Source organism: Neofelis nebulosa, chromosome 1 (assembly GCF_028018385.1).
Source record: "Neofelis nebulosa isolate mNeoNeb1 chromosome 1, mNeoNeb1.pri, whole genome shotgun sequence".
Taxonomy (NCBI): Eukaryota; Metazoa; Chordata; class Mammalia; order Carnivora; family Felidae; genus Neofelis; species Neofelis nebulosa.
Genome location: NC_080782.1, coordinates 13131903 through 13256160, shown reverse-complemented (window position 1 = coordinate 13256160; position 124258 = coordinate 13131903). Strand labels below are relative to the sequence as shown.

The following is a 124258-nucleotide window of genomic DNA, read 5'->3' as shown; positions in this document are numbered from 1 at the left end:
GGCCAACTTATTGGCTTGGATTTCTGCCAAGGCTGGGAACTGAGGGGCTAATATCCTGGACAGAAAGAAGAAGATGGAAGCCGGTAGGTGAAGTATTTCCCTTTCCTTGCCCTCCCCTCCCCCATAAAGGCCTTCCAGAGGTGCAGTTGGCCTGAAGCAAGCCCACCTGCAGGGCGCCATTTCTGCAGCCAGGCTCCCAGGGACCCTCCTGACAACGGTGCCTCACCCGCCTTGTGCCTCATTCCTGCTCCTGGGAATGCTAATTCCTAATAAAGTAATAGCTCATAAGCCCCTCCGCCTGAGGCTTTGCTCGGCATTGAAACCAGACTCCAAACAAATGAACAGAAACTAAAACATTTTTAAGACACCAACAACAGCTAATTAGGAAACATAATGGGAAAAGCACCCCGTACGTTTTACTGGGTTGTGTTTTCATTATCAGTTAAACATATTTTCTAATTGCCATTGTGATTGCTCCTTCAGAACCATAAATTGATGCACGTGATGTGCTAAAAGGTATATGGTACACACTGTGTAAGTGCTGGCTTTTATTCTTGAAAAGCATAAAGATAACATATCCATAACGGTACATGTACGTACATATTAACATACAGTATTACAAGTAAAAGGAAACTTACCGTGTATATGACAAACAAAATAATAAAATTAATGCAGTGCCCTCTCTGTCTTATAGGACAATACCATGTACTTTTATCCACACTTTATAAATGAGGAAACTGAGGCACAGTCATTTGTCCAGGTCATACAATTGGTAAGTGACAGAGCCTAAATGTGAACACAGGCAAATCTGACCATTGATAACGGTCCAGTTTAGATAATGAGAGGCATAATAAAGACTTTTTCTTTTTCAAACCCTATTAAAATATAATAAGAAATCTCTAAGTAAATCCGTAAGAGACTGGAAAGCCAGTGGGGGTGCTAATGGCGTAATAAAACAGGAAATTCTGGAACATAGAAAGCAACTGGTAATTGAGTGATAGATATGCTAACAGAGCTGAGAACCTACAACCTGAGGACACTGTAACTTGAGCTCAAAAAAAAAAAAAGCGGGAATGGGAGAAAGCATGGGCTGAGCAGGTGAGCCTTCTAAGCAAGGTTCCTCAGGATCCCAAGTTTCCAAGAACCCCCGAGGGATGTGGAGATCTCACATCACAAGCATGGACAGTCCGTCTCGCTCTGTGTCTGTGGGTCTGTCTGTCCTCGTGCCTCCCTTCTCCATGCTCTCCTGTCTCCCTTCCTCCTGCCCTCACCCATCCCCACACCCCACTCCGCACCAAATGCTGTGTCGAATAGAAAACATAAACGAAACAAAGGTCATTCCAGGGGTGCCTGGCTGGCTCAGTTGGAAGAATATGTGACTCTTGATCTTGGGGTCATGGGTTTGAGCCTCACTTTGGGTGTAGAGATTACTTGAATAAATAAAGATTATGGAAGAAGAAAAAGGTCATTCCAAATTACTATAAGCTAAATAATTATTTTAATTACATTATATATTATGTAGAATATATAGTTCTTATATAAACACTACACATATATTAAAAGATACAAACTTTACACATAAAAGTGTATATTATATAAATATAATAGTAAATAAGCTTAATAATAATAATTAGCATGTTTAAAGAGTTTCAATATAAAGCTAAATGAACACAAATCCAACAGACTCATTGAGCGATTTTCACACTCTTAAAAATCGGCACATCAAGGAGAGAAAAGCCCATTTACAATGTACATATGACTTTGCCCTAAACAAAATAAGAATATGAAGTCTTTTCAAGCGCTTATGAAAAAAAATGACAAATGTTCACCACAAGCACTAGGTTGCAAAGGAAATCTTACATGTTCCAAAGCAGAGAAATCATGCTGGCCCCATCCTCAGTCCACAATGATGTAAAAGCAAAAATAAGTGATAAAAAGCGTGCTTTTCTCTTAAATATATTGTCCTTGAAAGTTTTTAAGTCATTAAAGAATACCATTTGAGAGAAAAAAAAATTAAAATAGAAACGACATTCTATTTAGAATTGAATGAAAACGCTCCATGGGTTGCTGCCAAGACACTGCTTCCAACAATTGTTTCTAGTTTTCGAAATAGAGCAATGACAGCAAAAAGAAAGCACAATTAAATTAATTAAATCAAAACTTTAATTTTTGGAAAGTAGCAAATGAGATAGTACAAATAAAACATTAGGTTGGAGGACATAATTATAAACATTTTTTTAAATAAAATATGAAACTTCGAATCGTTGTCTTTGAAAGTCTACATGAAAAGGGTAATTTTCTAAGGAAATACAAGACGGAGGAAGAAACCTCAAATAAGAGGGGTTAACAATGTAAGGACAAAAACCTCACAAAGAGAGAGAGCAAAAAAGTATTTGCTATGCATGTAGCATTAGGGATTAATACCCAACCTATATAAAGTATTCTTATAAGACACTTAAAACTCAAAATTAAAACACACACACATGCACACACACACACATTCAAGAGATGGGGTGGGGGACACCTCAGTCACTTAAGCATCTGACTTCAGCTGAGGCCACGATCTCTTGGTTCCTGAGTTCGAGCCGCCCCACATCCAGCTCTGTGCTGACAGCTCGGAGCTTGGAGCCTGTTGCAGACTTTGTGTCTCCCCCTCTTTCTTCCCCTCCCCTGCTCATGCTCTGCCTCTCTCTCACTCCCCAAAATAAATAAACATTTAAAAAACTTTTTTTAAAGTAAAAAAAAAAAAAAAGATAGGGGCGCCCAGCTGGCTCAGTCGGTAGAGCATGTGATTTTTGATCTTGGGGTTATGAGGTTGAACCCCACGGTAGGTGTAGAGATTACTAAAAAAATGAAGAAAAACTAAAAAAAAATCTTAAAAAATAAAAATAAATATAAATTTAAAAATACTCACAAGATATAAATATGTTATTCACAGAAAAGGGGATAATGAACAATAAAACGATAGAAAATAATGCAACCTCACTGGGCATCAGGAATATGCAAATTAAAACCAGAAGACTACTTATGTGCTCTTTCTCACCACATTATAATTTAAAACGTTCAAATGATGGCTCATATCCTGTTCTTTTGGACGTGAAGGGAAACATATGGGTGGAAGATAAATTGATAAACCAGTTTGCAATGTATGTGGGCAGCATCTATCAAAATTCAAACTCCGCCATCTATCTTTTATTGTAGATTTCGACTTCTAGAGACTTCCTGTTTGGAAATATTCAAACAAAATGTATTAGTAGAAACATCCTATAAGAAACAATGGACAACTTACGTTGTTACACAGAGTAAAGCACATTCAAAAATATGAACAGCCCTACAGCTTTAAAAAGAATGATATCCAAAGTATTATGGAAAGAGACATTTAACGTCATTCTATTTATTTATTTATTTATTTATTTATTTATTTATTTATTGTTTTATGAAAAAAAACATTTAATGCAATTTTAAATCTCTTTTTAAAGCTCCATTTGGCAATGGTATCAAAAGTCTCTAAAACTTTCATCTTCTTCCTGCTGTCATCTTGGATCTCCCAACGTGCCCTGTTAAGCCACAGACACCGTTCCTGCCACGCAGCCGCAGTTGCACGGTCCTAGGCTGGGACAGGGTCGGAACAGAACCTGATAGTTGTGAATCCATTTAGGAGCTGCAGGAACAGGATTCCACACAGGCAAGCCCCACTGGCAACAACGCCTGAAATAGATGGTCCAGTCAGTAAAAGCAAAGCAAAGGAAGTCTTGGGAGGCCATGTCCACACCAAGTCCTCAACAGGCTACAGAAGTTACTGGAGTAGCCTCCCAAATTCTTAGAATTCTTAGAATGTGCCCTTTGTCGGGGCGCCTGGGTGGCGCAGTCGGTTAAGCGTCCGACTTCAGCCAGGTCACGATCTCGCGGTCCATGAGTTCGAGCCCCGCGTCTGGCTCTGGGCTGATGGCTCGGAGCCTGGAGCCTGTTTCCGATTCTGTGTCTCCCTCTCTCTCTGCCCCTCCCCCGTTCATGCTCTGTCTCTCTCTGTCCCAAAAATAAATAAAAAACGTTGAAAAAAAAAATTAAAAAAAAAAAAAAAAAAAGAATGTGCCCTTTGTCATCACAAGGCCACATGTCTATAAGAGCCCAGCCTCAGATACCTACATAATTTTAGGGGAAGAAGCCAAGGTCAAGGGTCTGTCTCAGCAAGCTTAGCTAGCAGCTGCTGAGAAATTCAAAATTCAAGTGAGGCTGTTTAGAACCTTCCAGAAAAAGAGAGACTCCAAGTGCCTAAGAGGAGAGTGAATGGAAGGAAGTTAATGAAACAGATGTGAACATTCAGGCCCTGGAACTGATCATGTCATAAGCAAATGTGTCGAGCACAAAGGCAGTTGGCGCCCTGCAGAACAGCAGTAATGACACTGTGAGTGTTATTATGGAATTAACAATAAGGCCATCCAAATAGAAGGGCTCTTCCTTCTTTCGGTGTTTCAAAAGAGTGACTTAGCTTGGTTTTACATCTGTGCCGTTTCCACCATTGATACAAGTGTGGTTTCTGTTCCAAACTGTTTGGCCTATTCCTTCTAATGCTGTGATTCTTCTTTAGGAAACGATCACAAAACACAAAGAAAAAAAATTCTATACTTATGCGTATACACATATTATTAAAATATAAACAAACCAAAACAAACAACCAAGCAAAAACAAACAGTGACAAACACAGAAGAAAAGAAAAGCGAGCAATACTCTAACTGTCCCAGGAGAAAATAAACAGGATCTCCATAGAATGCGGTGTGACCTCGATGTGAGGTCTTCGAGTGCAATGGTCAAGAAAGAATTCTTCAGACGGTTGACAGTGCAAAAAAGTGCTTTTGTTATAGTGTGGGGACAGGACCCCTGGGCAGAAATGGCTGCAATGAGGTTGTGGGGAGTGACTGCTCATATAGGGTTTTTTATCCTGTGGAGGAGAAAGTGATGTTAGGGCTCCAGGACATTGACTGTACAGGTTCCTGGAGGTCTGTTACTCAGATTGTGCTTTTCTTGTAAAGCGTTAAGACCATGACAAACTCTGATCGAGTTTCTGTCCTGCATGACCGCAAATCTTTATCAGTTGACCATTTGTTGCTCCCCTGCCTTTGTTCTTGGGCAGACCTGAGGGACGTCACAGGTAGCCCACCTTTGGTGTGTGTGGGGGGGTGGTATGTGGGTGTCAGTTTGCCTTTTGCCCTTTCTTCAATCTCACCATTAAAAAGTCTATTTTAGGAGCGCCTGGGTGGCTCAGTCGGTTGAGCATTCGACTTTGGCTCAGGTCATGATCTCACGGTTTGTGAGTTTGAGCCCCGCGTCGGGCTCTGTGCTGTCAGCTCGGAGGCTGGAGCCTGCTTCAGATTCTGTGTCTCCTTCTGTCTCTACCCCTCGCCTGCTTGTGCTCTGTCTCTCTCTGTCTCTCAAAAATAAAATGTCAAAAAAAAATTTTTTTAAGTCTATTTTAGAAGGATATGAGAAAATGATCAAAATATACTGTCTGTAGAGTAGACTTCCATTAGCTGAGCCATATCTTTGGGAGGACTACAGGGCTTAGTTAATTCACTAAATTAGGAAAACTTTCTGATAATTCTGCATTCCTAAAGACTAGCCTGTGGAGATTTCTTATTACATTAAGGGTGTTCTTATTATGATAAAGGTGTTCTTAGTCCTTGTGTCCCCTCCTCTAGGCTTCAGTTAATCTCTGGCTCACTCCCCAACTCTGTACTCTCACCTAAACCCCTCTTCTTTGTCTTTCTGAAGAGGATTGGGGGAAGGGCTCAGATGCTTCTGGCCCTTCAGGGAGAAGCATTTATGACAGAAAGAGAAAGCATTTATTTGTCTACCCTAACTTCTGGCTCAGTAGCAGAGACACCCCTTTGACTCCTTGTCTGTCACATTGTTATTCCAATGGAGACTGTGGCTCTTTTCCTGCTCTTTCCAAAGATCCCTCCTAGGAAGGCATTTCTGGAGTGGAGAGAAAAGCTCCTATCCTACGTACTTATGTTTGGGTAATAGAATCGGTAGTCACTGTTTTATTTTTTTCATTTGTTTTCTGTATTTTTCAACATTTCAACAGATAACATATGTAGGGAAGGAAAGGTAATTTTTTCCTCTACTCTTCTAGGTTCTTGGTGGAGAAGGCCCCTGGATAGAAGATTAACAAGAGAAAAACAAACAGAAGTTTATTCTGGTATACATGGAGGGACCCAGGAAAACATCATCTTAAGGCTTAAGACAGAAGGATGCTGGGGGGAGGTGACCAGGAAAAGCTCAGGAAACAAGGTGAGGCTTGTTACATAGATCTAAACTGAAGCCTTCCCCATTGCCAAGATTCTCAGGCCACAACACTGTGGCCCTGTGTTACCAGAGGGAAACATCCTTACACATGCAGATTTCCCTTGTAAATGTAAATGCCCCTTAAGAAAGGGTAGCCTCTTGGTTTTCAGGGCTTTTGCTGTGGCTGCAGTTTCTTCAAAAATAAAAGTTAAGGGGCACCTGGGTGAGCAGGTGGCTCACCCGTGACCACCCATGGCTCAGGTCATGATCTCATGGCTCCTGAGTTCGAGCCCTGTGTGGGGCTCTGTGCTGACAGCTCAGAGCCTGGAGCCTGCTTCGGATTCTGTGTCTCCCTCTCTCTCTGCCCCTAACCCACTCGCATTCTGTCTCTGTCTCTCTCAAAAATAAATAAACAAAAAAAAATTTTTTTTTGAATAAGAAAAGTTAAAAAATCAGTCCCAGATCATCTTTATGCCAAAGAGGCATATTTTGGGGTGGAATGTTTGGCTCCCCTTCTTATAAAAAAATCTGCAAAAAAAATCAGTCATTACAATTTTTTCTTTTTGTCTTAAGAGTTACTAACATGATATTGGATGATGAAGGATTTCTTCTGAGTGTTTTGTATTTATGTATTTATGTATTTATTTATTTATGTACTTATTTATTTTTGAGACACCCCGACATATCTTTGTGATATCTCTCCTGATAGGATGAGGGCCCCCAAACGTGGGGTGACCCAACTGGGTGGAAGCTGGTGGGATGGGAGGTGAAAGGATTCACCCAGGGCAGAACAAAGGAAAGAGAAGTTTATTGAATGCACCACCACGGAGCTGCAGGGGAGACAGCAAAGCAGAGACTATCTGCCTCAAGGCAGTGAGTGAGGGTTGTGTTTAAAGGGAGAAGGTGAGGCTGTATGGGGACTTATGGGATCCTCCTTTTTTGGGCCTGTGCCTGGTTGTAAGTAGCCCATTGGTTAATTAGGGCCTGTGGATATTTTGGGTGGGTCACCTGATGGGCCTGTCTGTATTCAGCTGGAGAGGGGCTGGTTACTGTGGGCCCTTTTGCCTTGATCGGGTTTCCATTGCTCAAGCCTCTTGCCGAAAAGTGGCTTCTACCATGTCCAGACATGGACAAGTAATCCTAGGGTTGGAAGATACAAGTGGGCAAAGTCGCTCCCTATTGAGAACCGCAGGGTTAGGGCCAATTTTAGGTGTGTGTTGCCATTTTTCCATTATGATTTATAAAGGGATTACTCTCTGAAATATGAAAGTGAATACGCCTTTTACACCTGGATTTTTTTTTTTAATTTTTTTTAACGTTTATTGATTTTTGAGACAGAGAGAGACAGAGCATGAACGGGGGAGGGTCAGAGAGAGGGGGAGACACAGAATCGGAAACAGGCTCCAGGCTCGGAGCCGTCAGCCCGGAGCCCGACGCGGGGCTCGAACTCACGGACCACGAGATCGTGACCTGGCTGAAGTCGGACGCTTAACCGACTGAGCCACCCAGGCGCCCCTGGATTTTTTTTTTTTTTAAGACTACACAGATAAGAGCATAGGAAGTACCATACTCACTGGACTCGATGACCCTTCATTTCTGTTATTTTCTTTCCGCTAGTGGCATCCAAACACGATTTTGAAAGAGTGTGGCCGTAATCCTTGAAGCTATCAATCTCAAAGGGTCAGGCACGTCTCAGCCCCACCTCCCCAGTGCCCCATCCTACCACTCCCTGCTACTCAGGAGCAGAAGTGAAAATGCAGATGAAAGTCACGTTTATCTCTATTGAAAACAAGACATCAGGCCCCAAGTGGAGTCTCTTATGCTAAACCTCACATTGCCAATCCAAAACTTAATTATGGTTCCCGTTTTCCCAGAAATGGAATCTTAAGCCTGTCAGTCAGGAATCTCCTGGTCAGCACCAGATGGCTCACCTGCCTGATGGACCCCTGCTAGCCCCTAACAGAAAGTGACTTTGCAATAACCAGCCCACTTTTTGTTGCCCTGTATAACTTTCTTGCTCCTTCTACCCCTTCTGCCTTTCATTTTGCATAGCTTCTCAGAGCTCCTTTCTATCTGCTGGATTGGATACTACCAGATTGATTTTTGCTCACACTTAATATTTTTTACACGCCTCTGTTTATCTCCCATGCTCACTGCATCATTATTAACAATAGCCAAGACATATAAATGGATGCAGAAAGTGTATTCTATATATGCAACAGAATATCATTTGGCCTTAAAAAAGAAAGAAATTCTACCATTTGTAACAACATGGATAGACCTTGAGGATATTATGCTAAGTGAAATAAGTTAGGGAAAGACAAACCCTGTATGATCTCACTTGTATATGGAATCCAAAAATGTCCAGCTCACTTGTATATGGAATCCAAAAACGTCCACTCGGGGCGCCTGGGTGGCGCAGTCGGTTAAGCGTCCGACTTCAGCCAGGTCACGATCTCGCGGTCCGTGAGTTCGAGCCCCGCGTCAGGCTCTGGGCTGATGGCTCGGAGCCTGGAGCCTGTTTCCGATTCTGTGTCTCCCTCTCTCTCTGCCCCTCCCCCGTTCATGCTCTGTCTCTCTCTGTCCCAAAAATAAATTTAAAAATGTTGAAAAAAAATTAATAAACAAAAACGTCCACTCATAGAAGAGTGGTTACAAACTGAAGACTTTTGTTTTTTAAGTGGTGAAGCTACACTGATGATCTTAGCTGTGTCAAGCCACACATGTTTCTTTTTGGTCTGCTATGAGTTAGATGACACGGGAGGCGTGTAGCAGAGTGGGTAAGGGGATGGGCTTGGGCATCACATTTCCCGGGGTGAAGAAGGCAGCCTCTGCTGCTTACCAGCTGCCCGGATGGGCACAACTCCTTTTCTCCGGGCCTACTTTCCCATCAGTAGAATGAGCATAATTGCACCTGCTTCATGGCACTGTGGCAAAGATTAAATAAATTAACGCATGTTCAGCGCTTGGAATGGTGCCTGACCCAGGAAATGGTCAATCCATTTCAGGTATCATTGGTTAAGTGCAAGAGAATTGTTCATGTAGTTAAAGGTTCATTCATTTTTAACATAAATCTTCTTCCAAAGTGTTACAATCACGTCATTTCTCTGGTTCATGGGCAAAAACATTTTTGGCTCCCCATTACATACCAATGCATTTGTACTTAGCACTGGGAGCAAACCATAAATTTCGTATGTATATAAATGATCTGGCTTCAACCCCTTGTGATCTGCTGGCGGAGAAACAAGCAGCGAGAGTAAGAGGAGGGAGCTTGTGTGATCCCCGCCCCACTTGGAGTTGGGGGAGGGGGAACTAAGGGGGCCTCCATGCCCAGCCCGGAGCCTGATACAAGTCTCCATCCTAGGACCCTGGGATCATGAGCTGAGCGGAAATCAAGAGTCTGTGCTCTCAACCAACTGAGCCACCCAGGCACTCCTCTGAGAAAAATTTTTTAATCTGGTTACATTAAGTGGTAAAAAGTTGTAATTTACCATATTGGAAGGGAATCTTCTGAACATGTGCCTCATCAGTCTTTACAGGTTGCCCAGGCCGTTAACTTTTCTCGGGGACTCAAGCCCTTCATGGTGAATAGCAGTGATTGTGCAAGACTACAAGACAAACACCACCCCCCCCCCCCCCGCCGTGGCTTCATAAACTGTGTGCAGAGCTGTTTGCTCTTAAATGAACCCTTCCTGCTAAGATTTTTATTTTTATTTATTATTTTTTATAATACTCTATTTTTTTAAGTCATTTATTTATTATTTTTAGTAATCTTTATATGCAACCTGGGGCTGGAACTCATGGCTCTGAAATTAAGCGTAGCATGCTCTTTCGAATGAGCCAGCCAGGCGCCCTACCGCCAAGGTTTTTCAATTATTGTGTTATATTCCTAGATTGGTTATTTGTAATTTGCTGTAGATAGGGAGATCAAGCATAGTAATTAGGATTATATTTAAAATCAAATACAACATCTAGCGGCTTCACTTGATAATGTGATTCTGTGGGGCGGGCTGTGGTGCTTTTCTGGAGGCTGATTTATTTCCTGGTTCTCAGGTGGTTCCAGGTCACGTTTGATGCAAGAGTGACTTCTTAGGAATTACATGGTCCAAACCCTTCTACAGTGATGTTTTTTCCAACAGAAGGAGTGCTCCTCTTCTAGCATTTCAGGAGCTAATAAGTTATCCTGCTTATCACTGTCTTCATTTTTTATGAACTTGAATCATTTCCTCAATCACCCTCCCTCGTCTCTCTGGTCTTTGTGCTTGAGTCTGATGCCAACAGCAGGTTCTGTGTCCTCTTGATTTTGTTAGTTGCTGAGATGGGCGTGTACCTGGCACACTCCTACCTAGCCTTCAAAGCCCAGTCCAAATGACCCACCCTGAGAAATTTTTCTCAGGATAACCATCTTTCTCCCGAAGAACTGTTGCTATCTGTACTTCCTGCATGCTTTTAATCTCCCTGCTATAACTCTTAATCTGTGTAACATGTTTATGTCTATGTGCCTATCTTTTTAGTTGGACTATGGCTGTTTTGTGGTTAGGTCCATCCATCTCTCAAAGTCCCTCACCCAAAAAGTTGTCCCTTGGCAATTGCTGATTTTAAAAAAAGATGGCATTTTATGGTCTGTCCTCAATCCCTTTTTGACAATGCCTATGATTGTGGGAATCTCCCACCCACCCATCCACTTATCCCCCCTGTCCCGCCCCGCCCCGCCCAGTATATTGAGCTCATGCTTGTAGCATCAAATATTGTTATTTATTTTTTTAATGTTTATTTTTCAGAGAGAGTGTAAGCTGGAGGAGGGGGAGAGGGGGATGGGGATCTGCGCCGATAACAGGAGACTGACATGGGGCTCAACCTCACCAACTTTGAGATCATGACCTGTGCTGAAGTTGAAGTCTGATGTATAACCGACTGAGCCACCCAGGTGCCCCAAAATAACACTTTTTAACTGTATTAACTTATGCCCCATTATTCAAATTTTCCTGCATTTAAGAAGCCTTGTGTGTAGCTGCAGTTTATAACTCTTGGTTTTGCATTTCAGTATCTTTCAGAGTACAATTTCATATTGTTGGCCTAGCTGGGAAGGGCTACGTTTGGGAGTTCCAATGGACAGGAGGAAGGGGCTGACAAGTACTGCAAATCTAATGGGCTAAAAGTCAAACTCTAAGATGCAGGGAGGGTTGTATCTGTTCATGTCTGTCAGTCATGTTCAGTCATTTCCCTGGAAACAACATTTCTCTTCCTTTGAGGAGTTGCTGTTTGACCGTAACAACCGCGTCGTTGCGTTGAAGGTTAACTTCAGTGGTTGATCAGCAGCTCCTGATGCAGACTGCGTCTATCATGGTCATTTCATGAAATTGTTAAAGTCTGGAGAAGGGGTGGGTTGGGGTAGAATTGGAAGTGGGATGTGGAATTTGTGATCTGGTGTAAACATGGAACTGTCTCCACCTCTTGTCTGAACAGGGACCCTCTAAAGGGAATGGGAGCAGACTAGTACTCCTCATGGAGGTGGGGGCCCTGGAGAAGAAAGAGGGAGCCTAGGATTTTATGGGAAAGCAACCAGGGTTCAGGTCAGTACCTGGTTGAAGCCAAGCTCCAGCAGGACATCGTTGTAGGTTTCTGGCTTCATAGCTCCACTTTGTTCAAAACGGTGGGGCAACTGCCCAGCTGCCCAGGTGGTAAGAGAAATATCCTGGGGGGGGGGGGTGGGCAGGGATAGGGAGAAGAAAAAAGAAACGTGGGTGTTTCACTGTACTTTACTTTAATTTTTAAGAAGATTTTATTTGTAAGTAATCTCTACACCCAGTGTGGGGCTTGAATGTACAACTTCGAGATAAAGAGTTGTATGCTCTACAGACAGAGCCAGCCAGCTGTCCTTCACTGTACTTATTAATCCTGGATTGTTCCTTAGGGACTCTAATAAAGGGACGTGTGAAGAGTTTGTCTGTCTAGCAAACTAATTTTCTGCTCTCCATCCAAACATCATGGAAGCATGGCTATCTTTAAGTCATTTATGGAACTCTATCAAAAACTTTAAAAGTGTAAATAATAGTTCTTTTGAAATAAGATTTCAGTTAATATTTACTTATTTAATCTACATTTATTGAGTTCCATTAATATCAGCCATCATAGTTCATGCTTCAGAAAAAAGGTCCATTTAAACAGATCCACTTGAATTCCAAGTAGCTTACAATGTAGAACAAGGGGCGGGGGGTGGGGGGGACACCCAGATAAATGCATACCTAACCACAATGCAAGACATAATGTGATAAAGGTCCTAAGAAAACCATCTAATTTAATGTGTGAGGTTATTATAAAAATAAATGATTTTCAGCTGAGGGAAATCAGTGCTGACTTTCTTCCAGGTCCTTCTAAAGCCTGGAGTCTCTATCAGGTCATGCTGATGTGATTGCATTCCAGATCTCAGTCAGGTTTAGGATATACAGTGTACACAATAAATCAACATATTTTTAAAATGTTTATTTATTTATTTTGAGAGAATGAGAGCACGAGTAGAGGAGGGGCAGAGAGAGAGAGAGAGGGAGAGAGAGAATCCCAAGCAGGCTCTGTGCTGTCAACACAGAGCCCAGCATGGGGCTCAGTCCCATCAATTGTGAGATTATGACCTGAGCCAAGATCAAGTCGGTGCTCAACTGACTGAGCCACCCAGGAGCCTCTAATTCAACATATTTCTATATCTTCAGCTTGTCTGCTAAAATACCTTCTGCATTTCCAAGTTTCAAGGAAGTGAGACCAAGAGAGAAAATAATGTGTTGCTGTTTTTTGTGTTTGTAATTTTTAAATTGAATATGATGTTTTACAATCAAACATGCCCTTAATATATTATTTTATTGTTTTGAAGGTCTCAGAGTATTGGTGGGGGCGGGGGGAGATATAGGAAGTGTTTTTGGTAGAAATTTGGAAGCTCATTATCTCACACTTTGATGATTTTGCATGCAAAGTTTAGATATCCCTGAGTGTTCAGAGAAGAGAGCGGGTTCTGGGAGAGATCAAAGGAGCTTAGTGAGGATCAAGGCACCTAGGAAGGGTAGAGGGAGGACTGGCTGGTTGGCTTCGATTTAGAAGCCTTTAGGAGTGGACATCCAGCAGGAACAGAGAACAATGGAAAGATGGAAGAGGCAAAGATAGACTTGAAGGAGAGTATGGTGCCAAACTTATGGATAAGACTGATAAAGGCTAGAATGCAGTGTTGTGCAAAATCATACGGGGTGCACCATGAGTGATCAATCTGATTGGTCAGATACGGAGACCATCCATCCATATTCCTTCACTTTCCTTTAAAACCAAGGGCATGCATTTTCAAATTTCTGACATCTTCATTGAATGTGAAATCAAGGTATAGGGGAGACAGTATTTCGCCTTCCTCCCTTCTAGGTTCTTTTGGCTGCTCTACTAATTAAAGTAACACGAGACAGATGAATAGGAGAAAAACAAATCATGGAGGTATGAGACCCAAAGGCAAGTGAGGCGGTTGTGGCTTACATGCCACCCTGAGCTTCGGGACGGGATAGAGACCTGGGGCTTGAAGAAGGGAAGAGGGCGATTCACAGGATAAGGTGAAGAGCAGATTTCTGGAATTAGATGTTTGCTTTGCCATCTAACTTTTAGATAAAAGTTATCTCTGGTGATAGTTCTCTTTCTGGGCAATGCCCCCTATCTAATTCTTGTAGTTACAGGAGAGGTCAAAGTTTTTCTTGAATCTGCTGGGTCTTGAAAGCCTTCAATCTGAAATAAGGTACCTGCCAAAATGATATATTTTGGGGTCGTGTATTCTGCTGCTCGTCAAAGGTCAATCAAGACTTTGATATTACTTCTCCATGGTAGCAAATGACTAGGCAGCAACTACAAATTGGTAAGAGAATAATTTTAGTTAATTTGGTTAAGCAATGGAAAAAAAACAACGTATTCGCATGACATGGAGTGTGCCAAAATGCTGTAACTACATCCTTCATTGTCCTACAGATTGCGGTCTCACTTGGGAAGTATGGTTTAACCAAATGTACAATGCTTTACAGACAGAGACTGATTGGTTATTACCTGCTTGACTGGACGGAGTTATTCATATACAGTAAAACCTTGGATTGCGAGTAACTTGTTCTGGGAGTGTTTTGCAAGACAAGCAAACATTTCTTCTTTTTTCTTAATGTTTATTTATTTTTGACAGGGAGAGAGAGAGAGACAGATCCTGAGCGGGAAGGGGCAGAGAGAGGTGTAGACACAGAATCTGAAGCAGGCTCCAGGCTCTGAGCTGTCAGCACAGAGTCCCATGCAGGGCTCAAACTCCCAAGCTGTGAGATCATGAATTGAGCCCAAGTCCAACACTTAACCAAATGAGCCAATAGTTCTTGAAATTCACTTTGATATATGAGTGCTTTGGAATGAACTTTGCTCGCAAACCAAGGTTTTACAGTATTTGTTCAATAAGTATTGGCTGAACACTACTCTGACCAGGCACAGCGGACAGAAGTCTCCAATGGAGCAAATGCTTCAATAGAAGATGTTAGATAAGAAGCAAACAGGGGTGCCTGGCTGGCTCGGCTGGCAGAGTGTGCGACTCTTGATCTTGGGGTTGTGTGTTTGAGCCCCACGTTGGGTACAGAGATTACTTAAAAATAAGATCTTAAAAAAAAGAGCCAACAGAATACACACAATATGTAAATGCAGGCATACCTCATAGATATGTGGCTTTGCTTCCAGATCACCATAATAAAGCAAATATCACAATACAGTGAGCCTACTGTGTTTTTGGTTTCCCAGTGCATATAATAGCTATGTCCACACTACACTGTGGTCTATTAAGCATACAATAGCATGATGTCTAAACAAAAAGTACATACCTTAATTAAAAAATTCTTTGCTGCTCAAAAATGGTAACCATCCTCCGAGCTTTCAGTGAATTGCAATCCCTGATCACCATAACAAATATGATTTAAAAAAATTCAAGGGGCGCCTGGGTGGCTCAGCCAGTTGAGTGTCCAACTTCAGCTCAGCTCACAATCTTGCGGTCTGTGAGTGTGATCGCCGCATCGGGCTCTGTGCTGATGGCTCAGAGCCTGGAGCCTGCTTCGGATTCTGTGTGTGTGTGTGTGTGTGTGTGTGTGTGTGTGTGTCTCTCTGCCCCTCTTCCACTCACACTCTCTCTCTCTCTCCTTCAAAAATAAACACTAAATTTTTTTTTTTAATTCAAAATATTGTGAGGATTACCAAAACGTGACACAGAAATGCTAGTGCTGTTGGGCAAATGGGGCTGACGGACCTGCTCGAAGCAGAGCTACCGCAACCCTTCTATTGGTAAAAAACACAGTATCTGTGAAGCACAATGATGGGCAATGAAACGGTGTGCCTGCATGTAATACTGAGTAGTGACATGAGTAAGAATAAAACCGGGATAGGGTCAGAGTTAAAATAGGGCTGGAGGATTCTATTTCTGATAAGAAGGTTAAGGAAGGTCTTTTGGGTGAGGTGCCTCAGAGCAGAGATCTGAGTGAAGTGAGGGAAAGAGTCATAAGGAGCCCAAAGAAGGTTGAAGAGGGAGTGTACTTGGCAAGGTCAATGTGGTAGGAGCGAACAACAGGGAAGAGGAATGGGGGCGGGGAGGACAGCTATGGTCATGTCTTCAGAGAGGTAGCCAGAAGTTAGAAGGAAGACTTGAAGGGCATGCCCACATTTTTGATAGTGCACAACGTATGACGGGAAGCCATTGGTGGGTACTGAGCAGGAGCACGCGTGATTAGACTCACATTTGAATTGGATCGTCCTGGCCGCTACTGCGGATGGATTCAAGAGTAAGAAGCAGGATGACAAGAGGCTATTTTTTTAAAATAACATTTATTTATTTTTGAGAGAGAGAGAGAGAGAGTGCAGTGGGGTAGGAACAGAGAGAGGGAGGGGGAGAGAGAGAGAGAGAAAGAGACAGAGACAGAGATCCCAAGCAGGCTCCACGCTGTCAGTGCAGAGCCAGATGTGGGACTCAAACTCACCGACTGCAAGACCGTGACCTGAGCCAAAGTCAGATGCTTAACCAACTGAGCTGCTCAGGGGCCCCAACAAGAGGCTATATGATAGTCCTGGAGCACCGTGATGGTAGTTTGAATTGGGATGTCGGGGTGGTGAAAAGTAGTAGTAAATTTGGAGTATATTTTGAAAGTACACCTGAAAGAACTTTCCGATACACTGAATGTATGATGTGAAAACTCAGTCAAGGATGCCTCCAAGGATTTTGGCTTCAGTAACTGGATGAATGAACAACTAGCTTACTGGCATAACAAAGGTTGGGAAGCGAGCAGGTTTGGGATGTTGTTTGCTTTTGGACTAGGTTGGTTTGAAATGGCCCTTCAGCATCTAAGTAGGGCAGTCAAGGAGACACGGTGACACGTGAGACTGAAGTTCAGTGGGCAGGTGAGAGTAGGAGATATAAATCGTGGACGGGGCTGCACATAGCACTGTTCTATGATGCTGACACCGTTTTAGTTCTGACGTACAACAAAGCTATGCTCTGCATTGAATATTTACAATACGCAGATTGCACTTCACTCTCCTCTCTAAACACTCACACCCCCACCCATACAACATAACCTAATTGCTCTATAGCACAGAGTTCTTTTCTCTTAGATATTTGAAGGCAACTGAGGATTCTGTGTATTGTCCTTAGCGACCACAGAGACAAATGAGTGCACCCCAGCCAAGTAAATGCTCTCCAAAACACTTTGCAAAAAGATGTAACCATTACCATGCATCCCTGCTGGTTTATCCATCTTTTAATCACTAAATTATTCAATATGTATAATGAATATTTGCTATGAATTCATATTTACAAATATGGTATAGGATATAGCTTAAAGAACATTTTTCATCGGTTTGGGAAAGAGAAAAAGGTCTCATTAAATAGTTTTGTGAAAATACAAGACTACCTTAAAAGTAAATGTCTGGATTTGTGGTGTAAATAAGAAATACAGAAGGAATTTGAAGGAAAGAGAAGCTAAAACAGAAACAAAACAAATTAGTGCACTCCAAAGGTGCCAACTATACAATTTTGGAACATCTCTAAGAGTTTAACTCGAAAGAATCACAAAGCAATTCTGAAGAGCTCTCCAGGCTAATTTTCCTGTTGTTAACCCTCCTATTGAAGGGCATATCAAGGTCATCACACATAATCTAGCTTCAAGATCGTTTTGAAACCATTCTGACCTAGTGTAGCCTGGATTGTTTTCTATTTAAAATCCCTAATGTGACTCCAGAGGATGGATTCAGGACAGGGCAACATGAGAAATTCAAGGAGGATTCCTAGAGATATCCATGAATATCACCAAGTAACTTTTTGGGACATACTTGCTTGGGCCCCTCCTAGCTCTCCTTCATTCTTGGATTCAGCTCAAGAAACTTCTGGTATCTGAAGGGCTTACAACTTCATAGTGAAAGGACTGTTTTGGTGAAGGGTACATTTCACTCAGCCTGTGCATGAAGGGAGGTGGGTGGGTGGGGGTTAAGATATGACAAGGGAGACTTTTCTGGCATTTGTTATATTATTTGTCTCTTTCTTCTCCTTTACATAGGTTGAAGCAGATTGGATGTGCCTTTCAGCATTTTGGTAGATGCATGTTGGCTATTGGATGCCTGTCAGTGGCCTGCTGGTGCCCTGATATTCTTTATCAGATGTCTGTGTCTTAAATGAAGATCAGGAACACATGTCCCTTTTTCAGGGAAGGGTCAGCTTTGGAGGTCAGAGAAGCTGGGAAATAATGTTTTTATGTGGTTACTCACCGTATCGATGAAAGTTAATTTTCTCTTCCTAGCATCGTTTTTCAGAAACAATCAACTAAGAGGACACATCCAGCACTGTGGCTCTTTCCTCTTTTATCCATGATACTCTGCTGTCTGAATCATTCCGCATCTTTTATACAGAAACCACGGCTTGTATGCTGTCCTTCAAATATTAATGTACTTTGTCTTGCCTGGTAGAAATTTACTAGTTGTTAATTGAATTATTTAGGGGATTTTTAAGGACAATTTAGACAGCTTTTAACTCAATAACTGAGGATTCAAGATTTATGACTATCTTAAGCCTGTGGCGGTATACAAACGGTGTGCAATGTCATTTTGACAGGTGCAAACATATGAAAACAGATCTACAACCACATTTCTTCAGTGTGGTAAGTTCCAAGGGCATTCAGGGATTATTATTTTAAAAATATGCTTGCTGCCTGCCACTCTGCTACCAAAAATAAGCAAGTCTGAGGGGCGCTAAGTGTTAGAGGACATTCCCGGGAACTATTTCATTCAGGACCACGTGTGACAAAGCATTTCTGAACTTTTTTGTTCACCACCTTCTTTCCCCGCTTTGCAATCAAACCAATTTATGTCTAAAGACCTGGGACTTTTTTTTTTTTTTTTAACCACGTATACTTTTTACTTCCAAAACTTATAAGAGAAAAAATAATCTCAGCTGTTAGTTTATCTCAGTCCTTTCAGAGCATCTATTAGTAGGACGCGGTGCCACCAGACACACCATTTTAGGAGGCTTTATAAAGGTTTGGGGGAAAAAAATCATTGGGTATTTGAGCTGGAAGATCTGGAGTCAGGGAACTCAAAAGTTTTGTCAGTAGTCCTATGACCTTGAAGAAGTTACTTAGCCTATCTCATCCTGGGTCTTCGGCTATGAAATGCAGCCCAAAATGACTGCCCAGAGAGAGTCGACTGCGCCAAAGACGTTAAACTGTTAGAAGAGTGAACATCACCATTGACTCGGATAGGCACATTGCACTACGTAAATGCAATGCTTTATGAGTTTACACCGAACGGATTTGGAAACGACTGCATGTGCGGGCTTTTCCGTCCCGTTCCCTGCAGGTATGGTAGTTTATTTCCAGAAAAGAACTGAGGAGAAAGTTGCCCTGCCTATAGAAAAGTCCCAGAAAGGTTTCCCAGAGTGCAAGTGCAGAGAACTGGCCTTGGGCTGCTGGAAACCAAGACCCGAGGACACAGCCACTTCTCAGGGAGGAGAGGTATCATTTGAGTCCTTTATAAAAGGGCGAGGATGAAAGTGACCACCCGCCACACAACGTGGCACCGGAGTTCAGCTGGGAGGAGCCGGTCCAGGAAATGACCCAAGATAGTTACAATGTCACCAAGATATTTACAAATAAACCAGGATACTCACTGCAGGAGGGAGGGGGCGAGGAGGACGCAGGGAAGATTCTGGGGCGAGACGGACAGAGGGAGGATATAGGTTCCAGAGGCTTCGGTTTTTAGGGCTCTGGTGGATCCCTGAGAGTGCCCTTGAGGGAGAAGGCTCTGAGAGGGCCCGGAGCAATCCCCGTGCAGCAGCGGTTACCGTCCCCCGGGCTCGCGCGCCCCTTCCCGGGCCCCTGCTCCGCCGGCTTCCGCGAGCCAGGACACCAGCCTCGCGCACCTCAACTCCCACGCGGGTCTCGGGTTCGACCACCCCGGCCCCACCCAGCCCAGGGCTGCCGCAGCCCACTTGCCTTCCCAGTAACGGTTTCTGGACCCGTGGCCTCCGACCCCTCCCCCTCTCCCGGCTCCCGGAGCCGCAGTGCCGCGCCGTTAGGAGAGGGGTAATCCGCCCCGGAACCGACGTGAGCGGCCCCGGGGCGGGGTCGGTGGAGGCGGCTCGGGGATCTCCCCTCCCTGAATTCCAGCCCGAGGTCTCCGCACCCCACACGGGGCTCGCACCCGCCTCCTCAGGCCCCCCTCCTCCGGAGCGCCCCCTCCGCTCCTCCACGTCGGCCCCGCGCCGGCTCCCTCCACCTCCTTCCCCCGCCCCCCTCCACCCCCCCCCCCCGCGGGGCGGCTCCGATACCCCTCCCCCTCCCCGCCCCCCCCCCCTCCCCGCCCCCCCCCCCTCCCCGCCCCCCCCCCCCCTCCCGGCGCGGCTCTCACGCGCAGCCGAATTCGGCGCCGCCTCCACCAGAGCCGAGCCGGCGGCTCCGCGGAGCAGCAGCCTGTGCCGCCGCCGCCGGGCCCTCCGCGTCCCCTCCCCGTCCCGCCCCTAGCCCCTGGCGCCCGTGTCCCCCTCCCCACCCTCTCCCCTCCCTCCCTCCCTCCACTCCTCTCTCTCTCCTCCCACCCCCTCCGTTTTCCCCTCGGCTGCAGCCCGAGCCCGGCCCGCCAGCTGGGCTGGCAGGAGGGCGGCGGCGGCGGCACCACCATGAGCTTTGAGGGTGGCCACAGCGGCAGTCGGCGCCGCGGGCGGAAAGCGGGGACACCGAGCCGCCCCCGTCGCCTCCCCCGCCGCCGCCGCAGCCGCCGGGAGAGCCGGCCTCGGTCCCCGCGCCCCCACGCTACCTGCCACCTCCGCCCGCGCCGCCCGCATCCCCCGAGCGCGCCGCGGGACCAGACGAGCCGCCGACGGAGGTGGTCCCGCGGCGCCGGGGCGCGGACGAGCTGCCGCCGCCTCCCGCGCCCCTGCCGCCCGCCGGCCAGGAGGTGTCGGCGGCTGGCGACTCCGGGGAAGGTCCGAGGCTCCTTCCCGAGGCGGCGGTCCCCGAGGCGGCGGCGGGGAAGGGCGTCCCCGGGGAGCCTGAGGCCGGCGCGGGCGGGGAGGGCGAGCGGCGGGGCGCCAGCGACCAGCCCGAGACGCGCTCGGTGTGTAGCAGCCGCAGCAGCAGCAGCGGCGGTGGCGACCAGCGCGCCGGGCACCAGCACCAGCACCACCAGCCCATCTGCAAGATCTGCTTCCAGGGCGCCGAGCAGGTAAGGAAGGCCCTGCGGGACCCCGGAGGTGCCGGCGGTGGGCTCCGGTCCGAGCTGGACCGGCGCCTGCCCAGGACGGTCGACCTTTCAGCACCATGGACAGCGCTCGCCTCCCGGCTCTTCTCCAGCCCGGCTGGTCCAGTCCAGCCAACTCAGCGGCAGCTACCTGGGTTCCCTTTTCCCTTTCTGTCAAGGCAAATGAGAATGTCCCGGTGGCGAATGCAGGGTTTAATTGGGTCTGCACTTAATTTTTCTTACCTGGTTTTACAGTTACACATTCCTCAGGTGCTTTAATGATAAAGTCATAAGTATCTCCTTTGTGAATTGCTACATGGATTTTGGTTTATAGATAGAAACAAATCCTTTTTCCACAAATGCCTACGGAGGCAGAGAGTCTTAGAATACAAACTGGGGGTGAGTCACGTCAAAACCAAAAAGGGCAGGGGCTTTACATATTGCAAATTATGTTGACTCACTGATGTGAAAAGCATGTCACAGTGTTTACAAGAGAAATAGGAATGTACTTTGACCTTGCGAAAGAAAGAGTATTTAGCTAATAACTTATTTTTTATTTTGTTAGAAACATAATTCTAACATTATAAACTCTGTAGAGGTACATGCAAACTTCTGTGAGAGTGATCATGGAGGCAGCAGGATAATATACCTCTTACAAAGTGTGTGGTCTGAGAAAACATTAGGTTTAGTATTTTTAAAAGTAAGGAAATTGCATAAGAATATGCAGGCTTTCAGGAATATAGTGCCCTAAGTCAATATTTATGATGCTACATTTAGAAAAAATAAAAGCATAACCCTACTGCAAGCTACTTTCAGGGATGCCATGCATTTCTTCTTTAGCAATGATTAAGAATAACTGCAGAGGAAATGCATCTGACCATCCACTTAAAAGTTATTAAAGAGGTTTAATAGTACAGCTTTCCCCCAAGGGTATTGGGAGCTATATCTTGCAGACATTTTGTGTGTTGGTAGAACATTTATGTCATAACATCAAGCAATATCTTTGAAATAGTTTTAAGATTGTAGTTTCATTCCCATCAGAAGTATAAAAATTTAATTTAATTTTCTCATGTAGATTGATGCTTGTATCCATCTGGGTAAATGGCTTTGAAAGAAAAGAAAGCAAGTGTTAGGTTTTTTTTTGTTTGTTTGTTTGTTTTGTTTTGTTTTTTTAAGTAGAGGCACAAGTACAGATATTCACCTGTGTTATCTTTACAGGGGGAGTTGTTAAATCCCTGCCGATGTGACGGATCCGTTCGGTACACACATCAGCTGTGCCTGCTGAAATGGATCAGTGAGAGGGGTTCCTGGACCTGTGAGCTCTGCTGTTACAGATACCATGTCATAGCCATTAAAATGAAACAGCCTTGCCAGGTAAACATCGGTGACATTTCTTTTTCCTGAAATGATCTTGCTAAACATGTGTGCACTTGAGTTTAGTTATTATGAAGGATGCCGACATAATGCTACCCAAAAACATTTTATGCAAATCAAAATAAAACCAAGATGAAGAATTTGTTGAGTTGTGCTTTGAAAAATCTGTGACACTTTTTAATCTGAGGAACTCAAGAGACATTTTATTCAAATGGTTTCCATTATTAATTTGTTGCTCTTCGATAAAATGATACCCATCTTTGCTTCTAAAAGGACAGGTTGGTAACCTGTGAAATACTTCAGTTAAATCGATTTTATTAATTGGACATGTTACACTATTTTTATAATATTTTGTTAATTGAAGCTTTGAAGCCATGAATGGGCTGCATTGATGGAAAACACATGCATGTAAAGTAAAACTTTACTAGTCTGGAAACTTTAGTTGAGTCTTTTAGTTTTAATCTGAAAACTAGGCTCTTCACTTAACTAGGCTCTTTTTCGTATGATGTTACATTTAGAAGCTTTGGCTACTTTGATTATTTGTTGTGTTCAAGTACATAGTGGATTCAGAGGTATTCCCAACTGTTACTCTCAATACCACTGAAATTGTGTATATTCTTAAACTTTTTGTGTATAATCACATAAAACACAATTGCCATAACCCTACAAATGCCCTTGGAAAAATAGGCTTTCATTTTTTTATGGTGGGGCTGATTCAGGTTCTTTGAATCGATCGGTGGGATGTAAAATTGAAAATATTAAAAATGATTTATTAAATTAATGCAGAATAGTGTGTGACTGATGAGATCTGGTAGTAACCTGGAGCTGAAGTTAGGCAAACATAAAAGTGGAGATTCAAAACAGGGACAAAGGAAGACAAATGGAAGGAAGAGGAAAAAGGAAAAGTTAGGAGGGGAAGAAAGTCATAAAATCTCTCTATTTCTGCTTACATCAACAAATGCAGCTTGCATTGAATAATATACAATAAGTGAGACTGTTAGTGATCGCAGGGGGACCTGGAAGCTGATACACTACTGCTTTCATAATTTAAATTTCATAGATTTTAATTTGTGCATCCTTCATATGGTTTGCAATTAATTTGCATCTCTGATAGTCACCATTTGAAGCATGATTAGCAGGCATGAAATGAAATATGAATTTTTTCAAGTTGACCTAAGGCTTATAAATAATTTGGAAAGAAGAATAACTAATGTGGAGGAGTGATGTTATCGTGCTGAAGATAGGCACAAAGCTAACACATTTTCCCAGGCCCTCTAATTGATTGAACTACTTGGGTATCAATTTATGGATATATCGTAGCTGTCTTGAAAAACACATGGAACCGTGTCCAGATACAAGGATAAGAGTCGTATAATTGGATCTACAATAATTCTATGACTAGAAACATGGGGGAGATGGGAAAGGGGCAGCTTTGGACCTCCAGTGGAAAAGTCCCATGAGAAGTACCATGACCAGATGTTCAAGAGTTCAAACAGAATGCTAAGTATTTAAAGAACTTATGGCTACTATATCTTAATTCACGTGGGATGATTAATTTTGAAGTAAATAGAAATAGGTCCTTGATGTAATTTTAAAATGCAGAAGAGACAAAGGGCTAGGACAAAAAAATACTGCTTACTAATTCTATAGCAAAATGAAGTGATTGCTACTATGTTTTGTTTCATTCATAAAAGGAATCATTCAGTGTCATTTTAACAAAAGCAGTTCCTCAAAATGTGTATATGATATGAAATCAAAACAACAACAACCAAACCAACGAAAACCCCAAACCAAAATGAACCCAGTGTTACTAATACACTAGAACTAATTTTATTACGACACATGCGGATTCTGCCCTGCTCTGCAACCTGACCTGTTTGGTAGAGTTAACGACCAAATAATATTTAGAAACAAAGTTGATATAAGTCTGATAATGATAGCACAGAACATGCCTGAGAAATAGCACTCCAGGACTATGTCATATGCATATAAAGCTCAGTGCTCTTAATGAGTGGAAATCAGTTATAAAGTTCCTAAAGTGTGGATTCTTCTACCTAGGAGCAGGTTATTCTCAGATAAAGTTTTATTAATCGTCTGACATTTCTGTTACGGATGACCTACAAACTGAGCATTTACTCTGATTTTTGGGTTTTCTCCCTTGCTGGTGTGAGGCCGATCAGATTTAGCGTTTATCACATTCATGCTTTTATGACCTGGCAGAAATCCATTTCTTCATGGTGTAGGATCAAACAGGCAGTATGCTGTGGCACTCCTCTTCTTTCCACATCCGTCTAAGTATGGAAGGTTACGTATGTCTTAAGTATAGAGCCCTCTGTAGCTGTGAGTGGGTGGTTCCTTGGATGTAGAACAGAAGAGAGGATAAATAATAATATTAATAGAGAACATTTGCTGAACACTTACTCTGTGCCAGGCACTGTTTAAGTGTTTTACATATGCTGATACTGATATTTAATCTTCCTACGAGGGTAGGGAAAAGTATTATCTCTGTTTTACACAAATGGAAACTGAGACACGGAAAAGTTATATAACTTCTACTAGGTACATATCTAATCAAAGGCCAGGATTCAGATTTAGTCAGGCTGGCTCTAAGGTCCATGGTCTTAGTCACCACGTCGCATATTGGAAAGTGTTCTCAAATCCATCATGGCCATTTCTGGGCCTATCATGGCTTATCCTGTGTTATGCTGAGTCCATCAGGAGCTGGTTTTTAGCCTGGGTCTCTAACAGGGTGTAGAAAGGCTTTGACTACTTGTTGCATAACAAAGCACCCCAAATACTTACCGGTTTAAACAACAATCACATTATCTCTTCAGAGTCTGGGTTGATCGAAGTCAGCTCGTAGGTTCTTCTCCATATGTGGTGTCAGTCTGGAGCTGGAGTCATCCAGAGGTTTGACTAGAGTGGAACATCCAAGGTGGCTCACTTATGTGACTTGTTCTTGGTGCTGGCTGTTGGCTGGAAGCTCATTAGGGGCTGTCACCTGGCACCTCGGTTCTCTTCCCACGTGACTTGGATTTTTCACAAGAGGTTGTTGAGTTCCAAGCACATGAAAGCAGAAGTTACAGATCGCTTAAGTACAGTTGCATGAATGTTGTATTCTCTTGATTAAAGCAAGTCACAGGACCGGCCCACATTCAGAGGAGGGAAAATAGACTCCGCCTTTGGAGTCTGTCCTTCTTTTAAAGAGGGTGGCTATCTTTAATCCACAATAAAAGATAGTTTCTAAAATGGCTCTAACTATCCTGGTCTCTGTATTAAGTACTCACTAGGCCCAGATAGGTCCACAGGCACCATCATAACTCCCCTCCCAGGGCTCAGAAATAAAAAACAAGCTTGAAAAAATGTATAGGAGGTTGACTCATCAGTGGTGCTCGATGCAGACCCCCAAGCACTTCCAGAAGTGATTATTACCATGAGGTACCTCCTGGTGCTCAGAGGAATATGGGGACCGAGAAGGGAAAAGAATAGCTAACCAGAAGCAGGTGTACGTGCGAGGGAAACATGTGGCAGTGAGTCTAGAACTTTAGTTTTACTTGTTTTTCTCATTGAGATTAGAATTCTTTGAGAATTTGGGTCTAAAACTCTCCATTCCATTGGGTTTTAGCGATTCTCAGCAACATGACCCAGTAGAAAACGGATGTATCCTCTAAACATATTTAAGCCTTAATTGCTGTATCATTAGCAGTGGAGTTAATTAAGACATTCCAAGTAATTAACATGCATTTACCCTCCTACCTACTTGCAGAATCTATTTTATTGATTAGCATATTCAAGATGACGCATTAATAATATCTTAAGAGTAAAAGCTAATTGTTTTGAATCTCATACTATGGTATAAAATTAGTGGAATCTAAGGACATAGAAGATCAATTTTATCTTGAGATGCTGGTGACATTAATTAAGCTATATTCAAGGTTCTGAATTCTTTCAGTGCTTTTTGCAAGGAATATAGACGGTTGAAGAGAGAACATTTATTTGGTAACATATGGTAGGAGAATCTTAAGACTTGTTATAAAAGACCTCACTCCTTAAACATAGGAAAATACACTAGAAATGGAAGGTACCTTGGACAAATTACTTAACTCTTTGTGCCTCAGTTAACTCATTTTTTTAAAAGTCATCTCTATACCCAATGTGGGCTAGAACGCACAACCCTGAGATCAAGAGTCATAGGCTTTACGACTGAGCCAGCTAGGTGCCCTCAGTTAAGTCATCTTTAATAGATCATAATGGCATCTATTTTATCCATTATTTTGAAGACTAAATACATAAATATATGCAAAGTGCTAAGAATAGTGCCCAGTACATAGTAGGTACCATTTTAATGTTAGCTTTGATTATTATTACTTGTTCATTCAGCTAACAGATGGGGACCTTCAGTCACTCACAGGTCCCTGTTGTTTCCTTCAATCTCTTGTCACCAAAGTGAAGTTAATGACTTCTCTTTCCATATCACTCTTTATCCCTGGATGTTTACACCCCACTTTTTCTTCGAGAGCACATCTCAATGTCTGAACACATTTATTTTTGTACATAATGAATAAACAGCATTTTAAGAATCAGGTGTTATGCTATATAACAATCTCAGCACACAAGGGCGTATGTGCTCCAGAGATAATATCCCTCCCCATGGGTCCTTATTGGAGTCTACTCATAATCAGGAGTTATGAGATGCTTCCACAGGTGGCCAGGCACAGACTAGTGCGATTCATTTTCTCAGGAGTCATTTGTTTACACTTTGGAAATGCCCCTACTGAGTGGGGTGTGCCTGGGAGCAAGAGGAGGTTGGAGAAGCCCCAGAGATCCCTGGGGGGCAATCACAAAGAGGCACAGGCAGTTGGGCTGAGCCTCAGTCAGAGTGAATGGTGGTGCCCATCAGCTTTCCTTCTCCCCCCTTACTTCAAGTACCAAAGGAAAGGGCTAGGAAGGAACTTGCCTCGGACAGTGTTGAAAGTTGCATGGGGGCCATATACCTTTGTGAATATTAGGCCCCTGGACATTTTTACTAGCCTGTAACATTTTTTATCAGCATTTCCCTTACTGCTTTGCCTTTCAACACTCAGTGTGCTGTCAGCAACAGGTCTTCTCATAGCAGTAAAAATGACTCAAAGTCTCCTAGGAGGGAGAACGACTTGAGAGCGGTTTTCATTTCTACCCATATTCTCAAAACCCCGGGGCTCATCATGACAGTTTTGAATTAGAGAGGAAGTTGGCACCAGGTGGGTCCCTCTTGGCTAATGTTCCAGACCTTATCTGTACAGCGTTTATAGAACCTTAACTTCTTGAGGACTCTGTGGTCGTTATTTTCCCGAGTGGGGCTGTGTCACGGGAGGGGTGGTCTACCTTCAGAAGTGATGCAGTCATTCTCGTGATGTAGCTGACACACAGCAGGAGAAGTTGACAAGTTATTATAGAAAATCAAGTGTGATTTTGAACATGTAGTAAGAAGACCTCAGAGCATGAACTGTATCGCTTTTGCATGCTGTCATTTGAAATACTTCAAAATACTTCAAAATACTTCAAGGCATTTTCCTTTTATGGGTTAAAAATGTCTGCATAGGGGCGCCTGGGTGGCGCAGTCGGTTAAGCGTCCGACTTCAGCCAGGTCACGATCTCGCGGTCCGTGAGTTCGAGCCCCGCGTCGGGCTCTGGGCTGATGGCTCGGAGCCTGGAGCCTGTTTCCGATTCTGTGTCTCCCTCTCTCTCTGCCCCTCCCCCGTTCATGCTCTGTCTCTCTCTGTCTCAAAAATAAATAAACATTAAAAAAAAAAAAAATGTCTGCATACATACCACCTGGCTGACATGGTGAACCGCCCTTTCTCTGGTTTTCTCTAACCCCTGCTCTCTTACTAACATTCGCTGCGGGCTTAATAGCAAATGGCAAGCTGAGGAGAAGCTTTTCGTTACCATGCCTGAACAACTGAGAAACAACATTAAAATGTAATATTTAAATGCATATGTTGGCATATTTTATAGGTAATTAAAAATGTCAAAATAAACAAAGAACACATCATGAGGCAATTTGCTTGCCTTTGAAATTATTTTTGTTCCATTTGCTTACTAATTCTCAAAACACATGAATCTTCATTTTACTCACTGGAACAGATTAATGATTCTCTGCTGAATAAAATATGTAAATTATACTTTGTGTACTACTTATAAGCCATCTTATTTATTGTGTAGGCCACGGGTACAGTGATGTTACAATTTGTCTCAAGGCCAGATGGTTCTGAGATGGCAGTCAAAACAGATGGAGTCCATTGAGGCATCTTGTGCTGGTGTTGACCTTTACCCTTTACCAAAAGAAGACTGGGATGATGTTGCCTGGATGGTGGTACTTTCCAGAACTGTCTTCTATACCCATTTGCTTTTCTACACTTCCTAGCTCTGGTTAAGTGTATTTCTATTTTGATACCCCTCTCTTCTTCACTTTCTTGGCCCCTCCCCAGTTGCCCTTGGAAGAGGAACCCCCCACCCCCACCGCCGCTGCCAACCTGGGGTGGAACTGGGCAGACTTTTTGGTTAAAGCAACTTACGGTGGCAAGAAAATTGGGTAGTGGTTGGGTAGAGGAACCTTGCAATGGCTCCAGAATGTCTTCATTTGATAACATTAATCTTGGTATGTAAACCAGAGGTCAGCAAATCTGTTCCGTAAAGGTCCAGACAGTAAACTTTAGGCTCTGAGGGCCTAAAATATAGGCCCTATATTTTACTGTCCTAACGTTTCAAATGTAAACACTTGTGGGCACCACAAAAAGAGGTGGATTACCAGCTGGATTGAGCCCACATGGGTTTGACAGTAGTTTGCCAACCCCCAGTTTAAAAAATTAAGTATCAACATGGACTTCGGTATTTTCTGACCTCTTAGAAAATGAGATGGGTGAAGTGTCCCCAGATTTTTATATGTTTCTTTGTAATTTTGAGTGAAATCATCATACACTTACATCGTTCAGAAAATCGTGGGACTGTATCTCCATAACAAAATGCTATCAACTTTACCCTAAATATTAAAACCATTGTTTCTTCCGAACAGTTTCTTGGTTGTATTGAACTCAAAGCCTCCATTTCCAGGAGCTGCTTCAGTTAAGTTAGAAGCAGAAGGCGGAGACATCCCAGAAGAAGCCCTCAGTGTCCCTGGAGTAGGCCACCTTCTTGTCCCTTTGAGTTGTAGAATGCATTTTGGAGAGTGTTAGCAGATCCATCCCTAAAGCAGGTCCTCCCAGGCTATCTGCAGCCCAACAGGTATGCTTAGAACACCCACTTTTGAATGTTTCAAAATGTTGTTGAGTTTGATTGGGATTTCCAAGCCTGCCTTCTGGGAGGACAAGCTTATCAGTGAGTGGGAGGGGTTTGGGAAGAAATTCTGTAACACAGCTCAACAGAGTTTGGGAAAGCTTCTCTTTCTTGGTCGCTTTGTGGTCATTCAGTGGCTATTTGTAGTACGAATGAGTGAATGAATGAATGAACGAGTGTCTTAGTAGGATGAACAGAACCAGGGGGCCATGTTCATATTTGTGCAGTGAGAATACATCTCAAGGAAAATGATCGAACGTGTGTTCGATGCTGGCACGTCAGCCATCTATTGGCTGTGAGTTTTCAGCTTGTTCTTAAGTTGCTTTTCTAATAATTCTCTTCTGAAGCTGTTCGGGCAAGTATGTTCAGTTCTTCAGACCACAGGAAAAAGCCTTAAGAGTAATACAGAGATCTATTTTTAAAAGCCTAAAATTGAAAGGAAAAAAAAAACCCCACAAAAGGTTCCAGAGAGACATGTCTGCTCTTTTCACAAAATAAAATGTCATGAAAAAAGACTCTGTAAATGTGAAATTACCCACGTGTGACACACTTGCTTTCTTGAGGTTGTCACTGGTTGAAGGATTTCATCTAGCATTTGTTCAGAGAATCTGAATAATCTGCCGGAAATTTTGCTGTATGATCATGGGTATAGATGAGCTGCTAAGAACGTTCTATGTGGTACAACTCTTTTGGCGTGGAATCTGTCACCTGGCTAAAAACAAGGTGAATTTTTTTTTTTTTTTTTTTTTGACAAACGGTTTGTACAGTTGTGATGTAACTCCCAAAGTGCTTTTCTACCGGTGATAACAATACTCCAACACAGAGAGACACGGAGGAAGAGAACAGACTCTTTTCTCCTTGCTCATTTCCTGCTTGGCACGTGGCTTTACTGCGATGTGACAAACTAGGTTCCCTTCTATTTTCGGACCCTGTAAGAGTAGAATGGTGCGACCGAGGAAGTGTGCTTCTGACGTTGGTAGCAGCAGGGAGTGGACCGGCAGGAGATAATCGCCTATAATTACGAGTAAATGGATGGTGGTCCCTGGGGTCTCTCCAGGAAAGACTGCGCTATGGCTTGTGCTTTCTGTATCCTTGGATATTTGACCACATGGTCCCTGCCAGAGCGCAACTTACAATTCAACAGCTGTTCTACGTGACTTAGCCCGATGAGGTCCCGTGTAAGTAGAGGTGGATGGCGCCCCAGCACGAAGCAGCTCACGTAGGAAGACGTGGCCCAAACCGGAAGCATTTCTATACAGGCAGAGCCCAGAAGAGAATTTACGGAGGATTTCTGTCCTTCCTCTTAGGCGTGGTATGCTCTGGGGACTAGCGTCTGAAAACCTGCTTTCTCTCCAGTGTTTATCTCTTATATCAGTTCTCTTGGCTAAAACTTGGGCAGTGTGTTCTTATCATAATAATAGAGTTTCATTGCCTTCATGTGCCCTTTGGTTTCCTTTCTCATTTTGGTATGCTAATTATGTGCAAGTGGCCAAAGCTTAACTTGGGCACAGGAGGCCCTCCCATAGGCATCTAGCTCTTATTACAGGAACCCTCTGGGCGCTCCTTTGTTATATATGGACTTGATCTTGTGCCATGATACTCATTTGTGTCCTGACTCTGAGTTACGATATAGTTCAAATAAACAAGGAACTATTTCTTCAAGAAATTTATACAGGCTCTCCTTGGTTGGTTCAGCCTGTTAAAAAAAAGATTTTGTTTTTATTATTTTTTTAATATTTATTTATTTGGAGAGAGAGAGACAGAGTGCAAGTGGGGGAGGGGCAGAGAGAGAGGGGAGACACAGAATCCGAAGCAGGCTCCAAGCTCTGAGCCATCAGCACAGAGCCCGACTCAAGGCTCGAATTCAGGAGTTGTGAGATCATGACCTGAGCCAAAGTCAGACGCTCAACAGACTGAACCACCCAGGCACCTCCAAAAAAGATTTTTAAGAATGATAACCTCTCTCACAAGTATCAGGGAATTTTACTTATATTCTTGTTGAAAGAATATTCTAGAAGCCACAGGGGAGTACTTTTTCTTTTCTCTCCCCCCCCCTCACTCCCCAGTATTAACTTCTTTTCTATGTTACATTTGCAATTTTTTTACATAAATATGTATGTAAGGAATCTCTTATTAATTTAAAGAAAAAATAAAGAACATAAAATATTTATAGTAGAATAGAAAAAAAGCACAGGATTTACTAGGAATACATGGAACATTCAGTAAATATTTGTTTCATGCTCATTCCATCTTTTTCTTATTTTCTTGACAACATTATCCCCTTACTTTTTTAGCGGAAGCTCCAGTCCTTTGGAGAGGAAGGGTTATCTATTCTTACCCACATTGTATCCCCTAGGATCAAGCATTCCCAAGCTCAAATCTGGAAGTTGAAAGAAAATCCTTTTTTTTAAATTTAATTTAATTTAATTTATTTTATTTTATTTAGAGAAAGAGCACATGACAGCAGGGGAGGGCAGAGGGAGAGAGAGAAAATCTTAATCAGGCTCCACGCTCACTCAGCACGGAGCCCAACATGGGACTCAATCCCATGGCCCTGGGATCATGACCTGAGCCAAAATCAAGAGTCAGACACTCAACCGACTGAATCACACAGGCGCTCATGGAAGTTGAAAGGAAATCTTGGATGTAAAACCACCTTTTCATCCTTCTGAAACTGCTTTCTTGTACCCTTCATGAGGGCCTCTCAGTCCTGCTGCTAAGGCTTCTATTAAAGTCATTTTCGAATCTAGATAAGACTTCTCAGCAATTTAAGTAGTATAAAGAAATGAAAAAAAATGCTAAGCCAACAAGATTACAACTAATTGTGTCAAGATTTGTTGGGTACATTTGGATGACACGTGGTTCTTAGAATATGGTGGGAAAGATGCTTGGATACTGAAACTTGTTTGACTAATTTGGTGAAACACATAACAATGGGTGACTAATCTCCCTACCTCCTGCCCACCTCTTCTCTCTGACCTACACCCTACTGAGCCTGAAGGTAGTATCTGTTACAGATAAGGACATTTGAGACAGAAATATGCTACTTTCATTTTGGACATGATTAAGCTCTACTATAGTAAACTTTAGGAGGAGAAAACTAACCATTTCTTGAGTTGCTTGTAGGGAAAATTTCAATGCTAAGTGATGATGAATGTGTGGAGATTATTGATATAACAGGGCATAGCAATGGATTAATATGTGTATTTTTGGTCTAGAAGATGACTTCACTTGTGTCAAGGGGTAGCCTCAAAATATTTCATCTTTGTTATTTCTTACTAAGAATTATATAATTAATACTTTTCTGTCGATTATTTTCTCATGCATTCAACATATTAACTTCTATCATATAGCAGGCACTGTTTTAAACCCAGGAGCTAGGTAAAACAGGCAAACCTCTGCTTCTTATTTTAAATCCTTGATGGTGAGGGACAGACCATAAACAAATAAGCAAATAAATTTTAAGAACTAGGTAATTATAGATTCTGTGAATACTTCTAATGGAAATAAAGTGAGTGACTAAAACAGGGCAAACTAGACTCAGCCATGTGGTGCTGGATTAGAGTTGGAGACATCAGTACAAATTCATGTTTTGCTTAAGATAGATACAACTATTTATAGCTATGTGCTTATGCATGGGTTAGTATACGCCTATCCATTGCCCAGCTCTGTCTGTTGAGAAGGCCTAACAGTAGTGACACTCCAGTAAAAACAAACTCACCTAGCGCCAGATCTTAGCTTCCAGTACCATTTTCCAATAAAAGGAACGAGTCACATACAGAATGCTTATTCTTACGCAAGGTGGGTCTGGAGTGGCTTGTGCTGGAAAGTCAAGAAGTGCCCAGAAACCAAAGGGTGGAGGCACAGCAAAGGGACACAAGGGCCAACGTGAAAGAGCCCCCAGTGGCAAAATCTGGAACAATTTGAGGAATGAAATAAATGATGTAGTATAAGATTATAACTCAAACTACAATATGAACAGCCATGAATGCATACTGATATAAATAAGTGATAAATAAGTGAATGGGGGGAAAGAGCCAAATCTCCCTAACTGAAGAATGCCGAATAATTTATTTGCTTACTGTCCCCTCCGGGAGGGGAGGCGCATCTCTGTGCCCCCCTTGAGTGTGGGCTGTATTTAGTGACTTGTTTCCCAAGAGTAGATTGGTTATAGGGTGGGAGGAGCCAATGGAGTAGCCTTCCAGTGGAGAAGCCTGGCAAATTCTGCCTTATCTAGGTTTATGTTAAACTTATGCATGATAAGTCATATTCATAACATATGCCCTTGTTATGTTGTGATGAGACTACTTGACCTCTATGGTTTTCCTCTTAAAAACCTCTAACCTCGTCTAATAATGAGAAAACCATCAGCGCAAACCAAACTGGGGGATAGTCTACAAGTGCCCCTTCCACATTGCGAAGGAAAAACAAGGAAAGCCTGAGAAACTGTCACAGACCAGAGGGAGCTAAAGAGATGTAAGGACTGAATGTAATGCGGTGGTGTCCTGGATGGGATGCTGGAACAGAAAAAGGTGGACATCGGGGAAGAACTAGTGAAGTCCTAGTGAAGTGTGGAGCTTAGTTAATAAGTGATGCACCACTGTTAGCATATTAATTGTGACCAATGTGTCAGGGTGATGTAAGATGTTAACAGTGAGGGAACCTGTGTGCAGGGTACAAAGGAACGCTTTACACTATCTTTGCAACTGTTCTGTAAATCGAAAACTGCTCCAAAATTCAGTTTATTAAAAAAAATTATGGGGAAGCCGAAGTCCATCTAGATAGAAGGGGTAGGGAAAGTCTTCCTGAGGAAATGACATCTGAGCTTAGACATAAAGGTTGATGATAATCCCACCTTTGAAAAACTCTAAAGAGCATGTTGAAAGGGAGAGCAGCTAAACCATAGACTGTGAGTAGGAAAGAGCTGGTATGTTCGAGGGAGTAAAAAGAGGACCATGACTGAGGAGGAGCAAATAGATGTCTTCAGGGAAGCAGGGGTGCACTTCACCACTCAGGCCATTTGCATTTCATTCATGCATTTCCTCATTCATGAGGAATTTGCATTTCATTCTAAGGGCAGGCAGAAGGCTCTGGAAAGTCTCAGTCAGTGGAGTGATGTCTTTTGTTGCTTTGTGGAGACTGGGTTGGAGAGAGGCTGGGCTGAGGCAAGAATGCTGTTAGAAGGCTCCCTTGGTGAATGGGTGGAAGGACAGAACAGTAGGTCATGATGGCAGCAAACATGAAAAAAAGTGGATCCACTTGAAAAATGCTTGAAAGTAGAAGCAGCAGGTGTTTAAATTTTATTTTCATTTTTGTAATTCATTTGATGATAGAACATCTGAATTGACCTGAAGCTATTGATAGTTGTTATCGATCAGTTAAGGTCAATATCCATATGTTTTGCTGTAGAGATACTGTGATTAGAAAATAGGATGTTGACCTAGATAGACCCTGCTGAGGATGTGGAATGTTCCATTTATGTTGAAAATGTGCCGTATCCTATTTTAAAAATCTGGACAATTTAAAATTTGAAACATATATGGCCTAAGGTATTTTGGGTAAGGGATTTTGGCCTAACATATGGTTTGTCCCAGAGACTGTTGCATGCATTTCTGAGAAGCATGTGTATTCTGCTGCTGTGGAGTGGTGGGTTCTATAAATGTCTGCTTGGTGTAGTTGATTGTGTTGTTCAAGGCTTCTATTTTCTGTTGATATTCTCTCTAGTTCAAAGTGGGGTATTGAAATCTCCAACTATTATTGAACTGTCTGTTTCCCTCTTCAATTCTGTCAGTTTTTGCTTTTTGTATTTTGGGGCTCTGTTATTAGAAGCAAATGTGTTTATGAGTGTTATACCTTCTTGAGAGATTGACCATTTTATCATGACAAAATGTCCTTCATCTGTAGTAGTAGTTTTCATCTTAAAGTCTGTTTTTGTTTGATATTGTGGTAACAATCACTGGCATAGCCACTCCAGCTCTCTTTTGATTACTGTTTGGATATATATATATATATATGTATATATATATATATACATATATATATATATCATTTTCATCCTTTTACTTTCAACCTATTTGGTCTTTGAATCCGAAGTGTATCCTTGCAGACAGCATAGGGTAGGATTGTTGGCTAAGGGAGCTTGAACCTGCATATGGTTATTCCTGAAACAGAGCCTTATGAAAAATCAGTAAGAGTTGGTGAGCTAGCTTTCTTTGTGAAGTTATCAGCTTAGGAGATTCTATGATTCTGCAATCATGGTGATTATGTACTGCATGAGATTAAGTGTTTCAGACCCCTAATCAAATAGTCTCTTAATCTGTGTGTTGGTGCAGTTGTCCTCTCCCACCATTCATGAAGGAACTATGTGACTTTTCATCATCTTCTTTTTCCCTGATCACCTGAGACTTGGTGTGAGTAATTGAGGAGTTTTGGGACTCTATGCTTTTCAAGTATCACGGAGATACTTACTGCCATTCATACATATCCAACTGCTTCTTCCAGGTCTCCAGAGCGTCCTGGGTAAGAGTATGTTGACACAATTAGCCTTTGTAACTTAAACCCATCCTTTAAAATATTTGTTACACATCTTCTAGAGGGGTTGAGATTATATGAGGGTCAGTATAATACAATAGAAAAAGCATGGACTTTAGCAGTGTGCAGACCAGGGTCCAAATTTTAGCTCAACCTCTAACAAAAGTTGTGTGACCAGCAGTGACATTATATATATTAATTCCATCATATTGTTGGGGAAAGTTAAATCAAGTAGCATTCTCAAAGTTGTTGGCATTTGATTGTGCTTCATTAATTCCTGACTTCTAACCTTATTAGAACAAGTGTTGTAACAAATACAATTCTGCCAGATTTTTGTGTTTGCTGTTTATTCATTCTTTAAATAATCCAACAAATACTTAATTACTAATTGATGGGCACTGTTCTAGGGGCAGGGGATGAACAAAAAAGTAAATGAAAGAAATAAAATCTCTGCCTTCAGAGGGCATACAACCCAGAGAGGGAGACAGTTGCTATACAGGTATAAATTGCAAATCAAATAATCAGCAAACTAATTAGGAGCAAGTGCTAAGGAAAAAAATATCGGGCAAAGAAGGAGACCTATAAAATCTTGGGAAGAGGTGGTTAAGTTTTTATGTACATTGGTCAGGGAAGGTTACCAGTCCCTGATCTTTGACTTTGATTGACAGAATTTTCAAATTTATGGCTTTCTAGAAATAGGGTGTGCTAGTGAATGATTACTTTTCCTACTGAAACACATTTCATTCTGGGTTTCAGTTTTCTAGGAACCGGAAAGGTCAATACTTATAGCTTATAGTTTTATAATTTGCATCAATATGTTAAAAGCCTTTATAGTGGCCAATTCCCTCAATCCGCTGTACTATCCAGGATATTATGGTGAAGATTCAATACATTGGTTTTAGGAGCAAGGACAAAGAGTGCAATCAGATGGATGTAAAGAGAAGAAGAGTAGTAAAGAGGTATTTTAGAATCACAAATGATCAATTTGCTCTTCCTGAGTCATTCACTGTTTGATCTACAGAATTTTCAAGGGGTAGGATTTTAAATAAATGCCATTATATATGAGAAATTCAGCCTAATTTGGATTATTATAATTTTTAAAGTAATCTCTATGCCCAACATGGGGCTCAAACTCATGACCCTGAGATCAAGAGTAGCACACTCCACCAACTGAGCCAGCCAGGTTCCCTTGGATCATCATCATAATTATTATTTTTAATGTTTACTCATTTTTGAGAAAGAGAGCACGAATGGGGAAGGGGAAGAGAGAGAGGGGGACAGAGGATCTGAAGCAGGCTCCGCACTGACAGCAGAGAGCCGGATGTGGAGCTCGAACTCACAAACCGTGAGATCATGACCTGAGCCAAAGTTGGACGCTTAACCGACTGAGTCACCCAGGTGCCCCATGGATTATAATTATTTTTAATAATGATTTTTATAAATATAGTGATAATAAAACAAGTAAAAAACTAATATTGGGCTTATTTTATCCTGATGTTGACAAACATACAATTTCTGAGGTGGATTGTTTTGAAGAGAAGCTCCATCATCTAACTGATTGTCATCTAGGAAACTTGGCTATTTGGAGAATGGATGTTTGAGGCTGTAATTTTCAAGATAATATAATTAAGAGATACTGAACATACTTGGCCACTATGAAAATCATGCATTGACCAAAAGAGGGTAAATGACTTTTTATGTTGCTTTTGGAGCTACAGAAACTGACATCTGGGCTTCCAAAATCCATTTGGAATAAATGGCTTCCATTAATCAGTGAACTGGATGCTGGGCAGCCCATCTATTTGAATCTCTGCCATTGACAGAGAATATGAATATAAAGGAGTTTTGAAGGGTAAACACTCCTTCCTTCTCTTCAGAAAACTTTTAATAATATGGAGACACTCTGTTTGAGCTTATGGTACTTAGTCAACCAAAATGGAATAATCAGTTCCCTAAATTTGATGGGAAATGTCATCCATAACTCACAACCCATGGCTTTCAAAGGCCATAAGCAAAGTGGGTTATTAAGAATCTTTTATTCAGAAGAAAAGTGATGGTCATTTCATGGAGAGTAAGATTCATATTTATAAACATATGCAGGAGGGAAGACAGATCATTCTGAGAGTAAGCATTCTCCACGGAGCCCTTATCTGGGTTTTCTGTATTTGCTTGATTGCCTTTGTAATAGATAAGTTTAGGTCATCAATTAAAAGTTCAGTGCTTTTCAAAACAAGTCAGAAGTGGCAGGTCTTGAGGATTTATAGGAGCAAGCATCTGACTATTGGTATCCGTTTCCCCAATTAGATGTCAGAAGAGCTTCACTATGCAACTACGCCCTCTAGTGTTTCCTGTTAACTCCACTTGTGTTCTTGAAACGGATCTCAGTGCACAGACCTTAGACATGTTTCTCTACCTTTTCATCTTGTTTGAAAATAAATTTGGGCCAGTTTCCATTTACTTAAAAGGCTTTGGCACCTGGTGTTGTTCGCCCAACTTGTTTCGAAAAAGGGGCTCCTTTCTCTGTTCGATCTTGATCAAATAACCATTTCTACATTTCTGTTTTCTTTCTTTCTTTCTTTCTTTCTTTCTTTCTTTCTTTCTTTCTTTCTTTCTTTCTTTCTTTCTTTCTTTCTTTCTTTCTTTCTTTCTTTCTTTTTCCTTGACACTTTTCAATTTGGGGGAGTTAATCTTTACTCTGTTCAGAGATTTTGGAATAGCTACTTCTTGAACAGTGGAAGAGTGTGAAGTATGTGAACCCAAGCAGAATGTGAAATCCATTTAAAGTTATTTTAGGGGGTGCCTCACATTTTGATTGCCTTGACTATCTGGGCACAACAACTTGAAATGGAAGATAATTATAGCGCCTAGTGGTCCCTGCCAGAATATTTGCACTATATCCACAATCAAGTATTTTCGATACTTTTGTCAATAAGACAAAAAACCTCTTTTTTGGATTCATCCGTATTTGGAGCAGTTTTGTTATTTGAAACCCAGTCATTGCATTTTGGCTTGTTGTTGCTGCTGTTGTTTGGCTTTAGTTTTTGTTTGTTTGTTTGTTTGTTTGTTTGTTTCAAGGGCCTTTTACTTTTCTCTGGGCAGCATTTTAAAAGAGAATTAGACAAGAAGCAATTTTCTTGATGTAAAACTTATGAACTATATTTGAAAATGAGGTTTTTAATTACTACTGATTGTTTTACTAATGGCAAGCAATCTTGCTTGAGGGAGAAAATTTTTCCAAGCAGCTTGAGTTCTTAGTTAACAACCAGTGGAACTGTAATTAAGCAGTAACTAGGCACCGGGCATCTCCTGAGGTTCGTCATGGCGGGGAGGGGATGTGGAGGATGATTCTCTCTGGCTGGTTGTGAATCCCCAGGAAACGCTCTGTTACCCTGGAAATAACAAAGAAATAGAGCAAGGAAAAAGGAGAGATAAGTAGAATTTTTCTCTTTCTAAATGGGAAATATAATTTCGCTTTAGAGGTATGGGCGTTTCAAGCACACTAATAGTGTGCATTAGAACAAATAGTATTTGTCTGAACTCACATGCATACCCTTTCCAGATCAAGGAGGCCACAGTTACTCTTGTCTTGATGCAGAGAAAATATGACCTATTTGTTACTGAAAATAAACAGTATATAAATACTCAAAGAACTTGGTTTGTAACACTTCCCCTGCCTTCTGTATTGAGTAACTCATTTATCAAATAGTACATGAGAATATGGCAAGAGGTACAAAGAATGTTATGTTCTGTCAGAGAAAACCATTTAAACTGTGGTTTCCAAGAGCCATAGGTGGGGCCGGGGCCTGTAGGAATATGAAGCTTCTGTTAGATGATGATGGGGGCCATAACAGTCATTAAATATATTTTACATAGGGTTACAGTGTGTGTGTGTGTGGGGGGGGGGTTAAGTGAAGAAAAAAACATAAATAAAAACAATATCTTTTACATAAAAATGTACATGTAGTACCTCTGCCTTACCAAAACCTGAAATGTATTTCTAGGCCAAAATAAGTTTCAGAGAATATTTAAAAAGCTAAGCACGATAATAATTGCATACATTAGCATGGTTAATTCATAGCCGGATATCTTGGTAGCTAGTGTGTATTTTAGTTTGGCCACCTAGAAAAATATTCTTCATCAGATTTTGGGACAGTAAGAAAAATGATTTATATTATTTATTAAGTGCCTTTTTTTTTTCTCTCAGCTGCAAACGATAGGGTACTAAATGACAAACACAGTAAATTAAAATTGTCTTGCATGGTCAATGACATGTTTTCAGCAGCTAAACCTTGAGCAAATGCTGAGCATATTAATTTTTATGGCAAAGGGTTGGTACAAAACTGGGACAGTTTTCAATAACATAGCATAAAGTTTCACTGCGAGTAAGGAGAGAAACATTTACACTGATAATGTATCTGCATTGCATGTTCTGTATTAAAACCATTGCCTAGCAGCTCACATAAGATTGCTATTCCCATAAAGGACTGAGAGAATACTAGCCATTGTTGAAGGCGGTTTTCGTTTGTCATTTGAAGGCAAGACCCCTACTACAGATAAGGTGCTAACTATACATGGGTAACAGTGGTATGACATGAAAAGTAATACAAAGCTCCTTGTCAAGTATGGGTCTGAATTTGTCTAGCACTGTAGATGTGAGAGAGCTCACTTCTCAGATGCTATCAGAGTCTGATAATGGAATTTCTTCTAGATGTCCGATCAGAACCGAACAGTGCCTGCAAAGTGACGATGCCATCATCAAATTATACAATTATTGTCTTTTAACTGTATATATACAGTGAATCCATTCAGAGCTCAGCACAACAGAGAGATGGCTTTATTCACTTCCAGATACTTATGGATTAAAGCTAACTTGATTGCAAAGCAAACAGCTATGGAAAGTGATGTGGATTAGACAAGTGTTTACTTAAGCGGATCCCAACATGTCATTTCCAGGACTGAAAATATCTTAAGTATGGTTGTTGACAGCGATCTGGAGTAGGAGGTTAAGAGTTATGTTTGGGCACCTCCCTGTGTACACACTTTCTCAGGCTGACCATGGCTGATGAGAAAACATGGTTTGGGAAACAAGCATTTGTTGTCGCACTACAATCCCTATTTCTAGAGACCCTTCCTGATAATAGCCACCATTTATGGAGCACTTATGCAGCAAGCAGTTTGCAAAGTGCTTAAGAGGCATTGCCCCGTTTCGTTCTCAAGCTGCTATACCAACGAGTAGTCTAGAAAAATGTGTCTTACTCTGAGGTGCTTCAGTTTAAGTTGTGCCAAGATTTACAGGATTAAATTTGAATCAGTTTGGGAAAATGGAAAGAACGCTTCCTGATAGGGAGCCTGATCCTAGTTCATGAGCCACCACAAATCACTATGGGATTTGGGTTAAGTCTAATAATTTACTAAACTGTTTTGAACTACACAAATAATTCAGGAAAATGTAATGTAGTTAAAATGTATGTTAAAATTTAAATGATTCAGGTAGTATAGAAACCAGTGGAATAAAAATGAATAATCTCTCCTTTTGTTTACCTCCCAAGCCCCACCCCCATTACCCCAATCCAAGTGTTCACTGATGAGACTGTCACCTTCTAAGACTTTCTGAATAATGTATTATTTTCATATGTACAAATTCTGTGTATTTATAGTATTTCTCTTTCCTGCTACCTGCCTTGTTTGCAGTTTCTTTCATTTGACAGTGTTTTGACCCTGTATTATTTTTTTAACTGATGTATATATTCTTCAGAATGAATCTAACAATTTATTTAACAGTTTTCCTGTTGAGGGACAGTTAGTTAGTTTATAAATTTTCGCTGTTGTAAAATGGCGGCAGTGAACTCTATACACTCACGTTGGGTGTATTACTGTAAGGTTGTGTCAGATGTAGAAATGTTGGATTATAGAGTGTCCACCATTAAATTTTTGATAGATATTTCCAAATTGCCCACAATCAGCACTGAATGAATATGATTCTCCATTAGCATTGTAGGACAGCGGTCATTTCCCCTATTCTGACCAACATAGGAAATTACCAATTATTAATTATGAATAAATTAATTATTAATGTTGCAGGAAAGTGATACTTTGTTATTTTGATTTGCATGTCCCTGATTACTAGTGAGATGGAACATCGCTTTCTATGTTTATTGATCGTTGGTATTTCTCTGTGCTTGTGAATTATATGTTCATATCCTTTGTTTTTATTGACGTTAAGCTTATTAATTTAAAAAAAATGTATTTACATCACTACATTTTTTTCCTTTTTTTTTTTGGCCAGCTCAATCCGTCAGTTTCTGTAACATAGCTTACAATCTAACTGGCAGATAGACATTAACAAATCATCATGCAATTAATTTTTCAACTTTTTATGAGGATTACCTTTGTGTTTCTGATTTCTTGCTTAATTGCCTTGTGATTAGAAAACATAGTGGGGAAGAATTCATTCTTTCAGTGTTTGCTGAGACTTGAATTTTGACCAAGTATGTGTCCCGTGTGCTGGAAAAGAATGTGTTTTGTCCAGTTGTTGGATGCAGTTCCTCGGGTTTAATTGGATTGTCCAGTAGGGCTTTGCTCCACCCTTTCCAGAATTCTTGGAGTTCTTACCTAAGGTGAAACCCACAGACTTTTTGGACAAGGAGCTACAGAAAGCCCCTTGCATTACTTCCTAACCATGTCAGATAAGATCTGCTGTAGGTGCCCATGGTGGCTGTGATGCCAGTGGTGGCTATCTAAAAAATCTGCAACTCAGAAGAGACAGGCATTTCTTTTTTCATAAAAGTATCAGGTAAGATGCTCCTGGGCTGTGAAGGTCATGCGTCAGAGTCCAGGTTCTTCCCCTCTCATTGTCCTGACATATGCGACCTCCATTTCCAAGTTCATCTTCTTGCCCAGAACGACTGTTTCACCTCCAGACGTTGCTGGATTGTGCCAACTGGGAGCCAGGAAAAAGAAAGCTAAGCACATCCCTCTAGAAATGTCTTAAAAGTGTCTAGAAGCCATCTCCCAGAAGTCGTGCACAGCACATCAGACTATGCTCCGTGCCTACGGGACAGATGGCCATATGACTAAGTATGATCACATTTAACTTCAAGACGAGCTAGGAAATGTGTGGCGTTCATTCTGGCCAGCCTGTGACCAACTGAATTTTGGGAATTCTTAAACAAGAAAGGAATGCATGGGTACTGAGCAACAGTTACCAGTCTCTGACATAACCAGTTCTTTCAACTATATATCCGTCCATTAATAGCCAATATATTGAATACAAGCGTCTTGAAGTGTAAAGAATATCACACTTAATGTTGGGTGCAGTCTTTGCTCAAACACTTAGACTTTCCCCTTTCCGCGTCCTAAAACACAACTCTGAGCGTGCTTCTTGGGAGCCCTTCCAGGAGCTCCTGGTTGCCTACAGAGTGCCGTGCATGCTCCCAGCATGGTGGTCAGGTCTTATTCAAGCTAGCGACATCTAAGCTACCAAATGTACGCCTCCTTCAGTGCTTCCGATAACCCGTGATCCTGCCAAAGAGTTATCCTTGTTTTTCTAGCACAACCCACAAGTCCTGTCTTAGTTCCCGAGCTGAAAGCACTCCTTTCCCATCTAGAAACGCCCTTTCTCTCTTTTCTACATGGAGAAGGTCCCTCTGGCTTTCCAAGTCTAATCTAAAAGCCACTTGTCGACCAAGACATCTTTGAACACTGCAGCACGTGTGTGATCTTCTCCTCCTTGCAACTGCCATGGTACTTTATCTTTTCTGCGCTTCTGTCATTGCGCACACATTTTTATCTTGGCGCTCAAGGGCAGGACTGGTCCCTGACTTAGTATTCCACCCGCCACAGTGCCCAGCCATGTGTATAACATTGGACAATGCATCGAGAAAGGAAATTAAGTGGATGATCGACTGCTTGTAAAATGTGTGCATTTAGTGTCATAGTATTTATTTTATACAATCTGAATGATCGTGCTACGTTAACGTAACTTATGCTCTGTGTGGTCCAAATGACACGGTTGCTGCGTTATCATTGTAATAAACTGAGAGATGCATTTAGTGTGAATATAGCATAACCAGCTGCAGGTGGCGAGAGAAAACACGATACCACTTACTGGCATATCTTAATATTTTAACAGACCCGTTCTTAGCCAAATAGAGGAAGCAGAATTTAGAAACTGTGCCAATTCCTGCAATTGGATCCATCAGGGGACACTTTATGTCATCAGCTTTGGGACGGTGTGATGAAACTTCCTGGGCTCCGTTTGTGTCTCTGATTGAGGGGAAGAAATGGATCTCTGATTTTGCTGTGAGAGCTGTTTGTAGGCAGTCTCTTCTCTTGTGGCTTTATACCTATCTCTTCTCGATCGGGATTTCTTTGTATTGGACTGGGTCCTGCCAGAATTTGGCTTAGTTTCTTTAAGATGAATTAACAAACGGGGCTTGATACGGTTTGTGACACGGCCCTTGATAACACTTACTGTTCTTGTGTCATAGATACACTTGGAAGGTGCGTTTGACCTATATCTCTCCACGCTGGGCCAGAAGCTTGGAACAGCTCTCATGTTTGGACAAAAACTGAAAAATTTCTTCGTGATACAGAAGGAGGGGGGCAGGTAGACACTGTGTGGTTTGCATCACAGCCATTACAAGCCTATTTATCTCCGTGTATTCATCTTAATAGATGCACAAAAAACGCACTTGGTGAAAGTCATTTATTTAGAACCGTAAGCAAAATATAAACAAAAATATAAAGCTCAACTAAAACCCTTTTCATGCTTAATGAGTGAGATACTGGAAATACAGCTGTCACGCGTTATCTGAGGTTGTTCTGGAAGTACTTAACTAACGCAGTTACCTTTTCCTCCCACTGACCATCAGCAAAACAACTACACTTTGCCTTCACCCAAAAATGATGACACTGAAAAAAATCCCCAAAAAGCCAGTATTATTTTGTTTACATTCCTTTGGCTAATGGGGAGATTAGGTATCTCTTCATGTGTTCTATTGGCAATGTTCGGAGCGAGATATGAAGTGTTTACTTGTGGCAGTAACTGGAGACGTGGAAGAAAGAATTCTATTGGCTTTCTCTTAGCGATATTGGCTTTCGCTAGCTCCCATCCCTCTTCCCCCCTCTCCAACACATAGGCTCCCAAGGTGGAGACGCAAGCATGTCGGCTGCCAGGCTTTTGTCCTTCTAGGAAACAAAATAATGAGTCAGTCTCAAAGAGTGGGATATGGTGGGGGAGTGGTTCTGGGAAAAGGATTTGGGGCCTATAAACTGATACTCTGTTTCTGGAGAGTGGTCTGGACATGTTTCTCTGAATATAAAACAAAACGTGTTCAACTCTTTGCCTTGGCAATCCTACCTTAAGAGGTTTACCGTAAGGATATCATTATAGGAGTCTGAGATGATGGACGTATGAGGATATTGGTTGCAGCCTGGTTTGTGAGAGAGAAGTATTGAAAAAGACCTAAATGCTGATCCACAAGGCCTGATGCACGGTTATGTAAATGATGCCACCCCAATGCAGTGGAGTGCTAGGAAGCCAATGAAATGTGTTGACTTGGAAAAATTTTCCACAACCTGTTACTGAGGACAAAGGGCAGGTTACAGAACATGCGTGTGTTCTAATTCCACTTAGTAGCTGAATAGATAGATAGACCTCTATCTATATATCTGAACATATCTGTGAATGTATAATTATACCTAGAAAAAAATTACTAGAATATGGACACTGGTCATTGAAATCCAGCTGGGAAGACACATGTAAAAGAGAAGCTCTTGGGGACTAACTTGGGGGAGATACTTACAATGACTGAAGGTCACAGGGTTTCAGAGAAGGGAAAGGTCAGCGGCGCAAGAGAGACCAAAGAGGGTCTTACACGGTGGGAAGCAGTTGGGTTGGTTCGTTCGCCAGAGTCAGGGGTTGATTGGGTGGAGAGGCAGGAGCAGGATTACGGGCAAGAGGGACGGCATTCACCCTACAATATTTGCGCACAGCAGCGAGGCGGACCCTGGGAATCACATGTAAGCTATAGCTCCCAGACTAGAGGGGCGTACAGCCCACTGGGGGATAAAAACACATAAATTACAACCCAGTGTGGATTGTCCTGTCTGCACTGTGAGAGTACTAAAAAATGGTACCTGCTTAAGCCTTGAATGTGGTGAACAGGGGTAGACGATGAGGGGACTGCCTGAGGGAAGTTTCTAGAAGAGGTGAGGGTGAGTTGAAAGTCAGCAGGCGTTAACTCTGGGGAGAGTAAATACTGGAGGCAAACGTGAATGCTTATCTCCAATACGAATGCTTACCTCAGACTTGACCGTTACGCTGTACAAAAGGCCATCCGCAGCTCACTAACAGGTAATGTGTTGAACCTGTTTGGGAACAGCGCTCCTTTTTCACTCACAGAGCCCGTGTGGGTTTCTCTGGCTTGTCCACTGAGGCCATTTTGCCTGGATGCTGAGCACCGCATATGGAGCTGCTTAGGTGGACTGATTTCTGGGTCCGGGGAGGGGCGGAACATCTGTCTCCCCATTTCACCTCCACTCCAGCTCTGTGACAGGCACGGGCACAGGGCAGGGTGAAGAATTTGGGCCACATGCGGCAGGAGGCCCTGGGTCATGGGGCATGTGTCTATATAGCTTTCGTGGAGACTACTAAAAAGCTTCCAAGGACTTGTACCAACTGATCCTCCCACCAGGAGTATAAGAGAGTGCTTCCGTATCTTCACCGGGAAGCATAAGGGCAGAGGACCGTTTCCTCTTCTCAGCTTTCCATCGCCTTTTGTCTTCATTTCATTTGGACCCTAGGTCTTTAAAACGAGAGGTACTAGTGACTTTCTGGAAAAACTCCCCTTAAATTTCAAAAGAAAGCCTTGGACATTGAGGTCAGCCGGGGCTTGGGGGAGGAGTGGAGCTGGGCGGGCAGCACAGAGCAGTGCTGGGGGGCGGGTGGGAGACTGGGAGGGTGCCGGGTGGTGACGGTGGTGGTAAGGAGGGCTCTGGGTGAAGAGATGGGAGGGGCTGCTAGCAGGGTGCCTGGGTGATGGCTGGGGAAGAATCGGTAGGTGGAGGTGGGGAACAGGTCCTGGAAGGACGGGGTGCTTATTTCCCCTTCCCCAGACTCACCATTGCTCACATGCTTTTGGACAAGGGTCAGTACTGATTAGAGTCGGACGTTGGTGCCAGGGGTAGGGAAAGAGTGTCAAATATTAGTGAGTATGTGTACCAGTGAGGAATAAAGGAAAGAGAGGAAAATCCCACGTAGACACTGAATTTGTTGAATTTCTGGGTAGCCATTCTTTTGTAAGGGGAATGGAATCATCTATCTATCTATCTATCTATCTGTGTGTGTGTGTGTGTGTGTATATATATATATATAAATTTAACATGTGTGTATGTGTGTGTACATATATTAATTTAATACCACAACGACACAAAAACTAAATTCATGTCCTCTGTTTCCTAACAGTGCTCTTACTTCATACTCTGATTATTAGATCTGCTGTTGATTGCACTTCTCCTCCAATTTTTCCTCAATATTCCCTAAAGTGTACAATATAAACCAGGAGCAGAAGATGAAGAAAAACTCACTTTATAGACATTTCCTCATGGGCGAGTGTGCACTACGTGGCCTTGCAGGTGGTGTAGAGATTTCCTGGAATATACAGTTGTATAAACCATATAACCTGGGCCCTGCAGCTTATTCAGTGTATTCCTGGGTGCTCGTTGAATGCGTATCGTGTTCCAGACACAGACAACGAGCCCACATACCTGCAAACCAGTGTGCAGAGTGATCGGAATGGTTATGTGTGCCACACCATGTTTACTTAGCAAAGACGGGTCCAGTAGACTCTTTGTTCTCCTCTGAGATAATTGGGGACTGATTCATGGTCGTTCAACGTACACATTAAAGACCTTCTAGATCAGCCCTCTTTTCTAAAAGGAGAGAGGGGGTAGCCAAGCTCCTCGAGACAATTAGTGACTGAGCCCTGTCTAGAACCAGGGCCCCCTCCTTCTGCCAAGAAGCTTTGTGGGCAGGGGCATGGTTTACTAAGCCCATAGGTCAGGTTTTGAGTCTCCGCATTTACTGGCCTTGTAATGTTGGGCCTGCTTTTTAACCTCTCAGTGCCCCAGTTTTCTCAACTGTCAAAAGGGGATAATAATAGCAGTAACTGTGTCACAGGGTTTCGGAGGATCAAATGAGAACATGCACGCGATACACTTGGCCGAATGACACATGGAGTAAACGCTCCATAAATATCAGCTGTCGTTAGCGGTGTTTTTAAATGAAGGGTTTTATAGTTGAAGGCAGAGAAAGACTAAGTACCGATTCAAGGTGTTCTTGAAAGTCCCCATAGACTGACCAGTGAAAACCTGTTCTTTTGTGACTGCCCTACTTTAAACGCAGGCCCCCCAAACAAGGCATCTACCATGACATCAAACGAAAGGGAGTTCTTTGAAACATTACTTGCTTTGGGAAAACCGATCAAAGGACTACTGAGATACTTCAGGATTTCCACTTAGGTACACTTGAACACAGTGAGCAGATTCTGCCTCTGTTTCAGTGTCTGTCTGCCTCTCTCTCAATGTTTTTCAGATTTTTAGCACAGAATAGCTGAGCTAGAATTTCCAGTTATCCGGTCTCCTACAGAGTACTATAATGGAAGGCGAGAGCCGTACTGCTTAGAAAATGTGGCAGCGACAGCCTGTATTTCTGCACTGGCTGGCTTGTTTTAAAATTGTTACCGCAGAGGGGCGCCTGGGTGGTTCCGTTGGTTGAGTATCTGACTTCGGCTCAGGTCATGATCTCACGGTTCTTCATGGGGTCGGGCCCCGCATCAGGCTTGCTGTTGTCAGCACAGAGCCCATTTCTGATCCTTTGTCCCCCAAATCTCTCGCCACCCCCCCTTTTCAAATATAAATTTAAAAATTTTTTTTAATTGTTATAGCAGAAAGCTACATTGAAATTATTGATGATCCTCCTGTTTAGCTCTTGTGCCACAAACTTAAAACCTTGGAAACAGCCAACTCCAAAGAATTTCTCCTGCTTCTCACAATCCTTCAAATCAGAACTTTGGATTCCTTTTAGATTTTTAGCTGTTTAAGCTGTAGGTACCCTAGTCATCACATACTCCAAACCCCCACGACCATAAAGCTGGCGGAGTGAGCCTCAAAATCCTGGTTCCTGGGGTCCAGGGGTCACTTTACCCTTCTCCAAGTGGTGGTAAACCAGAGAGAGTTCTCTAGTTCTGAGCTGACTTCTTTCTGTCTCAACAAGAATACTCTTTTTGAAACTTTCAACCATCAAAGCTAAAGAGACAAAATAGAATGCTGTTAGCAAATGAAAGGTTTTGCTTAACTATACCTTGTTTTTTCTTATTTGTGATCTTAACTGATGAATAGCAGGCCTCAACTTCCAGGAGTTGGAATGATTTGGTAAATATAAAGAAAGCCACTGTGAGAGGTCCCCGGGAACACTGCCTAGCCCTTTGTTTTGAAAAGATAGAAATAAATTGAGTCTTGACATTTTGACAGTGAGATTAACAACATCATCACCTGCTTATGATTAGGGAGGTTGACCTTATGTTCCAATTCTTTTGGTTATTTACAAACTGAAGAAATTTTCTGCTGTTCTTAAAAGAGAGCCCCATTTATGAAATTGGAGGGAATGTTAATTGAATTTAGATATAAGAGATCTGAAATGCTTCCACACAGAACCCTCTTAAAATCCCAGGGCAGGGGCGCCTGGGTGGCTCAGTCGGTTAAGCGTCCGGCTTCGGCTCAGGTCATGATCTCACGGTCCGTGAGTTCGAGCCCCGCGTCGGGCTCTGTGCTGACGGCTCAGAGCCTGGAGCCTGTTTCGGATTCTGTGTCTCCCTCTCTCTCTGACCCTCCCCCGTTCATGCTCTGTCTCTCTCTGTCTCAAAAATAAATAAACATTAAAAAAAAAAAATCCCAGGGCATAGTAAAGGTAAAATTGTATATATACTATTATTTCCCTTGGACAAATATGGATAAATCTTGTCTAGAAACGGAAGGGCATTCATTACTAGGTCACGCATCCGGGGGTCATGTACCGCATGAATATTAAAATCTGGAGATAGTGATTTGGTGAAAAGCAGCACCAGTGACATTCATGAGGAAGAAAAAAAAAACATCTTTCTGCATTTATTTGGTTGACAGCTTGTTCTGGAATGGGGAAAAATGGATATGGTTATATTTTTTCCCAAATGCATTTCTCCCAGTATTGACAAACTGGTCTTTTCAACACATGAATCATTTTATATAGCATAATAGTGTTTGGTTCTGTATTCTAAAAGTACTTTTTCTTTCACAAAGACCTGTATTGGTCAGTTTGAGCTGCTGTAATCAAACACACAGATCAGGTGGCTTAAGGGACAGAAATTTGTATCTTACAGCTCTAGAGGCTGGGAAGTGCAGCTCAAGGTGCCGACTGATTCAGTTCCTGGTGGGGCTCTCTTCCTGGCTTGCAGAGGTCCGCCTTCTTTCTGTGTTCTCCACTGAAGACTACCTTCTAATAAGGCCACGTTCCTCTCGGATTAGGGCCCTGTCCTTATGACCTTTAATCTTAATGCCTCGTAAAGATCTTATTTCCAAGTACAAGTCTCACTGGCGATTAGGGCTTGAACCATGAATTTTGTGTGGGACACAATTCAGTCCACGGCAAGAACTTTCTGCTGGATTGAAATGGACACCTACAAAACAAAAGCATTTTAGTTGGCGATTTCGTTGAAAGCCTGGCAAGGGTACTAGGATTCAGTTTATATGTTCCATCCAGGTGTCTTGGTGAAGAGTGAGCTGTCTAACATTCCTTGGGCATGATGAAAAAAAAATCCAGGAAATTTTGCTTTGCCCTTGATTTATGGGCCTTTCCCAACTGAGTTCACTTCTTTGTCCTTAAACATTATTCCAGGTAGCGTTGTAGGTTACTTCAGCACTGTTGATACATCAACATCATTGGATGGGTGGGTCAGCTCTTCCCAGAAAAGAGAGAGTGGAGGTCGAGGGTGGGAGTCAGGAAAGAGACCTCGTTTAGGGTCCTGTGAGGCAGAGCTGGCCAGATAGTGATGGAGTCCTGTCCTTGGCTGTCTGGTGGCAGCAAAAACAGATACCACCAGGGCACAAAGGAGGGCAAGAAGAAGATGAAAGTCAGGACCGATCTGGAATTTAAGGATATAGAAACAAAAACCACACCACCACATAACTTACCAGTTATTTATTCCAGCCCTACAAAATGCTTGCAATGAAAGCAATTAGTTTCGTTTTGGGGGTGCATGCCTGGGTAGAGCATGTGACTCTCATTCTTGGGGTTGTAAGTTCGAGCTTCACGTTGGGTGTAGAGGTTGCTTAAAAATAAAATCTTCGACAAAGAGAAAGCAGTTAGCTCAGGTTTTCCAGTTGTGAGTGCTCTTTGACATTTTGATAAACTTTTAATTTTAGAACGGATTTTTTTAAGTGTATTTAGTTGTTTTGAGAGAGAGAGCACAAGTGGGAGAGGGGCAGAGAGAGAGAGAGAGAGAGAGAGAGAGAGAGAAGAGAGAATGAGAGAGAGAATCTCGAGCAAGCTCCACGCTGTCAGCACAGAGCCCGACACGAGACTCGAACTCACGCACCATGAGATCATGACCTGAGCTGAAATCGAGAGTTGGAAGCTTAACCAACTGAACCACCCAGGTGCTCCTAATTTTAGAATAGTTTTATGTTTACTGAAGAGACACAGAGTTAGTACAGAGAGTTCTTGCACACCCCACACCCAGCTTTCCTTGTTAAACATCTTATATGGCTCTGGTACACCTGTCACAACTAAGAAAGAAACGCTGGCACGTTATTATTGACGAAGCTTCACATTTTACCAAAATCCCAATAGTTTTCTCTTAACAGTCTTTTTCTGTTCCAAGGTCCTCTCTGGGACACCAAATTGTGTCTAGTTGCTGTCTCCCCTCAGGATCCTCTCGGCTGTGACCGTTTCCAGACTTTGCCTATTTCTGATGACCTTGACAAATTATGGATTCTTTATCAGGTGACTCCTCGTATGCCTCTTCACTTAAGTTTGCCTGATTTTCTTCTCTTAGGTAGACCAAGATTGTGGGTTGTTTTTGTTTTTGTTTTTTGTGGGGAAGACCCCATAGGTGAAGTGGCATGGTCATTGCCTCGTATGAGGGCGCGTGTGTCAGCACGACTTATCACGGTTGATGGTGACCTCGCTTGCTTGGCTCGAGGTCACGTTTGTCACGTTTCTCCACGGTAAAGTTACTCTCTCCTCTCTCCCCACTCCATGATAAACTGTTCGAAAACAAGTCAGTAGGTACGGCCCACACTCAAAGAGTGGAAGATCTTGAACTTTTTAAACTGAACATATTTAACTTTCTTCTGTCGACCTGCAACACTTAAGTGCATCTCAGTTCTAACACTTAACTCTAACGGGAAGGTTTTGTCTAGGCATTTTCTCACAAGCTCCACGGACCATCTTTTTTTCTTTTTTCCCTCATTTCTGTCAGCTGTCACTCTTAATTGTGCAGGTTTTCTGCTGTGTGCACATGACATTTAAAATCTAGATTAAGGCTGAAAAAGTTAGTCAGCTATCCCCACGTTCCCACTTAATGTAAATGTTTCCCTAATAGGCTAAAAATTCAAATAACGAACTAAAAAGCATTTCTTAATCACACTGCTTGGCATTGCTAAGTGATATACTTACTCTGGCACCATGAATGCCTCACTATGCTATTAAGCAAGGATGTAATTTCACTGGCTGTGGAGCCATGTGACCCATTTGAGCATTCCTCTGTGTGCTCGATAAACAGATTGCAATATGTTGCTTTGATTAAGAATCAAAACTCGCGCTTTAACTAAAAGCTAAAACCCCCAAGTCAATCAAGCAGGCCGATGGAGAAACAAGAGGTAGGATTATGGGATAAAGAGGAGAGAGGGTCAGTGAGCATACATTTAACAGTCAGTAGAGGAGAACGAAGGCAGAAGGCAAGGAGTGTGTGGGTGATGCTGTTGGAAAGCAGCCTGTGATGGGGAGACGGTAAGCACCCACTGGTGGTTGTCCATTGAGGTGGATGGGACGCTGGGAGAGGTTATATGATCTGGGCATCATGCAGCAAGTGGATAAAATTCCATTTTTTTTTTTTTTTAAATTTTTTTTCAACGTTTTTTTTTTAATTTTATTTTTGGGACAGAGAGAGAGCATGAACGGGGGAGGGGCAGAGAGAGAGGGAGACACAGAATCGGAAACAGGCTCCAGGCTCCGAGCCATCAGCCCAGAGCCTGACGCGGGGCTCGAACTCACGGACTGCGAGATCGTGACCTGGCTGAAGTCGGACGCTTAACCGACTGCGCCACCCAGGCGCCCCTAAAATTCCATTTTAAAGAGCACGGATGGTCACTTTAACGAATATCCAGAGAGAATTCGAGAACATATTCTCAACGTCTGCATTTACCAACCTCATTGGTTGAAAAATAATAACGAGAAATAATAATGAACATCTGCGTCTCGCTTTTCCATGTATAAAGTGCTTTCGCACGCATTAGTTCATTAATCCCTTATGAAGAATCCGAGGTGTTAATTTTGTCATCATCCCATTTTGCACATGGGTCCGTTGAGACTTGAGGAGGTCTCACTTGTTCAGGGATAAAGAACCAGGAATTCCGCTTTCTTTCAGTTCAAGTTTCGGTTATAAGAGAGGGAGCCCCCTTCCCTGCTGAGCCTGGGGGAGTCATGCAAATGTGAATCTACCACCGTCCATTTAAATAAAACTGCCTCTGGAAGCCCGTGAGTATTTTGAAGAGATTTTGCTATCAGGATGTCTAAGGAGGGTCTCTTATTTTGGCGGAGGGGGTGCTAACTTAAACCGAGGCCTGAGGATTATGACCGCACCTTGAACTCATTGCCCTGGGTCTGGACAAAACTCCCAAATGCTTGCCTCTCTCTTTGGCCTTGCTCTATTTTGTAATCAGTCTCTCTGGTTTAGGTAAAAAGACTACATTTTAGTTGAGGAGAAATGCCGCGTTCCTTGGAACGCTAACCGGGGCCTGGCTCTTGGGTGGGACAGTTTTCTTCCACGGGCACATTCTTTTAGGTTAGCTGCTTGAGAGATCAACCGAACCTTCAGAGGAATAGGGCAGAGCAAGTTCATTTCAGAGGGGCGATCGTCAACATTCAGTGGCACGGTGAGCCAGCTCCTGGAAGGTGACGAGGTGGCACAGAGCAGCCGAATTGCCATAATCTAGGGTGTTGTTGGAGAGACGGGGAATGCCTGGGAAATAGAAGCAGAGGGCAGGGCAAGACGTGTCTTCCCATCCGCTGTCCTCTGCCACCCAGGTCCCGCCTCCTTGCCTGATTCCATATCCATGGTGTCCTGTCACCCTTCTCTTCCCTCTGCTGTCTCAGGAGTCCGAAACAGAGAAAGAACAAAGGGGCAAGCTAGATGAGCTTTGAATAGGATGAAGGTCCAAGGACAGAGAGGGCAACTACGCAACACAGAAAGGAGAAAGGAGGACACAGGGGCATAGGGTGTTTAGCCCCTGTTAAGGTCTGACGCTATTTGCCTGTACACATTAGCAGGTAACCTGCACAAAGTGCTTCCTTTTGAATGGTGTTACCAGTGGAGAGGAAGTCAGGGTCATGGGAGCAGTGATGGCTGTAGGCAGTGTGAATCCTCAGGGCCCGACCAGGCTGCACTCTTGGACGCTACAGTGTATTTTGTCATGTGGTCACCTTTTGAGCCATCTACTTGGCTTAACGCACCGTTGAGGCCAGAAGAGAGATTTTTGAAATCTGTCCCGAAGGTCCTAGAGTGGAATTACTTTTAATGTCCTTGAAAGTGACAAGTCAAGTGAGCTCGAGGGGAGGAGATGACGACGTAGATTCGTACTTAGGTTGAGCAGGAAACCATGCTAGGATTTGTATGTTCTTGGATGCCTTTGACTCTTAAAATCTCACCTTAGAAATGGCTTGTCTTTGTAAAATACAGTCCAATTTAATAATTTCCCCCCAATTTTAGCCACTTGTTGATAACTATTTTGGTTTTGGAAATAGTGATGCCAACTCCTTCCAGCGAGGTTTTTAGTCATTTTGGCCTGAGTTGATACTGTGTGACTAAGATAGAATCTGCTGTTTTTCCTCTTAAAAAGGATCATAAGGCTGTCTTCTAACTTTTTGGCAGGGACTCGTGTGGAAAACGCAGGGTGGCTCTGTTTTGCCTTTTAAAATCTTTGTATTAAAGTGATTTTCCAGGAAGACGGAAAAGAAAATCTCCCTAAAAATTAGGCAACATCCTGGTTGCTGAACGCCTTGTAGGGGTCCTTGTGCCGTGAGGTAAGGAATGTGCAGTATTTGGACACTAGAAAGTACTTTATGCAATATAGACTTTTAAGAGGCAAATGCTGCTTTTTGTTGCTCAAGGTCAGAGTATATTGTTCTCATGTGTTTCTTGGCTCTTGAGTTTCAGTTCACAGTTTCAAGATGAATGGAAAATAGATGTTATGGTTTTCACAAACATGTCATTTTTTTTTTCAAAATATCAAAGTGAACGTGCTGTGTAGACAAGTGTATCTCAAGCTCCTTGGCCTTGAAAGGATGTGACTCGCTTACATTTTTATTGGATGACTTTCCAAGGACGTCCTTCTTTCATTTTGCCAATAGAACGCGGTGGAGGGTATTTGCAGTTCATTGGCTTCCAGACAGCCTTCACGTCTTTGTGGACACTCTAGGCTCCTTAGGAAAGGGCCGTGTTTCGTTTTTATTTTCTTCAGCGCCTGAGATCTGGGGAGTGTTTACTACTAATAAAGAAGGTTTACGCTGCCACATTCTTTCTGCCTTTAGATTTAGGACCAGAAAGTGAGCTGGGTGAGGATCATTTATCAGTACTTGTATATGTTTAACATCTAGAACAGCATCTGGTACCCAGCAGGCACTCAATAAGTGCACGCCGAATGACTGTGTCTGCCATCTGATGTGTTACACAGCAGTTAGTAGATAAGAGCAGAGTGTTTTATATAGAGTCTCTAAGATGTACTCTCAACAGCGTTGAAAGAATTCTGGGAGGTGGAGCTTAGATGTTACTTCTTCTGTTGGTTTGGCAACCAGATGATTCCTTCAGCTTTCAGAATAAATCCAGAGTCCTACAGTGTTGGCTCTGTCCGCTGTCCCCTTCATCCCCCCTGCCATTGCCTTATTTAGCCATTACTTTAGAAAAAGGGAGAAAAGAACAATTTTGAATAGGCGCACATCCACTCATAGCAGCACCAGGCATATAACATGCACTTTATAAATGCTCATTATATTACTCATTATTATGATCTTGGTGATGTGTCCATATTTTTCTATGTTATTAAGTCTAAAAAATAAAAAAAAATGGAGAAATTTTAAATTTTATGAAATTTTGTCCCATTCTTCCTTAGCATTAATGGAGAACTTCTCTCTTTTTACTTACTGATATGAAGAATTATATTGACACGTTTTCTAATGCTAAACATTCTTTGCACGCCTGTTAGAAGCCCTGTTGTATTGCATAATTCAGCTTGTGTCTATTTACTTTGAGATTTTTGCGTTGAGAACATAAGTGAAATTTGTCTGTAGTTTCTCTTTGTGTGGATGTGTTGTCTCAGGTATTGATGTGGATGTTATGCTGGTGTTTTTAGAATCAAAACCTTCCCTTCGTCTTCTATGTGTATTGTAAATGGATTTGAAATTATCCGTCCCTTTAAGATTTGGTAGAAGTCTCAGTTGTGAAATTGATTAAATCTGGTGCATTTTGGGAGGGGTTATTCTTTGAAACACTGCAGTTTCAATTGTGGTAATTGGTTATGTATGACATCATCCATTCATTTGGGGCTTTACGTTTATTATAATATTTTGGAGGCCGGTAGTTTTTATGATTCACATATTACATGAAAAATTTATGGTTCTTTCTGCATTCTCAATTTTTTTCTTCTTTATTTTGGTGAGTTAATGGCTTAATCTCATGTATTGGCCTTAGATTTCTTGACTTGAAAAAAAAAAGCTCGGTTTTTTATTGATGCATATAAGTAGTTTAGTCTGTGAATTTTTCTCTGAGCACATCCCAGCTGTATGCGAGTTTCTGATATAGAGCATCCCATTGTTACTATTTTCCGTATATTCCATATTCTTGGTTTTAATTTTATTTTTGACACCAAGTTTATTTTGGAGGCTTAAATGTTTTGCAGATGGTAGGGTTCCTTGATTTTCTGGTTTTGTTACAGATTTTAATTTTTATTGCATTATGGGCAGAATTTTTATTTCACTGCTTTTTTTTTAATGTTTATTTATTTATTTTGAGAGAGAGAGAGAGAGAGAGAGAGAGAGAGCATGGGAAGGGCAGAGAGAGTATGAGGGAGAGAGAATCCTAAGTAGGCTCTATGCAGTCAGCACAGAGCCTGATGCAGGGCTCGAACTCACAAACCATGAAATCATGACCTGAGCAGAAATCAAGAGTCAGGATGCTTAGCCAACTGAGCCACCCAGGCGCCCCTATTTTATTTCTGTTTTGATAATTGATTGAAACTTTTATTTTTGGTCTAATTAAGTGTCAAGATATTCCATGGAGATTTATAAAGAAGTCACATTCTCTGTTTTAAGACACGGAATTCTATTTATATATCAGAACAGCCTTGTGATTTTCTTCTTATTTTTTGTTCGTGTGATCATTCATCTGCAGAAAGAGATAAATTTCAATACATCTGTATTTCTTACACTTGTACCTCATATGGGTTTTGCTGTATAAACGAAGATGCCATATTTATAACTGTTGGATGCTCATTGGGGCTTGCAATCTCTACAATTTTAAATATATTTTTTTAAGATTTTATTTTTAAGTAATTTCTCCACCCGGTGTGGGGCTTGAACCCACAACCCTGAGAAGAGTCACCTGCTTCACCGACACAGCCAAGCAGGCGCCCCAGCAGCCTCTACAATTTCAAAGTAGCTATTTCTTATTGCAAGTAGCTACTTGCTTTGAAGTCAATGTGTCTGAAATTTCCATCAGAATTCCCAAGTTTGTGTTGGTACTCACCTGGCATGTCTTTGCCCAGCCGTTTATTTTCAACTTTTCTTCGTCACTTTCATTTTACGTGTTTCTTCAATAGAGCCTATCATCTATTTTTCCCCCCCTTGGGAAGCAGTCTGGAGGTTTTTTGTTTTGATTTCTTAATACAGTGCCAATATGTATATTTATAAAATAGATGTGTTTGGTCTTAATTGTGTAATCATTTTATGTTTTTCTTTCTTTTATTAACTTTTATTATATGGTCTTAGTTTAATTGTATGTTTTTTCCTCTTATTTGGAAAGTTCCTATCTGTTACGGCGTAACTCTTTTAGGAACAACCGTTATAACTGTACCTTCATAGATATATTTAGTTAATTATATTTCTTTAGACAGTATCTATTTATGCTCCATCCCAGGGCTCGTGAAGAAATAAGTATAATTCCACTTATTTCTACTTTCTATTCCTTCCTTCTACCGCATAATTTTAGTTGATTATACTATATATTTTTAGCTATTCTCCATTTACCTTTATATTTTTAATGTACTTACATTTCTTCTCCTCTTCCTTCACCAGATTTAAGTCTGGCATTTTTACCCTGGCTGTAAGAGTCGAGGCCGTTGGTACACTTTGCCTCCTCTATTTCTACGTGGTCACGGTACATGCCATTTCCATTGTGTTCTAGAGCTGATGCTCACGGTGGCTTTAACTTCCGTTCCTTGCTTACATGCAGCCAGGGATCACTACTAGTCATTTTGCTAAGGGTTTTTATTTGTCTCTTGACTTTGTTTGCCTGAGGACTTTGGAGACCTTCTGCCATGTCTCAATATTGAATGTTGCTGGGGAGAAGCCCAAGGTTAGCTGATGTTTTTCCCTTCGAGATAAATTTATCTCTTTCTCCTAGCTGGTTGCCCAGAGGATTGTTCTTTATCACTGAAGTCTACGAACTTCATGTCTGTTGTTATATATCAAATTTATTTCTGGCATCCAATGTATACTTTCAATCTGTTTCTTTATTTCTCAAAACATTTCCTTGAATTACATCTTCCTCCTTCCCTCCCTCTCTCTCGCCCTGCTTTCTTTCTTTCTTTGTCCTATTTGCTCTCACTTTTTTTTTGAGCCACCGTTTGTACAAATATACTATCTGCTACCACTTTCCCCTTGAATTTTTTAAGAGCATATTACTTCATTTATAGATGAGAAACTGAGGCACGGTAAGAGACATGGCTGGCTAGGATTGACAACCAGGTCTGCTTTCCCTGTGTCTTTTCAGATGAGCACCTTTCTTCCTATTTCGGATCTTTCCAAGTTTCTCCTTCCTCCCTCCCTGCCCCCTGCCTCCTTCCTTCCCCCCTTTCCTTTCCTTATCCCTCCTTTCCCCCTTCTTTCCTTCTTCCCTCCCTCCCTTCCTTCCTTCCATCCTTCCTTCTCTTCCTCCTTCCCTCTCTTTCTTTTTTTCACTCCCCCAACCTCTCTCTCTTACTCCCTCTCTGCTTTCACTCTCCCTCCATTCCTTCATTCTTATTGCCTTTGATATCTTTTCCCACATCTTTGCACTGGGGAACCTATTCGATATAATGTGATTACCTGGGGTTTGGAGGCTGGTGCTGGTTTGAGGGAGGGAGAGGACGTGATCATTACATAATTTAATCATACTTTCTAAGGAACACTTTATGCTCCGTATGTAGATGTGGAGACCACCGGCCATTGCCAGTGTAATAATTACGCTGGCCATTGCTGTGTAATGATTACTTTTCATCTGTCCCAAGATTTAAATCTTTCCAACAGTATTTTTGGGGGCGGGGGGAGGGGTGCTACATGATCTCATTTCTGAAGAAATACCGTTATTTATAATGTTTTCCTTTGAATCTTTCTTCTTAAATTGTGAATCCAAAAATTGTAGATGATATTCATAAAACACTATATGTGACCAGTGGGGTGGGGAGGAATTAATCTCATGTTTTACTTGTCATTTTAGGTTCCAATAATGTACTTGATTCTATATACAGGTTTCTAATTCATGTTCAGTTTCTGGTCTGCTGACTCCTAGATCTGTTTCAGACACACCTACACTTGTTATCTATTACATTGTGTAATTAACTTATCCTTGTTAATGACCCAACAGAGGTCCCTCTTACATCTCGTCTTTTTATTTCTGGTTACCTCAGCATTTAACAATGTCATTCTGAATTCATAAAGTCTCCTGGTTTGGTAAAGGACCCAAAGCTGTTAAATTTATATACTGTCCAATGTCTAGTCACTGATGAAAAGATTATAAAATGCACCAGGTCGAGAACTGACCTCTAAATTCACCCAAAGCTGTAACCAATCATTAAAAAAGTGAATTTATTGGTTGTACTTATTTTTTTCAAAAAATTTTTAATGTTTGTTTATTTTTGAGAGAGACAGAGAGACGGAATACAAGTGGGGGAGGGGCAGAGAGGGAGGAAGACACAGAATCTGAAGCAGGATCCAGGCTCTGAGCTGTCAGCACAGAGCCCCATGGGGCTCGAAATCATGAACACCGAGATCATGACCTGAGTCAAAGTCACACATTTAACCCACTGAGCCACCCAGGCGCCCCCGCTTTTTTTTCAAAAAAAATTTTTTAAATGTTTTATTCGTTGTACTGATAAAATGAATGTATGCTTACTATAAGGAATTTGAAAATTCTGTGTGTGTGTGATATATCACCCAAAATCCTAATCCTGGAGGTACAAAGATTACTTAGCATGGCTTTTAGTCTTAAATATACATACACACACATATAATTTTATTAAATTGCAGTCATGCTGTAAACACCTAAAAGTTGGTATCGAGTTTTTCTCTTTATGTTGCTATGTTATCTCATTCTCTTAAATATTCTTCACATGTGTTTTTTGTAATGATCCACAAATTTTAAATTATAAGGCTATTTTAAGGCTATACCCAACTTTACTTAGTCACTCTCTCATGGTTGAAATTCTTGTGTTATTAAATTTTGTACACATGCACAAATATTTCATTGAGATAAAGTCCAAGAAGTAGAGTTAATAGATAGATGAGCATGAAGACTTTTTTGGTGCCAGGTTTTTGGTTTGTTTAAGTGGTTTTTTTTTAATTTTTATTTTTTTAATATTTATTTTTGAGAGAGAGAGGTGGGGGGGGCAGAGAGAGAGGGAGACACAGAATCCGAAGCAGGCTCCAGGCTCCGAGCTGTCAGCACAGAGCCCGACACGGGGCTCGATCTCTCAAACCGTGAGATCATGACCTGAGCTGAAGTCGACGCTTAACCAACTGAGCCACCCAGTTGCCCTGTTTTTTAAGTGTTTTGTTTTGAAAAACTGGGGGTACAAAAATATAACACGAGTGTGAGCATTTCGAGGCTCAAGACTTGATGTGAGCTTGATGAGGGTGGCTGGGCCGTAGTCCCTTTTCACAAGGAGTGTGTTTGAGTGTTCGCCTGCCTGTGCCAGCCTTAACATTTATATGAGTCTTAAATTGTGTTGTCAATTTAACGCAGCAAAAACGACATTTCTTTGCCTCCATTTGTTTATCGCGTATCAGTAGAGTTGAGTAGATTGCGGAGGTTTGTTAGCCGTATGAATTTTTTTTCTGTGAATTGTCTAAGGAGATCTTTGCCAAATTATCTGTTGGAGTATTAGAATTTTGCTTATTTCCTTTAAGCATTTTAAATATTTCAACATTCTTCTAGCTCGCAGATGCGTGTGTGTGCATGTGCACGTTACAATTTTTTGTTCCAATTTAGGTAGATTAGTTAGCTCGTGCTGTGTAACAAAACCCACCGAAACTCAGTGGCTTACAACGATAATCCTTTCTTATTGTTTGTTAGCCTTTGGCTAGTCTATGTGTTCTTCTGGCCTTGGCTGGATTCTCTCATGCCTCTGTGGTCCACTGCGGGGTAGAGAGACTCTTCTGCTGATTTTCGCCGAGATCTCTTACATTTAAGGCACCGGCAGGCTGGCTGAGCTCTGGTGACCTGGACGAGGATAGCTGGGCTCTCTCTCCGTCTCTAGGCTAGCTTGATTTGTTCAAACAGCAGGGTTCCAAGAAAGGCTTGGAACTGGTACACAGCTATTTCTGACATTCTTAGTGGCAAAAGTAAGTCACAGAACCAGACCCGATTCAAGGGATGGTGAAATGGACTCTTACCTCTTGATGGAGAGAACCGCAAAAATACGTTGCAAAAGGCAATGGCAGGAGTGCTTAACCTGTGGCTATTCTTCTGGTTGTCCACAGTAGGTGCATAGTTTCTTGGTGGTGGTGGGTTTTGTTTTTATTTTTTTACTGGATATTTTTAGGATATTTCTTCATCCTTTTGTTTCAAAATGATGTATTCAAGAGACAGTCAACAAATAATTTTGCTTTTTTCAAGCACAGGGAAGCTTTTTTTTTTTTTTTTTTCCAGGAGGCTTTTGATGATTGCATCAATTCCTGTTGTTCCTCATAATGCCAACTGTTTCCTGCACTGTGGGTTTTGATTGGCCTGTTGTGTCTTCTAATTTCCTTGCAGTTATTTATCTTTATCCCTGTCCTAGCTGGTTGTTTCTGTCTGTTCCTACCGACTTTTCATCTGAGGACTGCCTCTCGTTATTTTCTAATTCCAGTTTTTGCAGGGTATACCTTCTTTCATATTTCTGAAGCTTCTAAGAAGTCTCCGAAAATGTTCTTTGGGTTCCCTTCATAAGACATCAGCTGTCCTACTCTCAATCTCCAGGCTAGCACACCACACTGTATTATCCTCTGACACTTTGAATTTTAATCAACCACATCCAAAGGCAGCCCCTTATTTGCCTGTTACTCAATTTTTTTCCATATCCTAGCACTTCGCTTGTAAGAAAGCATTCCTAATACAACCAGGTTTCCATGTTCAAGCTTTCCAACACTGACTCATCTTTTTCTGGCAACCCAGACACTGGAGGAAGGTTATGAGCGTCACTTTAAGGAGGAAGAAGTCAAAGATAGATGCAAAATGGAATCTCCTAGACCAGCAAGAAATGGAGCCCCCAAAGAGGTACTAAGTTGGACCAGTAAGACACACATAACTGGCCTGAAGATTGATAATATCAGCCATCCAGATGACTGCTCATCACACTTCGTCCCTTCTCCTTCTCAGCTCATTATTTCCTCTCATTCTCTTTGCTCTTGGGCCATGTAAACACCTTGAGAATAACTATTTTCTACTTGGTTCTGAACATGGCAGCTAATCTGCTCTGTAGGCGAGGGGAGGAGCTGCCCCTGCTGTATTCTCCCATATCCCCTGGGTAGCGTCCCCAGCCACAGTTGGGGTGCTCTGAGCTCCTGCCGTGGGGCTCTGGATCAGGGGTGAAAGGAATCCTCTGTAGCTGGCTTGGACTGTACTCGAGGAAGCAGTCAGTGGCTTCACATCTGCTTTTCTTATCGGATCTTTCGATGTCAGTGAATTTTACCCTACCTTCCGCCATCCCTGGCTTAATTACCGGAGCTCTCTTTTAACTGGTGCCGCATCACCGCTATTTAATACCTCACATCAGAAGTTGGCAGAAATTAGAACTGAGTAGGAATTTTAGGGGAGAAAAAAAGGACGTGTATTCCGATTCTTAAGCGCAAAGTAAAATGAGCTTTCTCTTTAGGTTGTCCTTTGTGAAATGGCAACATTCCCAGAATATTTGAACTGACAAGGATCTGATAGATCATCAAGTTGAACCGGAGGAACCTGGGCCCCAAGAAGGTTGGGACTGATTCAGTCATGATTCCAGAGTGGGGAACTGAAAAACAGGATGTACACCAAGATCCCCTTAATCTGTTGCCTTTTATTGTTTACCTACCCTCCCAGGTCTTCACGTTGCTCTGCTGATAATATTACGTTTTGTTTTAGATTATATTTTTCCTTCCTTTGCTACTCCCACAGTACAATTTTTTTTCACTGTTTTCCTGGTATAATTATACATTTGTCTATTTATTATATTTCAAAGTTTAAAATATTTCCAGAATCTCTTTCTTGTTGTCTAGAAATCCATCCATAACAAACTGTCATTTGCTATTTTCTGCTTCCCTTTCTCCGTACAAGGTAATTCTGATGGAGATTATGTTACTACTTACTGAACCAAATACTATGTGTTCCATGATGGTTGTTCGCTTTCTTCCTTACAAATTAATTAGGAATTATCTCCATTAGGATTAGAATTTTGAACTTTTTTTGTTAAGATTTTATTTTTAAGTAATCTCTATACCCAACATGGATGGGGCTTGAACTCACAACCTTGAGATCAGGAGTCACACGGTCTACCTGTTGAACCAGCTTGGTGCCCTAGAATTTTGAACATTTTATTTTATTTTATTTTATTAAGTTTATTTATTTTGAGAGACAGAAGAGCATAAGCAGGGGAGGGACAGAGAGAAGAACAGAGAGAGAATCCCAAGCAGGCTCCCCACTGTCATTGCAGAGCCTGATGTGGGGCTTGAACTCACAAACCGTGAGATCATGACTTGAGCCCTAATCAGGATGCTTAACTGACTGAGCCATCCAGATGCCCCTTGAACTTTTTAAAAAGAATTACTTCTGACCGTTGAGGCACTTGCCTTAATATTACATGTGGATTTATGTTAATTTGCCCCTCCCTTCTATTTACCTCTTCATGCTATCCTTGTTAAGTGGAATAATGAAGGTACTGCTGGCTCTAAAATACATTTTTAAAGGCATGTGTAAATATTCATCGTTATTTCATCTATTTAAAATGAAGGACCCAGCAGATCATATTTGCATGGTAAATTAACATGAGCCTTCAGGCATATGGATTAAAATAAATTTTGCCAGATAGGAAAGGATTCAGGAAGTGAATTTCAATGAGCAGGGAAAATGTGGTGTCTCTTAAACATATCTGGAGATAGGCTGTCGTCAGCTTCTGGTTCCAACTCTGGAAGTGATACTGGGTTGATCTGTGAGTGGTGACGATTGTCTTCTACCCTAATAACTACAAGTTAGGAGCATATGGTCAGCATCTCTGATGTCCTTTAATAGTGCTTTCTTGATTGTTTTCATCTATGATAATGTTACTGCCTTTTGCCCTTTTATGTCTCTTTCATGAATATCATCATCAAGAAATATACATATATATATTTATCTATATCTATATCTATATCTATATCTATATCTATATCTATATCTATATCTATCTAACCAGAACCAAGGAGGTTTTCTTTTCCAAAGAGTGATTTGTCCTCTGTCTAGTAGTATCCCTGCATTGACTGTATTCCCTAACAGCCCACGGGTCTGTATAAACCTGCAAAACAACAAAACCACTTCTCATGCCTAAGTATCACAGGCACGACATTTTGTACCACAATATTCTAATTTGTGAGCATATTTAGCATAGCAGAAGCATTCAAGTTCAAGGTCTGTGCACATTCAATCTCACTGAAGAGCTTATGATCTTCCTTGGCTAGAAACAGGGGCTAATGGTTAATAAATATTTAATAAAAATATGAACACACTATTATATGTGTGTGTTGATCCCCTAGAATTTATGGTATTTTCATCTGTACCACAGTTAATATGAATTGTTAGCTGAAAGGTAGATCACATTTCTGAAACTGAAGCTACATATAATTATTGAATTTATTAACATGTGATTTTACCTGTATTTACATAATGCAGTTAGACAAAATCTTGGGAACAACAGTTACCTCTCATTTGCTCTGTAACTGATGAAATATTACGTCTATTATTTGCAAAGCAAATGTATCTTAAAATGCTAAAAATGAGGAGGCATGGAAATTTTAGCCATTAGCCATATTGGATTTCATAGCACAAATTTGACTGCATGCTCTTTTTTTATTTTGATTTATTTTTCTTTTGGTCCTTATCTCACTGATAGGCATTCCTCATTCTGTAACATATCCACAGTGCCATGTAAAGATGAAAGTAGGTGGGGACAGGTGTCATAAAATCACCTTAAGACGAATTATGTAGCTCAGTGGAATGAATGTCCATTGGAAATCACTCATTCTCTATTGAAATACCTGGAATAAAAAAAACCCTCAAGCAGAGCAATGCAAGTATCTTATTCAATTCTACATTTAACTTTTATAAAACCTTTTTTGGAATTGCTGAGACTTAATGTAAAAATAAAATATTGCTGAACCAGCGAGTTGTTTGAAAAATAATTTACTGAAGACATAATGTGAATGTAAAATAACCCTAAGATAAATATTTTAAATATCTTTATTGGGCCATCTTTATATTAAGTAAAATTAAATTTGACGTAGCTATTTCAATATAAAACACTTGACTTAAAAACTAAATTTTCCCCTTGTAAATGGTGACTTTAAAAATTGTTTATTCTAATACATTGCTTTATAGAAAAAAAATGAAGGGCCCAAAGTATGCTAGAAAAAGCTTTCCTGAGCCATATCATGAAAATATAACCAAAGAAACATTGGTAGTAGTGTGAAAATAATAGAAAACATTCCTAGCTATTCCACAACTTTAAATACCTATACATGTCTTTGGACAGTGTGACATATATTATTATATTAGCAAGACATCTGACTCCAGAAATGGGAAAAAGTAGTGTGCCAAGATAAGCAGTGGAGAACCAGCTCATGTCAATCACACGCCAAGTGCATGAACTGTGGCGAACAGTTTATAAGTTCTGCATTGCCACATAAAGGACTGCATGATGGTATTAAAGTTCGTCTTCTCAGGGCGCCTGGGTGGCTCAGTTGGTTGAGTGCCTGACTCTTGATTTCGGCTCCGGTCATGATCCCAGGGTCATAGGATCTAGCCCCCAGTTGGACTGCATACTGAGGGTGGGGTCTGCTTGGGATTCTCTCTCTCTCTCTTTCTATCTCTCTCTCTCCCTCTGCCCCTCTCCCACTCATGCTGTCTCTCTCTATAAAATAATTTTTAAAAGAGCTTATTTTCTAATCAATGCTTGCCAGTCAAGGGTTAATGGGACTTCTTTGTGTAAAGACATAAACGTGGAGAGGGGAGGGGTTTTACATACAAAATAAAAGAGACTATTTTGTAAATGAAAACAACAAGGCACAAAAATGAATATCTGAGGCTTAGATATCCATCTGGAAATGATGTTTTATGAATCACTTGTATGAACAGATGGCCAAGCTTGCTCACATTTTTTTCAAAATGTTTGAATATTGGATCAGTTTTTTTATGAGCTCTGAAATACGCATTGGAAAGTGGTGTTTTTACACACACACACACACACACACACACACGCACACACACACAGTTTGGCATATAACCAGTGAACTCTAGTTCATTCCAAGGAGGTTATTTCTTTTGTTAGGGCACATTCTTTGTTCAGAGACTTTCCCTACACCACCTTCTCTAGGAAAGATTATCTTCTCAGGCTACATCAGCTTAGAATTACATAGGTGGTGACTGAAATCAAGAGCATTTGATTCTGTTTTTCTGGCTCTCATCCCTCCTTCCTATAATGGGACCCCAAGTGGCTTCATACTCTTTCCTGTATATTTCTGGGTATCCCCAGGGACTGTCACTGGGCCTGAGTGTGCCTTGGCAGTTAATAGCTGTTCAGCAGTTTGAAAAGCTGTGCAGAAGTACCCAGATACAGCCTCTTGTGCCCACATTTGGACTGCCTACAGATAGGCGCTGTTTCCGGTGTCCCTTCACCCCCCCCCCCCCCCCACCAGAGGTATGAGTACTGCCCAGTCATCCACTAGAGATCAGATGCACCGGGCAGGCTGTTTCTGTTGGCCTGCACATTAGTCAAGCTGCGTTGTGCCTTGAGTCTAAGAGGAAATCCTTACTTTCTCTGCTTGCCAAGCATTGCCCGATAGTACTGCCTTGTGTCTGGGGTCTTATTGAAATTTCAGTAAAGATATTAGCCTTTGAAATTACATGTAGCCTGCATCAGCCCTGGTAGGAAACAGGTGGATAACTCGGTGGGTTTTGTGGGTGGGATGGACAGGGTCAGGAGAACCAACAAGAGGTAGGAGGTGGAGAGTTCCCAGAGTGCTTGCGGAGCTGTAGCTGTTGCAGAGGAGATGAGCTCAGGATAGCAGAATGGAGCCAGTGCCATGTTCCTGATCAGATGGGGAGGGAGCAGGGGGGAGCAGATACTCTGACTTCTCCGCTTCTGCCCTCTGACTTCTTCCAGGTCCCTCCCATTGACCCCATCCATCCAGGAGCCAGACGGCGGGGGAGCTAATACGGTTTCATAAAGAACAGGGAAGGAAAGGACAGAAATGAGATCTGGAGGGGTGAATGATGAGTGTTTGGCACACAGCCTCTCCTCCCCTACCCCTCCCACCCCCCCCCCCCCCGCCCCATCCCATGCCACACTAGCTTATGGGTCTTAGGAGCTGGGTTTGAGCATACGTTTGCAAAGAAAGGGAAGGAAAAGAGAAAGATAAACACATAAGATGACTTTATGGCTAGGCCCGGTGTGGTTGGCATCTGGTCACTCATATCCTATTGGCCACTTAGTCACATGGCTCTAACCTGAATGCAAAGAAAAGCAGGATGTTCGAGGAGTATGTGCCTGAATCCCAACGATGAACATAACCTAGAGTGAGTTGGGACTCCTTACCCAACTGTTAACTGAATACTCAGCCCCCACTCAGCCTCCATTAATTCCTGTTGTCCTACAAATTTTCACCATGTCCTGTGAAATGTTTAACCAGTTTACTCTAGATATGCTACTTTAATGATCTAATTTTAAATATTATGCACTTTAATTATTTATATTATTCATTATTTGGAAGAACCAGGGGAGATTTTTTTTTTTTTTTTTTTTTTTACTGAGTTGAGATAATGTAAGTATATAGGTTTATGTTGTTTTTCTTTTTTAATGTTTATTTATTTTTGAGAGAGAGAGAGAGAGTGTGAGCATGGGAGGGGCAGAAAGAGAGAGGGAGATACAGAATCTGAAGCAGGCTCCAGGCTCTGAGCTGTGAGCACAGAGCCTGATGTGGGGCTCGAACTCACAGAACCGTTAGATCATGACCTGAGCCAAAATTGGACGCTTAACCGACTGAGCCACCCAGGCACCCCGATAGGTTTATGTTATTAAAGATTTATGGTCCTTTAAAAATATCCCTCCCAAATATTAATTAAAGGAAATATTAATGTTTTAATCAAGTTTTTAATTTGACTCGTTGTAAAATGTTCATGCCTATTACAAGCAGATGCTAACCAAAGCAGGACCTTTGCAAGATGCCATTTCTTACGGTTGGAACAAACAATGAAGGGTATTATGGGGAACAGGTAATATGACAAATTGATTTAATGTCAGTACTTTCAGAATCTCAGCTCTGTAACTAGAATCTCAACTCCACATTTCTCCTACAAGAGAAATTCTGAATATTTGAAACCAAATATTTAGGACCAAAGAGAAGTCCAGAGGGAGAATATATAATTTCGCTTTCCTTGCCGTAGGAAATATACCATATAATGCTATTTTTTCCCATTCTTTTTTTTTAATTTTTAGTGTTTTATTTATTTTTGAAAGAGAGAGAAACAGAGTGTGAGTCGGGGGAGGGGCAGAGAAAGAAGGAGACACAGAATCTGAAGCAGCCTCCAGATTCTGAGCTGTCCGCACAGAGCCTGACAGGGGGCTCAAACTTGTGAAGCACGAGATGATGGCCTGAACCAGAGTCGGATGCTTAACCGACTGAACCACCCAGGCGCCTCTATTTTCCCCCATTCTTATAAGTAACAAGTTCTTATTTGTAAAATGTCTACACAAGGCACTGAAAAAAGTAGCTGTTTTAGCAATGAGAATGCTCTCAAATCGGGGCTTTGCAACTAAAAACTTAAATCCAAATGCAAAGTATTATAATTTGAAATAAATTACAAAATAATTCATGTGTTAAAAATTAGTCTATCTGCCAACGTTTTCTTGTAAATGATTTAGTTGTTAATTAGCGGTGTTTATATGGTACATTCTTGGCATGTGAATTCATGGAATTGGTGAGCACAGTACAAATGAGAAAATAATTTGTCTTAATTTCTGATTCTCCTTTTATTAGATGTCAAAGATCTCTGCGTGTCCCTTCCATCCAACACCCCCCCAACTTAAAACCATGCATGGTTTCACGTTACATTATTCCCTCATTAGCAATTTCTCCTTGAAGCACCAGGTTACGATCAATACCTAACGTGCATAGTAACTATTAGTTGGGGTGATGTGTATTTAAGAAACCCAAACTGACAACTGTAAAGTTAAAGGGTTTCTCTGAATCTTTCACCATGAACACTCATAATGCTTATTTTCTCAAGATTTGCAAGCAAGGCATTATGTTCACAAATCAGAGCGAGGAAATTCTCATCACGTTGACTTGGTATCTACGGATTTCAGGGGCATCAGGTCTCTGCTGTGACTTTCTTCCCATGGAGAAAAGTAAAAATGTGGGTTACCTCAGGCCTACTGGTGTTTATCAATTGAACCTGAAAGCGATTTGTATTAAACTTCTGCTGACTTACTTGTGTGGCTTTTCTCTCTCTCATCGAGCAGGTGTAGTTAGAGTTCTTCATAGTCAGGCCACATATGCTGGGTCTCTTGACACGGGTCCCTTTGGTGTTGTGATGAAGCCGTGGTCAGCGTGAACTATGGACAGCCAGGGTTCACAGCTGAGAGGTAACCATGGGTATCCAGTCCCTATAAACTCCAAATCCATCCCTGGATGCCAGACTCGGGACGAGAGTCTTCATGGCAGCCCAAGCATTGCCAGAGAGTGATTCCATGCTTTAAAAATTACGTGGCAGAGGGCCATTCTGGGGACTCTTTACAGCACTGAGGGCTCCAAGAAAATGCTAATCTCTTAGGGTTTGTTGAACTTGAACCGCATGCCGTCCCCGTTCTAAAGAGCTGCATATGTGATCCCCAGTGCACAACAGCAGCTTTACCAGTGTTTAATACACAGTTGGTGTCTGTGCCAGTGCCCAATTCCAACATGAGATGATCAGGAAGGTACCCTCAGCAGTGTTCCAGAAAACGAGTTCTCCGCACGCCCTCACACCACACACGTATTGGTTTCAGGGTCATGTGACATATCGCTGCTATCAGGGCCCTGAGGAGCTGATATTGCAGATTACAATACATGCTTTCAATTGCACTTCACCCATCACAGAACTGGCAAGAGACTGAAAAATATTCCTGCCAAGAAATTTTGGATTGAAGGAAATTATAATAATGGAGACCTAATCAGACAATAAGAACATGGCCAAGCTGGCAGTCCTAGTACCAGTTCAGTCATAGTTCCAGAAAAAAAAAAAAGAACGAATCTAATCATATCTGACAAAAAGCCGAGAACCTAGCGAGTGAGTGAGAGAGTTTTAGAAACGTGGATTTGTATCTTCCATCGTTAATTAAGAATCTTGCCCCTAAATGCATTGTTGTGGACTAGATAAAAACTAATGATTCTATAAATTCCTGGCTCGGAAACTTACTTCCTGTGATTTCCCAGGGGCACCACCAGGTACTGTTAAAATGTCAAGGAAAATACAACGCCACCTGTCGGGCACTGGGCGAATTACTACTCGAAGTAGCTTCCGGTTTCAGGTTTCAACATTAGATCTCGCACATTCCGTTTGATGATGTCATGCATTGTGAAGCTAGATTTTCCGCATTTGCTGTGATAAAATGTAAGTGCTTCTCGACAGCCCAGGTGGAACAGGGAATGGAAGTGACAGCGTCTTATTTCAGTCTAAAGTTTGAGACGTACAGTACCGAGCGGCAGGGTCACGTGTCTGTAACAAGTATTTATAGTCATTTAATAATGACACTTACCTGTATTATTTTTTTTTTCAAATGGCTACTAAGTTAGGGAATAAATACTTATTAGTTGTCTGGATCCAGCTATTTAATAAGCGGGACTATAAGCAATTTCTTTTCGACTAGGAGCTTCGTGAGAAAGTTTACTGTCTTACTAAGGGCTCCTTGAGCCTAGGAAATATGGCAACCTCGGTTGTAAACCCATGATAATTACCAAGACCTTTTCAAAGGGTAATATACATAATATGGAGACAAGTCTCTGTTTCTACAAAGATAGTTTCAAATCACGTTTGAATAGGGCAGACCGGTTTCATTCATGTGCTCGGAATCTGTCTGAAGGCCTTATAAACTTTATAGTTCTCACCATGCCTACAAATTTGCATTAGGCCATCTAGGTTCTCTTGAGACTTCAGTTGCCCTGAATTGGTGACCGCATTTCCAAGAATCATGGCTGCCTTATATTTTAATTTGACTATGCAACTAAGACCAAACAGGCTGGGGACAAGCCCCACACCCCAAAGTGCCTGTTCTTACTTACCCTAAAGTGCCTAGCTGTGAGGTTCCTCGGGGCAGCGTCTTTCATCATTCCCTGTGGGAGGTAGAAATCTTTACTAATAGAGCACGTAGGGTAGCAGGCTGTGCCTCTGGTTTTGGCTTCACTTCTAGAAAACGTACTCTTATATTCCCTGCATGTCTCCCATCATCCATTATGCTCAGCTCCAGATTCAACTCTCTGTCTCATGTCAAACGTCATTGACAGTTGTTGGCCCCCAGACTCACGGTTCTGCCCTCTCCTGGATTCATAAGGAAGAGGGGTAATTTAAAAAAAAATGTTGATTTATTTTTGAGACAGAGAGCACAGGTGGAGGAAGGGAAGAGAGAGAGAGAGAGGGAGAAAGAGAATCCCAAGCAGGCTCCGTGCTGTCAGCACAAAGCCTGGGTGGGGAGGGGGGGTGGGGGGTTGGTCTCACGAACCATGAGCTTATGACCTGAGCTGAAACCAGGAGTCGGCCACTCAGACTGAGCCATTCAGGCACCCTGAGAAGTGATTTTTGTTCAGACTACTGAGACACCTTGGGGTGAGCTTTGTGTGAACTAGCCTTCCTTTTCTGTAGCCAAAATAAGTTCCAGAAGTGTCTCCATCAACGGTGGCCATCCGACGCCCTATCCTTTCTTTCCCTCCCTGCCCTTGCTGGTTTCTCTCATGCTGAGGCCCCAGTCTCTACGTACCAGGTCCTCATTTTCTTTTTCTACTTCCTTCACCTCACGACTTATCATCGATTCTTTTCACCATTCCCAGACCCCTCATCCTGAGTCATTCCGTGCTCAGAGGCACACAAAGTTAGCCGCTAACTTGTTGGCAGTTTGGCTGAGCTCAGCTAGGCAGTTCTAATGTTGGTCTTGACTAGGCTCACTTATGTGTCTCTGGCAGCTGCCAGGAAGCTGGTACTGACCGGAAACCTCAGGTGAGATGGCTTGTGTCCGATCCACATCTGGATGCTTGCTCACATGGCCAAGTCATTTCGGCCACATTCTATTGGTTGAAACAGGTCTCACAGCCAATCCCAAAGGCAAAGAGTGGGGAATTGGCTCCACCCCTTGATGGGAAGAATTGCAAAGCATCATAGCCGTTTCTGCAATCTACACACATGGCCAGAGAGTGGTGCAGCCTTGTCCGTTGTAAATGTGAGTTTAGATTTCATTCATAATGTAAGTTGGAGAGCCATCTGAGAGCCTGGAGCAGAGCTTTAACATGATCTGACTTAGTAATTGCAAAGTCTCTCTCGGGGCTCCTGGATAGGAGTTCAGGTCATGATTCTAGGGTCGCGGGATCGAGCCCTGCCTCGGCCGCGTGCTAAGCATGGAGACTGCTTAAGATTCTCTTTCTCCCTCTCTCTCTGCCCCTCTCCCCACTTGCACATGCACTTTCTTTCTCCATCTCCCTCTGTTTCTCTTCCTCTCTCTTAAAAATTAAAAAAAGAAAAGGAAAGCCCCTCTGTAGCTGCTCTGAGGAGAAGAGACCATAGAGGGACCAGGAAGCTGAATGACCAGCTAAGAGGCTATTGTAATAATCTTAAGTCAGATTTGGTGGCAGCTTGAACTGGGGGGAGGATAGCAGTGAAGGTGGTGAGAAACAACCACATTCTATGTATACATTGAGTGGCTTCCCCTGCTTATTCTTTCTTTTTGTCACCTCATGAAAGCTCTTTGTGGGTAAGGAATGCTTTATTTTCCACAGTGTTCCCGGCACCTAGGACCATGCGTGGCACGTAGCAGATGGTCAATACATATTTGTTGAATGAATGAACGAGTAAATGAATCGATTGGACTTTCTATTTCCGAGGTGAACTTACAGAAGCTAATAGACATTCTCAGAAACTCTTTGGGACCCCAGTGGCTCTGGGTGGATCATGGCATGCAGTGCTGATACAGGCCTCTGCTTGCTGTCCTTGGACCAGGCTGCTGGGATGGGAGCGTCCTTGAGTTGAGCACTTAGCGGCATATGCACGGACATAAAGCCGAGGGGAATCCATTTGTGGAGGGTTATTTAGTAATGCATTTTAAGCTAGTTCATTTCGCTTCATTGCATTCTGTGTGTTTATTTGAATCTGTGGGTTGAGTTTTTATTACTATAAATAGAAGTAATAAAACACAGAGCCTTGGGTTTTTTGCCTTAGAGGAATAATTGGTGGGATAAACTCAGAATCTGAGCGTTCTTAAATGGTATTGTCAGCAAGTCAGGAAACATAATTGCTTTGTTGGCTGATAGGACTTTAGTATCTCAAAACATAATCATGTTCATGGCTAGGCATCCTTTAACATTTTTAAATGGCTTCCAATATTCATGGCTCTAGGAATTCGGAAAAATTAAAATCAATTTTTTTTTCCAAGTCTCGTGGAGAAAGAGCGTCAGGGTGATGCTTTCCGCATGCTCTCTGCACCTGATGCCAGAGGAAATATCTGCCTCTTCAGGACCCATCCTTCTATTCCTGCTCCAGAGCTCAGTCCCTCAACAACTCAGGGCTTTTGCTCCTCAATTGTTTTTCACCTCTTCCCTGACTCTTCAGTTGTGTCCTCTCTCGAGATTACTCCAAGGGCAGTTATACAGAGTTCTGTAGTCCCCTAGCCTCATTCTAAGAAACGGAACAGAAAAACCAAGATGACAAATACAAATACACCTTCCCTTGACCCACTCAGCCGCGGCTCTCCTTTTCTTCCCTGGCCCCGGCACTCAGCGGCACCGCCCCCTTCCCTGCTTCTGCCTCTTCCCTTCCCTGTCCTTCTTCAACCCACTCGGAGCTGGCTTGTGCCTCCATTACTTTCCTGAAACTGTTCTTGCGGAAGCCAGTCAGGACCTGAAAGAGGAGTCTTCAGACATTTCAGAGCAAGACGCAGTGGGTGATGCCCTCCTTTCCTCGCTTGCCCGGATTCCTCTTTCCTCCTTCCCCTCATCTCACCCACTGCTCAGTTTTGTTTTGGTTTTTGTCTTGGTTCTCCTTCCTCTGTCAAATATGGTCATTCTTTCGTGCTCGTAAATCCAACTACCTACTCCCTGTCGTCGCTTGAATACTTAATGGGGATTTCAAACTAAATGTCTCTAACAGAACTCACGGCCTTTCCCCTCAAAGTTTGTCCCCGCCCGTCTCAATGTGCTGTACCTCCATGCATCTGCCTTCTGAAGCCACCGTCTGGCCCCAATCACGGCCGCTTCTTCTTTGGACCAGTCGAATGGCCTTCTGAATGGATTTTCTGTTTCTTCCCTGCTCAGATCTATTCTCTACAAGGCAATGAAGGAAACATCATCTTCTGCCTTAAAACACTTCGGTGGTTGTTTCCCCAGTGACCTTGGGAGAAAGCCTCAGCCCTTGGAAGGGCCCCCAGGCTCTGTCTGGCCCATACCATGGCTGAGTCTGTGAGCTCCTTTCACATCACGGTGTCTGCAGGTGGGCGTGTGCCTCCAGATCGCCACAGGTGCTTCAGGGCTCTTCCCTCTGCCAGGCACACCTTTCCCTCTGCTCTTCTCGTAATGAATTCCTCTTACCTGTCTCTCAGTAGGATAAAGTGCCTTTTGATCAAACAGGCTTCCCTGAACACCCAAATCCAAAAGAATTCCGTTCGTCTTCCTCCTTCAGAGCAGCCCGTGTCTCTTCTCATGGCCCTTGTCACAATGCGTAGTTACACGCTGACTTTCTTTGTGCCACTTTGGTCTAATGTCTGCAATCTTCTGCTCTGCTGTAGTTATCACATGAGCAGGGACTTGCCTGACTTGTCACCAACATATGCCCAGCATCAGGCACATAGTAAGCACTAAGGTAGGATGAACGAGTGAATTTTACTTCCTAGGTTGTTTTGGAAGACAGCCGAGTCTAAAGAAGGCAGTCGTCAGTGTCATCACAGAAGGCCTACGTGGCCTTCCTGTGGGACCAGTCCAAATGGGGACGTGACTGTGCTCTGCTGCTCTGTGTAGGGCACTTCCTAAACGTATGATCCCCTTTGTGGATGCATACACAAAAATCTTTCAGCAGAGCAAAGAAGCTAGTCGTGAGGCATGCCTACCCAAATAAATCAGTTTCAGAAAAGTTTGCACCATTTTATGAGATGGCTTTAAAAGGTTAGTGAATAAACATGCCGAGTGGGTACAGTCAGGAATAAATAATTCACAGCATCCCAAATGAGCCATATTATAGCAGAGCCGATCTAGTCATATTTTATTTATCTCTGTATTGAAGAAAATCAATTTGAGAAAATTTCCAGAGCGGTCCTGGTGCTTCGCCGATCCCCCTCCTCCATGTGTGAAGTTAGGTGATTCTTTTCAGCCAGAACAGCTGCAAATCCCATCCTTTCTGTCGCTCTTCCTATCTCTGGTAAGATCCTCACTGCAGTAACCACTGGAGTATTTAACACATTTGTCCTTTTCAGCGTGTTTCTGACTCGTCTTTGATAATTGGTCTGCGGTGCTAATCGCCAGCTTGACATTGTGTTAGAGTTTAGATCTCCTCCACCGTTGCTGTCCTCCTCAAAAGTCCTAGCTGGGCAACCTCGACACGCTCTCACCCCTGCACGAGGTGATGGGACTACTTCTAGAAAACCACTTCTTGCTGTGAAGGTGTTCTTCGGGTCTCTCACCCAAATCCAGTTTCTGAAGCATTTGTCCACAGGTTTAGATATCTTTGTGCAGTTGTTCATCGTTGAATGAGGGTATACCTTTGAATTATTTCCAAGTATTCCAAAAATGTTTTTCATCATACGCAATAGGATAGCAGGTTTTACTAATGATTCCAGGAGCCTTAAGATTAATTTTGCAGGGCGCCTGGGTGGCGCAGTCGGTTAAGCGTCCGACTTCAGCCAGGTCACGATCTCCCGGTCCGTGAGTTCGAGCCCCGCGTCAGGCTCTGGGCCGATGGCTCGGAGCCTGGAGCCTGTTTCCGATTCTATGTCTCCCTCTCTCTCTGCCCCTCCCCCGTTCATGCTCTGTCTCTCTCTGTCCCAAAAATAAAAATTAAAAATGTTGAAAAAAAAAAATTAAAAAAATAAATAAATAAATAAAAAAGATTAATTTTGCTAACCTTGTTTATAGGACCTATTTACTCTATCAAAGTAAGCAGAGTGTAATCAATAGCTCAGCATGGCTTTTTTTTTCTTTTTTTCTTTTTCCCGAAGTTCGTATGGTAGCAGAGACTGCTTCCTGTATCACCTGTACTAACAGTTCTCGGCAATTTGGGGGAAGAATGAAGCCTTTTGAGATAGTTAGAGTTATTTGAGGAAATCATAAGCATGGAAAATCAGGCAATCTTAGTTGCCTGTTAGACGGGGAACCTGTCATGAAGGTAGTATATCTTGTGCAGTATATTTCCTGGTGAGAGAGAATCCCAGGACCTGGGCACTGAAGTACAGTCAATTGGATTTCACAGAGCTAGATGCAGTTTGGTGGTTGCAAAGAGTCAGAAGGCATCGCGTGGTCAAAATGCTTCGTTTCAGGACACTAACCTCAAGAAGACCATTCACTGACTTGATATGCTCAAGCACAAAGAGGACGATTTTCCCTTCGTTGCCTGCAGGGTCTCTTCTGACAGTCATTAGTAAGTACATGCATGTTCCAGAGGCTAGAATCATGCCACACTCCACTTTCCCCCTCTTTCCCCCGATGATGTGCAACCTCACAAAACGCATTTCAACCTGTGCTTACAAGAGCATTTAATTCTCAGAGACGCACATGCAAAACCAGTGTCAGCAAAGTTGCTCATATTGAAATTGTCCTAGAAAAAAAAAAAAATCCCGAAGTCAATAAGTGCCAGGTTTCAATTTCAACGTTCTCAAATTGTTATTTAAATCTTTTCATTCCTTCCTGCTTACCCAACGTACGAAACTCCTAGACCACGGGTAATGTACATGCCTCCTGAAAATACCTGTTTAGCAAAAAGTATTCTCCTTTCATGCTATTGCTTCTGTCCTGTCTTCTACGTTGCAGGGCTCTTGATTCAGATTTACTGATGAGTTCATTCTTTTCTCGTAAACCGATGAGGCCGTGACATCAAGCTACACTTGACGGTGCTCCCCTGCTGGGGAGAGAGCCAGGCGCGCACAAAATGCCACTCAGGGACGCGAAGGAAGAGAATCTAAGTGCCTACCGGGTGCCAGTGTTATGACAGAAATGGACGCGTTAGGGAAGGAGAGGGCACTCGTTACAAAATAATGGTTTAAATTAGACTCCCAAATTTCATCTTAATAAGTAGATTGGCTAAATATTTCATTTTAAGTTATTCTTACTGCAAAATGCCCTTTGCAAAGTTCCACCCCGGCCTTCGTTAAAAATGTTACTGCAAAGTCAAGACTCATAATCCTATTCACGAACCTCACTGGTGACAGGAATGTATTCAGCGCAAAAGGCTGAATGTCGCACCAGCGTGAGCCATGGTGTGCAGTCAAACGCTACCGATGAATAGTAGCAACTAGAAAAGCTTGGTTGCTGGGTTTGGATTCCACAGCACAGGGATTCGTTTTGTCGTTGTTGTTGTTTTTATTGTTGTCTTATGCTTAAAACAACAATCCAAATAACCCAAGTAAATAGAATCTCAGGGAAGATATGGGAAATCATATTGTTATTTCATGTATTTCATGTTCATATTAATAATTCAGGCAGGCATTTCTTCTTGTTTATAAAAGAAAGAATTGCAGGAGAGCCAGCCCCAGTATACCTGCCGGTAGGGTCTCTGCGTCTACCGGTTGGGCAAAGCGGCAATTCTGGACGAAAAGGGGAGATTACAACTCCATCAAGAGCAAGGATGCTTTCCTGGGTGGTAAACAAGCTGGAAGTAAGAAAAAAAAGGACGTGTTGAAAATAATGCACAAACATGATCAGTGCAAAAATGAAACCCAAAAAAACCTTTTTCAGATTTTAGACTCTTTCTATACCTTTTTCTTTAGTTGTATAATCTCGGTTTTCATCTTAAAACCGAGGTTTCTGTTACTCTGTGAAAGAGTAAGACAGTGACCTTCCTTTGAAAATAAAAAAAATACTCCCTTGATGTAAGATGTTGGAATTAGGAAAATGGATTGTATTGCTAACCATTTCTCAGAGACAGCGTGGTGTTGAGATTCTAATAAGGTCATTCCTTATTTATGCCCCTTTTCATCCTCACTCAAATACCTGTATATTTTTTTAGTTGGAGAAGGTAGACTATGACCTAAAAAATGATATTTTATTTTATTTTATTTTATTTTATTTTATTTTATTTTATTTTAGAGAGAAAGAGAGAGAGCTGGGCCTGCACACTCAAGTGGGGACAGGCAGAGAGAGAGAGGGAGGGAGAGAATCGTAAGCAGGCCCCACACTGAGTGGAGCTGACATGGGCTCAGTCTCATGACCATGAGATCATGACCTGAACTGAAATCAAGAGTCAGATGCTTAACTGAATGAGCCACCTAGGTGCCCCCATTTTTCTAAAATTCTATCTTTTGGGGGAGCCTGGCTGGTTCAGCGGGTAGAGCATGCGACTCTTGATCTCAAGTTTGTAAGTTTGAGCCCTGTGTTGGATGTAGAGATTACTTAAAGATCAAATCTTTAAAAAAAATAAAATAAATAAAACTATATTTTTAAAAATGGAGCGCTAACAGCAGTGTATTTCTTTAGTATGCCTGGAAATATTCCAAATTTTAGTCATGCTTTTCATTTGAATGCTGGTTAACATTAAACACAGTTGTTTCGTTGAAATGGTAAACTGGGGGCGCCTTGGTGGCTCAGTCCATTAAGTGTCCAACTCTTGGTTTGGGCTCAGGTCACAATCTCACAGCTTCATGGGTTCAAGCCCCATGTCGGGCTGTGCCGTGGCAGTGAGGAACCTGCTTGGGATTCTCTCTCTCTGTACCCTTCACTGACTCTCTCTGTCTCTGTCTCTCTCAAAATAAATACACTTAAAAAAAAAAAAAAGAAAAAAGAAAAAAAGAAATGGTAAACTGTACGTTAGATATAACTTACTTCTTTTGGAACGGAGGTCTCAACTCCCCATCACCAAAAGAATAAGAAAGCATAGGATACCTTGAATATTGCCAATCCAATATACAAAGAGCTTTCTATAAATTATGTTAGGCTACTAATAATTTTAAGGAAAAAGAATATGTCTGCCAAAGATTTATTTTAAATATATCACATATTGCCAAGACTTTAGTTTACTAAGGGTGTCGGCCATGTCTGAGCAATTGCCTATCATGGATACCCTACCCGTCGTGCTTTCTGGTAATATCACTCTTTAATTCCTCAGCTTTTGATATGGAACGCATTATCTTCTTGTCAGACCTCAAGGAATACAGTAACTATTACTGCCTGGGCTGGAAATTAGAAATATAAAATCACACCATTTTCTGAGTCTGCTTTTATTAATTATGATAATAAATAAGGTCTGTACTAATAACAAAACAGATCTATAACTTTTGTTATGTTGGCCATTAACTAGCTGTGTGATCTTGGGTAGGTCACTTTACCTTTGGTCCCAGTTTATGTAAAATGGGAATTTGGACTAGATGGTTCCTATGTACTTTTTTCAAAACTCTAATATTCTCTAGTCCAAATACATATCCACTTTATATTATGTGGTTCTATTAAATTGTATTATAGTTGTGCACTTCATATACGAAGACGCGGTTCTTCACCTACGACTACAAGCCTGTATGTCAGTGAATTTTGAAAAATTCAAAAGTAGATGGGATGGATGGTCTTCTTCATTACGTCTGGTCCCCTTTGAGACCAGGGACACGATTGAATGATTCGTTTGTGCAAAACGATCTTACATATACTGATACTGAACTATGTGATCTTGGGCTCAGTGTCCCAACCCAAAATTATAATTTTTGACTTTTAAAGGAGGCCTTTAAAATTACGAACATTCTAAATTTTTCTAAACTAGTAACAAAATATATAAATAGAATATGCTCAGGTTTTCTAGAGAACCAGAAGGAAAATATATTCCCCAAATGGGACTTCCCTGATAAGTCACTCTAGTGATCCTGGAAAAAGAGTAGTAGTTGCTGTGTTTAATCATTTGAGAAACCATCTCTGGGCTTGCTTTCTCTCAGAGCTCAGCTGGTGAGTTTCTGGGAGGTCCGCCCTCTTAACAGTTAATAGCTAGATGTCGTTCATTGAGTGCTTATGTTCCAAGGACACTGCTAAGTGTTTGTGTAAAACTTATCTCTTGTGCTGCTCACAGCATTCCCACAGGTTGCTGTTTTGCGTTTGAGGAAACTGAGGCTCTGAAACAGCAAGCAGATTTCCCAGGTGCTGCAGAAAATGCAGTTAGGACTCTTTTTTTAAAAAAACTGTTTATTGATTTTTGAGAGAGCACAGGCCAGGGAGGCGTAAAGACAGGGGCACAGAGGGTCTGGAGCGGGCTTCTCCCTGACAACAGTGAGCCCCCGATGCGGGGCTTGAACTCACGAACCATGAGATCATCACGACCTGAGCCGAAGTCAGAAGACACTCAACGGACTGAGCCACTCAGGTGCCCCAGCGGTTAGGACTCTGACTGAGGTCCATTGAGCTACACTGAGGCTGCACTGAGGCTTCTGACATTGACCGTCGGCAACAGCAGTCTGTGGACACAGACGCACCGCCATGAACGCACACGTGTACTCACGCACACACACGACACAGAGGCTGTCTCCGGCAAGCTGTTCACCCAGAGCCCCGCTTCTGCGGCTGCCGGACAGACACAGCCCAGAGCACGCTTTTCTCACGTGCCTCAGCTCCCTGGAAGCACAGCGGCCTTGTTTTGTGTTGCCCGTTGTCCTGGCTTTTTCATGTCGGCGAGAGCTTTTTAATGTCAGACGTCACCGCCACCATGACGGCCACCTTGGTTGTGGACGTCTGTGCCGTGCTCGCTCGGGATCTCTTGCTTCGTGGCTCCTTCTTCCCCTTCCTTCTTTCCCCTCCTTCCTGTCCCAGGCTGCTGGGGCTCCTGCGAGGGAACAGGTCTGACCTTGCGTGCTCCATTTCTCCACCTGGAGCCTGTCCTTTCCTGGGAACAGTTCGGCCACCAGTAGGTCCCCTTCCTCTACCCTGGCCGATGTTAAGAAAGGACCTTCCCGGTTCTGTACCCATCACTACAACCCTGTGCCTGCCCGCCCTCTCCTATTCTGTGCCCTAAAATGCCCAGATATAGGTTTTATTTCTTTTAGTGTGTGTTGGTGGGGGAGGGGGGGGCCCTTTTAATGTTGCTGCAGCTATTTCATAATGTATTAATTATTTGGGGGTGCGAGTTGCCTTATTTTGCTGTTTGCAAAGCGTGCTCATCTCTGGGTGTGCACTCCTACTTTCACTTGCAAAACTTGTCAAAGAAGTTTCTTGAAGAATAAATTATCCTTCACTAGGGACATAACCTCGGAAAAAGCAACAACATGGTAATATGATTTCCAAAAATATCAATAGTGCTTCCCTCAAGCCCTCTTATCTTCAAACCACTTATTTCTTTTTTTTTTTTCCCCCCACTCTAAATCTCTTTCTGGGGAGGGAAAACTCTAGAAAATTTGCTTTCGCATCTTCTGTCAGATCAATCTTGTTCATCAGCAAAGCTGCTTAAAAGCCAGTTGAGCTGTCGTGAGGATAATTTCATCGTCATTCCTTCGGTGACACTCCTCACTCAGGAATGTTTTCCAGATGGAGTACAGGTGCGGTTCTGTATCACACCTCACCTGCGGCCAGGGCCCTGGCCGCGGTCGAGGGTCCTGGGGCAGGAGGCTTCTGCTGCCGTCATAAGGAAGGGGCTGACCGTCCTGCAGCAGCAGGACCAGACTAAGAGTGACTGAGACTAAGAGCCAACATGGAAGGAGCAGATGGCCCATCTGGAAAGGGTGAGGTTGCAGGGTAAATCCCGAGCCCCCACAGCTGAGCTCCAGGAGCCCTGGACCGATTCTGGGGCCCATGTCCCATCAGCCAGCTCGGCAGCCTTGCCCCAGAGCCTTCTCGGCTTGTACCACTCTTGGCTCGTCCTTAAAATGAAGGGCCTCTGAGGAGCTGTCTGCCTCCTTCCAAATGTGCTTTTATGAGGACAGGTTCTAAATTGTGTATGTTCGGATCCGGCACAGGCTGAATTTGGCCCTCAATGGATGCATTTTTCTTCTGTGCTGACCATTCCTCTCAGAACTAGAGCTTTCCCCTCTACAACACAGTAATTTATTTTATCAGGCAGTTTCCTCTACCTAAAGGTGACCTGATCCAGAATATTGGTGCCACCCTAATCTTTGTGGATGGCTTTCTTCCACTTCTCTTTAACTTTTTTTTAATCCTTATTTATTTTTGAGAGACAGAGAGAGGGCGAATGGGGAGGGCTGGAGAGAGAGGGAGACAAGGAATCAGAAGCAGGCTCCAGGCTCTGAGCGGTCAGCACAGAGCCTGATGTGGGGCTCAAACTCACGAACCGTGAGATCATGACCTGAGCCAAAGTCGGAAGCTTAGCTGACTGAGCCACCCAGGCGCCCCTTCCAATTCTTAATCAAAACCAGAAAAGGCCAACTGTTTCCACTAACCTGGGGGGTTACAGGTATGCAGACACAATGTGGGATGGCTCTACAGCATTATGGATGTTATAGTGACCTTGGCAGTGGCCTTGGGTGAGGGTAGTTCAGTCTGTTTCTTTGTCCACCAATGCATCGACCACTGACTCATCCAACCTCCCTCCCTCCCTTCTCTCCCCTTTTTCCTTCCTTCCTTCCTTCCCTATCCATCTCTCCCATGCTATGAAGAAATCTTTCCTTAAGCAGCATGCCTTGCCCTCCTTCATCAGTGCTTTATTGAATCATCTCTCATTCACTTTAAAAGTAGCATGTAATGCTAATATATACATGTAGCTTCTTTCATGCAGAATCACAAAGACTTTGAACTTGTTTTTAACTAAGGCACCTCGGACACATGAGCACATTAGTCACCATCTGACACCATCCTGTCTACACCGTTCCTCACACATTTTCTGGACGCAGCAACCATGTAATGGAGTTTGCTGGCTGATGAGATGACCCGTGGCATACCTTGGATGTCTCTGCTGTTAAGTTTCCCAGGAAACTGAGTGCAATTATCTTGAAAAGAATCCAGCTCTTCCCCCCTCATTTCTTTTCACATGCTTTCTGTTCAGAAGAGAATACAACTAGAACCCCAACAATCCAAACACAGCATCTATTTTCATCTTTTTTTTTTTTAAAGTTGATTTATTTTTGAGAGAGAGAGAGAGAGAGCACATGCACGGGGCAGAGAGAGAGAGAGAGAGAGACAGGGAATCCCAAGCAAGCCCCACGCTGTCAGCACAGAGGCTGACACCAGGCTTGAACTCACAAACTGTGAGATCAGATCGTGACCTGAGCCAAGATCAAGAGTTGAACGCTCACTCAGGTGCCCCAACATCTATTTTGGTCTTAAGTGTGATAGACTAGAATAGGGTTTCACGAACTTGGCACTGTCAACATTTTGGGCCAGACACGTTTTTTGTTGGGGCGGCTGGCTTGCAGCCCATAGGATGTTGAGCAGCGTCTCTGATCTCTGTCCCCTAGACACGAGTAGGGCCAGTAATGACCAGCAGAAATGTCTCCGGACATTGTCAGATGACCCGTGCGGAGTGAGTGGGGGCAAAAATCAGACCTCATTGAGAACCACCAGGCTGGAATCAGAAAGCTAAAATGGCTTTTGGGTCCTTTCATGCTGTCCAAACAAGTCAGTCACGTGAAGAGACAAAGCAAAAGCAAACCTCAGTTCTTGACCCAATTTCCTTGAGTTCTGCCAACAGGCCACCACGTGGCCAAGTGGCAAAGACTCAGACATCAGTAAGGTCCATCCTTGCCTGCAGAGAGCTCACAGAGAGGTTGGTTGGGGAAGAGACGTGTAAACAGGTCATCATATACAACAGGACCACATGGGGAGAACACTGGTCGTGTCGCTGGATGTTATGTAGCCAAATCTCACTGACTACACTTTTCACTTTTCAGATAGCTTCTCTGGCATCCTAGACTCCCGGTCCCTTGATTTATTTATTTATTTATTTATTTATTTATTTATTTAAGTTTTATTTCCTTATTTGAGACAGAGAGAGCAAGCATGAGTGAGGGAGGGGCAGAAAAGATGCAGAGAGAGGATCCCAAGTAGGTTCTGCACTCTCAGCATAGAGCCCAACACAAGGCTGGACCACCGAGCGGAAATCAAGAGTCGGACGCCTAATGGACTGAGCCACCCAAGCTATCCTCTGGGCCCTTTGTTTTTAAACGACACCACAAGAGCGTCTCTTGCTCATTCTCCCTCCTTGGAGCCTTGCTGGAGTGGCTCCTTCTGGAAGGTTTTAGCTTAAACTTTCACATCTCTGAATTCCCCCTGCCGTTCACAGGCCAGCCTGTCTCTTCCGGGAAGCTGTTCTAGATTGTGTTGCTGTCTGTCTGTCAAGACTCCTCCTATGAAACCCAGAGTCTCTTCTGCACAACTTGTGGGCTCAATTACATGCTGTCTTTGTACAGTATGTCCTCCCCGCCCCCTGCTTGCCAGGCATCGGTCTAATCACTCAAGAGGTTGTGGGCTACTTGAAGGTGGAGATCAGATGTCATACTGGATTATTCACATTAATGGCAAAGGAAGTCACCATTGGACTGCCGTTGGCTCGCAAAACTCGGTGTGGGAGGAGAACTCAAAACCATGAGGAAAGGCCAGTGAAGGAGAAGATGAAATTAACGCAGACCTAAAGCCAGAGAATGACAGGCATTTGGTCTTCTGTCTGGCGCCTTCTTTTCCACCTAGTGACTTCGGCTGATGCTTTAAAACCCCAGAGCGCACACTACCTCCTCCTCTATGCTTGCTGTGGCTTCTGATTATGAAGTGTATCTCTGCTATGCATTTTGATAGCGTCGTTGCAAAGATGCGATTGCTGGGGTGTCCCCTGCAGTCGCTGGTGGCGAGTCCGAATTCCTCACCCGGCAGTCAAGTGTTCAGGGCAGGGGCGAGCGCATCTCGTGGCAGTGTCCTGTCCAGCACTCTGCCTGGCCCACCACACGGTGGCTTCTCAATCGCAATGTAAATGAATGGCCTAAAGTTTACGCAGAGGGAAGATATCTCTTGAGTGAGGAAAAGCTTCTTCTTTATTATTCCTATAAAACCCTTATTAGTGAGAAAACTATGGGTCAGTGAGGAATTCCTGGAGCTGGTGGGAAGGCCTTTGCTTTATTAAAGTATTGCTGAAAGTAAAGAATAAATATGAGAAGATATCATAGCTCTTCCTTCCCCCCTTTCCCCCCTTAATGAGTTGCCAGATCTCACTTAAGAGAGTTCTTGTTTGTGGAAAGGATTTCTTTGTGCTCAAGCAAAGTGACATGCTCACTGTGGCAGGATGTCGGGAAATGGGACATGGTTTAGGGTGAAACTGGGAGCGGGGCAGGGCAGCCTTGTTCAGACACACTGCTGACCATTCTTCCGTCAGACTTCTTCTAGAAGCATCTAGAAGCAGATGGCTCAGGGATTTCCCTTTCTCAGAGAAGTTGTCAATTAGGGCTCTTTTGTCTTTGGAATGATAATTATAGCTGAAGGAGGACTGGTTATGTGCCCCGTGTATATAGTGTGTGTGTGTATATGTTATGTAGTGCATGTACGTGTGTGTATGTTGTGTGTGTATGTGTGCATTATCATTTAATCCTCACCACAACCTTTGAGATAGTTACCAGGATCTCAATTTAAATGAGGAAAAAAAGGTTCTTGTCCAAAGTCCCACAGCAAAGAAGTGGAAATGTCGGAGCCGGTGTTCGAATCTGACCTCAGAGTCCAAACTCTTTATCTGGTGTGCACCTTTCTAGGAATTGAAAAGCTGAGAAGAGTGAATTCAGGTAAATGGCCTTCTTAGGGGTCCCCTCTCTGTTGGGTTGCACTAGAAATTATATTTAATTAAAGAATTAAACACATTTCAAGGATAAAACATTTGTAAACGATAGCACACACCAACCAAGCAAGTAATTGCTGAAAAGATTTCACTCGGTTTGCTATTTTAAGGATTTCTTGAGGGCTTAAAAAATAGTTTTCTTGAGAGGCATAGCTTACATACCATAAAAATCATCCATTTTTTTGGTGCACAATTCAATAATTTTTAGTAAGTATATTGGCTTGTGCAACCATCACCACATGCCAATTTTAGATCATTTCCATTACCCCCCAAATATTTCTCACGTTTTTAAGGACAAAAACCCTAAGTACATATGGAGAGAAGATGGAGGGGTAAGAAAAAAGGTGTGAACGCAAGTTATATAATCAAAAGGCATATTTGAGGGAATTGTAGAGTAGAAGTAAGGCTTCTAATTGATCTAATTGAAATTTCATTTTAAAAATGAGGATGAGAAGGGTCGAGAGTTGGGGAGCCGGAGTGAGGGGGCAAAACACCAAGAGTCTGGTTTTCGAATTCTCATCCCGCAATTACCGCAATGCAAAGAATGATCCGTGAATGGATGGGTTCCGCTTTGTCTCTTGCTGTTGAAAAAAGCTATCCCAGTACTTCGTGGTTCTTTTGCTCATGATTTTGTAGTTGGAAAGGGTTCAGCTGGGTGATTCGTCTGTGATCCCTGTGGTATCCGCTGAGGTTCTGGGGCTGGAGAAGCCACATCCCAGATCACCTGTCATTCACGTGCCTAATGCCCCTGTACTCCTTGGGCTTTTCCTCACGGCTTGAGATTCTTACGGCATGGCGGTCTTGAGGGAGCCACACTTCTTCAGAAAAAAGCTGCGAAGAGAGTTAAAATCTGTGCGTGGAATTGACATAGGGTCACTTCTGCCATATTCTGTTGGCTAAAGCGTCCATTACTCGAAGGAGTGGAGAAATTGATGCTCCTTCTTGATAAGGGTTGGCAAGGCCGCATGGTAGGAGAGCGTGTGGGATAGGATGTATCGTGTCCCTCTTTGGGAAACACCAGAAGCAAGAGCAGAAGTAGGCAGGTAAACCTCTCTGAGTCATCTTGTCATAAGACGTGGCTCTTTCTTGTCATTACCTAATAGCCATTGCCTTATAGGATAAAGTTCAAACTGCATCGCCAATTCTGGAAGCCCCTTCCAAGCTGGCTCCCACACCACTTGTCCACATGGGTTCTACTCTTCAGCAACAATGAAACCCCCACTATTTGCCAGCTCCTCTGCGCATGCTTCTTCTTGTCTGCCTGTCCCGTCTCTCCCCACGTCTTCACCATACTCTCCGCTGAGCAGACTCTTCTTACCCGCGTGTTCACACTCAGCTCACCTTTTGCCCTTCGTGCTTCTTTTTAATGCTTAGATAGTGTTTCTCATAGCAAGAGGATTTTTCCTCAGTCCACTAACTCCTGTAAGGTCTGCCATGTACCAGGCAGCTGGTAAGTGTATGTTGAAGGGTTCCATTTATACACATCAGAAATTTAAAGAGGGTGCAGTTCGGTGCACACCTTTATGTCTGACCACCAGAACATACAGTGTTCGGGTGACATGAGCTCAATTATTTAAAATGGAAAGATGGCTGCTTTCCGTGAAAATTCTGCTTCAGAATCAAGGTTGAACACAGCAACAATCCACTGAAAGTTTAAATAAGCTTTAGCAAAGGTAGCTCTCAACTCTTTGTGGAGATGACACGTAAATATGGTCATGACCACCTACTAATTACTTAGATAGAAATATCCTCGGGAACCTGTATTTAAACATAATTAATATCAAATATTGAGAAGAGTAATGAACTGAAAATGCATTATATACAGACACGCTGTTAATTCATGTGGGAGCAAAATCTAGTTACTAAGACTAACTCTTTTAGAAAGTTGGCACTGGGAACAGATTTCCCTGATTTGAAATAATGGATAGCACCAGCTTTTGTCACAGAAAGAATTAATACAGAGAGGAGGAAGGCAGTATAATTTCTCGAACCCTGAAGAGCTAGAGTGTATTTTTATCTTAACTTTTGGACTGTTAAGTGTGGATTCACAAGACTTTTGGCAATTATGAAAATCTATAGCTGACAAAACAACTGAACAAGAGGTAACACTGAGAGATGAGATAGGGAATAGTTCTGGAAGAATTAAGGGGGGGGGAGGGAGAATCAATATGCTTTTTCTTAAGTGAGATCTAGAATCTGGCATTTCTCGTGTGGACTCTGTGCCCTATAGTTGCTCAATTAATGCTTGTTAGTTCAAAGATTGTTCCTTCTGTTAACAGTCATTTGAGAGATTTTCTCAGACTACACCTTCCAAATAAGGATACTCAGCTCCTATAAGAAAACTTTTTACACCTTCTACTCCTTTGATCTGCCATCGTCCTGTGACTCTAGAGACAGCCAGGTAGGCTATTCTTCGGGACTTCGTGTCCTATCCCAAGATTTGGCATCGAGATAAAGGACAGCTTTTATTACCAAGGTTTTTCTGGACACACATTTCTTTAGAAGGCCCACCTCACTCATGTAGTTAGTATCCTGGTCCCTGGACATTCACAGATGCCCCTCCCATGTAGCGTCCCTCCCCACTCCACATCTTTGGGCTCTGCTAATTCTGCTTCTCACTTAGTAACCAAACTTTTACTTTAGATTAATTTCCTTCCCCCCTAGAACTAAGTTTTCAAACTTGGCAGGCTCTCTGGTCACTTTGGCCTACCTCTGGATCTGTGGTCCCTTTTAATTCATATGGGAGCAAAATCTAGTTACTAAGACCAACTCTTTTAGACAGTTGGTACTTGGCCTTGGACCAGGTTCACCTCGTCCCAATTCATCCAGGACTTGATTCTTCTGGCCCTGAAGTCAAAGCTCAGCCTCGCCTATTCATATGTCTAGCACAACTGAGCCCAATTGCTGTGAGGAAAGCTGAGAAGAATCTCCTTACCAGAGTCAAGTCTTAAAGGCCACCTTCTCCCAGGGGCTTTCTTCTGGGGGACGAAAATTTCTCTCCTTCTTCATTTCATCTTAGGACACAGACAGAGTCCTTGACAGTCCATTCCGGGAACCCCCAAGGTGGCCCTCACCTTGAGGTTCTCAGTTTCTTCTCCCTGAGCCTCAAACCATATCGAGTACATCTCTGTAGTCCTGGTACATGGCTTGTCAAACCTCTTGGGATTTCCAGGTTTCTGGAAGAAAAAACTTTCATTGGTGGTCTGAGCCCTATACCATAGCACGAAGCCCTCACAACATGCCCTGGTACACATGGGGACCTGCCCACCCACTTCTCGGCTTTCCTGTTGGTCACATGATCTACTTCGAAGCATTGTAATTAAACCAAATGATGCTCTGTGGTCAAGACACAGCACCCTGCAGAATAAGCATTACCGCCAGCTCTGGGAGTGGCAGTAAAGACTATTCCCTACAAGAAAGTGAGTCCAGAGAGTTTTCTGCCAAATTCTTGTGGAAACTGCAACCCAACCCATGATTTGGAGATTTGTTTTTCTTTTTTAATCACTGTGAGTTAAAAGTAGATTGATAATATCAACGGATTGGTGTTCATTTTAAATTCTAGAGCAGCGGCCTCTTTTTTTGAAAATGTAAACAATAACAAGAAACCTTTGTGCTTTGGATACTATTTTTCTTCCCCTTTAACTGTAGAACCTAAATTTAGGGAGAATAATTATCTGAACAATAGTGAGTCTTCATGAAAGCCATTTCTTTAAGTCCTCTTTATTTCAGCAGTGACTTGTAGATTATCTTTTAAACATTTTAGTCTTAAGTAATTTATGATTTATGGTATTTTTAATGTAGCGCTGTTTTTTGTAATTTTATTTTCCAACTTTTTGCTGGGGTATTTAATACAATTGATCTTTGTTTATTGACCTTGTATTTTGAGGCTTCGCGAAATTAACTTCCTAATCCTGTTAGGTTTTCTTGTGGATTTTCTAGGATTTTCTACATAGATCATCATATCATCTACAAATAGAAACCTTTTTTTTTTCTTAACTTATTCCATTGACAAGGATGTCTATCTAGTTCACTAGTGCATAGGAGTAATAAGGGTGGACATCTCTGCCCAGTTCCTGATCTTAGGGGGGGAAAGCATTCTTTCTTTTCCTCCACCATTAAGTATGATCCTAGCTTTAAGTCTTGTACATGCCCTTTACAGGTTAACTTTTCTTTCTTTACTAGTTTTCATCATGAATGGGTGTTTGTCATGTAACTTTATGCATCTTTTGGTAAGATCTGTTTCTTTTTTCTTTGCTTTTTTGTTTATTTGTTAGTATTGTTAATTACATTGATTGACATTTTGTTATATCAATCTTTCATCCCTAGGATAAACCCCGCTCACTCATGATGCATTATTCTTTTTATATACTACTGGATTTGCTAGTATTTTGTGGAGGATTATGTTTTCGTTTTTGCTCATAGGGAATATTAGTCTAGAATTTTTTTATATACATATTTTTCTTTTTGGGGTTTTGGTATCAGGGTCTTGCATGACCTCATAAAATATCCTGGGAAATGTTCTGTCTTCTTTTGTCGTCTGATAGAGTATATGTAACTTTGATATTACTTTTTTCTAAATGTCTGATAAAATTTCCCAGTAAAACCATCTGGTCCATGAGGTGTTTGTTCATTTGTGGAACTCTTTTAATTATAAGTACAATTATTTTGTAAAGGGTTATTCATACATTCTATTTCTTCTTGAGTCAATTTTGATAAGTTATGTTTTGCAAATAACTTATCTATTTCATCTCTATTATTGAATTAATTGGCATAAGACTGTTTATGATATGTTCTTATTACTCTTTTTATCTGTAGGATCAGTCATGTTATATTCCCAATTTTATTTCTTAATTAGCCTTGCTAGAGTTCTATCAGTTTTTGTTAACTATTTTAAAGAAGCAGTTCCATGTTTTCCTATTTATTTTCTCTAAGTTGTTTAGATTTCGCTTTTCTCAAAGAACAATTTTTCACCTTTCTCAGGCAAAGCAAATTCTCTTTTGTCTGATTATCATTTCAGCTCTGATAAATTTATGAGGATGCTTTTCTAGCAGAGAAGACCCACACCGAAGCATGAAATCACGTTTAATAGGCAGCTTATAAATACAACTCTACAAAGAAGGGGCATATAACTAACTGAATGTTGTATCCGCATGTCAGGTTGATTACACATAGAGATGTTTTCTACCAGCATTTCAAATCCCAACTTATAGTGGCTCAATTTAAATACCATCTAAAGATGATTGAAAATAGGTTTTAGCTAAATTCACTTTTCTGAAGAGGACATTTCTTAAGAACAGGTTCTCCCTCCTGTGACACTGGTAAGTGATCCCACCTGTCATACTGCATGCTATAAATCATCATACTACAAATCTATTAGCTTATGATTCATATCTGGCCTGCCTTTTAAAAACAAAGGTGAAACAGTTTTAGAATGAAGGATTTAATGCACACTCAATGAACCTACTTTCCTTGAGTTCAATTTCATTCCCTCTGAGCATGTGTTATTTTCGGGGAGGAAATTGGGTTCTAAATTGAGAAGGTGCATTAACTATTTCAGACAACGGAATGACAGGTACATCTTTCTAAATAGCTTCCTGGAGGCCTGATGGAGTGTATGCCTTTCTCCAGTTCTTATCTTACTGGCTGGAAGTGACTGATACCAGGAGACGACTTGCTCTTACCTTGGCTTGGGCTCCCGTCACTTCTTTAAAGAAAATTCCCAGCTTTTTCTTTCATCCTTTTTTCTCTGAAGGAAGTTATAAATCTGTGCTAATCAGTTAGACTTTATTGGGAAAGGCAACCATTTTGCCATGGTTTCACAGCAGTCTGTGGTAATTACTGGGGTAGTTATTTAATTTTCCGGGAAGAATGCCACACAGACATGGACCCTCACACACAACGATACCCAGTTCCGGGCCATGTACGTTGTCTGTGTCTTTTTAGGACTGGTGGGCCTTTCTTGGTGCATCTCTGAACAGCCGTGTATAATGAGAATATTAAATAATTTCCAATGTGTATTTATTTGTTTCCTTTCAAACTTCATTAAAATAAAAGCGATACATCTCCTTGAGGTTGTCTTCTTTATGTTAGTATTCAGTTAACAAACTGCAAATTTCAGACTCAAGAAGTATTGAATGCCATTTAGAAAGTGATCGGTGATATTTCGTTGGGACTCTGCTGTGCTGAACTGCTTTTCGCATATATTGACTTTTCCCTAACTGTAGAGGTATAATTTTTATAGAGGTATAGTTATGCCCAGTTTGTTTTCACTTTCAAATATAGGATGTGTCAGTTGATGCAGGTGGAGAGAAGGGCATTTTAGAAAGAACTTGGGCTTTGGAAACAGATCACAGTTTAAATTCTCACTTCTCTACTCACTGGTGGCTTGGCCAGAGCTGGAACTTTATCTTGGAGCAAGACTAGAATGGAGGTGCAGAGAATATCATTGTGACACTCAGATAGACGATGGAAACTGAAGTCCAGACACCATGTAGTGAAGCATTTCCTGGGTCTGTAGAGCTGTTTGGTGAGTATCAGGGGGGATGAGACTGAGCCTCTGCCTTCATGAAACTTGCAGTCTGTGGACAGCAGGGAGATAATCACCTGGGATCCAAGAGAGAAATTCACACCACACAGAAGTAGAAACAGTGGATTATGGGGTCCAGACGGGGGAATCTGCACGAGAGGCGGGGACGGCTTTTTAGAAGAGGTGGCATTAAAGCCAGTTAAGGATGGGTGAGAGATTTCAGCCCGTGAGGAAGGGGAGAAGGGCATGGCATGCTGAAAAAGGAACATGCTCAAAGGCAGAGAGAGACCAAAATAAAAAGTAAGTACATGCATTTGGGACAATACAGGCAGGCAGATTAAGCAGAATTGAGGAACATACACATCCCTCCCTCTTTCTTCTTTCCATCCTTCTTTCTTCCATTTTTCCCTTCCCCCTTCCCTCCTTCCCTCCTTCCCTTCCTTCCTCCTCATTTCTTTCTTTCCCCCTTCCTTCCCTCTCTTCCTCATCATATCCCTCTATCCCTTCCTTTCATCCTTCCTGCAACAGTTATATGCCAAGGACTCGGAATATGTGCTGAGCCATATGCGTAGCCTTCCTTCCTGGGACTCCTTTCATTAGGAATGTAGACTTGGGGCTGCCACGGGGGACCAAGGCATGACTCACGGCTAGCAGTCCAGCTGGAGAGCTATTTCAGGAGACCATAGAAGACAGACTTGAAGCTGTTACCAGGAAAATTGTGCTGTCACTGCAAAAACAGGGTGTGAGCCGTTAACTGTCATCAGAGCGTAGTAGAATTATCGTATGGTACAGGTGACCCTTGAACAACACAGCTTGGAACGGCGTGAGTCCACTTATACGCGGATTTTTTTTTTTTTTTGGATAAATGCAGTACCCTACTGCAAATATGTTATTTTCTCTTCCTTATGATTTTCTTAACATTTTTTTCCCTCTAGCTCACTTTGTTACAAGAACGCAGCATGTAACTCACAAAGTATGAGTCCGTCGACTGTTTATGTCATTGCTAAGGTTTCCTATCAACAGTGGGCTATTAGTAGTTAAGTTTGGGGGGATTCAGAAGTTATACATGGGTTTCCTGCTGGAGAGGGGGTTGGTTCCCCTAACCCCCGTGTTGTTCATGGGTCAGGTCTATAAGAGAGTGAACCTAGGAGCCAGACTGCCTGGGTTTATATGGCAGCCTTAGCCCTTAGTAGGTGTATCACCTTGGGCGAATTGTTTGGCTTCTCTCTGCCTCAGGTTCCTCATCTTTAAAATGGAGATCGTAATAGTACGTTGCTCACAGAGTTGTTGTGGGAATTAAATGAGTCAATATGCATAACCTCCTAGAAAAGTGCCTGGGACATACTGGCCCTATATAACCATAGACTATGTTTATTAAATCACTTCTAGTACATTGCATGAGGATGAACTTTCAAAAGAGGAACCGCTCGGTCCCACTTTTGCTAGAAACAATACATCCAATAGTTTGTGTAGAAGTGAGCATCTTTTCAGGAAGATAAAAGTCAAACATATTCCAATATTATGGAAAGAAATAAATCATAGCAATTCTGGAGAGTCAATCTGCTCATTGTTATAGTACTTAACCTTTCCAAACTTGGGAAGAAATGTAAATAAACACGCATATTACATATGCTTACATATTAAGTTTTAGAGGTGAAAAGTATGTTCAGCAGTTGACAAATTCTGTTCAAATATCAGAAATGTCTTACAGTCTGAAATCCAAGCCTGGGATACCATTGGGATGGCCTCGAGAGACTCATCCTCTATTTTTATTGTCTAAGCTAATGGTCCATTAACACAGCTTCTTGAGGCTAAGCCCGTTAGATAATGTGTGCCTTCTAGGGCAAAGACGCCAGGTGGGTGTTTCCTAGTGGTGGAAAGCAACATTATTTTTCCTAGGGGAAGAATGTGAACAATCCCACTTTTTTGCATAATGGTAACAATAATAAGAACATTATATAACGGGCAAAGAAATTGCCAAGATGACATCAGCGTTCAAAGGGAAAATCCCCATGTTCATAATCAGTTAATGATTTTGGTTTCAATACTGGCTTGCCCTCATTAGCTATTCAGATAAATGGTGCTAATTTTAAGGATCATCAGTATATGAAGAACATCGACGTCCTTTCAGACTCATTGGCATATTTGCATCAGCGGACTGATATAAAACCAAAAATTTCAGGAAGCTTTTTATAGCGTTTGAGCAGTGTTTCCTTCTTTAGAAATAAACTTCCAAAGTCTCAACATTATTTCTGACCTTATTTCTTATCTCCACAACACAAAATAATTTCTATGATAATAATAAATAAGCATCTCAGGGTATGAGAACTTAGAGTTATGCTCTTTTTTTTTTTTTCCCCTGGCTTTCTGGATGTAATTTTAAACACCTTCATTTCAAACTGCCAGGTATTTGAATTTTAAGCCATTTTAAATTTGGTGTCACCAAACAAGTGTGCAACATCAATGGTTCTTATTCCTGGTAAGTCTGTCCATTCACTCATTCTCCTTCCCTGCCAGGAAATAGTTAAGCTTCATGTGTCAGAAGATTCCCAACACAGGGCTCCTGGGTGGCTCATTCAGTTAGGTGTCGGACTATTGATCTCAGCTCAGGTCTTGTTCTTGGGGTCATGGGTTCAAGCTCTGCATTGGGCTCTGGGCTGGGTGTGAAGTCTACTTAAAAAAAAAAAAAGCTGCCCAACCCGGAGTGGCATCTCAGCCCTCTCAGTCATGCTGACTCTCAGATGTGAACCACCACAACTTCCTGTGTCCCAGGAAACACTTCAGCTTCATCCGTCCCTCCTGATCAGTTCACCCAAATCTAAGTGGTTAGTAGGACCTCACCACATATGCCTATGACCACCATGTTTCGCTAAATTGCCACGCGGGCACTCTTGGATCAATTAACTACTAAGCCTAATTGAAGCTCAATATAATGAATTGTACAATATTGAGCTGTCTAAATTTAATTCCGCTAAAATTACGGAATGAATGTGTAACATAAAGGATTCCTGAAAAAGGAAAATAGGTATCAGTAAAGACCACTTTTGATAAATCCTTCTTACTTACCGCTCGCTGCTTACCCAAGACTCCGGTGAATCTGGCTTATGTATTTTGGAACATATTGTTCACCATATGAAAATCATACACGCGCGCACACACGCACACACACACACACACACACATACCACTTGTGTTCCTTTGCCTCGTGGATTTAAAAGCATGCTTTGTTCTCATCTATCTGACATGATTAATAAATTGATAGAACACCATAACGCATAGAGATGTGATAGCAGCCATCTGGGATGGATGTTGGTTGGACGTTATTTTCTACTTAGCTTCCCGTGTTGTGGTATTTAAGGCAAAACTTTAACGAGCACCAAAACTAAACTAAGACAACAACTAGTGATACTTCACACCTGTTTGGTGACGCCAAATTAAAAAAAAAATTCAGTGTTTATGTATTTATTGTTGAAAGAGGGAGAGCACAAGATGGAGAGAGGCAAAGAGAGAAGGAGAGAGAATCCCAAGCCTCTGCATTGTTAGCACAGAGCCCGATGTGAGGCTCTAATCCATGAACTGTGAGATCATGACCTGAGCTGAAACTAAGAGTCAGACGCTCAATGGACTAGGCCGCCCAGGTGCTGCTAAAATGGCTTTAAATTCAATTGCCTGGCAGTTTAAAATTACATCAGGAAGCCAGAAAAAAACAAAACAAAACAATAGCTTCAAATACATGCTTGAAGTAAATTGATTCATTTGTAATGATAAAATCATATTGACTAATTTAATTATTATTCATCCAGAATTGTAAAGCAAAAGCCAGTTTTCGATAATCGAATCTGCATCTTAAAATCATTAGAAATACGTTTCTTATGGAATTCCACAGAATGGTCATTTGGTTATAAAATTTTTTTTTTTTTTTTTTTTAAACGTTTTTTATTTATTTTTGGGACAGAGAGAGACAGAGCATGAACGGGGGAGGGGCAGAGAGAGAGGGAGACACAGAATCGGAAACAGGCTCCAGGCTCCAAGCCATCAGCCCAGAGCCTGATGCGGGGCTCGAACTCACGGACCGCGAGATCGTGACCTGGCTGAAGTCGGACGCTCAACCGACTGCGCCACCCAGGCGCCCCTGGTTATAAAATTTTTAAAGGAAGGGGCGCCTGGATGGCTCAGTCGGTTAAGCGTCTGACTTCGGCTTAGGTCATGATCACATGGTTCGTGAGTTCAAGCCCCACGTCAGGCTCTGTGCTGACAGCTCAGAGCCTGGCGCCTGCTTCGGATTCTGTGTCTCCCTCTCTCTCTGCTCTTCCCCTGCTCACATGCTGTCTCTATCTTAAAAATAAATAAAGATTAAAATAAAATAAATAAAAGAAAATAAAATATTTAAAAGAAAAATAAATGACCCTAGAGAATTAAATGTTTCATATGCATTTTTGTATTTAATCTTTAATAAATGTAGAGTTTAATAATATCTATGAATATGCAAGGTAAAAATGCATATTTGAATATAATATATAAATTATTTATGACGAGAGACAGAAGCAATGAGGGAGAAGAGGGAGTCATGGGTAGTGACAGACTTACCATTTGGGATCCACATATTCAGACTTAAGGTAAGTAAAGAGTTTAAGGAAATATCGGATTCACCCAGTGGATGCTGGTTGTTCAAGCTCATTTGTTTTTAAAGCTTATTTAAACTGTTTAGGAATTCTTCTGACAAGCCATATGTTGCAACAGCCAGAGCCCTTTCACACAGAATAAAATTGTGCAGGTTGTTTTGAGTTTCATTGTTTACTGACAAACCATAATAGCAATCCTAGTCTTGTTTCTGTCTCAATTATGCAAAAGGGAGAACATGACTAATTAATCCTTTCAAGTCGATAACACTCTTGAAAGACTTTTGATCATTTGGACTGTAAAATCCTCACAAATACTGATACTTAGGATACCAAATTATTCTCCCCATTGACTAGTGTGGTACTTACACGGTTTGTGAATTTCAAAGATATTCCATTTGTTTACCAATTCGAAATCTTGACAAAAAATGGCTTCACAGATCACTCACTAGATAATTAAAATTCAGTAATATCTGACTATATGAAATGTACCAGTAACAGATAATGTACAATTTTATAGTTCTTTTAGAATTCTAGTGTATTACTTTAATGACTTTTGCATTGATGTTCTTATGTAACTTATGTATTTGTTTCTTACATTTTTTTTTTTTTGCAAAAGCAAGAGACAGTTCCCCTTTTTTTGCAATAGCCAAATGTGCTAAAAAGCAAAATAAGTTTCCAAATAGAGGAGACTTCAACGCATATCTTCGGAGTATATTTAATTTTGTGCATGCATGAAAGATAATAATGTGATCCCAGGTACTAAATATTCCTCAGCCATTCACTCGCAGTACTGTTATCTGGAATAAAACTAGATTAAATGTGCAGAGCGGTGAATTACTGAAAATAATGAAGCTAAGGCAATTCATTAATCTTTATCTGCTTGTCTATTTTTTATAGCCGGGATGAAATGGAAAAATTCATTTGGGGGCTGATCAGATCGAAAAGCGTCTAACATTATGAAGAGAAACATGGGGCTGAAAATGTTTTTTTTTTTTCCTTTTTGAATTGAACACAGCACCTTTTTCTTACATGCCTCTGTTTTTCTTTTAGTGGCAAAGCATTTCTATAACACTGGTTGAGAAAGTTCAGATGATTGCTGTAATCCTAGGATCCCTGTTCTTAATAGCAAGTATGACCTGGCTCCTCTGGTCTGCCTTCAGCCCCTATGCAGTGTGGCAGAGGAAGGACATCCTTTTTCAAATCTGCTATGGAATGTATGGTTTTATGGATCTAGTGTGCATAGGTAAGACCATGCCGTTGAACATTAACAAACTGTCAGTAATCCATTTTTTACAGCTGTTTTACTTTCACCAGTGGGATCTGGGGTAGAACGTTGTGGTTCACGGGATCTCGGTTCTCCAGGTACTTAACTGTCTGGGGTGTCACGATTGGGCCGCTTTCCTCAAAAAGCATAGCGTCTATATACCCAAGGTGCAAAAAATTTAACAGAGTAATGCCCGTTTGAAGTGGCTTGTTTTGCAAGGTAAAGGAAGGAAGAGTGGAAGGAATTATTGGGGGGGGGGCAAAATAAGGTCATTTATTTCTATGGCATGAGAGCAAATCAGCCCCCTTTCACCAAGCTGGGAAGGCATTGACTGGTGACGGTGGTGGTCTGTGCATTTGGGGAGAGGAGGGACAGACCCCTGGTGGTCCTACCTCGTGGTCAAGTGACTCAGGTGCCTCAAGGGCACAAAGTACTCCTTGGCGGGATGGGGGCTGGGGGGTCAGTTTCTCCTATCACCTGTGCCTCTTTGTTTTGCTTAATACATTCAGTGGCTTAGAAGAGAAAAAGGAGCAAACATTTTGGCTTAAACAGATCCCTACGGAAAAAAAAAAGGTTATTTGCACGTTCCTCTTGACTGATCTGCTGTTTCCCCAATACCAAGAGAAAGTGGAAGGCAATTCATGCAGCAGTTATGTGGCGTGTAATTATGCAGTTATCACACTGGCGCTGTGATGGTGTCTGGTTGGCAGTGGGGGGCGGGCACATAGAGGGGCCACGCGGTCTCGAGGGGACTGTCCCTGCTCTGATGTGGTTGCAGCTCGGTGGGGCGTAAAAAGAGCTGAGAGAGGCAGCCGTGGTTTAGAGCAATGGTCCTACCGCGGCTTCTTAAGAAGTGCACATTCTCAGGCTCCACCTCACCTGCCAAATCAGAAATTTCAGGATTGGGGCCCCCCCGGCCGCCTGTGCATCACAAGTCCCCTGGGATTCTGAGGCACGCCAAAGCTTGGGGGACGCCAGTTGCAGGGAATGATGCAATTTGGGATCCAGTGACTCGGTTTCCAATCATGGCGTCCGCGGGGACTAATCAACTCTCTCTCTCCGTGTCCTGGATGGAAATAATAATCCCTAGCACACAGGCCCAAATCAAGGAAATCAGGATTAGAACCAATTAGGTTATTAATTGGAAGTTACAGATTAAAGGTATTTGAATAAGTCACAAACATTAAAGCAACTCAAATCATTCACATTAATGCCTGTGCTCACCAGAGCCTTAATTTCACTAGCAGTTTAAATATCTTCAGTCACTTTTTTCTAAAAGAACCCTATACATTTTAAAATAGGATTAGCCAGAATTTCCTCTCTTCCTCCTTCCTCCCTTGTCACTAGCACAAGACTAATAGGAAAGAAAATGATCAAATTGCAGGCCAGGAAGGGAAAAAGGAGGTGTGGGGGGGAAATGTCATGAATAATATGTAAACTGAGCAGATGTTGCCTGAATAATGGAGCTAATGACGTGTATGAACAATTTGCATTAAATGTGATAATGCACTTGTAAGCATTTGGCAATGCTAAATCTCTATACAAATATAATCTCTAGGGTATTGCTCTAAATAAAAAAGAGTCACAAAACTGTTCTACAAATTCCTTAATAAATTCAGAGATAGATAGTATTTATTTTTTTTCACCATAAATGTTATAAAATGTGGTATTCCATTGATACAAAAAGGAGAGATGAAAAACAAAGAAACCATTAGGCTTCCAGTCGAACGTGGAGGGAAAAAGTCCATTGGCTTTTTACAGCACTAAAAAACGAACGTATATTTATACATCCTGGTTAGGAAATCATTATCCTGGCTTTCCTTCTTTTTTTTAATGTTTATTTACTATTGCGAGACAGAGAGAGAGAGGGCATAAGCTGGGGAGAGGCAAGAGAGACAGACAGACAGACAGACAGAATCTGAAGCAGGCTTCAAGCTCTGAGCTGTCAGCACAGAGCCCAATGCGGGGCTGGACCCCACAAACCATATGAGATCATGTTCTGAACCAACGTAGGATGCTTAACTGACAGAATCATGCACCCCCATTATCCTGGTTTTCAAAGCTTGCATTTAGTACCAAGTTACCTTATCTTAAATTTTGATTGCTAATGCCAGTTTCTTAATCAAAATTATTAAATTTTGGTTTTAAACGCATAGGCCTATGGACTAATGATTTTTGGCAGAATATGGACATATGTGGGCTTTCCTTTTGAAATCTGGGTATTTGCCCATTTAATGAAGTCAAGTTTCTTAGGCACACAAACCAATCAACATTTTCCTGGCTTACACTTTGGAGAGTGCATTTTTATTGAAGTTTTAAATAATGACAATAACCTATCATTGCATTCTAACTCATTAAATCCAAATATCACCCTTGCGGGATTTATTTGTATATTTTTAAATTTTTTTTTAACATTTATTTATTTTTGAGACAGAGAGAGACAGAGCATGAACGGGGGAGGGTCAGAGAGAGGGCGACACAGAATCTGAAGCAGGCTCCAGGCTCCGAGCTGTCAGCACAGAGCCCGACGCAGGGCTCGAACTCACGGACCGCGAGATCATGACCTGAGCCGAAGTCGGCCGCTTAACCGACTGAGCCACCCAGGCGCCCCAGGATTTATTTGTATTTTTTGAAAAATGTCAAAGAATTCAGGTTGAACAACCTTGTTCATTTTCAGAGAGTATCTTATTTTTTTTCCTCAAGAAATTGGGAAACGACTATAGCCAAGTTAGCAAATATGCACGCAGGTTGTCAATAGCCAACTGGATCATAGCCAATAATAGCTCGGCAAATTAATTCAAGGGTCTGTTAATTGCATGTAGATGGTAACAAAGTAGGTTACATTGATTATGCCTCCAATCCCCCTGACTGCAGGAGTCTAAGGGTGAAAGCAGGTTACCCTCTGAGCCCAGTTTGCTCAGGTCGATAAATATTTATTGAGAACCTTCTTTGTGTCAGACACAGTGCTCAGTGCTGGGAATACAAATCCGAGTGGGTCATTTTCCCACCCCCCCGGAGCTCCCAGCCACACAAGAGGACAGGCATGTCAGTAGGTAATTAGAATCTGGTGGAATGTGCACAGTTCTGGAAGCAGGCACAGGAGGTGGGCAAAGCAGGGAGACATGACTGCTGGGATGTTGTATGCAAGGAGGGGGTAGTTCCAGGCAGATTTCACGGGGAGGTGACAGCCAAGCAGGCCGATGGATGAGTACATGCATGGCAAGTGGGGAGATGGCCCCTTGTCACTGGTGGAGGAGGTAAGATTGGCTCCCCTTTCGGAGGGCGTTAAAGTACTTGGGAACATTCCCACATTCCTGTTTGCCCAAGCTTTCCAAACCTTGTTTATACCTCAGTGAGAAGGAACAGGCTGGCAGCTTCATAAATCTTCTGTTTAAAAAAAAAAATAATTCAGAAAATCCGTAGATTATTCCTGAATCAACAAATGTTATAATCCAGCCAGTGTTTGTAATGCTTAGGAAGAGGTTGTTGTTGGATTGTTCAATAGAAATGTAAAGATGTGTAGAAAATGTATTTACTCAGGGAAATTCGTTAACTTCTTTCTACACATAGTGGGTTTGGTTTTTGCTTTTATTCATGATTAATTGATACATTTTCTGCTTTCCCGAGATTCAGTTTTTTCTTGCTATTAAAGTTTTGAATTCTCCCTGGGTTCTAGGTGCCACTGTCATTGCAATGCCTGGATTAGGGCTGTCCAGTAGAACTCACTGCAGTGTATCTGTTGTCCAGGACCACCAACCCTAGCTACGTTTGGCTCTTGAACACTTGAAATGTGGTTCGTGAGAAAGAGAAACAGAATTTTAAAGTCAATTTTATTTAAATGGACTTAAATTTAAATAAATAGCCACATGTGGCTGGTGGCTATTATATTGGACAGTACCGATCCTAGATGATGATTCAACTTGAATGTGTAAGGGTTCTATGAACACAATCCCCATCCCCTATATTACCAGGTTGTATTTACTAAATCACAAAGTGGCCGTGTGCCAAGAGAGATGGAGAAAGTAAGAATGAGTTGAAGATCGTTAAGAGAAGATATTAAAGGTCAGAGGGTGGTGGTCGAGAGGTCGACGGAGAACCATAAAAGGGAAATGTGTCTTAAGGAAATCGAAGTACAAAAAGGTAACTTTATATCATACAGGGGGAGCTCTTTCAAGTATTTAAATATTTGACATTCCAACTATAATTGTGTACCAGGAAAACTAATATAAAGGATTTAAATCACTGAGGTGTTTTAGCCTGGGACAGTAAGTTAGGGACAATAGTCAAAGCAAGCTCATTTGTGTTGGCTCCCCCCTAAGAAGATTTGCACGGTGGGCAAAGGAAGGTTATGAAACCCAGAAATGAAAAGCAAATGCATGATGGAAGGCTTTGGGCTCAGGATTTGGTTCTTAAGTCCATACTCTGCACATTGAGAAATTAAAAGGCTATCGCTTCCATTGACTGATTCAGAGGAAGCTTGTTCCGTAAGAGGAATGCATTTAGTAGTGACCCAGAGTCAGCCATGAGGAAAGGGAGTCATTTGATGAACTTGCATCCAAAAAGTGAGGGCAGTAGTTGCCAAGTCATTTGAGTGTCTGGTAGAACCTGATGAGGTGAGTTCAATTTTCTGTCAAAGCAATAAAATGAAGCTAGAACCCAGTTAGTGGGATTCCTGAACTCGGGATAGCAGTGCTTATGCTGAATTTCATTAACACTCTAAATTAGGACCGAATCTATGTCTGGAATATGTTTTGAGCTTCCTTAAGATACCCATGGAAGGGGCTGGTTATGGCCACAAAATTTAAGCGGCGCCTGGGTGGCTCAGTCGGTCAAGCATCCGACTCTGGCTCAGGTCATGACCTCGCGGTTCTTGGGTTCGAGCCCTGTGTCAGACTCTGTGCTGACAGCTTGGAGCCTGCTTCAACTTCTGTGTCTCCCTCTCTCTCCCTGCCCCTCCCCTGCTCGCACCCTGTCTCCCTCTCTCTCATCTATGGATAATAAAACATTTAAAAAATTTTAAGAACGTGGATCACTTTGTTCTTTTAAAAAAATCTCTTAATTTTCCACATAGTATAAACATGTACATATTCAAATAAACCCATTTTATGAATATATAAAGTTTAAAAAAAAGACTTCACTCCCACTGCCCTGTTACGTCATTCCCTTTGCAGAAAGGTCCCCCTCCCCCAACATTTTGGTGTACATCCACCAGATCTTTTTCATTAGGTTAACATGTGTATGGGTACATAGACACATAGGTGTTTTAATATAAGTGGGATCATACTATTCGTATTATTCAAAACATAGTCATTTTCATGCAGCACCATGACCTAGAGATCTTTCCCCATTAGAATGGATGTACAGCCGTTTACTTAACTTCTACTGACGGATATTCAAGTTGTTACCAATTTTTGTCATTAGACACAGTGCTGCCTAGCGGTATTTCTGTAGGCAGGATTCCAAGAAGTGCCAAGTCTGGGTTGAGTAGTAAGCACATGCCCCGTTTCGGCTCTCTAATTTGGGCTCTCTAAATTTGACTTATATTGCACTCACCCCAGATATATGAGAATTCCCATCTTCCCACACCTTGCCAAAAATGGATATCCATTTTTTGCCATTTTCATTGGTAGTTTGAGCTATATTTAATACCATTAGAGTGCTTTCCTTAAAGTCTCTTGTAACTGTTTAGGTTTGTGGGGTGGTTCTACCTAAGAAAATAAGAATGGCCACACGGAGCCGTGCTCTTAATGCAGCTTGTCCTGCGTGGCATCTTTTGGGATGCGGTGGGCAGGAACATAGACTAGCTCTGCCCTGTGATTACTCCCACCTCTTCTTTCTGAAAATGAAATCAGAAGATGGGATCGAGGTCAAAGATCGCTGCCTCTCGAGAACAGTTCTATCGATGATACCATTAACACTCAAGGAGTTTCACTTCTCAGTCTCTTTTTTTCATGCAGAAAGTGCTCCCAGAAATTGCTTTAAGGAAAATTGCCTCCCTCTATCACTTGGGTCTGTGGCTAAAGTACTGACTCTGTTATTGCTTGTTTTCCGTATTATTCTATTAAATAAACAAATTAAAGCACAGACATCCAGAGTGGAGGAAACACACATGTACCCACCAGGAACTAAAAATCCCTCTCAGAGCTCTTTGAAATAATGATATAAAGTATAGTATGGTAGTTTTTCTTGTCCTGCTTTTGAAAACTGCAGAGATTAGGGCATTTTTAAAAATAACCTGCTATATACTTGAATGAGGATCAGATCAAAATATCTTCTCCTTAATCTACCAATTATATAGTCAGTGCTGAAAAATGATCCTTCTGCAGAAATTTCACATCCTCCAACGTGAGGTTTTATTTCACTCTGTTTGAAACCTAATTATTTTTTTTAAAAAATACATATGAATTCTTGTAGTTATTATTATAGCCCTTTTAAAAAATCTGTTTTTCACAGTTGATGATCTGTCTAGTTAAAGGTTCTTGGGCACACACAAGAAAACGATATAGAGTTACCAGTTGGTAATGTATTCACATTTCATTATAGAACTTCAAATAAGTAAATACCACATATTCTTACGGTCCTTGATTATATCGGAGACACGTGTTTACATTTTTAAAAGCTAAGGTAACATTTCTCTCTTACTTTCCATACTGCTTCACTGTGCTATTTTTTTTCCCCAGGCAGAGCAGCTAAAAGTAACACATCATTGAACCTTTCATTGACATGAAACTTAAAACATACATTTTCTAATTCTGTGATATTGTATGAGGAAAAGTGAAGACTTTTAACCAAGAATTTCAGGATAATCAAACTCTTGGTTACCACAAATGAGTTCTCCCCATTGAGGATGGCCAGTTGTCTATTTCAAAAAATTTTTTAATGTTTATTTCTGAGAGAGAGAGACAGAGCACCATTGGGGGGTGGGGCAGAGAGAGAGAGAGAGAGAGAGAGAGGTAGGCAAAGAATCCAAAGCAGTCTCCAGGCTCCCAGCTATCAGCACAGAGCCCGACTCAGGGCACAAACTCCCGGACTGCGAGATCATGACCTGAGCCGAAGTCGGACACTTAACTGAGCCACCCAGGTGCCCCGCCAGTTGTGTATTTCATGCCAGGGTTGTTTCTTTCTAAAATGAGGCTTTTAGATTCTCTTTCTTCCTGTGGCTTGTTTTCAACAAATATAAACCAATTAGCATAAGCAAAGCGTGATTAAGAAAGTAAATCAACTAAGGAAGAAAAATTCTAATGCATTCCAAGCAAAATATAAATGACTGCTGGACTATCTCTTGTTTAAAATTTTCCATGCTCTCTGGCACTTCATAGCATGATTCAGAAGTTCCTAAAGCATTTTAGGTGAAAAACATATATTTACTTAAAGAGTTTGAAAGAAATTAGCATTGGAAGTTGGAATATGCCATGATGTGGAGCAGAAAAAAAAAAATGAGTTTGCAGGAGACAACAGGAGAGCCTTCAATTCTTAGATTGTCACACAGGGTCATCAACCGTATAGATGAGTGAGTTTGAAAAAGAAATTTGGGCAAAGTTTGTAAGATGTGCAGCCCTTGGCTCACTGCAGAGAGACAAAATATTTATGGATAAATATAAAATCTATCAAATAGTTTCGAGTGAGAAACGTAAAATTACCAAGAGGACAGTCTCGTTCACCAGCATTCTTCAGGGCCTGTGTAGGTTCTGTCCTGTGCAGAGGGGTGAAGGATGCCCGATAGAGTAGGAGAGCCAGGATCGCGGAATCCAGTGTGGTTCTGGGGGCCTCTTCTATGAGAAATGGGGGAGAATAGCTGTCAGCCACCCACAGGCTCCACACCTCTTCTCAGGGCCACACCAGCAGGGCAGCTCCACCCCGTTCAAAATTGTCAGTAAGTTTGATCCTAAGACTCCAAATATATGTTGATTTTTTTTTTTTTTTAAATCACAAAACACCGGGAGCCCACATCCAGCCTTTCATGACACTACAGCCCTGTCACCACCACCACCACCACGGAGTCTAGGATCTGAGCCACCAGAATCATTCCAGAGAACAGAGCTTTGAACGTCAGTAGGTCCTCAGCACGAAGTGGGCCCGCAGAGGCTGTTTCAGAGCTGCGGGCAGAGCTTTGGGCTGCGGAAGGCAGAGTGTAGGAGGGCGGCAGCGCTCTCCTCTCCCAGAGTTTCCTAGGAAGCACCAATGTGGAAGCATCTGCGTGAATCATAAGGCATGTGAAAAAAAGCAGCTCAACTTAAACACTGTTTGGCAGAATAACTAGGAAGGTTGACTAGCCCGGTACTTCCTTTTTTAATCTTCCTATCACAATTTTCAATTTTCCCTCCAAGACAGGAAAAGACTATCAGCCACCTCCGCTCTCAAGACATGCTTCCATTCCCTGATCTGTGATTTGACTGGGGATCGGTACCCCTGCAGGGAGGACAAAAGCCTCCTTCTGCTCTTGCCCGGAGCCCCTCTGGGTTTCCCTTCAAACTTCCTCCCAGGCAGAGGGCTGGGTTCTGAGGTCGGCTGCTGCAGCCAGGACCACTACCAGATTTGCACGTGCTGCTAGCTTGATGGGAATCATTCCTTAAACAGAGTAGAGTCTTTTACAAGTATCGATGTCATTTCCCGAATACAGAATGTCTTAGCAGGCATCATGCGCTAGGAAATGCCGCAACTTTGTCGCGAAAGTCCCAGCCTCCTATCTGAGCCTTCGCTTTCTGACCTCTGAGGCCAGGCCCCTCAGAGAGGCAGAGTGGTGCTTTGCAATTCAAAATTGTTAGAGGAAAACCAAATCTTTATCATCTATATGCTTTGAAAAGTATGCCATTATTAGCATTTTACTCTGGAGGTACAAATTAAAGGCTTTTCTATGCCTTAATCATACTAATGTTTACCAATTTCTCTAAAGATTATTATCATAGTTGGTTATCAGAGATATTGCTGCCTTTAAAACCCCAGGAAATAAAATAGAAGGGAACTTGTTTTTTGGCACTTGACCTTCAGTGCTGTGCTTGCAATGGACTCTCAAAGCGAATTAACTCTTTAGGCTTCCTCAGGGAGAGAAGACACAACCCCTTGCCTTCCTGTCCTTTGACCTTGTAAAGTTCAAGCTCTCTGGGGCAAACATTGACATAGTTAGCAAAGCAACAGACCAAATATGCTGATCTTGTTCACTTCTGTTTCCTCCAGAGAAAATGTGACGCTCTTAGCCGTCTCTCTCATCTGGAGGCCATTTAGCCAAATGGGTCCCCGTCATCTATTGAGCCAACATTTGCTAAGTGTTGACTGTGTCGTTATAAGCCTGGAGTGCAGGAGAGCGATATTAATAGCATGGGTCTGCTGCCTGTTTTTGAACAGCCCATGATCTAACAATGGGCTTTACCTTTTGAAATGATTTAAAAAATATTTAGAGGAGGTTATTATTTTGTGGCATATGAAAATTACATCAAATGTAAATTTCAGTGCCCGTAAGTAAAGCTTTATTGGAATACAGACGTATCCATTCATTTATGTGCCATCGATGAGTAGTTACAACTTCGTCATTGAGAGACCATAATGTTCACATAGCCTAAAGTATTCACTGTCTGGCCCTTTCCAGAAGAGCTTTATGCAGCCTGACACGCTCCCTGCTCTCCAGCTGCTGGAGAGGGCCAGGGAGCTAAGCAATTAAAATGCAACATGAAAAGTGTCAGGAGACAAATGCATGTGAGAGTAGGTGGGAGAATGTTGGTTGACCATACTTAGAGGCAGCAAAGTCTGTGGGGAGGAAGAAATCTTGAGTTAAAGTCTAAAGAAGAGCACGAAGGGGGCCAGAGAGAGGCAGCTGCCTGAACCTGTCAATACATGAAAACATGTATTTTGGAGGACTCCTGTGGAATTTGGTGTGACAAGAGCAAAAGACGCTTGCTGGGGAGTAGCGATGAGGAAATAAGGTGTGATCATCTAGCAGGACCCTGTGGCTGGAGCATGGATTTGGGACGGAACCGTGAAAGCTCAGGGAGCCCCTGGAGGGTGGTCTGCCGCCTGTGACTGGTCAGCTTGACAGTGAAGAAAGAGCCTTGGTAGCAGGGGACGTTCAAGGGGTCAGGAGAGTGTGGTGGGCATGCTGGGAAGGCAAGAAGATAATAATCCAGGCAAAGGATTAGGCCAACATCAGGGCTGATAGGCAGCTGCTGGAACTCAAAGAGGTTAATCTCCAGATAACGGGGATCAGATCAGTGGAGGTAGGGGTGGAGGTCAGGGGTAAGGGAGAGGGACCATCAGGTGTGATTCACAGAGGCTGATTGGTAGATGGGAGAGAAAGATGATAGGTGCTGTTTGAACATTTTCTTTTTGCAGAATTTCTGAGGAATCGAGTGGATAGGGCCAGGCAGTGGCTGCGTATAGCGGTCTGGAGCTCAGGATAGAAATTTGAGCTGGAGATTTGTATCTGGTACTTGAAGCCACTGGCTGCAGGGGAAGGTGATCTGGGCGAGAAGAGCAGCAGTTTGAGGAACACAGAGACATGCAAATCAGGCAGAGGGCTATGAGACAATCTGCTGAGATGGAGAAGAGGCAGCATGGGGAAGAGTCTGAGGGGAGCTTTAGAAATGAAGTTCGGCGGTGGAGGGCTTTGGAGCATTAAGGACCACTGGGTATGATGGAGCGCCTCCCCCGCCCCCCCCCCAGAGGCTGGAGCAAGGTGCCCCCAGTCTGCACAGCCATGTGGCTCTGTATTTTTACCCGGTAGGGATGAGGAGCAGGTGCAGAGAGGTGAACTATGAGGCTGGGCTCAGAGGGGGTTTATAATGCAGAGTTGCAGAGAGAGGAAGCAGCAATGTCGACCTTACCTTTTCACTGCCCTCCCTCCTCCTCCCCCCCCCCCCCCCCCCCCGGCCCCGTGCTGGGAGAGTGATTATGGGGTGGGGTGTGCTTTCTCAGTACTGGGGGAGGAAACAAAGCCAGAAAGAAGCAGCAGATGGGGGGGGGGGGTCTTCAGGAGGTAGAAGAGGATGCATTGAGATGAAGAACATGGGTAAGAAGCCCTGGAGGGTGGTTGTCCGCACTGGGTGGGAGAGTTTCAAAGCTAGCAGTTGGAACGGTTTCTGGAAGGGAAGGGCCCCAGGCTGGAGTGAAGGAGGGGCAGCAGAGGGCAAGGGGCATGTACGTTAGGTCAGGTCGTCCACATGGGCCTGGAGTCCTGTGTGTTGAGGGGGCTTCGGGGAGCCAGGAGCCAGGGGACAGATCCTCTGTGATTGTTGAGAGCGGCTGAGGGGCCAGGAGAGGAAATCTCCTGTGGCCGCAACATAGGCTCACGTGGCCATACGTGTGTTTTGTGCAACTTGACTCTTTCTTTTGTGTGACTTTACTGTTCTCCCGAAGAGTAGTTGTGGGACTTTAAATACAACGAGGCTCACGCGTGGCTGCAGCAACCGTAGAGAAATCTGAGTGTGTCCCTAGGCCAGTGTGAGATAGGGTCACCTCGGCGTGGGAACAGGAAGTTTTCCTGGGAGGACAGATCAGACTAGACTGCGTGGCAGTGGGACCCAGGACACTAAGAGGCAGGCCCTCAAACCTAAAAACCTGGAGATTGTTCTTCAGAACTGACACCCGCCTCTTTAGGGATCTCTTGACTTAGGACTGTTTTGCAGCAAAGAACCTTATTTACTGAAGAGAAATGTGAACATGAAGATTCTTCTAGACGATGTGCACATCACGGCAGGTTGGGGACTATGGGTTTGCTGACAGGGAGCAGGCGACAAACTTGGGTCATGAGGAACCACAGAGATGGGCATAGAGACGAAGCCCGTATGTGTTTTCAGGGGCCTCCAAATAGGTAGAAATAAGGTTTTAAAAACCATGATCTCCAATAATAGGTAAGATTATGTTTTCTAATCCAGGTACTTTTCCTCAAATGTCACTCTTAATCCCCACGTTGCTCCACTAAGTGTAGGTACTTCATATCATATCATCTCAGAGATGGGAAAACTTAAGGTGCCATTAAGTAGTTCTGCCAAGGTCACCCGGATTGGAAGAGGGACCTGACATTGGAATCCAGACCTTGTCGCTCCCAGAGCCTGTGTAAGAATATTTATGTGATTCGGTCAATTCTATTTATTATTTAGTCAGGACCCTTTCTTATATGCTGAGCTTGAATAGCTAATTTACAAAGTGTTGTTGTTTATTCATGAAGTGAAACCACACTGAGTTGCTGTCTCAAACACCTAAGGCATAACAACAGGAATAAATATTTATTTGAGGTATGGGGGATCTGATTTTAGATCAGACATGGAGAAAAATTTTCCCTAAAAGCCCAAAGTAATGTAGCTATTTTGCGAAGTCTTTACTCATTTATTCTAAATTAATGGACCCATACAGAACATACAGAAACAGTGGAGAATGGGAGATATTTAATACAGCATACCAAAAGCGATCTCTTTCTTTTGACTGATCTGAGTGAAACAATTGCCTGATAAGAATTATGTATGTAAAGAATCCCCTGTAACCCTTGGATTTTGTTGCTAGATCACAGAATAGAATATTAAGGAAAGCTAAGGTCTGAGCATCTTTATATTCAGGTTAAAAATCCCATTAATATTTTCAATTACAAAAATCTTACTGATGTGTGAATGACATCAAAGAGTTAGAAAGTTTATTCATGTTTATTTAGGTGGTAGCTTCTGTTTGGAATTTTTACCCACTGCCTGTATGATTTAAGAGAAATGAAAAACAAAGCCAACAAAGAGGAGATAGCCTATTACAAGTCACAACGATAAATAGAGTTGTAACTAGATATTTCGATTTAGATCTTTTTAAGTATTATTCTCACCCTGAGAAATAGAACAACCAATACATATATGATCTACTCTAGAGATTAATAAAATTGTGTTCTGTGAGTTTGCAGTAGACAGTTTGTCCATTGGCGAAGAAGGAAAATTAGCTGTGTTTGTTTCTACTTGCCACGAGGAAAACAGTCTCCACTAATAGTCTCCTTCTAAGAACTGTTTTTAAATTTTTCTTAATTTTTAAAATTTTGAGAGAGAGACAGAGACAGAGACAGAGAGAATCTCAAGCAGGCTCCTTGCTTAGTGCGGAGCCTGACTCGGGGACTCCATCCCACAACCATGGGATCATGACCTGTGCTGGAATCAAGAGTCGGATGCTCAGGGCGCCTGGGTGGCTCAGTCGGTTAAGCGTCTGACTTCGGCTCAGGTCATGATCTCGGCGTCCGTGAGTTTGGTCCCAGCATCGGGCTCTGTGCTGACAGCTCAGAGCCTGGAGCCCAGAATTGTTTTTAGTCCATATCTTAGAGTGTGGGAAACAAATGGAAATCTACCAACGTAGATTTCTAACTCTAAAAGCTTCAACACAGCAAATGGACATTGGTAGGACTTTTTGACACGATACTATTACATTGGGGTTTGTGGAGTTACTTTCATAAATTGTGAAGGTCACTGTAATCCTTCCCAATGCTGTCGTGTGCCCTTTAAGATACAGACCAGAGGAGAACTTAACCATCCTAGGCTCTGGTGTTATTGAAGAGATTTTGATTCTATCTACTTCATAGTATCATATCCCTTGGGCCAAAGAGGCACCAGTGTGGACTAGCTCTGGCCAAGGATGGTTCCTGGGGTCTGAGTTCTTACGAGCAAGCACACTGGACCAGCCATCAAAGGTCTGGCTCTGGTTCTGGGCTCCAGCACTAACTAACTGTGGACACTTGGGCAAACCATGTCACTTCTGTGAGACTCAGAGCCCTCATCCCCCAAAGCAAAAGGGCTAGATTAAATCATACCCAGTATTTTCTAATTTTGAAATTCAGTGACTACGTTTGTCCACTGCTGATCCCATGACACATGATGTTACCCCTTTGCTGCAAGGTGTTTCATTGGTTCATGATTTGAAGGCAGACTTGAAGTTGTGTTTGGCTGAAATTAAAGGAGTTCTAATCCTTGCTTCCAGTTATAGGAGGGCTCTAGGATACCTTTGTCATCTATAAGGACATTGGACTAATTCTTTTATTTCTTTTATTGAAATAACCATATTCATTAGGTGACTTTTTTCTCAAGCACTTTTGGGTAGAAGCTTAGATGATATAACAATTCTTCTCTCCAGTGAATTCTTTTAATCCTTTAAAAAAATTAACTTATCGAGGTGCGTGGGTGGCTCAGTCAATTAAGCATCTGACTTGGGCTCAGGTCATGATCTCATGGTTCATGAATTCAATGCAGGTGGTGGGCTCTGTGCTGATGGCTCAGAGTCTGGAGCCTTCCTCAGATTCTTTGTCTCCCTCTCTCTCTGCCCTTCCCCTGCTCACACTCTGTCTCTCTCTCTCAAAAGTTAATAATCAACGTTAAACATTAAAAAAAATAACATATCATGTATTTTATAACATGTAAGAAAGTTTGCAGCTTTTGAGGAATGTTCTGTGACTATGCCAAAGGTGGATTCGAGAGGCAGGACTAGTAAAGATTGAAAGATCAGGAGTTTCTTATTTACTAGGAAATAAGAGAAATCATTAAAATCATTCGTTGATGGATTGGCTTCTTACAACAGCAAGCAGTCAGATGAATGGGGAGCATCTCTTTTAGTCTCCCTGTTTTGCCTGGAAAGAGCAGAGACAAATGCATATAAGTCACTTAGGCTTTCAGCCTGAGCGTGGTCATTTTATGACCAGCTGGGTTCATGATTGTTTGATTCAGGCAGATGTTTGATGACCAGGTCAACAAGACCTCGGGGGAGTTGGCTACAATTTACTTGGACTGAAAATGCGTCCCAGTGAAGGATTTTAGCTCTTCTACCCCCTGCCAGGCCGTGTGTGTGTGTGTGTGTGTGTACCCGTACATATGCTCAAGTATGTATGGAACGTGGGCCCCGATTCCTAAACTTTTTTCATCTCTAGTCTTAGAGTGCATGTCTCAGTGTGATATCTTAAGATATTACTCTGCTATTTTATTTTATTTAAATTTTTTTTTTTTTTTTTGAGAGAGACGGAGACAGCTCGCAAGAGTGGGAGAGGGGCAGAGAGAATGGGAGAGATAGGGAATCCCAAGCAGGCTCCATGCTGTCAACTCAGAGCCCTACTCAGGGTTTGAACTCATGAAACCGTGAGATCATGACCTGAGCCCTAACCAAGAGTCGGACGCTTAACCGACTGAGCCACCCAGGCGCCCCATTACTCTACCAGTTTAAAGAACACTCTTCTAGTGGCACTTTCATGACTAGACTTAAATTGACCCTTGTTCCCCTTTACATCCTAGGGATGCCTGCTCACCTCTTTCTCATCCCCTCCCATTTCGCAAAGATGTATTGAGTTTCTACTATGTTTCAAGCATTGAAGTAAGAATAAGGTCTCTGTTCTCAGAGAGCACACAGCTGATTGAAGTCACATGCATATAAACAAAGTATTCCAGTACCAGTAATAGGTAAAACAGGGCAGGTATTTCCTGTGTGGAATGGCAGAAGGTAGGAGGGAAGGATTAATTCCGAGTGGGCCAGAGAAGAAATTATGAGAGACTATGGATCAGGAAGCATATTTAATAATAGTTCATTGTGAAAATGTAGGAGCATGATCCTTCTGGAGAATTCTCTGTCTTATGGGTTTATCTCGGATTTGCTAAGAAGATAGAATTAGCAGAATTTAGTGCATAGAGGAGTCTAGGTGATTCCAAGGTTTTAGCTTAATTGACTCAGGGGATGGTCATTAACTGAAATGGAGGTGGTAGGTCAGGAAGCAAATTCAACCTATGTCGAGACCTTTCAGAAAACAGTGTGCTTCACTCCCCACTAGTTAGTAAACTATTATACTCCTTAATGAAATTTGGATTTGCCATCTTGTTCTACCACCAGGCAGTGATGTCATCGACATCAGTGATGATCCAGGACCCCCTGAGGATCCGGCCCCACTGTGTTCTTTGCGTGAAGCCTGAGGACTGCAGATTTCATTGAGCAGACGGGAGGACATAGAGAGTAGTGAGCGGGTCAGAGGACAGACACTGTGAATTTCCTTTTGTGTGCTCTCAGAGAAGCAATCACGTAGGGTTTTCGCTATTCTAGTAACCATTTCTTTATGTGTACTGTTACCCACTCTGCTTTGGGGTGGGTCAGATCATCAGTTGGGGTGGGTCAGATCATCAGTTGGGGTGGGTCAGATCATCAGTTGGGGTGGGTCAGATCATCAGTATCTGGGAATTAGCCAGCGCCTAGTTGCAAGGGTTTTCATGCTGTGGGAACTTTGTGAGTAATTTTTATTCATATTACATTTCTTACACAGAAGATTTTATTACCAACAGTTTGAGTGTTTGGGCTCCTGAACTTTATGCTTTCGTGATTAGCCTGCCATCCTCGACTTGGTTCTGTGAATTTATGTATATATGTATAAGACATACATATTATACATATATACAATGTACCCACATATACATGTAATATATATAATTTACAATAGGAAAATTAACTCATTTGTTATAGATGTAAGTGCATTTTATGTGTTTTACACATAAAACACATTATTTGTTCTGATCTGGGCAACACTGGAAATACACTTGCACAAAAACCCCTGTGTATAATCAAGACATTGTAGTCCCCAGTTGGCTTCTAAGATACCAATTTCTGATGGCTTTGTGGTGTGAGTCTAGTGACTTCAGTGAGGGCATAGGTATTGTCTTTCAATTTTCATCTCTAAGTTTCATATTTTTTGCATTTTTTTTCTTTAAGCTCCACCTATAGTTTAGTTCAACAAAAAGCATTCGTCATGCAAAGAAGTAATCACTCATGCTTATTTCTTCAAGATTCATAGTAACAAGATTCAGCAATGGGGGAATGATTTATGTGTCCAAGCGTTGGCCTCTACACTCATATCTAACTTTCCATTAAATGTTCAGCATTTAAATTTGGGGTAGGTTGGGAAAAATAAGCCAGGAAGATTAATGCATTTTATGACACCCCAGCAAAGATTACGCATCAAAGGGTATCTTGGACCACAGTCTCATTTAGTTGATCTTTCTTATACAACCATGCTCCGGTCCTCAAGTAGTGGCAATTAAGGAGTCAAAGATGGGTCCATGTTGGGGTATCCGGGTGGCTCAGTTGGTTAAGCATCCGACTTCGGCTCATGTCATAATCTCACTCTATGAGTTTGAGCCCCATGCCAGTCTCCGTGCTGACAGCTCAGAGCCTGGAGCCGCTTCGGATTCTGTGTTTCCCTCTCTTTCTGCCCCTCCCCCCTCAGAAATAAACATTAAAAAAATGTTTTTAAATGTGTCCATTTTTTGAAACTGGTTCTGAACTGTTCTTAAGTGGGATTAAATGGGACCCAAAGTTCCCACCCAAAGTTTCCATTCTTCTTCTCTTGCCCACTGACTTCTCAGAATGACATAGGTTATATTTTATAGAGTATGTGTAACTTTCACTGAGAGAGATGGGCAGAGAGAAAAAGAGGGAGACAGAGTGAAAGAGATCTTGGCAATGGACACTGGTGAAATTTAGTCTAAAAATCTTGGACATTTTCACAGTCAGGAGCGTTTTCTGGCCAAATGTGTGCTGTGCATTGCAAGTTCTTTAGCTTCTCCCAAAGGTTGTTTTGATTGGATGGCACACAGGGCTTTCACCTGCGCTCCTTTGTGGTTTCATCAGAACCTCTCACTTCTCGGGAAACCTCAAGGTGGAGGCAGCTTCCCAGATGAAGCTGTCACCACTTACAGTGCTGTCTTCAACAACTTTCTTCCTGTGGGTGGGAAGAGGAGGAAGGGGCTGTTTCACTGGCGCTTTTAGAGATATAACAGTGTCAGTGACCTACAAGATATTAAAAATGGCAGTTAATGGTATAACTTTGTCCAAATCACAGTCTCCAGGACTTAATTTACTCATATTTTCCATGAGGATGGTGTAGGTCTGCAAGGTCTGGCTTTGTCTGTTCAAGCCTCTATAGCAAAATACCACAGGACATTTATTCTTAGTTTTGGAGGCCGGGAAGTCCAAGGTCAAGGTGCTAGCATATTCAGTGTCTGGTTAGGTGTCTCACTGTGGTTTGCAGATGGCTGTCTTTCTCATGTGTTCCTACATGGCCTTTCCTTGCTGTCTCTTCCAGATTCTATAAGGACATTAATCCAATCATGAGAGTCTCACCCTCATGACTCAAAATAGCCCTTATTACCTTCCCACAGGTCCCACCTCCACATAGGGATTAGGGATTAGGGCTTCAAGGTATGAATTTTGGAAGGATACATTGAGTCCGTAGCGAGGGTTCTTTTAGTTGATCTTTATTCTGAGAGACCGCCTTGCATTGGAAATTTAGCATGGATAGGACTATTGTACACAAGGTGTATATGTAGACAAATTTGAGCCCCAGTCTCTGCTCTTATTCTTATGTCTTGATGTTGGACAGTTATTAAATTTAAGTCTCAATTTCCTCAACCATCAAGTTGTTCAATCGTGGTGTCTATTTGTAGAGTTACTGCCAAGATAAAATGAAAACCGTGCGCGCAAAGCACTTAGCACAGTGCTTGGCACAAAATAGATCCTTGATGATAATTTAAGTTCTGAAAATCAACCAAACCTCTTTGAACAAGAGCTGAGACTGGCAACACAAAAAAAATGAAATGATTTGATCAGTAGTTTGATTGTTAATATCAAAATTTGTTTGTATTTGATTATAATTTTTGCAAGTCTCTGTTAATTGCAACATATCATTTGTGTTGCAATAAATAGGGACAAGTGGTGTGTGTGCGTGTGCGTGTGTACATGCTTGTGCATGTGAGCATGTGAACATGGGACCTTGATGGTCTTCCCCATCATGTATTTGGGTAATTAATTCATTTTCTGCTACCATAGAAAAAAATTCAACCAACACACCACTTACAAATTTGGGATATATTTTACCCACACATCACCCCTCTGCTTTTATTTTAGTGAAACCGGAAACATTTGAACTTTCTCTTTTTGAAGCATATTATTCCCTAACAAAAATGTTCCTCTGCACATCAATAAGGGGATGCTCGAATTAAATGTTACTGGGAGGAAAATGATAAAAAAGAAATAAAAAATAAATAAATAAACAAAAAGAAACCGCCACCACCACCACCAACAAAAACAACCAACACTTAATACACACACACTTTCTGAACTCTCAAACTCCCAAATTCTCAGGAATCACCCCTTGACATCCATGCTATTAATAATGTAGCAAGTGTCGGGGCGCCTGGGTGGCTCAGTCGGTTGAGCATCTGACTTCGGCTCAGGTCATGATCTCAGTCTGTGAGTTTGAGCCCCGCGTCGGGCTCTGTGCTGACAGCTCAGAGCCTGGAGCCTGCTTCGGATTCTGTGTCTCCCTCTCTGTCTGTACCTCCCCTGCTCATGTCTCAAAAATAAATTAAAACATTTTTAAAAAAATTAAAAAATAGTGTAGCAACTGTCCTAAAATATTTCATACTTACATTTTATAGAAATTATCATTGCTTTTCCTTTCAGGTCTAGTGACTCTTGAAAAAAATAAATCTAAGCCTGTTGTTACATGACCTGAAATGTCAAGATGACACATTCATTTTAAGGCTTAACTTAAGGTATTACTCAGAGAGTGAAGGTCCTGGAGGAAGTGAATTTCTCAGTTGTGAAACAAGAGGAGACAAGCTCATCAGTAAGAAAGTATGGCAGCGTGAATTTTACTAGTTGGATTTTCAACATATGGACTAGAGTTGAATGAATCTTTACTCTTGGATTTTGACGATCTTAGTACCATTATGTTCTCATTACCTTGAGTACAAAAGGCATTTGCTACAAGTCTAGAAGACTTAAGAAAGAAAGGGAAAGATGCATATTAGAGAGGACCTCAAGGGTAGGATAGCCCTCCTCCTATTTCAAGAAAACTTAAGCTTCTAAAGGGCAAGGAGTGATTCCCAACACTTATAGGAAATAAAACAAAATCTAAGCATCGTTCATAACTTGAAGTGCAATGAAGAAGCAGAACATGGAACTGAAAATTCAAGAGGACCGTGTTTTCCTGAAAACTTCAAGTAGCTCCCTCTAAATTCAGAATGTACTAGAAAGGCCTGTGGGATTTATTTCTGCACACTGGGTAGATTTATGTATTTAGAAAAGGGCTACCAGGAGTGCGTTCCCAGAAAGTGACGTTAAGCTCTAGTAAATGATCTGATTTCTGGCCTTTCAAAGGAAATCGATAAAAAAAAAAAAAAAAAGAACAAGATCCTGTGAAATGAGTGATTTCCTGGGGTGAAGCTGTCCCCCGTCACTGTACTTCTCCAGAATGAACCTGTTGCAAGCTGCACTGGTTTTGTGATTAGTGTGAATGAATGTTTCTCGTCACGTAGATTCACTATGGACTTTTTAATTAATAATAATGTCTTGTGTCTTTAGAGCCACCATCGCGAGGAAATTTGAGTGCATTATAATTGATGAATTTCCATTTGTCTTCATACTCTCCTGCTGAATGTATAGATTAGGTATTGCAATTGTGTTTTTGATGAGGAAAAATAGAACCAGAAAAATTAAATCATTGCCCACAGAGATTTCAGAAGGCCAATAATCGAATCATCAATGACTATCTGGTAGTCTTTACTTCTAATTCTGGCTGTTTCCCCAGAATATCTGATCAGTTGTGACAGTTTGTCCTTAGAAAAATAGAGTTGATCAAAACAGTTATTTGCAGTTGCTATGATTAACAGAAGTTTACATTCCTTCTCATTATTTTGGTGGTGTTACACAATTATTATTTGTTTATTTTTATTGATTAAACCACGTGCATGTTTTAAGTGGCCTATGCCAACATCCTTGGAATTCTCTTAAGTCACGCATGTCAGAAGTTTTTGTCCTGGTAAGGGAGTGGTGTAAAACTTAAATTCGGATATTAGGTAGTTGTGATATTTAAAAAATTGGGCATCTCCATCATATACCTGCCATTGTTTTAGCTGCCAAAAGAAAATAAGGTAATCTCCCCAACAAAACCATGTTCAAAACCCTTACTCGTTGTACCTTTGGAAAGATTACTATCATCCTTTCAATCACCCATTCCTCTAGGTTGAAAACATGAGACTGATTTTTCCCCTTCTTGCATTACTAGTTCTATCATTGTTTTCCTTTGACAAGTGTATTACTCTGTCCCTTACTGTGCCCACTCTGCTCCTCGCCTGCAATGTGGTAATCTCCCTGTCTCCTGACTTCAGTTCTCTGTGCCTCAATACGTCTTTGATAAATTTTCCTAATAAATTCTTTGTAATTTTAGAAAGTATGACTTAGGCATAAAAAAGTATACAGAATATGTTGAACATCACCATCACCCAGCTTAAAAAATGGGACCTTAGAGGGGCACCTGAGTGGCTCAGTTGGTTAAGCGTCCGACTCTTGACTTCAGCTCAGGTCATGATCTCATGATCATGAGATCGAGCCCTGCGTTGGGCTCCATGCTAACAGAACAGAGCCTGCTTGGGATTCGCTCTCTCCCTCTCTCTCTGCCTCTCCCCCACTTACGCTCTCTTTCTCCCTGCTCTCACAGAATAAATAAATAAACGTGAAAAAAAAAGTGACCTTAGAGATACAGCCAAAAAGCCTATTTGAAATCTCTCCGGGATCTCATTTCTTTTCTTTCCTTTCCACTGTCACAAATTTCATGATTATTTTTTATGCATCTTTTTATACTTTTTACCTATATATCTGAATCTGTAAAAATGGGTAGTATTTCTTTACCCCAGTAATTTCTTTCTGAAACTTTCATGTTGTTTTTTTTTTTTTTTACATGGCTTTAAGAGTTCCTCTCTTTTAAGATTTATACATGTTCGTGTATGCGACTTTGTTCCCTTCAGTTTCGTTGCCGTGGTCCACTGGATCCATACGACACGATTTATCCATTCTTCTCTGCATGTACTCTGAGACTGTTTGCTATTTCCCCCCCAAACACAAACAGTTACACGACAAACATGTTTGAACATGCTTCCTTGTTCACATTTCTGAGAGCTTCTCTAGACTCAAGGTCTAAATCCTGGGAGGTAGGATCTGCTCACTTTCCAATTTTTCATTCAACAGTGCTTGTGGCCAACTGACATGCTATAATTATGTGTCCTATTCCACCTAAAAAAAAGACTCTGCATTCATCCCTCCACCGACGTTCAATGGAATTTCATCCTCCTGAAGGAGAAGAGCTCCTTCTCATTTCCCAATCTGACCGGACCTCCCCCAAGGAATTTCTTTTAGTGAGGGGTCACCAGTTCAAAAGCTTTGGGCCACATGCTGAAATGCCGATGTATGAAAAATGCAGGGTGTGGTGGGATCTGGGTAGAGTGGGAGCCATGTATCAGGGCACCATATCCGATTTACAGACTACGAGTTTATGGTCCCTGAGATTCTTGTATTACCTTGTTTATTTTCCTGAGAGTGTCTCTGAAATGCGTAATCATCCCATTTACTGCATAGCAGCAAAGACCTAGGTCTCTGGAGCCAGGCTGCCTGGGTCTGAATCCCTGTGCCACTGCTACTAGTTCTCTGCGTCTGAGCTGGTTCCTTGTTTGCAAAATGCGGGACCTGCTCATACTCGTTTCTTAAGGCTTTGGCGAACACTGGACGAGGTAATATACATGAAACTCTCACGTAGGTGCCTAATGCATTTTTGTCGAGTTGTTGAAGAGAGTGAAAAGAAGAAAAAGTCGTCTCATACCTCCTCGGTGTGAGACAGTGCTTTAGGAACTGGGAAGATGATGTTGACTTTAACATCTGTCTCTTTCCCAAATTAAGGTGTCCGTTGAAACCAAGCCCTCCACACGTTACTTGGCCCCGCAATGAGTCCGCAAATATATGATGAATGAATCAATAAGCCTAATGATTCTCTTAAGGCAACATGAGTGCCCAAGGTGTGTTCTGAGCCACGATGGAGCAGGTTAATTATACCCGTGATAACTTTACTCTGTGCACGTTAGTGTATTCTTATTCTTTGGCTATTGGTTATTCCTGTGTAATATGGACAGTAGCTTGCCGTTAGCGGTGACAGTTGAGTGGTCAGGATACCGTCTTTTTTTTGTGACAATGAGTAACAGAGAACTATTTCTTTAATGCCTTACTTGTATACAAAACCACCAACTTTTGATTATGACGAACCTTTGTTCCCCCCCCCCCCCCACCTCAATTTTTAGGTCTCATTGTCCACGAAGGAGCTGCAGTTTACAGAGTGTTTAAGCGCTGGCGGGCTGTTAACTTACACTGGGATGTATTGAATTATGATAAAGCCACAGACATCGAAGAAAGTAGCCGGGGAGAGTCTTCCACAAGCAGGACTTTATGGTTGCCACTGACGGCCCTGCGGAACAGGAACTTGGTCCACCCGACGCAGTTAACTTCCCCCAGGTTTCAGTGTGGCTACGTGTTACTGCACCTGTTCAATCGGATGAGGCCCCATGAAGATCTGTCCGAAGATAACAGCTCAGGGGAGGTTGTGATGAGAGTGACTTCTGTGTGACAAAAGCGTAAGGCGGCGTGGTGTAGACCACCCTGCGCATCTTGGAATGTAATTGCAATGAATGGCGAAACCACCGCACTTCGAAAAACACACATCTATGAACTTTTTAAAATTTATGCTTTTTATATGAACATTTGAATTGCAAATACATTTTTCTGAAAAAAAATAGCTCTCTGGTTCTTTGTTTTCTGATTTCCCACATCTTTTATAAGTTGGTACTTGAAATCATTATACATATAATTTAACCCTACTTGGTTCAAAGAATGATGGAAGCTGTCCTGAAGGCCGAGACTATTTTTTCTTGCTTGTTTTAAATATATTTTTTATCAAACGTTTTGCTCCATGTGTAGTTTTTCGGGCATGCTACGAACGGGGAAGAGCTTAGAACTCCGTGGGCAGATGCCAAGGTGCCTGTGGGTTCGCAGATCCCAGGTGCTTGGGTGATGCTGTGGACTGGTCCTCTTCGTGCCTCACATCTACTGGCAGATGTAAGCGGGACTTTTTTGCTGGGATGGAATAATCTGTCACCAGGAATGCAAGCTCTAGGAATGTTGGCTTGCTTTCTAGCTTGTGAAACAGTACAGAGAGCTTATAAACAGTTAAAGATGAGTGGGGAAAAAATAGTTCTCCTCCAGTACGTATAACTTACTGGTATTACATACAAGTGGGCAGGGCCTTCTGTATACTTATAACCGTTAAGAGCTCACCAAAACATCACATCATTGCTTGTGAAGTAATAATCCCACCGCCTCACATTTGCATAACCCTCGTACAGACCTACGGCAGTCATTTGGGTTATTAGTGTCTTGAAGTCTGTGAGCGCTATCTTAATTAGATTTTCTTTCTGTAAAAGCTTATATACCTACTGAATCATTTAAACACAGACCCTATCACTCGCTTTAATGAAGTCCTGGGAAATATATTCACCTGCAGCGAGAAATGTTTTCTTTCAGTAGATACGTATTTTTTAAGTGAGAAGAGGAAAAGAAAAATGAGGCTATTGACTCCCTAGGAACGGTT

At 42.2% G+C, this 124258-nt stretch overlaps 2 protein-coding genes across 2 annotated transcripts; one reads left to right on the top strand and one right to left on the bottom strand.

The window, feature by feature from the left end:
- Positions 1-6026: 6026 nt before the first annotated feature.
- On the bottom strand, positions 6027-20475 carry LOC131513891 (uncharacterized). The gene is made up of 4 exons (XM_058733251.1): positions 20431-20475; positions 19466-19972; positions 11867-11980; positions 6027-6153 (listed from the first exon to the last, which is right to left on the bottom strand). Exons 1-4 carry the CDS (start codon positions 20473-20475, stop codon positions 6130-6132), a joined length of 690 nt encoding a protein of 229 aa, XP_058589234.1. The 3' UTR covers positions 6027-6129.
- MARCHF11 (membrane associated ring-CH-type finger 11) lies at positions 20338-123569 on the top strand. The gene is given in 5 exon segments (XM_058716019.1): positions 20338-20513; positions 20516-21018; positions 22252-22407; positions 99606-99798; positions 122916-123569. Coding segments are annotated over 5 exon segments (1215 nt in total). The 5' UTR covers positions 20338-20473; the 3' UTR covers positions 123239-123569.
- Positions 123570-124258: the final 689 nt, after the last annotated feature.

Bases quoted from the DNA above. Each gene is read 5' to 3' on its own strand.
- LOC131513891 (XM_058733251.1), bottom strand. From the start codon at position 20,475: ATGGTGGTGCCGCCGCCGCCGCCCTCCTGCCAGCCCAGCTGGCGG. The intron at 11,981-19,465 runs GTGAGTATCCTG...CCCCCCCCCCAG, and splicing joins CTCGCCCCCTCCCTCCTGCA to GATATTTCTCTTACCACCTG. The intron at 6,154-11,866 runs GTACTGACCTGA...TCTTCTATCCAG, and splicing joins TGGAGCTTGGCTTCAACCAG to GGGCCTTCTCCACCAAGAAC.